The 144,179-nt window shown below is 49.7% G+C and overlaps 3 protein-coding genes and 1 long non-coding RNA gene across 6 annotated transcripts in view; 2 read left to right on the forward strand and 2 right to left on the reverse strand.

Annotated features, from left to right (window-relative positions):
- Nucleotides 1-5,930: 5,930 nt before the first annotated feature.
- On the forward strand, nucleotides 5,931-21,384 carry LOC116958255 (high affinity copper uptake protein 1). Its single transcript, XM_032980782.2, has 4 exons — nucleotides 5,931-6,078; nucleotides 9,369-9,441; nucleotides 12,780-12,948; nucleotides 14,321-21,384. Exons 1-4 carry the CDS (start codon nucleotides 5,938-5,940, stop codon nucleotides 14,520-14,522), a joined length of 585 nt encoding a protein of 194 aa, XP_032836673.1. The 5' UTR covers nucleotides 5,931-5,937; the 3' UTR covers nucleotides 14,523-21,384.
- A 2,925-nt stretch (nucleotides 21,385-24,309) lies between these two features.
- LOC142907090 (uncharacterized) lies at nucleotides 24,310-29,274 on the forward strand. Its single transcript, XR_012930792.1, has 5 exons — nucleotides 24,310-24,404; nucleotides 25,547-25,604; nucleotides 27,080-27,236; nucleotides 28,463-28,545; nucleotides 29,143-29,274. It is a non-coding gene; the product is annotated as an uncharacterized LOC142907090 (long non-coding RNA).
- Nucleotides 29,275-29,564: 290 nt separating this feature from the next.
- Nucleotides 29,565-101,402, reverse strand: LOC142907107 (transmembrane emp24 domain-containing protein 5-like). Its single transcript, XM_076056193.1, has 4 exons — nucleotides 98,654-101,402; nucleotides 95,816-95,913; nucleotides 30,499-30,673; nucleotides 29,565-29,825 (listed from the first exon to the last, which is right to left on the reverse strand). Exons 1-4 carry the CDS (start codon nucleotides 98,852-98,854, stop codon nucleotides 29,565-29,567), a joined length of 735 nt encoding a protein of 244 aa, XP_075912308.1. The 5' UTR covers nucleotides 98,855-101,402.
- Nucleotides 101,403-122,237: 20,835 nt separating this feature from the next.
- The window catches only part of LOC116958222 (uncharacterized), a 24,979-nt gene continuing 3,037 nt past the window's right edge, over nucleotides 122,238-144,179 (reverse strand). For all 3 annotated transcript variants that reach the window (XM_076056118.1, XM_076056119.1, XM_076056117.1), the window contains exons 4-13: nucleotides 143,196-143,406; nucleotides 140,012-140,177; nucleotides 138,036-138,064; nucleotides 137,093-137,132; nucleotides 135,497-135,536; nucleotides 129,455-129,602; nucleotides 127,310-127,391; nucleotides 126,057-126,187; nucleotides 124,670-124,765; nucleotides 122,238-123,181 (exon numbers count right to left, since the gene is read on the reverse strand). In XM_076056118.1, coding sequence (XP_075912233.1) covers nucleotides 122,267-123,181; nucleotides 124,670-124,765; nucleotides 126,057-126,187; nucleotides 127,310-127,391; nucleotides 129,455-129,602; nucleotides 135,497-135,536; nucleotides 137,093-137,132; nucleotides 138,036-138,064; nucleotides 140,012-140,177; nucleotides 143,196-143,406 — 1,858 coding nt within the window. In that variant the 3' untranslated portion in view covers nucleotides 122,238-122,266. The remainder of the gene's footprint in view (nucleotides 123,182-124,669; nucleotides 124,766-126,056; nucleotides 126,188-127,309; nucleotides 127,392-129,454; nucleotides 129,603-135,496; nucleotides 135,537-137,092; nucleotides 137,133-138,035; nucleotides 138,065-140,011; nucleotides 140,178-143,195; nucleotides 143,407-144,179) is intronic.

Raw genomic sequence — 144,179 nt, forward strand, 5'->3', positions numbered from 1 at the left:
CGACGATGATGACGACGATGATGATGGCGACGATGATGACGACGACGATGATGACGACGATGATGACGACGATGATGACGACGATGATGATGGCGACGATGATGACGACGACGATGATGACGACGATGATGACGACGATGATGACGACGATGATGATGACGACGATGATGACGACAATGATGACGACGATGATGACGACGACGATGATGACGACGATAGTCATTGCGTGGCTCCACGTCGCGTGCCCATTTCGCGTGAAGAACCAACGGGTGGGGGTCTCTGTGTGCTCACAGCCGCACAGTAGTGGGGGTCTCTGTGTGCTCACAGTAGTGGGGGTCTCTGTGTGCTCACAGTGGTGGGGGTCTCTGTGTGCTCACAGCGGTGGGGTCTCTGTGTGCTCACAGTAGTGGGGGTCTCTGTGTGCTCACAGTAGTGGGGGTCTCTGTGTGCTCACAGTAGTGGGGGTCTCTGTGTGCTCACAGCGGTGGGGGTCTCTGTGTGCTCACAGTGGTGGGGGTCTCTGTGTGCTCACAGTGGTGGGGGTCTCTGTGTGCTCACAGTAGTGGGGGTCTCTGTGTGCTCACAGTGGTGGGGGTCTCTGTGTGCTCACAGTAGTGGGGGTCTCTGTGTGCTCACAGTGGTGGGGGTCTCTGTGTGCTCACAGTGGTGGGGGTCTCTGTGTGCTCACAGTGGTGGGGGTCTCTGTGTGCTCACAGTAGTGGGGGTCTCTGTGTGCTCACAGTAGTGGGGGTCTCTGTGTGCTCACAGTAGCGGGGGTCTCTGTGTGCTCACAGTGGTGGGGGTCTCTGTGTGCTCACAGTAGTGGGGGTCTCTGTGTGCTCACAGTAGCGGGGGTCTCTGTGTGCTCACAGTAGTGGGGGTCTCTGTGTGCTCACAGTGGTGGGGGTCTCTGTGTGCTCACAGTGGTGGGGGTCTCTGTGTGCTCACAGTAGTGGGGGTCTCTGTGTGCTCACAGTAGTGGGGGTCTCTGTGTGCTCACAGTAGTGGGGGTCTCTGTGTGCTCACAGTAGTGGGGGTCTCTGTGTGCTCACAGTAGTGGGGGTCTCTGTGTGCTCACAGTAGTGGGGGTCTCTGTGTGCTCACAGTAGTGGGGGTCTCTGTGTGCTCACAGTAGTGGGGGTCTCTGTGTGCTCACAGTAGTGGGGGTCTCTGTGTGCTCACAGTAGTGGGGGTCTCTGTGTGCTCACAGTAGTGGGGGTCTCTGTGTGCTCACAGTAGTGGGGGTCTCTGTGTGCTCACAGTAGTGGGGGTCTCTGTGTGCTCACAGTAGTGGGGGTCTCTGTGTGCTCACAGTAGTGGGGGTCTCTGTGTGCTCACAGTAGTGGGGGTCTCTGTGTGCTCACAGTAGTGGGGGTCTCTGTGTGCTCACAGTAGTGGGGGTCTCTGTGTGCTCACAGTAGTGGGGGTCTCTGTGTGCTCACAGCGGGTGGGGGTCTCTGTGTGCTCACAGTAGTGGGGGTCTCTGTGTGCTCACAGTAGTGGGGGTCTCTGTGTGCTCACAGTAGTGGGGTCTCTGTGTGCTCACAGTAGTGGGGGTCTCTGTGTGCTCACAGTGGTGGGGGTCTCTGTGTGCTCACAGCGGTGGGGTCTCTGTGTGCTCACAGTAGTGGGGGTCTCTGTGTGCTCACAGTAGTGGGGGTCTCTGTGTGCTCACAGTGGTGGGGGTCTCTGTGTGCTCACAGTAGTGGGGGTCTCTGTGTGCTCACAGTGGTGGGGGTCTCTGTGTGCTCACAGTGGTGGGGGTCTCTGTGTGCTCACAGCCGCACAGTAGTGGGGGTCTCTGTGTGCTCACAGCCGCACAGTAGTGGGGGTCTCTGTGTGCTCACAGCCGCACAGCGGGTGGGGGTCTCTGTGTGCTCACAGCCGCACAGGAATGGAAAGTACGCGGGGAGGAGACGGAGAGTTATGTGCCCAGACGGGTTCCCTGACGAGTTCATAGCCGCATGGCCAACTCCATGCCTGCTGTGATCATGACGATGCCTGCTGTGATCATGACGATGCCTGCTGTGATCATGACGATGCCTGCTGTGATCATGACGATGCCTGCTGTGATCATGACGATGCCTGCTGTGATCATGACGATGCCTGCTGTGTTGACGATGCCTGCTGTGATCATGACGATGCCTGCTGTGTTGTTGATTATGACGATGTCTGCTATGATCATGACGATGCCTACTGTGTTGTTGATTATGACGATGCCTGCTGTGTTGACGATGCCTGCTGTGATCATGACGATGCCTGGTATGATCATGACGATGCCTGCTATGATCATGACGATGCCTGCTATGATCATGACGATGCCTGCTGTGTTGATGATGATGCCTGCTATATTGATGCTAGGTGGACAGAGTGGGTGGTGAGAGTGATGGGGGGGGGGGGGGTGAGATGGCTCTCTGTGTGAGTCTATGAGTCTCTGTATGAGTCTATGGCTCTCTGTGTGAGTCTATGACTCTCTGTGCAAGTCTATGGCTCTCTGTGTGAGTAGTCTATGAGTCTCTGTGCAAGTCTATGACTCTCTGTGCAAGTCTATGGCTCTCTGTGTGAGTAGTCTATGAGTCTCTGTGCAAGTCTATGACTCTCTGTGTGAGTCTATGGCTCCCTGTGTGAGTCTATGGCTCTCTGTGTGAGTAGTCTATGGTTCTTTGTGTGAGTAGTCTATAACTCTCTGTGTGAGTCTATGACTCTCTGTGTGAGTCTGTGACTCTCTGTGTGAGTCTATGAGTCTCTGTATGAGTCTATGGCTCTCTGAGTGAGTCTATGGCTCTCTGTGTGAGTCTATGACTCTCTGTGCAAGTCTATGGCTCTCTGTGTGAGTCTATGAGTCTCTGTGCAAGTCTATGACTCTCTGTGTGAGTCTATGGTTCTCTGTGTGAGTCTATGGCTCTCTGAGTGAGTAGTCTATGGCTCTCTGTGTGAGTCTATGGCTCTCTGTGTGAGTCTATGACTCTCTGTGCAAGTCTATGGCTCTCTGTGTGAGTCTATGAGTCTCTGTGCAAGTCTATGACTCTCTGTGTGAGTCTATGGTTCTCTGTGTGAGTCTATGGCTCTCTGAGTGAGTAGTCTATGGCTCTCTGTGTGAGTCTATGGCTCTCTGTGTGAGTCTATGACTCTCTGTGTGAGTAGTCTATGACTCTCTGTGTGAGTCTATGGCTCTTTGTGTGAGTCTATGGCTCTGAGTGAGTCTATGGCTCTCTGAGTGAGTCTATGGCTCTCTGTGTGAGTCTATAACTCTCTGTGTGAGTCTGACTCTCTGTGTGAGTCTTTGGCTCTCTGAGTGAGTCTATGACTCTGTGCGAGTCTATGGCTCTCTGAGTGAGTCTATGGCTCTCTGTGTGAGTCTATGACTCTCTGTGCAAGTCTATGGCTCTCTGTGTGAGTCTATGACTCTCTGTGCAAGACTATGACTCTCTGTGTGAGTCTATGGTTCTCTGTGTGAGTCTATGGCTCTCTGAGTGAGTAGTCTATGGCTCTCTGTGTGAGTCTATGGCTCTCTGTGTGAGTCTATGACTCTCTGTGTGAGTAGTCTATGGCTCTCTGAGTGAGTCTATGGCTCTCTGTGTGAGTCTATGACTCTCTGTGCAAGTCTATGGCTCTCTGTGTGAGTCTATGAGTCTCTGTGCAAGTCTATGACTCTCTGTGTGAGTCTATGGCTCTCTGAGTGAGTAGTCTATGGCTCTCTGTGTGAGTCTATGGCTCTCTGTGTGAGTCTATGACTCTCTGTGTGAGTAGTCTATGGCTCTTTGAGTGAGTCTATGGCTCTCTGTGTGAGTCTATGACTCTCTGTTCAAGTCTATGGCTCTCTGTGTGAGTCTATGAGTCTCTGTGCAAGTCTATGACTCTCTGTGTGAGTCTATGGTTCTCTGTGTGAGTCTATGGCTCTCTGAGTGAGTAGTCTATGGCTCTCTGTGTGAGTCTATGGCTCTCTGTGTGAGTCTATGACTCTCTGTGTGAGTAGTCTATGACTCTCTGTGTGAGTCTATGGCTCTTTGTGTGAGTCTATGGCTCTGAGTGAGTCTATGGCTCTGAGTGAGTCTATGACTCTCTGTGTGAGTCTATAACTCTCTGTGTGAGTCTGACTCTCTGTGTGAGTCTTTGGCTCTCTGAGTGAGTCTATGACTCTGTGTGAGTCTATGGCTCTCTGTGTGAGTCTATGGCTCTCTGAGTGAGTCTATGACTCTCTGTGTGAGTCTATGGCTCTCTGAGTGAGTCTATGGTTTACTGAGTGAGTCTATGGCTCTCTGAGTGAGTCTATGACTCTCTGTGTGAGTCTATGGCTCCCTGTGTGAGTCTATGGCTCTCTGTGTGAGTAGTCTATGGTTCTTTGTGTGAGTAGTCTATAACTCTCTGTGTGAGTCTATGACTCTCTGTGTGAGTCTATGACTCTCTGTGTGAGTCTATGACTCTCTGTGTGAGTCTGTGGCTCTCTGAGTGAGTCTATGGCTCTCTGTGTGAGTCTATAACTCTCTGTGTGAGTCTATGACTCTCTGTGTGAGTCTATGACTCTGTGTAAGTAGTCTATGGCTCTCTGTGTAAGTCTATAACTCCCTGTGTGAGTAGTCTATGGCTCTGTGTGAGTCTATGACTCTCTGTGTGAGTCTATGACTCTCTGTGTGAGTCTATGACTCTCTGTGTGAGTCTATGACTCTGTGTGAGTCTGTGACTCTCTGTGTGAGTAGTCTATGGTTCTCTGTGTGAGTCTATGACTCTCTGTGTGAGTCTATGGCTCTCTGAGTGAGTCTATGGCTCTCTGTGTAAGTCTATAACTTTCTGTGTGAGTAGTCTATGGCTCTCTGAGTGAGTCTATGACTCTCTGTGTGAGTCTGTGACTCTCTGTGTGAGTAGTCTATGGCTCTCTGTGTGAGTCTATGGCTCTCTGTGTGAGTCTATGACTCTCTGTGTGAGTCTATGACTCTCTGAGTGAGTAGTCTATGACTCTCTGTGTGAGTCTATGACTCTCTGTGTGAGTCTATGACTCTCTGTGTGAGTAGTCTATGGCTCTCTGTGTGAGTAGTCTATGGCTCTCTGTGTGAGTCTATGGCTCTCTGTGTGAGTCTATGGCTCTCTGTGTGAGTCTATGACTCTCTGAGTGAGTCTATGACTCTCTGTGTGAGTCTATGGCTCTTTGTGTGAGTCTATGACTCTCTGAGTTAGTCTATGACTCTCTGTGTGAGTCTATGACTCTCTGAGTGAGTCTCTGACTCTCTGTGTGAGTCTATGACTCTCTCTGTGAGTCTATGACTCTCTGTGTGAGTAGTCTATGGCTCTCTGTGTGAGTCTATGGCTCTCTGTGTGAGTCTATGACTCTCTGTGTGAGTCTATGGCTCTCTGTGTGAGTAGTCTATGGCTCTCTGTGTGAGTCTATGGCTCTCTGTGTGAGTCTATGACTCTCTCTGTGAGTCTATGACTCTCTGTGTGAGTCTGTGACTCTCTGTGTGAGTAGTCTATGACTCTCTGTGTGAGTCTGTGACTCTCTGTGTGAGTCTATGGCTCTCTGTGTGAGTCTATGACTCTCTGTGTGAGTCTGTGGCTCTCTGTGTGAGTCTATGACTCTCTGTGTGAGTCTGTGGCTCTCTGTGTGAGTCTATGGCTCTCTGTGTGAGTAGTCTATGACTCTCTGTGTGAGTTTATGGCTCTCTCTGTGAGTCTATGACTCTCTGAGTGAGTAGTCTATGACTCTCTGTGTGAGTCTATGACTCTCTGTGTGAGTCTATGACTCTCTGTGTGAGTCTGTGGCTCTCTGTGTGTGAGTAGTCTTTGCCTCTCCGCGCCGTCTCTGCCCTCCGATCAACTTTGTAATTTCTTTCCCCAAACTTTCCGTCTCTCCAGCGAACGCTCTCTTGGTCCTGTGCCCCCCCCCTACCCCCCCCCCCTACCCCCCCCTTCCCCCGGCCCCCTCCCCGCCCCCAGGCCGACCCGATGGACCACTCGGGCCACTCGATGGACCACTCCCACGGCGACCACGGAGCGGCGGTTGCCGCGGCGACGGCCGCGGCGACCACGGATGTCGGCGGCCACGGCGTCCCCGCGGGAGCCGTGGACCACTCGGGCATGGGCATGGTGCGTGGCGCCGACGCCGGCGGTGCCGACGCCGGCGGCGACGGCGCGGACGCCGGGCGGTAGCGCGTTCCCCGGCGGTCGCGAAGGTTCGCGGTTCGAATCCGGCAGGCCGCCCCGGTTATCGCCGCGGTGCGTATTGACGCCCGCCCCCCACCCCCCTACGTGCCGTGGCCCACCGGCGGCGGCGCCGGTGGGCCACGGCACGCCGGGGCCCACCGTGGGCTCGGCGGTGTCGCGATGCCGAACTTCCACGCTCGGCGGAGAAAGTTTTACACCGCGGATTGGTCGAGCGGGATCGCGCAGACGCAACGTGTTTAAGCACCGTGCACACCACACACCATAACACACCACACACACCGTACACACCACACACACCACACACACCACACACACCACACACACGTACACACCGTACACACCACACACACCACACACACCACACACACACCACACACACACCACACACACCGTACACACCACACACCGTACACACCACACACACCACACACACCACACACACCACACACACCGTACACACCGTACACACCACACACACCACACCACACCACACACACACCACACACACACCACACACACCGTACACACCACACACCGTACACACCACACACACCACACACACCACACACACCGTACACACCATACACACCGTACACACCACACACACCACACACACCGTAACACACCGTAACACACCGTACACACCACACACACCGTACACACTGTACACACCACACACACCACACACACACACACCACACACACCACACACACCACACACACACACCACACACACCACACACACACACCACACACACCACACACACCACACACACCACACACCACACACACCACACACACACCACACACACACCACACTACACACACTACACACCACACACCACACACACACCACACACACTGTACACACCACACACACCACACACACCACACACACCACACACACCACACACACACACCACACGCCCACCACACACACACCACACACACCACACACACACACACACACACACACACACTGTGTACACACCACACACACCACACACACCACACACACCACACACACCACACCACACAAACACACCACACACACCACACACACACACCACACACCACACACACCACACACACCGTACACACACCGTACACACCGTACACACCACACACACCGTACACACCACACACACCACACACACTCTACACACCACACACACCACACACCGCACACACCACACACACTGTAACACACCACACACACCACACACCACACACACCACACACACCACACACACCGTACACACCATACACACCACACACACCCTACACACCGTACACACCATACACACCATACACACCATACACACCACACACATCACACACATCACACACACCACACACCGTACACACCACACACACCACACACACCACACACACCACACACACCGTAACACACCGTACACACCACAACAAACCACACACACCAAACACACCGCTCACACCACACACACCGCTCACACCACACACACCGTACACACCACACACACCACACACACCGCTCACACCACACACACCGTACACACACCGTACACACCACACACACCGCACACACCACACACACCGTACACACCGCACACACCACACACACCGTACACACCGTACACAGTACACACATCGTACACACCACACACACCGTACACACCGCTCACACCGTACACCACACACACCACACACACCACACACACCACACACACCACACACACTGTACACACCACACACACTGTACACACCACACACACCGTACACACCATACACACCGTACACCACACACCGTACACACCGTACACACTGCTCACCGTACACACCGCTCACACCACACACACCGTACACACACCACACACACCGCTCACACCACACACACACACCACACACACCACACACACCGCTCACACCACACACCACACACACACCACACACACCGCTCACACCACACACACCGTACACACCGTACACACCACACACCGTACACACCACACACACCACACACACCGTAACACACCGTACACACCACAACAACCACACACACCACACACACCGCTCACACCACACACACCGTACACACCACACACACCACACCACACCGTACACACCACACACACCACACACACCGCTCACACCACACACACCGTACACACACCACACACACCGCTCACACCACACACACCGTACACACCACACACACCACACACACCGCTCACACCACACACACCGTACACACCGTACACACCACACACACCGTACACACCACACACACTGTACACACCATACACACCACACACACTATACACACTGCACACACTACACACCACGTACACACCGTACACACCACGTACACACCGTACACACCATACACACCACACACACTATACACACCACACACACCGTACACACACCGTACACACCGCTCACACCACACACACCACACACACCGCTCACACCACACACCGTACACACCGCTCACACCACACACACCACACACACCGTACACACCACACACACTGTACACACCACACACACCGTACACACACCACACACACCGCTCACACCACACACACCGTACACACCGCACACACCACACACACCGCACACACCACACACACTGTACACACCACACACACCGTACACACACCACACACACCGCTCACACCACACACACCGTACACACCACACACACCGTACACACACCACACACACCACACACGATGATCCTACAGCTGCTGCGTGATCCCAGCGGTGTAGATTCCTTTTTTGAAACGCGGAGAATTTGGACGGCGACGGTGTGGCCTCACTCCGGGCCGACGACGTTCACCGTAACCGGGGTCCCGGTAGCAACCGGGGTCGCGGTAGTAACCGGGGTCGCGGTAGTAACCGGGGTCCCGGCAGTAACCCCGCCCCCCCCCCCCCCTGCCGGAAACGAACCGCGAACCTCGGCGGCAGGCGGCTAATGCACTACCACCTGGCGACTGCTACCGCCACCACAGCCACCATCACCACCACCACCGCCACCATCACCACCGCCACCACCACCACCGCAACTATCACCACCGCCACCATCACCACCGCCACCACCATTACCACCACAACCACTGCCACCATCAACATCACCACCGCCGCCACCACCACCATCATCACCACCACCGCCACCACCACCACCGCCACTGCTGACCCCTAGCGATCCGTTGTTGTGGCTGCAGGTGATGACTTTCTACTTTGGCTACACCAACGTGAACGTCCTGTTCAGCGGCTGGCTTATCAATTCCGTGGGAGGTGAGTGTCTGTGGTCTGTATGCTGTGTCTGCTGTGTGCTGTGTCTGTGTGCTGTGTCTGTGTGGTGTGTCTGTGGTCTGTGTGCTGTGTCTGTGTGCTGTGTCTGTGGTCTGTATGCTGTGTCTGCTGTGTGCTGTGTCTGCTGTGTGCTGTGTCTGTGTGCTGTGTCTGTGTGCTGTGTCTGTGGTCTGTGTGCTGTGTTTGTGTGCTGTGTCTGTGGTCTGTGTGCTGTGTCTGCTGTGTGCTGTGTCTGTGGTCTGTGTGCTGTGTGCTGTGTCTGTGTGCTGTGTCTGTGGTCTGTGTGCTGTGTGCTGTGTCTGTGGTCTGTGTGCTGTGTGCTGTGTCTGTGTGCTGTGTCTGTGTGCTGTGTGGCTGTGTGCTGTCTGTGTCTGCTGTGTGCTGTGTCTGTGGTCTGTGTGCTGTGTCTGTGTGCTGTGTCTGTGTGCTGTGTCTGTGGTCTGTGTGCTGTGTGCTGTGTCTGTGTGCTGTGTCTGTGGTCTGTGTGCTGTGTGCTATGTCTGTGTGCTGTGTCTGTGGTCTGTGTGCTGTGTGCTGTGTCTGTGGTCTGTGTACTGTGTCTGTGTGCTGTGTCTGTGTGCTGTGAGCTGTGTCTGTGTGCTGTGTCTGTGTGCTGTGCGCTGTGTCTGTGTGCTGTGTCTGTGTGCTGTGTGCTGTGTCTGCTGTGTGCTGTGTCTGTGTGCTGTGTCTGTGGTCTGTGTGCTGTGTCTGTGTGCTGTGTCTGTGGTCTGTGTGCTGTGTCTGTGTGCTGTGTCTGCGTGCTGTGTCTGTGTGCTGTGTCTGTGTGCTGTGTCTGTGCGCTGTGTCTGTGCGCTGTGTCTGCTGTGTCTGTGTGCTGTGCCTGCGTGCTGTGTCTGTGTGCTGTGTCTGTGTGCTGTCTGTGTACTGTGTCTGTGCTGTGTCTGTGTGCTGTGTCTGTGTGCTGTGTCTGCTGTGTGCTGTGTCTGTGGTCTGTGTGCTGTGTCTACGTGCTGTGTCTGTGTGCTGTGTCTGTGTGCTGTGTCTGTGTGCTGTCTGTGTACTGTGTCTGTGTGCTGTGTCTGTGTGCTGTGTCTGTGTGCTGTGTCTGTGTGCTGTGTCTGTGTGCTGTGTGGCTGTGTGCTGTCTGTGTCTGCTGTGTGCTGTGTCTGTGGTCTGTGTGCTGTGTGCTATGTCTGTGTGCTGTGTCTGTGGTCTGTGTGCTGTGTGCTGTGTCTGTGGTCTGTGTACTGTGTCTGTGTGCTGTGTCTGTGTGCTGTGAGCTGTGTCTGTGTGCTGTGTCTGTGTGCTGTGCGCTGTGTCTGTGTGCTGTGTCTGTGTGCTGTGTCTGTGGTCTGTGTGCTGTGTCTGTGTGCTGTGTCTGTGGTCTGTGTGCTGTGTCTGTGTGCTGTGTCTGCGTGCTGTGTCTGTGTGCTGTGTCTGTGCGCTGTGTCTGTGTGCTGTGTCTGCGTGCTGTGTCTGTGTGCTGTGTCTGTGTGCTGTGTCTGTGCGCTGTGTCTGTGCGCTGTGTCTGTGTGCTGTGTCTGTGATCTGTGTGCTGTGTCTGTGTGCTGTGTCTGTGGTCTGTGTGCTGTGTGCTGTGTCTGTGGTCTGTGTGCTGTGTCTGTGTGCTGTGTCTGTGTCTGTGTGCTGTGTCTGTGTGCTGTGTCTGTGGTCTGTGTGCTGTGTGCTGTGTCTGCGTGCTGTGTCTGTGCGATGTGTCTGTGTGCTGTGTCTGCTGTGCGCTGTGCCTGCGTGCTGTGTCTGTGTGCTGTGCGCTGTGTCTGCGTGCTGTGTCTGTGTGCTGTGTCTGTGTGCTGTCTGTGTACTGTGTCTGTGTGCTGTGTCTGTGTGCTGTGTCTGCTGTGTGCTGTGTCTGTGGTCTGTGTGCTGTGTCTACGTGCTGTGTCTGTGTGCTGTGTCTGTGTGCTGTGTCTGTGTGCTGTGTCTGTGGTCTGTGTGCTTTGTCTGTGTGCTGTGTCTGTGGTCTGTGTACTGTGTGCTGTGTCTGTGTGCTGTGTCTGTGTGCTGTGTCTGTGTCTGCGTGCTGTGTCTGTGTGCTGTGTCTGTGTGCTGTCTGTGTACTGTATCTGTGTGCTGTGTCTGTGTGCTGTGTCTGCTGTCTGCTGTGTGCTGTGTCTGTGGTCTGTGTGCTGTGTCTACGTGCTGTGTCTGTGTGCTGTGTCTGTGTGCTGTGTCTGTGTGCTGTCTCTGTGCGCTGTGTCTGTGTGCTGTGTCTGTGTGCTGTGTCTGTGTGCTGTGACTGTGTGCTGTGTGCTGTGTCTGCGTGCTGTGTCTGTGTGCTGTGTCTGTGTGCTGTGTCTGTGTGCTGTGTCTGTGTGCTGTCTGTGGTCTGTGTGCTGTGTCTGCTGTGGCTGTGTGCTGTGTCTGTGTGCTGTGTCTGATGTGTGCTGTGTGCTGTGTCTGTGTGCTGTGTCTGTGTGCTGTGTCTGCGTGCTGTGTCTGTGTGCTGTGTCTGTGTGCTGTGTCTGTGTGCTGTGTCTGCTGTGTGCTGTGTCTGCTGTGTGCTGTCTGTGTACTGTGTGCTGTGTCTGCTTGCTGTGTCTGTGTGCTGTGTATGTGCGCTGTGTCTGTGTGCTGTGTCTGTGTGCTGTGTCTGCGTGCTGTGTACTGTGTGCTGTCTCTGTGCGCTGTGTCTGTGTGCTGTGTGCTGTGTCTGCGTGTTGTGTATGCATGCTGTGTGCTGTGTCTGCGTGCTGTGTCTGCGTGCTGTGTCTCTGTGCTGTGTCTGTGTGCTGTGTCTGTGTGCTGTATCTGTGTGCTGTGTGCTGTGTCTGTGTGCTGTGAGCTGTGTCTGTGTGCTGTGTGCTGTGTCTGCTGTGTGCTGTGTCTGCGTGCTGTGTCTGCTGTGTCTGTGTGCTGTGTCTGCTGTATGCTGTGTCTGTGGTCTGTGTGCTGTGTCTGCGTTCTGTGTCTGCTGTGTGCTGTGTCTGTGTGCTGTCTGTGGTCTGTGTGCTGTGTCTGTGTGCTGTCTGTGTGCTGTGCCTGCTGCGCTGTGTCTGCTGTGTGCTGTGTCTGTGTGCTGTGCGCTGTGTCTGTGTGCTGTGTCTGCTGTGTGCTGTGTCTGCTGTGTGCTGTGTCTGCGTGCTGTGTCTGTGTGCTGTGTCTGTGTGCTGTGTCTGTGTGCTGTGTCTGCGTGCTGTGTCTGCGTGCTGTGTCTGTGTGAGAAGTTTTGGTGGTTGTTTTTTTCCGGCGACCGCAAGCGGGAATCAAACTCGGATGGCGTAACAGACCCCAGGTGCCGTGGGTTCACTGCTGTGCCAGGCTAGGTGCAGGTCGTGGGACAAACCCTCTCCCCCCCCTCCCCCCCTCCCCCCCCCTTCCCCCTCCCCCCCCCCCAGGCATGGTTGGCAGCTGCTTAGCCGTCTTCCTGCTGGCTGCGGCCTACGAGGGGCTGAAGATCTTCCGTGAGACGCTGCTCCGCAGATCCCAGGTGAACGTCCGCTACAACAGCATGCCGCTGCCGGGACAGCACGGGACCACTGTCATGGAGACGCACAAGACCGTGGGGTGAGCGGCCGTGCCTCACCACGCCTCACCGCGCCTCACCGCGCCTCACCGCGCCTCACCGCGCCTCACCGCGCCTCACCGCGCCTCACCACGCCTCACCGCGCCTCACCGCATCTCACCACGCCTCACCGCGCCTCACCGTGTCTCACCGCGCCTCACCGCATCTCACCGCGCCTCACCGCGCCTCACCGTGCCTCACCGTGCCTCACCGTGCCTCACCGCGCCTCACTGCGTCTCACCGCGCCTCACCGCGCCTCACCGCGTCTCACCGCGTCTCACCGCGCCTCACCGCGTCTCACCGCGCCTCACCACGCCTCACCGCGCCTCACCGCGTCTCACCGCGCCTCACCGCGCCTCACCACGCCTCACCGCGCCTCACCACGCCTCACCGCGTGCGTGTCCAACGTCACCCTCCCACTGTCCACCCTGTTGGGCCATCACCCCCCACCCTCCACCACCGCTCTCCCTTCCCTCCTCCTCACTCCACCTCCTCACTCCACCTCCTCACTCCACCTCCTCACTCCACCTCCTCACTCCACCTCCTCACTCCACCTCCTCACTCCTCCACCTCCTCACTCCACCTCCTCACTCCACCTCCTCACTCCACCTCCTCACTCCTCCACCTCCTCACTAGTCCACCTCCCTCTCTCCTCACTCCTCCAGCTCCTCACTCGTCCACCTCCTCACTCCACCTCCTCACTCCACCTCCTCACTCCACCTCCTCACTCCACCTCCTCACTCGTCCACCTCTCTCTCCTTACTCCTCCACCTCCTCACTCGTCCACCTCCTCACTCGTCCACCTCCCTCTCTCCTCTCTCCTCACTCCACCTCTTCACTCCTCCACCTCCTCACTCCACCTCCTCACTCGTCCACCTCTCTCTCTCCTCTCTCCTCACTCCACCTCTTCACTCCTCCACCTCCTCACTCCTCCACCTCCTCACTCATCCACCTCCCTCTCTCCTCACTCCTCCACCTCCTCGCTCCACCTCCTCACTCCTCCACCTCCTCACTCCACCTCCTCACTCCTCCACCTCCTCACTCCTCCACCTCCTCACTCGTCCACCTCCCTCTCTCCTCACTCCTCCATCTCCTCACTCGTCCACCTCCTCACTCCACCTCCTCACTCCACCTCCTGACTCCACCTCCTCACTCGTCCACCTCTCTCTCTCCTCACTCCTCCACCTCCTCACTCCTCCACCTCCTCACTCGTCCACCTCCTCACTCGTCCACCTCCCTCTCTCCTCACTCCTCCACCTTTTCACTCCTCCACCTCCTCACTCCTCCACCTCCTCACTCCTCCACCTCCTCACTCCTCCACCACCTCCCTCTCACCCCACCCCACCCCCCTCCCCTCCCCCGCGTGCCCTCCAGGCAGCGGATGTGCAGCCTGCCGCACGTGCTGCAGACGGCGCTGCACGTGCTGCAGGTGGTGCTCTCCTACTTCCTGATGCTCGTCTTCATGACCTACAACGGCTACCTGTGCGGCGCCGTGGCGCTGGGCGCTGGCGCCGGCTACTTCCTGTTCAGCTGGCGCAAGGCGGTGGTGGTGGACATCACCGAGCACTGCCACTAGCGGAGCCGCGGCCCCCGCCTAGACCCCCGGTGGGCGCGGGGGCTGGCCGAGGACACGGGACCATCGGCAGGAGGCCGCGCGGAGTCTCGGCCGGGGGCGGCGGCGGCGGCGGTGGGGTGGTGGTGGGGTGGTGGTGGGGAGTTTTGAGACCTGGACGGGATTGGCGGTGGTGGCGGAGCGAGTGAGAGAGTGAGTGAGTGAGAGAGTGAGAGTGTGAGAGAGTGAGTGAGAGAGTGGGAGAGTGAGTGAGAGAGTGAGTGAGAGAGTGAGCGAGTGAAAGAGCGAGTGAGAGAGTGAGTGAGTGAGCGAGTGAAAGAGCGAGTGAGCGAGTGAGAGAGTGAGTGAGCGAGAGAGAGTGAGTGATAGTGAATGAGAGAGAGAGAGTGAGTGAGAGAGTGAGAGAGCGAGAGAGCGAGTGAGTGAGTGATAGTGAATGAGAGAGAGAGAGTGAGTGAGAGAGAGAGAGAGAGTGAGTGAGAGAGTGGGAGAGTGTGAGAGAGTGAGTGAGAGAGTGAGATAGTGAATAAGAGAGTGAGTGAGAGAGTGAGTGAGAGAGTGAGCGAGTGAGAGAGTGAATGAGAGAGTGAGTGAGCGAGAGAGTGAGAGAGTGAGTGAGTGAGTAAGAGAGTGAGTGAGCGAGAGTGAGTGAGTGAGAGAGTGAATGAGAGAGTGAGTTAGTGAATGAGTGAGTGAATGAGAGAGAGAGTGAATGAGTGAGTGACTGAGAGAGTGAGCGAGAGAGAGTGAGTGAGTTAGTGAATGAGTTAGTGAATGAGTGAGTGAATGAGAGAGAGTGAATGAGAGAGTGAGAGAGTGAGTGAGTGAGTGAGAGAGTGAGTGAGTGAGTGAGAGAGTGAGAGAGTGAATGAGTGAGCGAGAGTGAGTGAGTGAGTTATAGTGAATGAGAGAGAGAGAGCGAGAGAGTGAATGAGAGAGTGAATGAGTGAATGAGTGACTGAGAGAGTGAGCGAGTGAGCGAGAGTTAGTGAGTGAGTTAGTGAATGAGTGAGTGAATGAGTGAGTGAATGAGAGAGTGAATGAGAGAGAGTGAGTGAGTGAATGAGAGAGTGAATGAGAGAGTGAGCGAGAGAGAGTGGTGGGGGGGGGGGTTGTGGGGATCGGAGAAGATGGCGGATGGCCTTGGGGGTACGGCGACACTTTAAGCGTCGATCCTCGGCCGTGCGTAGCAGCCGGTAAATGAAGGGGGGAGGGGCCCTTTGACAAATATCGGTTTATTGATGATGTTGTGGATGTAGTTGAGATGAAGGGATGGAGGGGGGGGGGGGGGCCCTTCCTCAGTTTCCGCCGGTGACCCTTGGAGAGATGGCGGCGGCGGGGGGGGGGGGGTTAGGGGGGGCGCTTCCGATCGTCAATTTTTAATCGACTCGACGTTTTATTTCCTCTTTTGTAGATTATTTTTACACCAGGTTATGATTATCGCCGCGTCCGTGGCGACGCCGACAGCCGCTGCCTCACTGCCCACTCCGGCCGCCCACCACCACCACCACCCTCACCACCACCATCACCATCACCACCACCATCACCACCACCACCGTTACCACCATCACCCTCACCACCACCACCACCCTCACCGTCACCACCACCGTCACCACCACCACCCTCGCCACCACCCTCACCACCACCACCGTTACCACCCTCACCACCACTACCACCACCGTCACCACCACCGTCACCACCACCACCCTCGCCACCACCACCATCACCACCACCACGACCGTTACCACCACCACCGTTACCACCATCACCACCCTCACCACCATCACCACCACTACCACCACCCTCACCACCACTACCGTCACCACCACCACCGTCACCACCACCACCGTTACCACCACTATCACCACCCTCACCACCATCACCACCCTCGCCGCCACCACCACTACCATCACCAACATCACCCTCACCACCACCACCGCTACCACCACCACCGTCACCACCACCACCGTCACCACCACCACCGTTACCACCACCACCGTTACCACCACCACCGTCACCACCACCACCGTTACCACCACCACCGTTACCACCACCACCGTCACCACCCTCACCACCCTCACCACCCTCACCACCACCGTCACCACCACCACCCTCACCACCATCACCCTCACCACCACCACCACCACCATCAACCTCACCACCACCGTCATCACCCTCACCACCACCACCGTCACCACCACCACCACCGTCACCACCACCGTTACCACCACCACCGTCACCCTCACCACCACCACCGTCACAACGGGTTGCAAGCACACACACCTACACACACACCCCTACACACACACACACACCTACACACACACCTACACACACACACCTACACATAAACCTATACACACACACACCTTCACACACACCTACACACCCAGTTGTGGGTGGGGGAGTGGGCGGAGCTACCCGGGCGAGAGGGGTGGAGCCAAACACTTTAGCCACGCCCTTACGACACGCCCCCTCGCAACCCGCTGATTCTGCTGCTGGGATGTGTGGACAAAGCAGTCACGGGCGGATTCCGTCCACAAGAAAAAAGTTTCAACGTTTCCACAGCGATAGCATGGGCGTGTGTGTGTGAGTGTATGTATGTGTGTGTTTGTGTGTGTGTATGCGTGTCTTCTCGGCCACGGTCATTCCCTCCCTTCTCTACGCTTGCGAAACGTGGACCCCCCTAATGGAACATCTTCGCCGGTTAGAAACATTTAGGCTGGCCTGCCTACGATCCATCCTGGGTTTAACCAGACTGGATTGTGTGAGGAGCTCACAAATCCTTGAAAGATCTGGGCAGGGTCCCATCGGTGAGCTCCTCCGGCAGGCAAGGCTGCGATGGCTGGGTCATGTAGCCCGCATGCCCAGCCACCGCATGCCGAAACAGCTTTTGTTTGGCCGGATTGAGGGGGCTAAGCGGGCGCGGCACGGGCTAGAGAAGAGATGGAGTGATGTGGTACAGGAGGACGTGGAGCTGAGTGGACTTGCCGATGACTGGTACCAGCGGTGTCAAGATCGGCCTCTGTGGAGGAGGCTCGTGAAGGATGCTACTGGGCAGTTGGAGGCAGTCGCCCTCCAACAACAACGGAGGGCGGAGGAGCGACGCTCACAACAGCGAGCGGAGCGCCGGGTGGCTAAAGCACAGCAGGTTGGCACAGTAGGGGGCACAGGTGGTGCATCAGCCAGTCATCTCAGTCAGTCGACCCGTGGCACCTGGGTCTGCCCCGTGACCTCCTGCCAGCGGGCGTTCGACACTTCACGTGGCCTCAGGGTGCACATAGCCTGGCACAAGCGTCGTGGTGACGTCACCGCCACTTAGTGGCGAATGGCGGTTGTTGTTGTTGTTGTTGTATGCGTGTATGTGTGAGTGTATGTATGTGTGTGAGTGTGTGTGAGTGTATGTATGTGTGTGTGTGAATGTGTGTGTGTGAGTGTGTGTGAATGTGTGTTTGTGTGTGTGAGTGTGTGAATATGTGTGTGTTTGTGTGTGTGAGTGTGTGAATGTGTGTGTTTGTGTGTGTGTGAATGTGTGTGTGCGTGAATGTGTGTGTGTGCGTGAATGTGTGTGTGTGTGGGTCATGTAGCCCGCATGCCCAGCCACCGCATGCCGAAACAGCTTTTGTTCGGCCGGATCGAGGGGGCTAAACGGGGCGGCACGGGCTAGAGAAGAGATGGAGTGATGTGGTAAAGGAGGACGTGGAGCTGAGTGGACTTGCCGATGACTGGTACCAGCGGTGTCAAGATCGGCCTCTGTGGAGGAGGCTCGTGAAGGATGCTACTGGGCAGTTGGAGGCAGTCGCCCTCCAACAACAACGGAGGGCGGAGGAGCGACGCTCACAACAACGAGCGGAGCGCCGGGTGGCTAAAGCACAGCAGGTTGGCACAGTAGGGGGCACAGGTGGTGCATCAGCCAGTAGTCTCAGTCGACCCGTGGCACCTGGGTCTGCCCCGTGACCTGCCAGCGGGCGTTCGACACTTCACGTGGCCTCAAGGTGCACATGGCCTGGCACAAGCGTCGTGGTGACGTCACCGCCACTTAGTGGCGAATGGCGGTTGTGTGTGTGCGTGAATGTGTGTGTGTCAATGTGTGTGTGTCAATGTGTGTGTCACTGTGTGTGTGTCACTGTGTGTGCGGGGAGTGGTGGCGTAGCGATGAGCACTACGCTGCGCTACGAACCCGGCCAACCCGGGTTCGATTCCCGCTCACGGCCAACACCACCAGTGACGATTATCTGAACCGGTCCCGGGCCTCCCCTAGGTCGACTCAGCCTCAAATGAGTAACCCGGTGCTGTGTGCAGTAAGAGACAAAGGCGGCCGGGCGTGGTGCTGGCCACCCACCCTCCTCACGTGCCGTGCCGGTCTTCATAGCTGCTGCTACTCGCTAAAGGCACTTGCCCCCTACAGTCTGAAGGCTATTCGGGGGAGCTTTGTCTCGTCACTTCTTCTCTACGAGGGAAATCGGTGATCGAACTGACAAAATCAATCACGTGGGGTTGCTCGGTGTGGTGGGGGGGGGGCGGGTGGTCGGAACAACCAATATGAAAAGGTGATTGATTTTATTGTCCGAGTGACCTTGTGATTCTAATCAAAGACGTTGCCTCGCTGTGGTTCGTGGTAGTTGATGGTAGCGCCGTCTGCAAGCACGAAAACAAAATTCTGTTCAAAATGTCCCGGTTCGAACCACGCCCCAGGGGTCAATCGTTGTCGTTCGATTCCCGTTGCAGTAATTACTAAACACAATGATGTCTCGTTGGTTCTTACACGCAGTCGTCGCAGTAGTAGTCGTAGTAGTTGACGTTTGTTGGGTTAGGGGCCGTCCATAATGACGTCACTCACCTAGGGGGCGGGGTCAGATATTTGTGACGATGTGTGACGTGGGGGGGGGTGAGAAATGTGACGTCACATCAAAATGTGCAACTTTGAAATAAATAAATACTGGCAACACGTTCTACTTAATTAAATAGACTTTACATAAATACAGACAACACGTTCTACTTAATTAAATATACTTTACATAAATACAGACAACACGTTCTACTTAATTAAATAGACTTTAAATGAATACAGACAACACGTTCTACTTAATTAAATAGACTTTTTAATATTTTGTTTTTTGGTCCTACAACATCAGAGTGCAGCGCCACATTAAATACGCACTACAATGACAATAGTTTAAAGCTTTCGGTAAAGTCACGTAGAAACAAGAAAATATTTTGTATTATTTTATTGTTTCTCTTCTACGTGGTGGTAACTTTACCGAATGAACCAAGAATAATAATTGTATTGTTTTACAATAATTTTATTGTTTTATATTTTTATTATTTTATTGTTTCCCTTCTACGTGGTGGTGACTTTACCGAAAGAACCAAGAATATGAATCCCTGCAGTCACGAAAGCTTTAAATTAATATTTGAAGCATGTTTTATTTTTTTGGGTGGGGAGGAGGGGGGGGGCAGATCTTTATGACGTCATATTTGAGGGGGGGGGTCAAAAATCGTCCAAAATCGCGTGACGTCATTTATGGACGGATCTTAACCCAATCCCAAACAAAAACCTCCCCTATTACGGATCATTAATCCTAACGCGGATTCATTTTTTTTTGTTCCATTCCATGACATCTTTGTCCAAGCCCGCAAGGTTTAGGCCTTAATTCTTGTTACAGGGAAAATTGAGTTTGTAGATCCATGCGGTGTACAGCCGTTTCAATAGGTATAACACAAATATACAGTGTCTATTTGTGTTTTCTACCTTGTGATGGGACTTTGTAGGATGACACTTTGAGATTTGTAAGGGGGCCACGGGTTGACCAATAAGATCTGAATTGGTCTGGAGTAATGGTTGACAGACAGTGTGGATTTCTGCAGTCACGACAGCTTCAAATCTAGATTAGGTGTGATGAGGTGGGACACTGATCAGGAGCTGACAGCTGTGATGAGGTGGGACACTGATCAGGAGTTGACAGCTGTGATGAGGTGGGACACTGATCAGGAGTTGACAGCTGTGATGAGGTGGGACACTGATCAGGAGCTGACAGCTGTGATGAGGTGGGACACTGATCAGGAGTTGACAGCTGTGATGAGGTGGGACACTGATCAGGAGCTGACAGCTGTGATGAAGTGGGACACTGATCAGGAGCTGACAGCTGTGATGAAGTGGGACACTGATCAGGAGTTGACAGCTGTGATGAGGTGGGACACTGATCAGGAGTTGACAGCTGTGATGAGGTGGGACACTGATCAGGAGCTGACAGCTGTGATGAGGTGGGACACTGATCAGGAGTTGACAGCTGTGATGAGGTGGGACACTGATCAGGAGCTGACAGCTGTGATGAAGTGGGACACTGATCAGGAGTTGACAGCTGTGATGAGGTGGGACACTGATCAGGGGTTGACAGCTGTGATGAGGTGGGACACTGATCAGGAGCTGACAGCTGTGATGAAGTGGGACACTGATCAGGAGTTGACAGCTGTGATGAGGTGGGACACTGATCAGGGGTTGACAGCTGTGATGAGGTGGGACACTGATCAGGAGCTGACAGCTGTGATGAGGTGGGACACTGATCAGGAGTTGACAGGTATATACAGACACATTTATATATTCTTTAGTTTTGCCGAAACGTTAACCGAACCCGTGTCATCGCGTGAGCCTCATCCACCAACGTTTAAGCTGTTTGTCGATGTTGTTGTTGTTTTCTGTGGATGTTGATGACGACGTGGTTGTTGGGCTGTTGTTGCTGTTTTGGTTGTTTAAAATGATCTTTCACGTTGCCTCAATCGAACGGTAAATCAAATCTGGCGTTGGGCCCCTGTGTGGCTCCTCGGATTTCCACCACGATGAATAAAGATGCTGATTCTGGGTGGTGATGATCGTCCTTACAGGAGTTGTTGTTGTGTGTGAGTCCTAGCCTAGGGGCACCCCCAGTGGCAGCTGTCCCTGTGTGTTAGTAGGGGAGGCGATGTTGCTACTGCTGCTGTGTGGTCTAGCCTAGGGGCACCCCCAGTGGCAGCTGTCCCTGTGTGTTAGTTTGTCAGTAGGGGAGGTGATGCTGCTGCTGTGTGAGTCTAGCCTAGGGGCACCCCCAGTGGCAGCTGTCCCTGTGTGTTAGCCTGTCAGTAAGGGAGGTGATGCTGCTGCTACTGCTGTGTGGTCTAGCCTAGGGACACCCCCAGTGGCAGCTGTCCCTGTGTGTTAGTCTGTCATTAGGGGAGGCGATGCTGCTGCTGTGTGAGTCTAGCCTAGGGGCACCCCCAGTGGCAGCTGTCCCTGTGTGTTAGTCTGTCAGTAGGGGAGGCGATGCTGCTACTGCTGATGTGTGAGTCTAGCCTAGGGACACCCCCAGTGGCAGCTGTCCCTGTGTGTTAGCCTGTGAGTAGGGGAGGTGATGCTGCTGCTGGTCTAGCCTATGGACACCCCCAGTGGCAGCTGTCCCTGTGTGTGAGTCTGTCAGTAGGGGAGGCGATGCTGCTGTGTGGTTAGCGCGCTGCGCTACGAACCCGGCGACCCGAGTTCGATTCACGCTCACGGCCAACACCGGCGGCGATGATCCGAACCGGTCCTGGGCCCGTCCCCTAGGTCGGCTCGGCATCGAATGAGTGCCTGGCGCGGTGTAAACCTCGCCACTGGGGGGGAGACAAAGGCGGTCGCGAGTGGTGCTGGTCACCTCCCCCCCCCCCTCGTGTGTCACAGGCGCTGCTGCTGCTGCTCGTTGCTAACAGCACTTGCCCCGACAGTTCGTTAAGGCTACCTGGGGGGGCGGAACCTTTGCCTTTGTGATTCGTCAAATAGTGGACCGTGGACGTTGGCACGCAGTGGGGGCCTCCTCCTCCCTCCTCCTCCCCCCCCTCCCTCCTCCTCCCCCCCTCCTCCCTCCCTCCACCTCCTCCCTCCCTCCACCTCCTCCTCCCCCCCTCCTCCCCCCTCCCTCCTCCTCCCCCCTCCTGCTCCCTCCTCCTGCTCGAGTCACGTGGGGGGATCTCCACACGACCTTCGCCAGCGCCACGCCCCCCCCAAGCGGCGGCGGCGGCGCCGCCATCGGCAAAATCCGCGACCCGCAGACCGGGAGGGAGGCAACTTTGGACAACTCGGGGCTGGGTGGTCCGCTTCGCGACGCGTCACACCCCCACCCCACCCACTCCCACCCACCACCCACACCCACCCACCATCCACATCCACCCACCACCCACGCCTACCCACCCACCATCCACCCACACCTACCCACCCACACCTACCCACCCACCACCCATCCACCACCCACACCTACCCACCCACCATCCACCCACACCTACCCACCCACCACCCACCTACACCTACCCACCCACACCTACCCACACCTACCCACCCACCACCCACTCCCACCCACCACCCACACCAACCCACCACCCACATCCACCCACACCTACCCACCCACCACCCACACCCCACCCACTCTCACCCACCACCCACACCTACCCACCATCCACATCCACCCAACACCCACACCTACCCACCCACCATCCACATCCACCCACACCTACCCACCCACCACCCACACCCACCCACCATCCACATCCACCCACCACCCACACCTACCCACCCACCATCCACATCCACCCACACCTACCCACCCACCACCCACACCCACCCACCATCCACATCCACCCACCACCCACGCCTACCCACCCACCATCCACCCACACCTACCCACCCACCCACACCTACCCACCCACCACCCATCCACCACCCACACCTACCCACCACCCACACCCACCCACCACCCACACCAACCCACCCACCACCCACATCCACCCACACCTACCCACCCACCACCCACACCCCCACCCCACCCACTCTCACCCACCACCCACACCTACCCACCCACCATCCACCCACACCTACCCACCCACCCACACCTACCCACCCACCACCCATCCACCACCCACACCTACCCACCCACCACCCACTCCCACCCACCACCCACACCTACGCACCCACCATCCACATCCACCCACACCTACCCACCCACCACCCATACCAACCCACCCACCCACACCTACCCACCCACCACCCACACCAACCCACCCACCATCCACAGCCACCCACACCTACCCACCCACCACCCACGCCCAGTGATTAGAGGCGGAGGGTGGGTATTGTAATTATATAATCGATTGGTAATCAGTTAATGGTTATGATTAGTAACGAGTTGTAGATTAGTAATTAGCAAGCGAATGCGTTTGGGTTAAAGGGCCGTCCATAAATGACGTCACGCACCTGGGGGGGGGAGGGGAGGGTCAGACATTTGTGACGATGTGTGACGGGGTGGGGGGGTGTGTTTGAGAAATATGACGTCACATCAAACCGCGCAACTTTAAATAAATACAGACAACATTTTATACTTAATTAAATAGAATTTTTAATAAATGCTTTCTCCCACAACATCAAAGTGCAGCGTCACATTAAATACGCAACTACAATGACAATAGTTTAAAGCGATTTGAAGAAAGGTTTATATATTTTGGGTGGGGGGGGGGCAGAGCTTTGTGACGTCATATTTGAGGGGGGGGGTCTGACTTTTTGTGACGCCGTGTGACGAGGAGGGGGAGGGGTCAAAAATCGCGTGACGTCATTTACGGACGGCCCCTAAAACCTCCCCCCCCCCTCCATGCGTTCGAACGCAATGGATGGCCCCGAAGAGGTGGGCGAATCGATAGCAGCATTAACAAGCGATTCCGTTGCAATGCACTTACGCAGGAATCGATCCGGACACTCGCCCCGCCCCCACCGTCACCAGCCGCCTATATAAAGGGCGCGGCCGCTGCCGCCTCCTTCTCTTGGTGGCAATGGCGGCGGTGGTGGTGGTGATTGCGGCGGCGTTGGTGATTGCGGCGGCGTTGGTGATGGCGGTGAGTGCGAGGCGGATCTTGGTCGCGGCAATCCGCAGCAATCCGCGGCGAATTCCGTCGCTTTGGACGCGGGCGAGTCCAGCGGTGGAATCGCGGGCCCTTTGGGCGCTCGTGAAAGTTTAAAATGCCGCGTGGAAGTTGTTTGTCGCGGCGGCCGCGCGGTTGTGCGGCCCCCGTTTAGGCGTCTTTGGTTAGGCCTCCAATTACGGGACGTCGACTTTTATAACGTACGGGACTTTTGTCTAATTGTGTATCTGCTCACACACCCCCCCTATCTATATAAAGTGTGATCTGATGTGTGTGGCACTGTCCTTGTAATAATGTTAGCCTTTAGGCGTTGTGCTCTGGGTCTACTGGCACTGCTAGTGAGACTAGGCCAGAGAAGGCTGCTGTCTCTGGTGTAGGCCCCAATCGGTTTCCAAGACTGTATAGAACAATTACATTATAACAATAGTGGCATTGTTACAGACTGCATAGAACATTCTAATTACATTATAACAATAGTGGAAATTGTTAGACTATATAGAACATTATTGTTAGACTAGAACATTCTAATTACATTATAACAATAATGGCATTGTTAGACTACATAGAACATAATTACATTATTGTGAAAGACGATGCGTATAACATGATTATCAGAGGATGGTGATGTTTGCATGTTCACCATAAGAACCGCGTGGGGTTAATCTGCATTAACCACACGCGGTGTGTGTGGTTAATGCAGACTTTTGATTTCCTTGCTAAAGGTAAAATCTATTTGGTGTTTGAAACCGAAAGGTTAAAACCAATAATTTTTCATACTTTTGATACTGACAAAACAGCTATCCCATTTTTGTTTTACAATACGGCATTTGATCGCTATCCTGTGTGTGTGTACAATACTAATTGTTGGCTTAATCCTGAGCCTTGATCCATATCCACTGCTGGATGAAGATCAATGTGGTGGTGCCCAGCCTGCGTGTATTCTCTAACGCACGTGGTTCCTGTAACCACCGTGGTTTATCCACTGCTGGATGAAGATCGATGTCTCCACACCTGCGAGTCTAGTCTCTCATCCAAGTGGCTCCTCTCCACGCTTTGTGACATTCTCACTATATCGTGAATGTTCAGTGAACGTCGTTTTATTTTTCTTTACGCAGCATCGCCATGGATTTCCAAGTCGAGACCCGGCGGTTCTCCGTGTGCAGCCACCACGTGGTGAGTCTTGCAGTACACCGTGGCTATGAGATGTTAACTACCTCGCCCGGTGTGCAGCAGGTCGTGGGTTCGATACCGACCCTGACGATGCCTGCTGCTGCTGTATATTTGGAGTTTGCGTGTCTCTCATCATCAGTGGCTATGAGATGTTAACTACCTCGCCTGGTACTCAGGATGTCGTGGGTTCGATACCGACCCTGACGATGCCTGCTGCTGCTGTGTATTTGGGAGTCTTTCTCCCACGTTTTAGAATCGACATCGCCACGTGTTTAGAATATTTGGCTCCTGCTGTAAATATCCACGTGGTGGTGATGATGATGGTGATGGTAAGCGACTTCTTTGAGCTATCATTTGTAATGGGGGCAGGTCGCTTCTGAAGAGCTAAATAGCTCGGTGGGGTTTGCCTGGTAGAATACAAAAATATTTTTTTTTGGTTTGTTAATTATTTGCGTACCGTGTGCTTTGCACGCCTATCGTGTGTCGTTCTGACCCCGTGGCTACTAACCGGGACATCTGCGAGGGGTTTTTTTGGGGGTAGGGGAAGAGCTTTATAGCTCATCGTATTTGTCCGCTATAAACGTTAATAGCAACACGCGCGCACTCAAAACTAAACCATGCTCAACCAGGTTATGGGGCCCCGTGCCTTGCTGGGGTCCGTGACTTTGGTTTTCACAAGCGACCTGGCCATCACAAACGATAGCTCGACATAAAATGAAGCGGCTTGTCAATCAACATCATAATAATCATCGCCGCGAGGACATGTCGAGCGGCAAAAGCATCGCTGAAACGATGTGGGCGCGTGGCTTCGGGGGATGAGGGTCTGGGAATTGTTTTTGTGGGCAGTTTGATGACTGAGGTGGGTCTGGGAGCCTGGGAGGTGGCGTGCAGAGGTGATGACATTTACAGATAGGGACATCTGAATCTTCGTGTCGATTTATCTCGAACATTGTTCTGATCTGCGCCGCCTCCCAGCACCAGCCCGTAAGGACGGGTGGTGGGCGACGCCCTCCCCCACAGCAACAAGCGTCTGGGTTCGACTCCACGCTCGGGCGGCCTGTGTGTGCAGTCTGTGCGTTCTGTCCATGTCCTGCAGAGGGAGTGGAGTTTGGGTGATATCCCACCCCCACCCCCCCTCTCGTGTAGCGCCTCGCGCGCTGTGCTTAAGAACCCGGCGACCCGAGTTCGATTCCCGCTCACGGCCACCCCAACACCAGTGACGATTATCTGAACCGGCCCTGGGCCTCCGACTCTGCCTCAAACGAGTTACCTGGTGCGGTGTGTGTAGTAAACATTGCCACTGGGGGAGACAAAGGCGGCCGGGCGTGGTGGTGCTGGCCACCCAACCGCTGTACCACCGTGCCGGCCTTCATAGGTGCTGCACTCAATGCCCAGGCGATACGGGGTGGGAGGGGTCTTTTGTGGTGTGTGCACGCATGCGTAATCAAGCATGTGCCTGGTTTTTGTTTTTGTTGCAGGGACTGCGAGGGGTGGGTGATGTGGTGGGGGAGGTGATGGCGACCTGAATTGTGGGGGGGGGGGGTAGGTCCCCCCCCCCTCCTGGAGAGGCTCGCTGGCTCGGCAGGGAGCCCGTGACGGCACTGCACGTTAGGACAGCGCCTCCGTGCCTTGTGGGTAAGTTTGCCCGACGGGCTATGCGAGTTTTTTTTTATAAGTTTGTCTCTGGTTCAGAAGCTCGCGTCAGCCGCCAGTGCCCTTGCGACATAATTGTTTTAAGTTGGCGGCGAAGTTAAAATGGTTCCGTCCATTCCAATGGCGTACGCCGTCGGGGGGGGAAACTAAAATAACTTTTTATCGGTACCGAGGGCTCCCCACGAAGCCACAGAGAGTGGGCGCGGTGGTGGTGCTGCCGCTACGGTCCTACTGCGGTGAGTTTCAACGTGGTTGTGAAACCGACGGCTTCGCCGCCACCGCTACGTAACGCTGCGAAAGCTCTCTCTCGCGCGCGGGCGTTCCTCGGACACGGCGGCGGTGGAACAGCGCCGTTGAAAACCGCCCGAGTGCTCCTGGCCAATCCGCTCCTGGCCAATCCGCTCCTGGCCAATCCGCTCCTGGCCAATCCGCTCCTGGCCAATCCGCTCCTGGCCAATCCGCTCCTGGCCAATCCGCTCCTGGCCAATCCGCTCCTGGCCAATCCGCTCCTGGCCAATCCGCTCCTGGCCAATCCGCTCCTGGCCAATCCGCTCCTGGCCAATCCGCTCCTGGCCAATCCGCTCCTGGCCAATCCGCTCCTGGCCAATCCGCTCCTGGCCAATCCGCTCCTGGCCAATCCGCTCCTGGCCAATCCGCTCCTGGCCAATCCGCTCCTGGCCAATCCGCTCCTGGCCAATCCGCTCCTGGCCAATCCGCTCCTGGCCAATCCGCTCCTGGCCAATCCGCTCCTGGCCAATCCGCTCCTGGCCAATCCGCTCCTGGCCAATCCGCTCCTGGCCAATCCGCTCCTGGCCAATCCGCTCCTGGCCAATCCGCTCCTGGCCAATCCGCTCCTGGCCAATCCGCTCCTGGCCGTGAGCGTGGGGGGGGTGGGGGGGGAGCCCGTGATGCCCGACAAAACGAGTAGTGGACAGAATTTCATTTCTGAAACCTATTATGGTCTGAGGCTCCCCGAAAGGCGAAACATCTCCTGCCCTAGGGGGGTTGGTGGTGCGTGTAGGGGTGTGGGGGTGGTGCAGTTGCTAGCGGTCGCGAATCGTCAGCCGATTGCTGGGTTCGTGGTGGAATGCGCCAACCGCCGTGCCACCGCTCATCCGTCCGTACGCGGGGGGGGGTGGTGGGTGGAGTTGGAGCAGTGGGTGACGACCGTTGCCACGTGTTTTAACGCTCCGGGGTTTCTCTGCCAGCAGGAGGATCGCTCGGGGCCAGTCCCCACCCCCCGTCTCGTCGGCATGGCGACAGGGGAGAGCGTGGCGCTCACCCCCCCCAGGTGGGTCTGGTGGGGCTGCCCTGGGCACGTGGGTGGGAAGGGGGGGGGGGCTCATCTTCTTTGGTTCTTTCGGTAAAAGTCCACGTAGAATGAGAGTAAAATTAATAAATTGATAAAATTTAAAATAACACCGATAAAATTCTCACGACCTTTTGTGTTTTATTTTATTTAATCAATTTATTATTTTATTCTCATTCTGCGTGGTGACTTTACCGAAAGAACCGAAGAAGGTTAATCCTTGCAGTCACGAAAGCTTTGAATCGAAATAAATGTAAGGGGGGTTGTGTTGGTGGAGAGAGAGTGGGGGGGGGGGGGTGTTGGTGGAGCGTGTGCCACGAAGCAGCCAAGCGTGATGATAAACGTTGACCACACGTTGACTGCGCGTGCGCGCGTGGTGTGATGTCGTGAATATATTAGCTCTATCTGATTCTTGGCTGCGGGCACGCTCCTAGTTCAATTATAATATTGATTAGTTCGTCTGTATTTAGTTACTCTTGATGTGGTGGTGGGTTTACTTTTCGGTAAGCGCGCGCGCACAGGCGCGCCTGAACTCGCGACTAAATTGTGGCACGTTGTGGGTGTTTGTGCTGCTTGCAGGTGGGAGCTTGGGGAGGGGGGGGGGGGCTGGATCTACCCATCTGTGCGGAGTTTGGAGGCTGTGGTCCGTGGGTTGGTGTTTTATGTTCGGAAAGTGTCGCTATTTAATAAACAATAAAGACACTGCCAGTGGTTTGTCGGAGCTTGTGTTTATTGTTCTCTGGCGTCACGTGTTGAGGCCCCCCCCCCCAGCAGGGTGCCCCCCACTTCCTACCCCCCCAGGGTGCCCCCCACTTCCTACCCCCCCGTGGCCCCCCACTTCCTACCCCCCCAGGGTGCCCCCCACTTCCTACCCCCCCAGGGTGTCCCCCACTTCCTACCCCCCCGGGGTGCCCCCATTTCCTACCCCCCCAGTGGCCCCCCACTTACTACCCCCCCCAGGGTGCCCCCCACTTCCTACCCCCCCCCGGTGGCCCCCCACTTCACGGCGTGGTGTTGACGCACCGCTGCTGCCCCGCGTAGTGACCGCCGCTGCCCCCGCCCCCGCCGGCGAAGAGGGCCCGCAGGGTGAGGGCCGAGGCCGCGGCCACGGCCACGAGGGCCGCGCACTGCGCCGCCGACCAGGCCGCCACGCGGGCCGCCTTCGCCTCCAGCAGGCGGCGGTCGCGGGCCTCGGAGGCGCGCAGAGCGTGCTGCAGGGAGCCGCTGCGGGCCAGGTTGGCGCGCACGCGCAGCAGGGAGTCCTGGGGGGGGGGGAGAGAGTGGAAAGGTTGTCTCCACTCGCTCGCCCATCTTCACTCACCTGGAGGTCATCCACTCGCCCTCCCACTCACCTGGAGGTCATCCACTCAGCCTCCCACTCGCCCTCCCATCTCCACTCGCCCATCTTCACTCGCCCTCCCACTCACCTGGAGTTCCTTCACTCAGCCTCCCACCCTCCCTCGCCCTCCCACTCACCTGGAGGTCATCCACTCGCCCTCCCATCTTCACTCACCTGGAGGTCATCCACTCGCCCTCCCACTCACCCTCCCATCTCCACTCGCCCATCTTCACTCACCCGCAGGTCATCCACTCGCCCTCCCACTCACCCTGGAGGTCATCCACTCGCCCTCCCATCTTCACTCGCCCTCCCACTCACCTTGAGGTCCTTCACTCGCCCTCCCACTCGCCCTCCCATCTCCACTCACCTGGAGGTCATCCACTCGCCCTCCCATCTCCACTCACCTGGAGGTCATCCACTCGCCCTCCCACTCGCCCTCCCATCTCCACTCACCTGGAGGTCATCCACTCACCCTCCCATCGTCACTCGCCCTCCCACTCACCTGGAGGTCATCCACTCCCCCATTGTCACTCGCCCTCCCACTCACCTGGAGGTCCTTCACTCGGCCTCCCACTCGCCCTCCCATCGCCACTCACCTGGAGGTCGTCCACCTGCACGTCCACCATCTGTTGCGAGCTCAGGAAGCTTCTCCAGTCGCCCTGGACATCGAGGTCATCCACCATCACCTCCATCCACACGGTCTTGCTGGACACGCGGCTGAATGTGTTGTCGAAGCAGACGGTGTAGTCTCCATCCTCCACCGCCTTGATGCTGCGCAGGATGAGACCCATAGACTCTGAAATTTCTGGACTCGCACAGACCCACACAGCGATTCCTATATTCACAGAGCCCTATAGACTGGGCCGTAGACTGAGCCATAGACTCGCACAGAGTGCCATAGACTCACAGGGAAGCATGGACTCAGAGATCCACATACTCGCACGTAAATCTACAGACTCGCACAGACCCATACAGAGACCTAGAGACAGACCCACAGACTCGCACTGAGCCATATACTCGGAGCCAGAGACGAATACAGAGATTTATAGACTCAAGAGACCCATAGGCTCACAAAGATTTCTAAACTCACCCAGAGATTTGTAGACTCGCACAGAGACCCACAAACTCGCACAAATTTCTTGACTCGCACATAGACCCGCAGACTCGCACGGTGACCAAATACTAAGACTAACGCATAGACCCAGAGACTAACACAGAGACCCAAAGACTAACACACAGATCCATAAACTCACCCAGAGACTAACACAGACCCAGAGACTAACACACAGACCCAGAGACTAACACACATACCCCGAGACAAACACATACCCAGAGACTAACACACAGACCCATAGACTAACACACAGACCCATAGACTAACACACAGACCCAGAGACTAACACAGATCCATAGACTCACCCATAGGCTAAAACAGACCCATAGACTAACACAAACCCATAGACTAACACAGACCCAGAGACTAACACACATACCCCGAGACACACACAGACCCGGAGACTAACACAGACCCAGAGACTAACACAGACCCATAAACTAACACATAGACCCATAGACTAACACATACCCATAGACTAACACACAGACCCATAGACTAACACATTGACCCAGAGACTAACACACATACCCAGAGACACACACAGACCCAGAGACTAACACATAGACCCAGAGACTAACATACCCAGAGACCAACACAGATCCATAGACTAACACATAGACCCATAGACTAACACACAGACCCATAGACTAACACACAGACCCATAGACTAACACACAGACCCATAGACTAACACACAGACCCATAGACTAACACATAGACCCAGAGACTAACACATAGACCCAGAGACTAACATAGATCCATAGAATCACACAGAGACCCAGAGACTAACACACATACCCAGAGACTAACACATACCCATAGACTAACACACAGACCCAGAGACTAACACAGATACTAACACATAGACCCATAGCCTAACACACAGACCCATAGCCTAACACACAGACCCATAGACTAACACATTGACCCAGAGACTAACACACATACCCAGAGACACACACAGACCCAGAGACTAACACAGACCCAGAGACTAACACATACCCAGAGACCAACACAGACCCATAGACTAACACATAGACTAACACACAGACCCATAGACTAACACATAGACCCAGAGACTAACATAGATCCATAGAATCACACAGAGACCCAGAGACTAACACATACCCAGAGACTAACACAGACCCATAGACTAACACATAGACCCAGAGACTAACACATAGACCCAGAGACTAACACAGATCCATAGACTCACCCAGAGACTAACACAGACCCATAGACACACAGACCCATAGATTAACACACAGACCCATAGACTAACACACAGACCCAGAGACTAACACATAGACCCATACTAACACATAGACCCAGAGACTAACACAGATCCATAGACTCACACATAGACCCAGAGACTAACACAGACCCATAGACTAACACGTAGACCCAGAGACTAACACACAGACCCAGAGACTAACACACATACCCAGAGACTAACATATAGACCCAGAGACTAACACAGATCCATAGACTCACCCAGAGACTAACACAGACCCATAGACTTACACATAGACCCATAGACTAAGACATAGACCCAGAGACTAACACAGACCCATAGACTAACACAGAGACCCATAGACTCGCACAGAGACCCATAGACTCACACAGAGACCCATAGACTCACACAGAGACCCATAGACTAACACATAGACCCAGAGAATAACACATAGACCCAGAGACTAACACAGATCCATAGACTAACACATAGACCCGCAGAGTCACACAGACCCATAGACTAACACATAGACCCAGAGACTAACACATAGACCCAGAGACTAACACATAGAACAAGAGACTAACACATAGACCCAGAGACTATCACAGACTCGCACTGAGCCATATACTCGGAGCCAGAGACGAATATAGAGATTTATAGACTCAAGAGACCCATAGGCTCACGTAAAGATTTCTAAACTCACCCAGAGATTTGTAGACTCGCACAGAGACCCACAAACTCGCACAGATTTCTTGACTGGCACATAGACCCACAGACTCAGATCCGCAGACTCGCATAGCGACCCAAAGACTAAGACTAACACATAGACCCAGAGACTAACACACATAGACCCAGAGACTAACACATAGACCCAGAGACTAACACATAGACCCAGAGACTAACACACATACCCAGAGACACACAGAGACCCATACACTAACACATAGACCCAGAGACTAACACAGATCCATAGACTCACCCATAGACTAACACAGACCCATAGACTAACACAGACCCATAGACTAACACACAGACCGATACTAACACATAGACCCATAGCCTAACACACAGACTCATAGACTAACACACAGACCCACAGACTAACACACATACCCAGAGACACACAGACCCAGAGAATAACACATAGACCCAGAGACTAACACACATACCCAGAGACACACAGAGGCCCATAGACTAACACATAGACCCAGAGACTAACACAGATCCATAGACTCACCCATAGACTAACACAGACCCATAGACTAAGACAGACCCATAGACTAACACAGACCAATAGACTAACACATAGACCCATAGACTAACACACATACCCATAGACTAACACACAGACCCAGAGACTAACACACAGACCCATAGACTAACACACAGACCGATACTAACACATAGACCCATAGCCTAACACACAGACCCATAGCCTAACACACAGACCCATAGACTAACACATAGACCCAGAGACTAACACACATACCCAGAGACACACACAGACCCAGAGACTAACACATAGACCCAGAGACTAACACACATACCCAGAGACTAACACAGACCCATAGACTAACACATAGACCCATAGACTAACACACAGACCCATAGACTAACACACAGACCCAGAGACTAACACACAGACCCATAGACTAACACACAGACCCATAGACTAACACATAGACCCAGAGACTAACACACATACCCAGAGACACACACAGACCCAGAGACTAACACATAAACCCATAGACTAACACATAGACCCAGAGACTAACACATAGACCCAGAGACTAACATAGATCCATAGAATCACACAGAGACCCAGAGACTAACACACATACCCAGAGACTAACACAGACCCATAGACTCGCACAGAGACCCATAGACTCACACAGAGACCCATAGACTCACACAGAGACCCATAGACTAACACATAGACCCAGAGAATAACACATAGACCCAGAGACTAACACAGATCCATAGACTAACACATAGACCCGCAGAGTCACACAGACCCATAGACTAACACATAGACCCAGAGACTAACACATAGACCCAGAGACTAACACATAGAACAAGAGACTAACACATAGACCCAGAGACTATCACAGACCCACAGACTCGCACTGAGCCATATACTCGGAGCCAGAGACGAATATAGAGATTTATAGACTCAAGAGACCCATAGGCTCACGTAAAGATTTCTAAACTCACCCAGAGATTTGTAGACTCGCACAGAGACCCACAAACTCGCACAGATTTCTTGACTGGCACATAGACCCACAGACTCAGATCCGCAGACTCGCATAGCGACCCAAAGACTAAGACTAACACATAGACCCAGAGACTAACACACATACCCAGAGACACACAGAGACCCATAGACTAACACACAGACCCAGAGACTAACACATAGACCCAGAGACTAACACACATACCCAGAGACACACAGAGACCCATACACTAACACATAGACCCAGAGACTAACACAGATCCATAGACTCACCCATAGACTAACACAGACCCATAGACTAACACAGACCCATAGACTAACACAGACCCATAGACTAACACACAGACCGATACTAACACATAGACCCAAAGCCTAACACACAGACTCATAGACTAACACACAGACCCACAGACTAACACACATACCCAGAGACACACAGACCCAGAGAATAACACATAGACCCAGAGACTAACACACATACCCAGAGACACACAGAGGCCCATAGACTAACACATAGACCCAGAGACTAACACAGATCCATAGACTCACCCATAGACTAACACAGACCCATAGACTAACACAGACCAATAGACTAACACATAGACCCATAGACTAACACACATACCCATAGACTAACACACAGACCCAGAGACTAACACACAGACCCATAGACTAACACACAGACCGATACTAACACATAGACCCATAGCCTAACACACAGACCCATAGCCTAACACACAGACCCATAGACTAACACATAGACCCAGAGACTAACACACATACCCAGAGACACACACAGACCCAGAGACTAACACATAGACCCAGAGACTAACACACATACCCAGAGACTAACACAGACCCATAGACTAACACATAAACCCATAGACTAACACACAGACCCAGAGACTAACACACAGACCCATAGACTAACACACAGACCCATAGACTAACACATAGACCCAGAGACTAACACACATACCCAGAGACACACACAGACCCAGAGACTAACACATAAACCCATAGACTAACACATAGACCCAGAGACTAACACATAGACCCAGAGACTAACACAGATCCATAGACTCACACATAGACCCAGAGACTAACACAGACCCATAGACTAACACGTAGACCCAGAGACTAACACACAGACCCATAGACTAACACATCGACCCATAGAATAACACATAGACCCAGAGACTAACACATAGACCCATAGACTAACACATAGACCCAGAGACTAACACATAGACCCAGAGACTAACACATAGACCCAGAGACTAACACATAGAACAAGAGACTAACACATAGACCCAGAGACTAACACAGATCCATAGACTCACACATAGACCCAGAGACTAACACAGACCCATAGACTAACACGTAGACCCAGAGACTAACACACAGACCCATAGACTAACACATCGACCCATAGAATAACACACAGACCCATAGACTAACACATCGACCCATAGAATAACACATAGACCCAGAGACTAACACATAGACCCATAGAATAACACATAGACCCAGAGACTAACACATAGACCCAGAGACACACAGAGACCCATAGACTAACACATAGACCCAGAGACTAACACATAGACCCAGAGACTAACACACATACCCAGAGACACACAGAGACCCATACACTAACACATAGACCCAGAGACTAACACAGATCCATAGACTCACCCATAGACTAACACAGACCCATAGACTAACACAGACCCATAGACTAACACAGACCCATAGACTAACACACAGACCGATACTAACACATAGACCCATAGCCTAACACACAGACTCATAGACTAACACACAGACCCACAGACTAACACACATACCCAGAGACACACAGACCCAGAGAATAACACATAGACCCAGAGACTAACACACATACCCAGAGACACACAGAGGCCCATAGACTAACACATAGACCCAGAGACTAACACAGATCCATAGACTCACCCATAGACTAACACAGACCCATAGACTAAGACAGACCCATAGACTAACACAGACCAATAGACTAACACATAGACCCATAGACTAACACACATACCCATAGACTAACACACAGACCCAGAGACTAACACACAGACCCATAGACTAACACACAGACCGATACTAACACATAGACCCATAGTCTAACACACAGACCCATAGCCTAACACACAGACCCATAGACTAACACATAGACCCAGAGACTAACACACATACCCAGAGACACACACAGACCCAGAGACTAACACATAGACCCAGAGACTAACACACATACCCAGAGACTAACACAGACCCATAGACTAACACATAGACCCATAGACTAACACACTGACCCAGAGACTAACACACAGACCCATAGACTAACACACAGACCCATAGACTAACACATAGACCCAGAGACTAACACACATACCCAGAGACACACACAGACCCAGAGACTAACACATAAACCCATAGACTAACACATAGACCCAGAGACTAACACATAGACCCAGAGACTAACATAGATCCATAGAATCACACAGAGACCCAGAGACTAACACACATACCCAGAGACTAACACAGACCCATAGACTAATACATAGACCCAGAGACTAACACAGAGACCCAAAGACTAACACACAGATCCATAAACTCACCCAGAGACTAACACAGACCCAGAGACTAACACACAGACCCAGAGACTAACACACAGACCCAGAGACTAACACACATACCCCGAGACACACACAGACCCAAAGACTAACACATACCCAGAGACTAACACACAGACCCATAGACTAACACACAGACCCATAGACTAACACACAGACCCAGAGACTAACACAGATCCATAGACTCACCCATAGGCTAAAACAGACCCATAGACTAACACAAACCCATAGACTAACACAGACCCAGAGACTAACACAGACCCAGAGACTAACACACAGACCCAGAGACTAACACACAGACCCAGAGACTAACACACATACCCCGAGACACACACAGACCCGGAGACTAACACATAGACCCAGAGACTAACACAGACCCAGAGACTAACACACAGACCCATAGACTAACACAGACCCATAAACTAACACATAGACCCATAGACTAACACACAGACCCATAGACTAACACATTGACCCAGAGACTAACACACATACCCAGAGACACACACAGACCCAGAGACTAACACATAGACCCAGAGACTAACATACCCAGAGACCAACACAGACCCATAGACTAACACATAGACCCATAGACTAACACACAGACCCATAGACTAACACACAGACCCATAGACTAACACACAGACCCATAGACTAACACACAGACCCATAGACTAACACATAGACCCAGAGACTAACACATAGACCCAGAGACTAACATAGATCCATAGAATCACACAGAGACCCAGAGACTAACACACATACCCAGAGACACACAGACCCAGAGAATAACACATAGACCCAGAGACTAACACACATACCCAGAGACACACAGAGGCCCATAGACTAACACATAGACCCAGAGACTAACACAGATCCATAGACTCACCCATAGACTAACACAGACCCATAGACTAAGACAGACCCATAGACTAACACAGACCAATAGACTAACACATAGACCCATAGACTAACACACATACCCATAGACTAACACACAGACCCAGAGACTAACACACAGACCCATAGACTAACACACAGACCGATACTAACACATAGACCCATAGTCTAACACACAGACCCATAGCCTAACACACAGACCCATAGACTAACACATAGACCCAGAGACTAACACACATACCCAGAGACACACACAGACCCAGAGACTAACACATAGACCCAGAGACTAACACACATACCCAGAGACTAACACAGACCCATAGACTAACACATAGACCCATAGACTAACACACTGACCCAGAGACTAACACACAGACCCATAGACTAACACACAGACCCATAGACTAACACATAGACCCAGAGACTAACACACATACCCAGAGACACACACAGACCCAGAGACTAACACATAAACCCATAGACTAACACATAGACCCAGAGACTAACACATAGACCCAGAGACTAACATAGATCCATAGAATCACACAGAGACCCAGAGACTAACACACATACCCAGAGACTAACACAGACCCATAGACTAATACATAGACCCAGAGACTAACACAGAGACCCAAAGACTAACACACAGATCCATAAACTCACCCAGAGACTAACACAGACCCAGAGACTAACACACAGACCCAGAGACTAACACACAGACCCAGAGACTAACACACATACCCCGAGACACACACAGACCCAAAGACTAACACATACCCAGAGACTAACACACAGACCCATAGACTAACACACAGACCCATAGACTAACACACAGACCCAGAGACTAACACAGATCCATAGACTCACCCATAGGCTAAAACAGACCCATAGACTAACACAAACCCATAGACTAACACAGACCCAGAGACTAACACAGACCCAGAGACTAACACACAGACCCAGAGACTAACACACAGACCCAGAGACTAACACACATACCCCGAGACACACACAGACCCGGAGACTAACACATAGACCCAGAGACTAACACAGACCCAGAGACTAACACACAGACCCATAGACTAACACAGACCCATAAACTAACACATAGACCCATAGACTAACACACAGACCCATAGGCTAACACATTGACCCAGAGACTAACACACATACCCAGAGACACACACAGACCCAGAGACTAACACATAGACCCAGAGACTAACATACCCAGAGACCAACACAGACCCATAGACTAACACATAGACCCATAGACTAACACACAGACCCATAGACTAACACACAGACCCATAGACTAACACACAGACCCATAGACTAACACACAGACCCATAGACTAACACATAGACCCAGAGACTAACACATAGACCCAGAGACTAACATAGATCCATAGAATCACACAGAGACCCAGAGACTAACACACATACCCAGAGACTAACACATACCCATAGACTAACACACAGACCCAGAGACTAACACACAGATACTAACACATAGACCCATAGCCTAACACACAGACCCATAGCCTAACACACAGACCCATAGACTAACACATTGACCCAGAGACTAACACACATACCCAGAGACACACACAGACCCAGAGACTAACACAGACCCAGAGACTAACACATACCCAGAGACCAACACAGACCCATAGACTAACACATAGACTAACACACAGACCCATAGACTAACACATAGACCCAGAGACTAACATAGATCCATAGAATCACACAGAGACCCAGAGACTAACACACATACCCAGAGACTAACACAGACCCATAGACTAACACATAGACCCAGAGACTAACACATAGACCCAGAGACTAACACAGATCCATAGACTCACCCAGAGACTAACACAGACCCATAGACACACAGACCCATAGATTAACACACAGACCCATAGACTAACACACAGACCCAGAGACTAACACATAGACCCATACTAACACATAGACCCAGAGACTAACACAGATCCATAGACTCACACATAGACCCAGAGACTAACACAGACCCATAGACTAACACGTAGACCCAGAGACTAACACACAGACCCAGAGACTAACACACATACCCAGAGACTAACATATAGACCCAGAGACTAACACAGATCCATAGACTCACCCAGAGACTAACACAGACCCATAGACTTACACATAGACCCATAGACTAAGACATAGACCCAGAGACTAACACAGACCCATAGACTAACACAGAGACCCATAGACTCGCACAGAGACCCATAGACTCACACAGAGACCCATAGACTCACACAGAGACCCATAGACTAACACATAGACCCAGAGAATAACACATAGACCCAGAGACTAACACAGATCCATAGACTAACACATAGACCCGCAGAGTCACACAGACCCATAGACTAACACATAGACCCAGAGACTAACACATAGACCCAGAGACTAACACATAGAACAAGAGACTAACACATAGACCCAGAGACTATCACAGACCCACAGACTCGCACTGAGCCATATACTCGGAGCCAGAGACGAATATAGAGATTTATAGACTCAAGAGACCCATAGGCTCACGTAAAGATTTCTAAACTCACCCAGAGATTTGTAGACTCGCACAGAGACCCACAAACTCGCACAGATTTCTTGACTGGCACATAGACCCACAGACTCAGATCCGCAGACTCGCATAGCGACCCAAAGACTAAGACTAACACATAGACCCAGAGACTAACACACATACCCAGAGACACACAGAGACCCATAGACTAACACATAGACCCAGAGACTAACACATAGACCCAGAGACTAACACACATACCCAGAGACACACAGAGACCCATACACTAACACATAGACCCAGAGACTAACACAGATCCATAGACTCACCCATAGACTAACACAGACCCATAGACTAACACAGACCCATAGACTAACACAGACCCATAGACTAACACACAGACCGATACTAACACATAGACCCATAGCCTAACACACAGACTCATAGACTAACACACAGACCCACAGACTAACACACATACCCAGAGACACACAGACCCAGAGAATAACACATAGACCCAGAGACTAACACACATACCCAGAGACACACAGAGGCCCATAGACTAACACATAGACCCAGAGACTAACACAGATCCATAGACTCACCCATAGACTAACACAGACCCATAGACTAAGACAGACCCATAGACTAACACAGACCAATAGACTAACACATAGACCCATAGACTAACACACATACCCATAGACTAACACACAGACCCAGAGACTAACACACAGACCCATAGACTAACACACAGACCGATACTAACACATAGACCCATAGCCTAACACACAGACCCATAGCCTAACACACAGACCCATAGACTAACACACAGACCCAGAGACTAACACACATACCCAGAGACACACACAGACCCAGAGACTAACACATAGACCCAGAGACTAACACACATACCCAGAGACTAACACAGACCCATAGACTAACACATAGACCCATAGACTAACACACAGACCCAGAGACTAACACACAGACCCATAGACTAACACACAGACCCATAGACTAACACATAGACCCAGAGATTAACACACATACCCAGAGACACACACAGACCCAGAGACTAACACATAAACCCATAGACTAACACATAGACCCAGAGACTAACACATAGACCCAGAGACTAACATAGATCCATAGAATCACACAGAGACCCAGAGACTAACACACATACCCAGAGACTAACACAGACCCATAGACTAATACATAGACCCAGAGACTAACACAGAGACCCAAAGACTAACACACAGATCCATAAACTCACCCAGAGACTAACACAGACCCAGAGACTAACACACAGACCCAGAGACTAACACACAGACCCAGAGACTAACACACATACCCCGAGACACACACAGACCCAGAGACTAACACATACCCAGAGACTAACACACAGACCCATAGACTAACACACAGACCCATAGACTAACACACAGACCCAGAGACTAACACAGATCCATAGACTCACCCATAGGCTAAAACAGACCCATAGACTAACACAAACCCATAGACTAACACAGACCCAGAGACTAACACAGACCCAGAGACTAACACACAGACCCAGAGACTAACACACAGACCCAGAGACTAACACACATACCCCGAGACACACACAGACCCGGAGACTAACACATAGACCCAGAGACTAACACAGACCCAGAGACTAACACACAGACCCATAGACTAACACAGACCCATAAACTAACACATAGACCCATAGACTAACACATACCCATAGACTAACACACAGACCCATAGACTAACACATTGACCCAGAGACTAACACACATACCCAGAGACACACACAGACCCAGAGACTAACACATAGACCCAGAGACTAACATACCCAGAGACCAACACAGACCCATAGACTAACACATAGACCCATAGACTAACACACAGACCCATAGACTAACACACAGACCCATAGACTAACACACAGACCCATAGACTAACACACAGACCCATAGACTAACACATAGACCCAGAGACTAACACATAGACCCAGAGACTAACATAGATCCATAGAATCACACAGAGACCCAGAGACTAACACACATACCCAGAGACTAACACATACCCATAGACTAACACACAGACCCAGAGACTAACACACAGATACTAACACATAGACCCATAGCCTAACACACAGACCCATAGCCTAACACACAGACCCATAGACTAACACATTGACCCAGAGACTAACACACATACCCAGAGACACACACAGACCCAGAGACTAACACAGACCCAGAGACTAACACATACCCAGAGACCAACACAGACCCATAGACTAACACATAGACTAACACACAGACCCATAGACTAACACATAGACCCAGAGACTAACATAGATCCATAGAATCACACAGAGACCCAGAGACTAACACACATACCCAGAGACTAACACAGACCCATAGACTAACACATAGACCCAGAGACTAACACATAGACCCAGAGACTAACACAGATCCATAGACTCACCCAGAGACTAACACAGACCCATAGACACACAGACCCATAGATTAACACACAGACCCATAGACTAACACACAGACCCAGAGACTAACACATAGACCCATACTAACACATAGACCCAGAGACTAACACAGATCCATAGACTCACACATAGACCCAGAGACTAACACAGACCCATAGACTAACACGTAGACCCAGAGACTAACACACAGACCCAGAGACTAACACACATACCCAGAGACTAACATATAGACCCAGAGACTAACACAGATCCATAAACTCACCCAGAGACTAACACAGACCCATAGACTTACACATAGACCCATAGACTAAGACATAGACCCAGAGACTAACACAGACCCATAGACTAACACAGAGACCCATAGACTCGCACAGAGACCCATAGACTCACACAGAGACCCATAGACTCACACAGAGACCCATAGACTAACACATAGACCCAGAGAATAACACATAGACCCAGAGACTAACACAGATCCATAGACTAACACATAGACCCGCAGAGTCACACAGACCCATAGACTAACACATAGACCCAGAGACTAACACATAGACCCAGAGACTAACACATAGAACAAGAGACTAACACATAGACCCAGAGACTATCACAGACCCACAGATCCGCACTGAGCCATATACTCGGAGCCAGAGACGAATATAGAGATTTATAGACTCAAGAGACCCATAGGCTCACGTAAAGATTTCTAAACTCACCCAGAGATTTGTAGACTCGCACAGAGACCCACAAACTCGCACAGATTTCTTGACTGGCACATAGACCCACAGACTCAGATCCGCAGACTCGCATAGCGACCCAAAGACTAAGACTAACACATAGACCCAGAGACTAACACACATACCCAGAGACACACAGAGACCCATAGACTAACACATAGACCCAGAGACTACCACATAGACCCAGAGACTAACACACATACCCAGAGACACACAGAGACCCATACACTAACACATAGACCCAGAGACTAACACAGATCCATAGACTCACCCATAGACTAACACAGACCCATAGACTAACACAGACCCATAGACTAACACAGACCCATAGACTAACACACAGACCGATACTAACACATAGACCCATAGCCTAACACACAGACTCATAGACTAACACACAGACCCACAGACTAACACACATACCCAGAGACACACAGACCCAGAGAATAACACATAGACCCAGAGACTAACACACATACCCAGAGACACACAGAGGCCCATAGACTAACACATAGACCCAGAGACTAACACAGATCCATAGACTCACCCATAGACTAACACAGACCCATAGACTAAGACAGACCCATAGACTAACACAGACCAATAGACTAACACATAGACCCATAGACTAACACACATACCCATAGACTAACACACAGACCCAGAGACTAACACACAGACCCATAGACTAACACACAGACCGATACTAACACATAGACCCATAGCCTAACACACAGACCCATAGCCTAACACACAGACCCATAGACTAACACATAGACCCAGAGACTAACACACATACCCAGAGACACACACAGACCCAGAGACTAACACATAGACCCAGAGACTAACACACATACCCAGAGACTAACACAGACCCATAGACTAACACATAGACCCATAGACTAACACACAGACCCAGAGACTAACACACAGACCCATAGACTAACACACAGACCCATAGACTAACACATAGACCCAGAGACTAACACACATACCCAGAGACACACACAGACCCAGAGACTAACACATAAACCCATAGACTAACACATAGACCCAGAGACTAACACATAGACCCAGAGACTAACATAGATCCATAGAATCACACAGAGACCCAGAGACTAACACACATACCCAGAGACTAACACAGACCCATAGACTAATACATAGACCCAGAGACTAACACAGAGACCCAAAGACTAACACACAGATCCATAAACTCACCCAGAGACTAACACAGACCCAGAGACTAACACACAGACCCAGAGACTAACACACAGACCCAGAGACTAACACACATACCCCGAGACACACACAGACCCAGAGACTAACACATACCCAGAGACTAACACACAGACCCATAGACTAACACACAGACCCATAGACTAACACACAGACCCAGAGACTAACACAGATCCATAGACTCACCCATAGGCTAAAACAGACCCATAGACTAACACAAACCCATAGACTAACACAGACCCAGAGACTAACACAGACCCAGAGACTAACACACAGACCCAGAGACTAACACACAGACCCAGAGACTAACACACATACCCCGAGACACACACAGACCCGGAGACTAACACATAGACCCAGAGACTAACACAGACCCAGAGACTAACACACAGACCCATAGACTAACACAGACCCATAAACTAACACATAGACCCATAGACTAACACATACCCATAGACTAACACACAGACCCATAGACTAACACATTGACCCAGAGACTAACACACATACCCAGAGACACACACAGACCCAGAGACTAACACATAGACCCAGAGACTAACATACCCAGAGACCAACACAGACCCATAGACTAACACATAGACCCATAGACTAACACACAGACCCATAGACTAACACACAGACCCATAGACTAACACACAGACCCATAGACTAACACACAGACCCATAGACTAACACATAGACCCAGAGACTAACACATAGACCCAGAGACTAACATAGATCCATAGAATCACACAGAGACCCAGAGACTAACACACATACCCAGAGACTAACACATACCCATAGACTAACACACAGACCCAGAGACTAACACACAGATACTAACACATAGACCCATAGCCTAACACACAGACCCATAGCCTAACACACAGACCCATAGACTAACACATTGACCCAGAGACTAACACACATACCCAGAGACACACACAGACCCAGAGACTAACACAGACCCAGAGACTAACACATACCCAGAGACCAACACAGACCCATAGACTAACACATAGACTAACACACAGACCCATAGACTAACACATAGACCCAGAGACTAACATAGATCCATAGAATCACACAGAGACCCAGAGACTAACACACATACCCAGAGACTAACACAGACCCATAGACTAACACATAGACCCAGAGACTAACACATAGACCCAGAGACTAACACAGATCCATAGACTCACCCAGAGACTAACACAGACCCATAGACACACAGACCCATAGATTAACACACAGACCCATAGACTAACACACAGACCCAGAGACTAACACATAGACCCATACTAACACATAGACCCAGAGACTAACACAGATCCATAGACTCACACATAGACCCAGAGACTAACACAGACCCATAGACTAACACGTAGACCCAGAGACTAACACACAGACCCAGAGACTAACACACATACCCAGAGACTAACATATAGACCCAGAGACTAACACAGATCCATAGACTCACCCAGAGACTAACACATAGACCCATAGACTAAGACATAGACCCAGAGACTAACACAGACCCATAGACTAACACAGAGACCCATAGACTCGCACAGAGACCCATAGACTCACACAGAGACCCATAGACTCACACAGAGACCCATAGACTAACACATAGACCCAGAGAATAACACATAGACCCAGAGACTAACACAGATCCATAGACTAACACATAGACCCGCAGAGTCACACAGACCCATAGACTAACACATAGACCCAGAGACTAACACATAGACCCAGAGACTAACACATAGAACAAGAGACTAACACATAGACCCAGAGACTATCACAGACCCACAGACTCGCACTGAGCCATATACTCGGAGACAGAGACGAATATAGAGATTTATAGACTCAAGAGACCCATAGGCTCACGTAAAGATTTCTAAACTCACCCAGAGATTTGTAGACTCGCACAGAGACCCACAAACTCGCACAGATTTCTTGACTGGCACATAGACCCACAGACTCAGATCCGCAGACTCGCATAGCGACCCAAAGACTAAGACTAACACATAGACCCAGAGACTAACACACATACCCAGAGACACACAGAGACCCATAGACTAACACATAGACCCAGAGACTAACACATAGACCCAGAGACTAACACACATACCCAGAGACACACAGAGACCCATACACTAACACATAGACCCAGAGACTAACACAGATCCATAGACTCACCCATAGACTAACACAGACCCATAGACTAACACAGACCCATAGACTAACACAGACCCATAGACTAACACACAGACCGATACTAACACATAGACCCATAGCCTAACACACAGACTCATAGACTAACACACAGACCCACAGACTAACACACATTCCCAGAGACACACAGACCCAGAGAATAACACATAGACCCAGAGACTAACACACATACCCAGAGACACACAGAGGCCCATAGACTAACACATAGACCCAGAGACTAACACAGATCCATAGACTCACCCATAGACTAACACAGACCCATAGACTAAGACAGACCCATAGACTAACACAGACCAATAGACTAACACATAGACCCATAGACTAACACACATACCCATAGACTAACACACAGACCCAGAGACTAACACACAGACCCATAGACTAACACACAGACCGATACTAACACATAGACCCATAGCCTAACACACAGACCCATAGCCTAACACACAGACCCATAGACTAACACATAGACCCAGAGACTAACACACATACCCAGAGACACACACAGACCCAGAGACTAACACATAGACCCAGAGACTAACACACATACCCAGAGACTAACACAGACCCATAGACTAACACATAGACCCATAGACTAACACACAGACCCAGAGACTAACACACAGACCCATAGACTAACACACAGACCCATAGACTAACACATAGACCCAGAGACTAACACACATACCCAGAGACACACACAGACCCAGAGACTAACACATAAACCCATAGACTAACACATAGACCCAGAGACTAACACATAGACCCAGAGACTAACATAGATCCATAGAATCACACAGAGACCCAGAGACTAACACACATACCCAGAGACTAACACAGACCCATAGACTAATACATAGACCCAGAGACTAACACAGAGACCCAAAGACTAACACACAGATCCATAAACTCACCCAGAGACTAACACAGACCCAGAGACTAACACACAGACCCAGAGACTAACACACAGACCCAGAGACTAACACACATACCCCGAGACACACACAGACCCAGAGACTAACACATACCCAGAGACTAACACACAGACCCATAGACTAACACACAGACCCATAGACTAACACACAGACCCAGAGACTAACACAGATCCATAGACTCACCGATAGGCTAAAACAGACCCATAGACTAACACAAACCCATAGACTAACACAGACCCAGAGACTAACACAGACCCAGAGACTAACACACAGACCCAGAGACTAACACACAGACCCAGAGACTAACACACATACCCCGAGACACACACAGACCCGGAGACTAACACATAGACCCAGAGACTAACACAGACCCAGAGACTAACACACAGACCCATAGACTAACACAGACCCATAAACTAACACATAGACCCATAGACTAACACATACCCATAGACTAACACACAGACCCATAGACTAACACATTGACCCAGAGACTAACACACATACCCAGAGACACACACAGACCCAGAGACTAACACATAGACCCAGAGACTAACATACCCAGAGACCAACACAGACCCATAGACTAACACATAGACCCATAGACTAACACACAGACCCATAGACTAACACACAGACCCATAGACTAACACACAGACCCATAGACTAACACACAGACCCATAGACTAACACATAGACCCAGAGACTAACACATAGACCCAGAGACTAACATAGATCCATAGAATCACACAGAGACCCAGAGACTAACACACATACCCAGAGACTAACACATACCCATAGACTAACACACAGACCCAGAGACTAACACACAGATACTAACACATAGACCCATAGCCTAACACACAGACCCATAGCCTAACACACAGACCCATAGACTAACACATTGACCCAGAGACTAACACACATACCCAGAGACACACACAGACCCAGAGACTAACACAGACCCAGAGACTAACACATACCCAGAGACCAACACAGACCCATAGACTAACACATAGACTAACACACAGACCCATAGACTAACACATAGACCCAGAGACTAACATAGATCCATAGAATCACACAGAGACCCAGAGACTAACACACATACCCAGAGACTAACACAGACCCATAGACTAACACATAGACCCAGAGACTAACACATAGACCCAGAGACTAACACAGATCCATAGACTCACCCAGAGACTAACACAGACCCATAGACACACAGACCCATAGATTAACACACAGACCCATAGACTAACACACAGACCCAGAGACTAACACATAGACCCATACTAACACATAGACCCAGAGACTAACACAGATCCATAGACTCACACATAGACCCAGAGACTAACACAGACCCATAGACTAACACGTAGACCCAGAGACTAACACACAGACCCAGAGACTAACACACATACCCAGAGACTAACATATAGACCCAGAGACTAACACAGATCCATAGACTCACCCAGAGACTAACACATAGACCCATAGACTAAGACATAGACCCAGAGACTAACACAGACCCATAGACTAACACAGAGACCCATAGACTCGCACAGAGACCCATAGACTCACACAGAGACCCATAGACTCACACAGAGACCCATAGACTAACACATAGACCCAGAGAATAACACATAGACCCAGAGACTAACACAGATCCATAGACTAACACATAGACCCGCAGAGTCACACAGACCCATAGACTAACACATAGACCCAGAGACTAACACATAGACCCAGAGACTAACACATAGAACAAGAGACTAACACATAGACCCAGAGACTATCACAGACCCACAGACTCGCACTGAGCCATATACTCGGAGACAGAGACGAATATAGAGATTTATAGACTCAAGAGACCCATAGGCTCACGTAAAGATTTCTAAACTCACCCAGAGATTTGTAGACTCGCACAGAGACCCACAAACTCGCACAGATTTCTTGACTGGCACATGGACCCACAGACTCAGATCCGCAGACTCGCATAGCGACCCAAAGACTAAGACTAACACATAGACCCAGAGACTAACACACATACCCAGAGACACACAGAGACCCATAGACTAACACATAGACCCAGAGACTAACACATAGACCCAGAGACTAACACACATACCCAGAGACACACAGAGACCCATACACTAACACATAGACCCAGAGACTAACACAGATCCATAGACTCACCCATAGACTAACACAGACCCATAGACTAACACAGACCCATAGACTAACACAGACCCATAGACTAACACACAGACCGATACTAACACATAGACCCATAGCCTAACACACAGACTCATAGACTAACACACAGACCCACAGACTAACACACATTCCCAGAGACACACAGACCCAGAGAATAACACATAGACCCAGAGACTAACACACATACCCAGAGACACACAGAGGCCCATAGACTAACACATAGACCCAGAGACTAACACAGATCCATAGACTCACCCATAGACTAACACAGACCCATAGACTAAGACAGACCCATAGACTAACACAGACCAATAGACTAACACATAGACCCATAGACTAACACACATACCCATAGACTAACACACAGACCCAGAGACTAACACACAGACCCATAGACTAACACACAGACCGATACTAACACATAGACCCATAGCCTAACACACAGACCCATAGCCTAACACACAGACCCATAGACTAACACATAGACCCAGAGACTAACACACATACCCAGAGACACACACAGACCCAGAGACTAACACATAGACCCAGAGACTAACACACATACCCAGAGACTAACACAGACCCATAGACTAACACATAGACCCATAGACTAACACACAGACCCAGAGACTAACACACAGACCCATAGACTAACACACAGACCCATAGACTAACACATAGACCCAGAGACTAACACACATACCCAGAGACACACACAGACCCAGAGACTAACACATAAACCCATAGACTAACACATAGACCCAGAGACTAACACATAGACCCAGAGACTAACATAGATCCATAGAATCACACAGAGACCCAGAGACTAACACACATACCCAGAGACTAACACAGACCCATAGACTAATACATAGACCCAGAGACTAACACACATACCCAGAGACTAACACATAGACCCAGAGACTAACACATAGAACAAGAGACTAACACAGATCAATAGACTCACCCAGAGACTAACACAGACCCATAGACTAACACACAGACCCAGAGACTAACACATAGACCCATACTAACACATAGACCCAGAGACTAACACATAGACCCAGAGACTAACACATAGACCCAGAGACTAACACAGATCCATAGACTCACACATAGACCCAGAGACTAACACACAGACCCAGAGACTAACACACAGACCCAGAGACTAACACACAGACCCATAGACTAACACATAGACCCATAGAATAACACATAGACCCAGAGACTAACACATAGACCCAGAGACTAACACATAGACCCAGAGACTAACACATAGACCTAGAGACTAACACAGATCCATAGACTCACACAGAGACCCAGAGACTAACACACATGCCCAGAGACTAACACAGACCCATAGGCTAACACATAGACCCGGAGACTAACACATAGACCCATAGACTAACACAGACCCATAGACTAACACAGAGACCCATAGACTCACAAATAAACCCAGAGACTAACACAAAGACCCATAGACTCACACAGAGACCAATAGACTCACACAGAGAGCCATAGACTAACACAGACCCATAGACTCACACAGAGACCCATAGACTAACACATAGACCCAGAGACTAACACATAGACCCAGAGACTAACACATAGAACAAGAGACTAACACATAGACCCAGAGACTAACACAGATCCATAGACTCACACATAGACCCAGAGACTAACACAGACCCATAGACTAACACGTAGACCCAGAGACTAACACACAGACCCATAGACTAACACATCGACCCATAGAATAACACATAGACCCAGAGACTAACACATAGACCCATAGAATAACACATAGACCCAGAGACTAACACATAGACCCAGAGACTAACACATAGACCTAGAGACTAACACAGATCCATAGACGCACACAGAGACCCAGAGACTAACAAACATGCCCAGAGACTAACACAGACCCATAGACTAACACATAGACCCGGAGACTAACACATAGACCCATAGACTAACACAGACCCATAGACTAACACAGAGACCCATAGACTCACAAATAAACCCAGAGACTAACACAAAGACCCATAGACTCACACAGAGACCAATAGACTCACACCGAGAGCCATAGACTAACACAGACCCATAGACTCACACAGAGACCCATAGACTAACACATAGACCCAGAGACTAACACATAGACCCAGAGACTAACACATAGAACAAGAGACTAACACACAGACCCAGAGACTAACACAGACCCATAGACTAACATACAGACCCAGAGACTAACACACAGACCCATAGACTAACACATGGACCCATAGAATAACACATAGACCCAGAGACTAACACATAGACCCAGAGACTAACACATAGACCTAGAGACTAACACAGATCCATAGACTCACACAGAGACCCAGAGACTAACACACATGCCCAGAGACTAACACAGACCCATAGACTAACACATAGACCCGGAGACTCACAAATAAACCCAGAGACTAACACAAAGACCCATAGACTCACACAGAGACAAATAGACTCACACAGAGAGCCATAGACTAACACAGACCCATAGACTCACACAGAGACCCATAGACTAACACATAGACCCATAGACTAACACATAGACCCAGAGACTAACACAGACCCAGAGACTAACACAGATCTATAGACTCACCGAGAGACTAACACAGACCAATAGATTAACACATAGACCCAGAGACTAACACACATACCCAGAGACTAACATATAGACCCAGAGACTAACACATAGACCCAGAGACTAACACAGATCCATAGACTCACCCAGAGTCTAACACAGACCCATAGACTTACACATATACCCATAGACTAAGACATAGACCCAGAGACTAACACACAGGCCCAGAGACTAACACATAGACCCAGAGACTAACACAGATCCATAGACTCACACATAGACCCAGAGACTAACACACAGACCCAGAGACTAACACACAGACCCAGAGACTAACACACAGACCCATAGACTAACACATAGACCCATAGAATAACACATAGACCCAGAGACTAACACATAGACCCAGAGACTAACACATAGACCTAGAGACTAACACAGATCCATAGACTCACACAGAGACCCAGAGACTAACACAAATGCCCAGAGACTAACACAGACCCATAGGCTAACACATAGACCCGGAGACTAACACATAGACCCATAGACTAACACAGACCCATAGACTAACACAGAGACCCATAGACTCACAAATAAACCCAGAGACTAACACAAAGACCCATAGACTCACACAGAGACCAATAGACTCACACAGAGAGCCATAGACTAACACAGACCCATAGACTCACACAGAGACCCATAGACTAACACATAGACCCAGAGACTAACACATAGACCCAGAGACTAACACATAGAACAAGAGACTAACACATAGACCCAGAGACTAACACAGATCCATAGACTCACACATAGACCCAGAGACTAACACAGACCCATAGACTAACACGTAGACCCAGAGACTAACACACAGACCCATAGACTAACACATCGACCCATAGAATAACACATAGACCCAGAGACTAACACATAGACCCATAGAATAACACATAGACCCAGAGACTAACACATAGACCCAGAGACTAACACATAGACCTAGAGACTAACACAGATCCATAGACTCACACAGAGACCCAGAGACTAACACACATGCCCAGAGACTAACACAGACCCATAGACTAACACATAGACCCGGAGACTAACACATAGACCCATAGACTAACACAGACCCATAGACTAACACAGAGACCCATAGACTCACAAATAAACCCAGAGACTAACACAAAGACCCATAGACTCACACAGAGACCAATAGACTCACACAGAGAGCCATAGACTAACACAGACCCATAGACTCACACAGAGACCCATAGACTAACACATAGACCCAGAGACTAACACATAGACCCAGAGACTAACACATAGAACAAGAGACTAACACATAGACCCAGAGACTAACACAGCCCCATAGACTAACACACAGACCCAGAGACTAACACACAGACCCATAGACTAACACATGGACCCATAGAATAACACATAGACCCAGAGACTAACACATAGACCTAGAGACTAACACAGATCCATAGACTCACACAGAGACCCAGAGACTAACACACATGCCCAGAGACTAACACAGACCCATAGACTAACACATAGACCCAGAGACTCACAAATAAACCCAGAGACTAACACAAAGACCCATAGACTCACACAGAGACCAATAGACTCACACAGAGAGCCATAGACTAACACAGACCCATAGACTCACACAGAGACCCATAGACTAACACATAGACCCATAGACTAACACATAGACCCAGAGACTAACACAGACCCAGAGACTAACACAGATCTATAGACTCACCGAGAGACTAACACAGACCCATAGATTAACACATAGACCCAGAGACTAACACACATACCCAGAGACTAACATATAGACCCAGAGACTAACACGTAGACCCAGAGACTAACACAGATCCATAGACTCACCCAGAGTCTAACACAGACCCATAGACTTACACATAGACCCATAGACTAAGACATAGACCCAGAGACTAACACACAGACCCAGAGACTAACACAGAGCCATAGACTAACACAGAGACCCATAGACTCGCACAGAGACCCATAGACTCACACAGAGACCCATAGACTCACACAGAGACCCATAGACTAACACATAGACCCAGAGACTAACACAGATCCATAGACTCACACAGAGACCCAGCGACTAACACAGACCCAGAAACTAACACATAGAACAAGAGACTAACACATAGACCCAGAGACTAACACAGACCCACAGACTCGCACTGAGCCATATACTCGGAGCCAGAGACGAATACAGAGATTTATAGACTCAAGAGACCCATAGGCTCACGTAAAGATTTCTAAACTCACCCAGAGATTTGTAGACTCGCACAGAGACCCACAAACTCGCACAGATTTCTTGACTGGCACATAGACCCACAGACTCAGATCCGCAGACTCGCATAGCGACCCAAAGACTAAGACTAACACATAGACCCAGAGACTAACACACATACCCAGAGACACACAGAGACCCATAGACTAACACATAGACCCAGAGACTAACACATAGACCCAGAGACTAACACACATACCCAGAGACACACAGAGACCCATACACTAACACATAGACCCAGAGACTAACACAGATCCATAGACTCACCCATAGACTAACACAGACCCATAGACTAACAAAGACCCATAGACTAACACAGACCCATAGACTAACACACAGACCGATACTAACACATAGACCCATAGCCTAACACACAGACTCATAGACTAACACAAAGACCCACAGACTAACACACATACCCAGAGACACACAGACCCAGAGAATAACACACAGACCCATAGACTAACACACAGACCGATACTAACACATAGACCCATAGCCTAACACACAGACCCATAGACTAACACATAGACCCAGAGACTAACACACATACCCAGAGACACACACAGACCCAGAGACTAACACATAGACCCAGAGACTAACACACATACCAAGAGACACACAGAGACCCATAGACTAACACATAGACCCAGAGACTAACACAGATCCATAGACTCACCCATAGACTAACACAGACCCATAGACTAACACAGAGACTAACACAGACCCACACATAGACCCAGAGACTAACACACAGACCCATAGACTAACACACAGACCCAGAGATTAACACACAGACCCAGAGACTAACACATAGACCCAGAGACTAACACATAGACCCACAGACTAACAAATAGACCCAGAGACTAACACAGATCCAGAGACTAACACATAGACCCAAAGACTAACACACATACCCAGAGACTAACACAGACCCAGAGACTAATAAAGACCCATAGACTAACACATAGACCCATAGACTAACACATAGACCCAGAGACTAACACATAGACCCAGAGACTAACACACAGACCCAGAGACTAACACATACCCTGAGACTAACACATAGACCCAGAGAATATCACATAGACCCAGAGACAAACACAGATCGATAGACTCACACACAGACCCAGAGACTAACACATAGACCCATTGACTAACACAAACCCAGAGACGAAAACACAGACCCAGAGACTAACACACAGACCCAGAGACTAACACATAGACCCAGAGACTAACACAGACCCAGAGACTAACACAGACCCAGAGACTAACACATAGACCCAGAGAGTAACACATAGACCCAGAGACTAACACACAGACCCAGAGACTAACACATAGACCCAGAGACTAACGCAGACCCAGAGACTAACACAGACCCAGAGACTAACACATAGACCCAGAGACGAACACATTGACCCAGAGACTAACACACATACCCAGAGACTAACACACAGACCCAAAGACTAACACATAGACCCAGAGACTAACATATAGACCCATAGACTAACACAGACCCATAGACTAACACAGAGCCCCATAGACTCACACAGAGACCCATAGACTCACACAGAGACCCAGAGACTAACACACATACCCAGAGACTAACACAGACCCATAGACTAACACATAGACCCAAAGACTAACACATAGACCCAGAGACTCACACATAGACCCATAGACTAACACAGACCCATAGACTAACACAGAGACCCATAGACTCACACAGAGACCCATAGACTCACACAGAGACCCATAGACTCACACAGAGACCCATAGACTCACACAGAGACCCATAGACTCACACAGACCCATAGACTCACACAGAGACCCATAGACTCACACGTAGACCCAGAGAATAACACATTGGACCCAGAGACTAACACAGATCCATAGACTAACACATAGACCCAGAGAGTAACACATAGACCCAGAGACTAACACAGATCCATAGACTCACACAGAGACCCAGAGACTAACACAGACCCAGAAACTAACACATAGACCCATAGACTAACACATAGACCCGCAGAGTCACACAGACCCATAGACTAACACATAGACCCAGAGACTAACACATAGACCCAGAGACTAACACATAGACCAAGAGACTAACACATAGACCCAGAGGCTAACACAGATCCATAGACTCACCCAGAGACTAACACAGACCCAGAGACTAACACATAGACCCAGAGACTAACACAGACCCATAGACTAACACGTAGACCCAGAGACTAACAGACAGACCCAGAGACTAACACACAGACCCAGAGACTAACACACAGACCCATAGACTAACACATAGACCCTTAGAATAACACATAGACCCAGAGACTAACACATAGACCCAGAGACTAACACATAGACCTAGAGACTAACACAGATCCATAGACTCACACAGAGACCCAGAGACTAACACACATGCCCAGAGACTAACACAGACCCATAGACTAACACATAGACCCGGAGACTAACACATAGACCAATAGACTAACACAGACCCATAGACTAACACACAGACCGATACTAACACATAGACCCATAGCCTAACACACAGACCCATAGCCTAACACACAGACCCATAGACTAACACATAGACCCAGAGACTAACACACATACCCAGAGACACACACAGACCCAGAGACTAACACATAGACCCAGAGACTAACACACATACCCAGAGACTAACACAGACCCATAGACTAACACATAGACCCATAGACTAACACACAGACCCAGAGACTAACACACAGACCCATAGACTAACACACAGACCCATAGACTCACACATAGACCCAGAGACTAACACAGACCCATAGACTAACACGTAGACCCAGAGACTAACACACATACCCAGAGACTAACATATAGACCCAGAGACTAACACAGATCCATAGACTCACCCAGAGACTAACACAGACCCATAGACTTACACATAGACCCATAGACTAAGACATAGACCCAGAGACTAACACAGACCCATAGACTAACACAGAGACCCATAGACTCGCACAGAGACCCATAGACTCACAAAGAGACCCATAGACTCACACAGAGACCCATAGACTAACACATAGACCCAGAGAATAACACATAGACCCAGAGACTAACACAGATCCATAGACTAACACATAGACCCGCAGAGTCACACAGACCCATAGACTAACACATAGACCCAGAGACTAACACATAGACCCAGAGACTAACACATAGAACAAGAGACTAACACATAGACCCAGAGACTATCACAGACCCACAGACTCGCACTGAGCCATATACTCGGAGCCAGAGACGAATATAGAGATTTATAGACTCAAGAGACCCATAGGCTCACGTAAAGATTTCTAAACTCACCCAGAGATTTGTAGACTCGTACAGAGACCCACAAACTCGCACAGATTTCTTGACTGGCACATAGACCCACAGACTCAGATCCGCAGACTCGCATAGCGACCCAAAGACTAAGACTAACACATAGACCCAGAGACTAACACATAGACCCAGAGACTAACACACATACCCAGAGACACACAGAGACCCATACACTAACACATAGACCCAGAGACTAACACAGATCCATAGACTCACCCATAGACTAACACAGACCCATAGACTAACACAGACCCATAGACTAACACAGACCCATAGACTAACACACAGACCGATACTAACACATAGACCCATAGCCTAACACACAGACTCATAGACTAACACACAGACCCACAGACTAACACACATACCCAGAGACACACAGACCCAGAGAATAACACATAGACCCAGAGACTAACACACATACCCAGAGACACACAGAGGCCCATAGACTAACACATAGACCCAGAGACTAACACAGATCCATAGACTCACCCATAGACTAACACAGACCCATAGACTAAGACAGACCCATAGACTAACACAGACCAATAGACTAACACATAGACCCATAGACTAACACACATACCCATAGACTAACACACAGACCCAGAGACTAACACACAGACCCATAGACTAACACACAGACCGATACTAACACATAGACCCATAGCCTAACACACAGACCCATAGCCTAACACACAGACCCATAGACTAACACATAGACCCAGAGACTAACACACATACCCAGAGACACACACAGACCCAGAGACTAACACATAGACCCAGAGACTAACACACATACCCAGAGACTAACACAGACCCATAGACTAACACATAGACCCATAGACTAACACACAGACCCAGAGACTAACACACAGACCCATAGACTAACACACAGACCCATAGACTAACACATAGACCCAGAGACTAACACACATACCCAGAGACACACACAGACCCAGAGACTAACACATAAACCCATAGACTAACACATAGACCCAGAGACTAACACATAGACCCAGAGACTAACATAGATCCATAGAATCACACAGAGACCCAGAGACTAACACACATACCCAGAGACTAACACAGACCCATAGACTAATACATAGACCCAGAGACTAACACACATACCCAGAGACTAACAAATAGACCCAGAGACTAACACATAGAACAAGAGACTAACACAGATCCATAGACTCACCCAGAGACTAACACAGACCCATAGACTAACACACAGACCCAGAGACTAACACATAGACCCATACTAACACATAGACCCAGAGACTAACACATAGACCCAGAGACTAACACATAGACCCAGAGACTAACACAGATCCATAGACTCACACATAGACCCAGAGACTAACACACAGACCCAGAGACTAACACACAGACCCAGAGACTAACACACAGACCCATAGACTAACACATAGACCCATAGAATAACACATAGACACAGAGACTAACACATAGACCCAGAGACTAACACATAGACCCAGAGACTAACACATAGACCTAGAGACTAACACAGATCCATAGACTCACACAGAGACCCAGAGACTAACACACATGCCCAGAGACTAACACAGACCCATAGGCTAACACATAGACCCGGAGACTAACACATAGACCCATAGACTAACACAGACCCATAGACTAACACAGAGACCCATAGACTCACAAATAAACCCAGAGACTAACACAAAGACCCATATACTCACACAGAGACCAATAGACTCACACAGAGAGCCATAGACTAACACAGACCCATAGACTCACACAGAGACCCATAGACTAACACATAGACCCAGAGACTAACACATAGACCCAGAGACTAACACATAGAACAAGAGAATAACACATAGACCCAGAGACTAACACAGATCCATAGACTCACACATAGACCCAGAGACTAACACAGACCCATAGACTAACACGTAGACCCAGAGACTAACACACAGACCCATAGACTAACACATCGACCCATAGAATAACACATAGACCCAGAGACTAACACATAGACCCATAGAATAACACATAGACCCAGAGACTAACACATAGACCCAGAGACTAACACATAGACCTAGAGACTAACACAGATCCATAGACGCACACAGAGACCCAGAGACTAACACACATGCCCAGAGACTAACACAGACCCATAGACTAACACATAGACCCGGAGACTAACACATAGACCCATAGACTAACACAGACCCATAGACTAACACAGAGACCCATAGACTCACAAATAAACCCAGAGACTAACACAAAGACCCATAGACTCACACAGAGACCAATAGACTCACACAGAGAGCCATAGACTAACACAGACCCATAGACTCACACAGAGACCCATAGACTAACACATAGACCCAGAGACTAACACATAGACCCAGAGACTAACACATAGAACAAGAGACTAACACATAGACCCAGAGACTAACACAGACCCATAGACTAACACACAGACCCAGAGACTAACACACAGACCCATAGACTAACACATGGACCCATAGAATAACACATAGACCCAGAGACTAACACATAGACCCAGAGACTAACACATAGACCTAGAGACTAACACAGATCCATAGACTCACACAGAGACCCAGAGACTAACACACATGCCCAGAGACTAACACAGACCCATAGACTAACACATAGACCCGGAGACTCACAAATAAACCCAGAGACTAACACAAAGACCCATAGACTCACACAGAGACCAATAGACTCACACAGAGAGCCATAGACTAACACAGACCCATAGACTCACACAGAGACCCATAGACTAACACATAGACCCATAGACTAACACATAGACCCAGAGACTAACACAGACCCAGAGACTAACACAGATCTATAGACTCACCGAGAGACTAACACAGACCCATAGATTAACACATAGACCCAGAGACTAACACACATACCCAGAGACTAACATATAGACCCAGAGACTAACACATAGACCCAGAGACTAACACAGATCCATAGACTCACCCAGAGTCTAACACAGACCCATAGACTTACACATAGACCCATAGACTAAGACATAGACCCAGAGACTAACACACAGGCCCAGAGACTAACACATAGACCCATACTAACACATAGACCCAGAGACTAACACATAGACCCAGAGACTAACACATAGACCCAGAGACTAACACAGATCCATAGACTCACACATAGACCCAGAGACTAACACACAGACCCAGAGACTAACACACAGACCCAGAGACTAACACACAGACCCATAGACTAACACATAGACCCATAGAATAACACATAGACCCAGAGACTAACACATAGACCCAGAGACTAACACATAGACCTAGAGACTAACACAGATCCATAGACTCACACAGAGACCCAGAGACTAACACACATGCCCAGAGACTAACACAGACCCATAGGCTAACACATAGACCCGGAGACTAACACATAGACCCATAGACTAACACAGACCCATAGACTAACACAGAGACCCATAGACTCACAAATAAACCCAGAGACTAACACAAAGACCCATAGACTCACACAGAGACCAATAGACTCACACAGAGAGCCATAGACTAACACAGACCCATAGACTCACACAGAGACCCATAGACTAACACATAGACCCAGAGACTAACACATAGACCCAGAGACTAACACATAGAACAAGAGACTAACACATAGACCCAGAGACTAACACAGATCCATAGACTCACACATAGACCCAGAGACTAACACAGACCCATAGACTAACACGTAGACCCAGAGACTAACACACAGACCCATAGACTAACACATCGACCCATAGAATAACACATAGACCCAGAGACTAACACATAGACCCATAGAATAACACATAGACCCAGAGACTAACACATAGACCCAGAGACTAACACATAGACCTAGAGACTAACACAGATCCATAGACTCACACAGAGACCCAGAGACTAACACACATGCCCAGAGACTAACACAGACCCATAGACTAACACATAGACCCGGAGACTAACACATAGACCCATAGACTAACACAGACCCATAGACTAACACATGGACCCATAGAATAACACATAGACCCAGAGACTAACACATAGACCTAGAGACTAACACAGATCCATAGACTCACACAGAGACCCAGAGACTAACACACATGCCCAGAGACTAACACAGACCCATAGACTAACACATAGACCCGGAGACTAACACACAGACCCATAGACTAACACATGGACCCATAGAATAACACATAGACCCAGAGACTAACACATAGACCTAGAGACTAACACAGATCCATAGACTCACACAGAGACCCAGAGACTAACACACATGCCCAGAGACTAACACAGACCCATAGACTAACACATAGACCCGGAGACTCACAAATAAACCCAGAGACTAACACAAAGACCCATAGACTCACACAGAGACCAATAGACTCACACAGAGAGCCATAGACTAACACAGACCCATAGACTCACACAGAGACCCATAGACTAACACATAGACCCATAGACTAACACATAGACCCAGAGACTAACACAGACCCAGAGACTAACACAGATCTATAGACTCACCGAGAGACTAACACAGACCCATAGATTAACACATAGACCCAGAGACTAACACACATACCCAGAGACTAACATATAGACCCAGACACTAACACGTAGACCCAGAGACTAACACAGATCCATAGACTCACCCAGAGTCTAACACAGACCCATAGACTTACACATAGACCCATAGACTAAGACATAGACCCAGAGACTAACACACAGACCCAGAGACTAACACAGAGCCATAGACTAACACAGAGACCCATAGACTCGCACAGAGACCCATAGACTCACACAGAGACCCATAGACTAACACATAGACCCAGAGACTAACACAGATCCATAGACTCACACAGAGACCCAGCGACTAACACAGACCCAGAAACTAACACATAGAGCAAGAGACTAACACATAGACCCAGAGACTAACACAGACCCACAGACTCGCACTGAGCCATATACTCGGAGCCAGAGACGAATACAGAGATTTATAGACTCAAGAGACCCATAGGCTCACGTAAAGATTTCTAAACTCACCCAGAGATTTGTAGACTCGCACAGAGACCCACAAACTCGCACAGATTTCTTGACTGGCACATAGACCCACAGACTCAGATCCGCAGGCTCGCATAGCGACCCAAAGACTAAGACTAACACATAGACCCAGAGACTAACACACATACCCAGAGACACACAGAGACCCATACACTAACACATAGACCCAGAGACTAACACAGATCCATAGACTCACCCATAGACTAACACAGACCCATAGACTAACAAAGACCCATAGACTAACACAGACCCATAGACTAACACACAGACCGATACTAACACATAGACCCATAGCCTAACACACAGACTCATAGACTAACACAAAGACCCACAGACTAACACACATACCCAGAGACACACAGACCCAGAGAATAACACATAGACCCAGAGACTAACACACATACACAGAGACTAACACAGACCCATAGACCAACACATAGACCCATAGACTAACCCATAGACCCAGAGACTAACACATACCCAGAAACACACACAGACCCAGAGACTAACACATAGACCCATAGACTAACACATAGACCCAGAGACTAACACACAGACCCATAGACTAACACACAGACCGATACTAACACATAGACCCATAGCCTAACACACAGACCCATAGACTAACACATAGACCCAGAGACTAACACACATACCCAGAGACACACACAGACCCAGAGACTAACACATAGACCCAGAGACTAACACACATACCAAGAGACACACAGAGACCCATAGACTAACACATAGACCCAGAGACTAACACAGATCCATAGACTCACCCATAGACTAACACAGACCCATAGACTAACACAGAGACTAACACAGACCCACACATAGACCCAGAGACTAACACACAGACCCATAGACTAACACACAGACCCAGAGATTAACACACAGACCCAGAGACTAACACATAGACCCAGAGACTAACACATAGACCCACAGACTAACAAATAGACCCAGAGACTAACACAGATCCAGAGACTAACACATAGACCCAAAGACTAACACACATACCCAGAGACTAACACAGACCCAGAGACTAATAAAGACCCATAGACTAACACATAGACCCATAGACTAACACATAGACCCAGAGACTAACACATAGACCCAGAGACTAACACACAGACCCAGAGACTAACACATACCCTGAGACTAACACATAGACCCAGAGACTAACACATAGAACCAGAGACTAGCACAGACCCATAGAGTAACACATAGACCAAGAGATTAACACATAGACCCAGAGAATATCACATAGACCCAGAGACAAACACAGATCGATAGACTCACACACAGACCCAGAGACTAACACATAGACCCATTGACTAACACAAACCCAGAGACGAAAACACAGACCCAGAGACTAACACACAGACCCAGAGACTAACACATAGACCCAGAGACTAACACAGACCCAGAGACTAACACAGACCCAGAGACTAACACATAGACCCAGAGAGTAACACATAGACCCAGAGACTAACACACAGACCCAGAGACTAACACATAGACCCAGAGACTAACGCAGACCCAGAGACTAACACAGACCCAGAGACTAACACATAGACCCAGAGACGAACACATTGACCCAGAGACTAACACACATACCCAGAGACTAACACACAGACCCAAAGACTAACACATAGACCCAGAGACTAACATATAGACCCATAGACTAACACAGACCCATAGACTAACACAGAGCCCCATAGACTCACACAGAGACCCATAGACTCACACAGAGACCCAGAGACTAACACACATACCCAGAGACTAACACAGACCCATAGACTAACACATAGACCCAAAGACTAACACATAGACCCAGAGACTCACACATAGACCCATAGACTAACACAGACCCATAGACTAACACAGAGACCCATAGACTCACACAGAGACCCATAGACTCACACAGAGACCCATAGACTCACACAGAGACCCATAGACTCACACAGAGACCCATAGACTCACACAGACCCATAGACTCACACAGAGACCCATAGACTCACACGTAGACCCAGAGAATAACACATTAGACCCAGAGACTAACACAGATCCATAGACTAACACATAGACCCAGAGAGTAACACATAGACCCAGAGACTAACACAGATCCATAGACTCACACAGAGACCCAAAGACTAACACAGACCCAGAAACTAACACATAGACCCATAGACTAACACATAGACCCGCAGAGTCACACAGACCCATAGACTAACACATAGACCCAGAGACTAACACATAGACCCAGAGACTAACACATAGACCAAGAGACTAACACATAGACCCAGAGGCTAACACAGATCCATAGACTCACCCAGAGACTAACACAGACCCAGAGACTAACACATAGACCCAGAGACTAACACAGACCCATAGACTAACACGTAGACCCAGAGACTAACAGACAGACCCAGAGACTAACACACAGACCCAGAGACTAACACACAGACCCATAGACTAACACATAGACCCTTAGAATAACACATAGACCCAGAGACTAACACAGATCCATAGACTAACACATAGACCCAGAGAGTAACACATAGACCCAGAGACTAACACAGATCCATAGACTCACACAGAGACCCAAAGACTAACACAGACCCAGAAACTAACACATAGACCCATAGACTAACACATAGACCCGCAGAGTCACACAGACCCATAGACTAACACATAGACCCAGAGACTAACACATAGACCCAGAGACTAACACATAGACCAAGAGACTAACACATAGACCCAGAGGCTAACACAGATCCATAGACTCACCCAGAGACTAACACAGACCCAGAGACTAACACATAGACCCAGAGACTAACACAGACCCATAGACTAACACGTAGACCCAGAGACTAACAGACAGACCCAGAGACTAACACACAGACCCAGAGACTAACACACAGACCCATAGACTAACACATAGACCCTTAGAATAACACATAGACCCAGAGACTAACACATAGACCCAGAGACTAACACATAGACCTAGAGACTAACACAGATCCATAGACTCACACAGAGACCCAGAGACTAACACACATGCCCAGAGACTAACACAGACCCATAGACTAACACATAGACCCGGAGACTAACACATAGACCAATAGACTAACACAGACCCATAGACTAACACACAGACCGATACTAACACATAGACCCATAGCCTAACACACAGACCCATAGCCTAACACACAGACCCATAGACTAACACATAGACCCAGAGACTAACACACATACCCAGAGACACACACAGACCCAGAGACTAACACATAGACCCAGAGACTAACACACATACCCAGAGACTAACACAGACCCATAGACTAACACATAGACCCATAGACTAACACACAGACCCAGAGACTAACACACAGACCCATAGACTAACACACAGACCCATAGACTAACACATAGACCCAGAGACTAACACACATACCCAGAGACACACACAGACCCAGAGACTAACACATAAACCCATAGACTAACACATAGACCCAGAGACTAACACATAGACCCAGAGACTAACATAGATCCATAGAATCACACAGAGACCCAGAGACTAACACACATACCCAGAGACTAACACAGACCCATAGACTAATACATAGACCCAGAGACTAACACACATACCCAGAGACTAACACATAGACCCAGAGACTAACACATAGAACAAGAGACTAACACAGATCCATAGACTCACCCAGAGACTAACACAGACCCATAGACTAACACACAGACCCAGAGACTAACACACAGACCCATACTAACACATAGACCCAGAGACTAACACATAGACCCAGAGACTAACACATAGACCCAGAGACTAACACAGATCCATAGACTCACACATAGACCCAGAGACTAACAGACAGACCCAGAGACTAACACACAGACCCAGAGACTAACACACAGACCCATAGACTAACACATAGACCCATAGAATAACACATAGACCCAGAGACTAACACATAGACCCAGAGACTAACACATAGACCTAGAGACTAACACAGATCCATAGACTCACACAGAGACCCAGAGACTAACACACATGCCCAGAGACTAACACAGACCCATAGGCTAACACATAGACCCGGAGACTAACACATAGACCCATAGACTAACACAGACCCATAGACTAACACAGAGACCCATAGACTCACAAATAAACCCAGAGACTAACACAAAGACCCATAGACTCACACAGAGACCAATAGACTCACACAGAGAGCCATAGACTAACACAGACCCATAGACTCACACAGAGACCCATAGACTAACACATAGACCCAGAGACTAACACATAGACCCAGAGACTAACACATAGAACAAGAGACTAACACATAGACCCAGAGACTAACACAGATCCATAGACTCACACATAGACCCAGAGACTAACACAGACCCATAGACTAACACGTAGACCCAGAGACTAACACACAGACCCATAGACTAACACATCGACCCATAGAATAACACATAGACCCAGAGACTAACACATAGACCCAAGGAATAACACATAGACCCAGAGACTAACACATAGACCTAGAGACTAACACAGATCCATAGACGCACACAGAGACCCAGAGACTAACACACATGCCCAGAGACTAACACAGACCCATAGACTAACACATAGACCCGGAGACTAACACATAGACCCATAGACTAACACAGACCCATAGACTAACACAGAGACCCATAGACTCACAAATAAACCCAGAGACTAACACAAAGACCCATAGACTCACACAGAGACCAATAGACTCACACAGAGAGCCATAGACTAACACAGACCCATAGACTCACACAGAGACCCATAGACTAACACATAGACCCAGAGACTAACACATAGACACAGAGACTAACACATAGAACAAGAGACTAACACATAGACCCAGAGACTAACACAGACCCATAGACTAACACACAGACCCAGAGACTAACACACAGACCCATAGACTAACACATGGACCCATAGAATAACACATAGACCCAGAGACTAACACATAGACCCAGAGACTAACACATAGACCTAGAGACTAACACAGATCCATAGACTCACACAGAGACCCAGAGACTAACACACATGCCCAGAGACTAACACAGACCCATAGACTAACACATAGACCCGGAGACTCACAAATAAACCCAGAGACTAACACAAAGACCCATAGACTCACACAGAGACCAATAGACTCACACAGAGAGCCATAGACTAACACAGACCCATAGACTCACACAGAGACCCATAGACTAACACATAGACCCATAGACTAACACATAGACCCAGAGACTAACACAGACCCAGAGACTAACACAGATCTATAGACTCACCGAGAGACTAACACAGACCCATAGATTAACACATAGACCCAGAGACTAACACACATACCCAGAGACTAACATATAGACCCAGAGACTAACACATAGACCCAGAGACTAACACAGATCCATAGACTCACCCAGAGTCTAACACAGACCCATAGACTTACACATAGACCCATAGACTAAGACATAGACCCAGAGACTAACACACAGGCCCAGAGACTAACACATAGACCCATACTAACACATAGACCCAGAGACTAACACATAGACCCAGAGACTAACACATAGACCCAGAGACTAACACAGATCCATAGACTCACACATAGACCCAGAGACTAACACACAGACCCAGAGACTAACACACAGACCCAGAGACTAACACACAGACCCATAGACTAACACATAGACCCATAGAATAACACATAGACCCAGAGACTAACACATAGACCCAGAGACTAACACATAGACCCAGAGACTAACACAGATCCATAGACTCACACATAGACCCAGAGACTAACAGACAGACCCAGAGACTAACACACAGACCCAGAGACTAACACACAGACCCATAGACTAACACATAGACCCATAGAATAACACATAGACCCAGAGACTAACACATAGACCCAGAGACTAACACATAGACCTAGAGACTAACACAGATCCATAGACTCACACAGAGACCCAGAGACTAACACACATGCCCAGAGACTAACACAGACCCATAGGCTAACACATAGACCTGGAGACTAACACATAGACCCATAGACTAACACAGACCCATAGACTAACACAGAGTCCCATAGACTCACAAATAAACCCAGAGACTAACACAAAGACCCATAGACTCACACAGAGACCAATAGACTCACACAGAGAGCCATAGACTAACACAGACCCATAGACTCACACAGAGACCCATAGACTAACACATAGACCCAGAGACTAACACATAGACCCAGAGACTAACACATAGAACAAGAGACTAACACATAGACCCAGAGACTAACACAGATCCATAGACTCACACATAGACCCAGAGACTAACACAGACCCATAGACTAACACGTAGACCCAGAGACTAACACACAGACCCATAGACTAACACATCGACCCATAGAATAACACATAGACCCAGAGACTAACACATAGACCCATAGAATAACACATAGATCCAGAGACTAACACATAGACCCAGAGACTAACACATAGACCTAGAGACTAACACAGATCCATAGACGCACACAGAGACCCAGAGACTAACACACATGCCCAGAGACTAACACAGACCCATAGACTAACACATAGACCCGGAGACTAACACATAGACCCATAGACTAACACAGACCCATAGACTAACACAGAGACCCATAGACTCACAAATAAACCCAGAGACTAACACAAAGACCCATAGACTCACACAGAGACCAATAGACTCACACAGAGAGCCATAGACTAACACAGACCCATAGACTCACACAGAGACCCATAGACTAACACATAGACCCAGAGACTAACACATAGACCCAGAGACTAACACATAGAACAAGAGACTAACACATAGACCCAGAGACTAACACAGACCCATAGACTAACACACAGACCCAGAGACTAACACACAGACCCATAGACTAACACATGGACCCATAGAATAACACATAGACCCAGAGACTAACACATAGACCCAGAGACTAACACATAGACCTAGAGACTAACACAGATCCATAGACTCACACAGAGACCCAGAGACTAACACACATGCCCAGAGACTAACACAGACCCATAGACTAACACATAGACCCGGAGACTCACAAATAAACCCAGAGACTAACACAAAGACCCATAGACTCACACAGAGACCAATAGACTCACACAGAGAGCCATAGACTAACACAGACCCATAGACTCACACAGAGACCCATAGACTAACACATAGACCCATAGACTAACACATAGACCCAGAGACTAACACAGACCCAGAGACTAACACAGATCTATAGACTCACCGAGAGACTAACACAGACCCATAGATTAACACATAGACCCAGAGACTAACACACATACCCAGAGACTAACATATAGACCCAGAGACTAACACATAGACCCAGAGACTAACACAGATCCATAGACTCACCCAGAGTCTAACACAGACCCATAGACTTACACATAGACCCATAGACTAAGACATAGACCCAGAGACTAACACACAGGCCCAGAGACTAACACATAGACCCATACTAACACATAGACCCAGAGACTAACACATAGACCCAGAGACTAACACATAGACCCAGAGACTAACACAGATCCATAGACTCACACATAGACCCAGAGACTAACACACAGACCCAGAGACTAACACACAGACCCAGAGACTAACACACAGACCCATAGACTAACACATAGACCCATAGAATAACACATAGACCCAGAGACTAACACATAGACCCAGAGACTAACACATAGACCTAGAGACTAACACAGATCCATAGACTCACACAGAGACCCAGAGACTAACACACATGCCCAGAGACTAACACAGACCCATAGGCTAACACATAGACCCGGAGACTAACACATAGACCCATAGACTAACACAGACCCATAGACTAACACAGAGACCCATAGACTCACAAATAAACCCAGAGACTAACACAAAGACCCATAGACTCACACAGAGACCAATAGACTCACACAGAGAGCCATAGACTAACACAGACCCATAGACTCACACAGAGACCCATAGACTAACACATAGACCCAGAGACTAACACATAGACCCAGAGACTAACACATAGAACAAGAGACTAACACATAGACCCAGAGACTAACACAGATCCATAGACTCACACATAGACCCAGAGACTAACACAGACCCATAGACTAACACGTAGACCCAGAGACTAACACACAGACCCATAGACTAACACATCGACCCATAGAATAACACATAGACCCAGAGACTAACACATAGACCCATAGAATAACACATAGACCCAGAGACTAACACATAGACCCAGAGACTAACACATAGACCTAGAGACTAACACAGATCCATAGACTCACACAGAGACCCAGAGACTAACACACATGCCCAGAGACTAACACAGACCCATAGACTAACACATAGACCCGGAGACTAACACATAGACCCATAGACTAACACAGACCCATAGACTAACACAGAGACCCATAGACTCACAAATAAACCCAGAGACTAACACAAAGACCCATAGACTCACACAGAGACCAATAGACTCACACAGAGAGCCATAGACTAACACAGACCCATAGACTCACACAGAGACCCATAGACTAACACATAGACCCAGAGACTAACACATAGACCCAGAGACTAACACATAGAACAAGAGACTAACACATAGACCCAGAGACTAACACAGCCCCATAGACTAACACACAGACCCAGAGACTAACACACAGACCCATAGACTAACACATGGACCCATAGAATAACACATAGACCCAGAGACTAACACATAGACCTAGAGACTAACACAGATCCATAGACTCACACAGAGACCCAGAGACTAACACACATGCCCAGAGACTAACACAGACCCATAGACTAACACATAGACCCGGAGACTCACAAATAAACCCAGAGACTAACACAAAGACCCATAGACTCACACAGAGACCAATAGACTCACACAGAGAGCCATAGACTAACACAGACCCATAGACTCACACAGAGACCCATAGACTAACACATAGACCCATAGACTAACACATAGACCCAGAGACTAACACAGACCCAGAGACTAACACAGATCTATAGACTCACCGAGAGACTAACACAGACCCATAGATTAACACATAGACCCAGAGACTAACACACATACCCAGAGACTAACATATAGACCCAGAGACTAACACGTAGACCCAGAGACTAACACAGATCCATAGACTCACCCAGAGTCTAACACAGACCCATAGACTTACACATAGACCCATAGACTAAGACATAGACCCAGAGACTAACACACAGACCCAGAGACTAACACAGAGCCATAGACTAACACAGAGACCCATAGACTCGCACAGAGACCCATAGACTCACACAGAGACCCATAGACTCACACAGAGACCCATAGACTAACACATAGACCCAGAGACTAACACAGATCCATAGACTCACACAGAGACCCAGCGACTAACACAGACCCAGAAACTAACACATAGAACAAGAGACTAACACATAGACCCAGAGACTAACACAGACCCACAGACTCGCACTGAGCCATATACTCGGAGCCAGAGACGAATACAGAGATTTATAGACTCAAGAGACCCATAGGCTCACGTAAAGATTTCTAAACTCACCCAGAGATTTGTAGACTCGCACAGAGACCCACAAACTCGCACAGATTTCTTGACTGGCACATAGACCCACAGACTCAGATCCGCAGGCTCGCATAGCGACCCAAAGACTAAGACTAACACATAGACCCAGAGACTAACACACATACCCAGAGACACACAGAGACCCATACACTAACACATAGACCCAGAGACTAACACAGATCCATAGACTCACCCATAGACTAACACAGACCCATAGACTAACAAAGACCCATAGACTAACACAGACCCATAGACTAACACACAGACCGATACTAACACATAGACCCATAGCCTAACACACAGACTCATAGACTAACACAAAGACCCACAGACTAACACACATACCCAGAGACACACAGACCCAGAGAATAACACATAGACCCAGAGACTAACACACATACACAGAGACTAACACAGACCCATAGACCAACACATAGACCCATAGACTAACCCATAGACCCAGAGACTAACACATACCCAGAAACACACACAGACCCAGAGACTAACACATAGACCCATAGACTAACACATAGACCCAGAGACTAACACACAGACCCATAGACTAACACACAGACCGATACTAACACATAGACCCATAGCCTAACACACAGACCCATAGACTAACACATAGACCCAGAGACTAACACACATACCCAGAGACACACACAGACCCAGAGACTAACACATAGACCCAGAGACTAACACACATACCAAGAGACACACAGAGACCCATAGACTAACACATAGACCCAGAGACTAACACAGATCCATAGACTCACCCATAGACTAACACAGACCCATAGACTAACACAGAGACTAACACAGACCCACACATAGACCCAGAGACTAACACACAGACCCATAGACTAACACACAGACCCAGAGATTAACACACAGACCCAGAGACTAACACATAGACCCAGAGACTAACACATAGACCCACAGACTAACAAATAGACCCAGAGACTAACACAGTTCCAGAGACTAACACATAGACCCAAAGACTAACACACATACCCAGAGACTAACACAGACCCAGAGACTAATAAAGACCCATAGACTAACACATAGACCCATAGACTAACACATAGACCCAGAGACTAACACATAGACCCAGAGACTAACACACAGACCCAGAGACTAACACATACCCTGAGACTAACACATAGACCCAGAGACTAACACATAGAACCAGAGACTAGCACAGACCCATAGAGTAACACATAGACCCAGAGATTAACACATAGACCCAGAGAATATCACATAGACCCAGAGACAAACACAGATCGATAGACTCACACACAGACCCAGAGACTAACACATAGACCCATTGACTAACACAAACCCATAGACGAAAACACAGACCCAGAGACTAACACACAGACCCAGAGACTAACACATAGACCCAGAGACTAACACAGACCCAGAGACTAACACAGACCCAGAGACTAACACATAGACCCAGAGAGTAACACATAGACCCAGAGACTAACACACAGACCCAGAGACTAACACATAGACCCAGAGACTAACGCAGACCCAGAGACTAACACAGACCCAGAGACTAACACATAGACCCAGAGACGAACACATTGACCCAGAGACTAACACACATACCCAGAGACTAACACACAGACCCAAAGACTAACACATAGACCCAGAGACTAACATATAGACCCATAGACTAACACAGACCCATAGACTAACACAGAGCCCCATAGACTCACACAGAGACCCATAGACTCACACAGAGACCCAGAGACTAACACACATACCCAGAGACTAACACAGACCCATAGACTAACACATAGACCCAAAGACTAACACATAGACCCAGAGACTCACACATAGACCCATAGACTAACACAGACCCATAGACTAACACAGAGACCCATAGACTCACACAGAGACCCATAGACTCACACAGAGACCCATAGACTCACACAGAGACCCATAGACTCACACAGAGACCCATAGACTCACACAGACCCATAGACTCACACAGAGACCCATAGACTCACACGTAGACCCAGAGAATAACACATTAGACCCAGAGACTAACACAGATCCATAGACTAACACATAGACCCAGAGAGTAACACATAGACCCAGAGACTAACACAGATCCATAGACTCACACAGAGACCCAAAGACTAACACAGACCCAGAAACTAACACATAGACCCATAGACTAACACATAGACCCGCAGAGTCACACAGACCCATAGACTAACACATAGACCCAGAGACTAACACATAGACCCAGAGACTAACACATAGAACAAGAGACTAACACATAGACCCAGAGACTAACACAGACCCATAGACTAACACACAGACCCAGAGACTAACACACAGACCCATAGACTAACACATGGACCCATAGAATAACACATAGACCCAGAGACTAACACATAGACCCAGAGACTAACACATAGACCTAGAGACTAACACAGATCCATAGACTCACACAGAGACCCAGAGACTAACACACATGCCCAGAGACTAACACAGACCCATAGACTAACACATAGACCCGGAGACTCACAAATAAACCCAGAGACTAACACAAAGACCCATAGACTCACACAGAGACCAATAGACTCACACAGAGAGCCATAGACTAACACAGACCCATAGACTCACACAGAGACCCATAGACTAACACATAGACCCATAGACTAACACATAGACCCAGAGACTAACACAGACCCAGAGACTAACACAGATCTATAGACTCACCGAGAGACTAACACAGACCCATAGATTAACACATAGACCCAGAGACTAACACACATACCCAGAGACTAACATATAGACCCAGAGACTAACACATAGACCCAGAGACTAACACAGATCCATAGACTCACCCAGAGTCTAACACAGACCCATAGACTTACACATAGACCCATAGACTAAGACATAGACCCAGAGACTAACACACAGGCCCAGAGACTAACACATAGACCCATACTAACACATAGACCCAGAGACTAACACATAGACCCAGAGACTAACACATAGACCCAGAGACTAACACAGATCCATAGACTCACACATAGACCCAGAGACTAACACACAGACCCAGAGACTAACACACAGACCCAGAGACTAACACACAGACCCATAGACTAACACATAGACCCATAGAATAACACATAGACCCAGAGACTAACACATAGACCCAGAGACTAACACATAGACCTAGAGACTAACACAGATCCATAGACTCACACAGAGACCCAGAGACTAACACACATGCCCAGAGACTAACACAGACCCATAGGCTAACACATAGACCCGGAGACTAACACATAGACCCATAGACTAACACAGACCCATAGACTAACACAGAGACCCATAGACTCACAAATAAACCCAGAGACTAACACAAAGACCCATAGACTCACACAGAGACCAATAGACTCACACAGAGAGCCATAGACTAACACAGACCCATAGACTCACACAGAGACCCATAGACTAACACATAGACCCAGAGACTAACACATAGACCCAGAGACTAACACATAGAACAAGAGACTAACACATAGACCCAGAGACTAACACAGATCCATAGACTCACACATAGACCCAGAGACTAACACAGACCCATAGACTAACACGTAGACCCAGAGACTAACACACAGACCCATAGACTAACACATCGACCCATAGAATAACACATAGACCCAGAGACTAACACATAGACCCATAGAATAACACATAGACCCAGAGACTAACACATAGACCCAGAGACTAACACATAGACCTAGAGACTAACACAGATCCATAGACTCACACAGAGACCCAGAGACTAACACACATGCCCAGAGACTAACACAGACCCATAGACTAACACATAGACCCGGAGACTAACACATAGACCCATAGACTAACACAGACCCATAGACTAACACAGAGACCCATAGACTCACAAATAAACCCAGAGACTAACACAAAGACCCATAGACTCACACAGAGACCAATAGACTCACACAGAGAGCCATAGACTAACACAGACCCATAGACTCACACAGAGACCCATAGACTAACACATAGACCCAGAGACTAACACATAGACCCAGAGACTAACACATAGAACAAGAGACTAACACATAGACCCAGAGACTAACACAGCCCCATAGACTAACACACAGACCCAGAGACTAACACACAGACCCATAGACTAACACATGGACCCATAGAATAACACATAGACCCAGAGACTAACACATAGACCTAGAGACTAACACAGATCCATAGACTCACACAGAGACCCAGAGACTAACACACATGCCCAGAGACTAACACAGACCCATAGACTAACACATAGACCCGGAGACTCACAAATAAACCCAGAGACTAACACAAAGACCCATAGACTCACACAGAGACCAATAGACTCACACAGAGAGCCATAGACTAACACAGACCCATAGACTCACACAGAGACCCATAGACTAACACATAGACCCATAGACTAACACATAGACCCAGAGACTAACACAGACCCAGAGACTAACACAGATCTATAGACTCACCGAGAGACTAACACAGACCCATAGATTAACACATAGACCCAGAGACTAACACACATACCCAGAGACTAACATATAGACCCAGAGACTAACACGTAGACCCAGAGACTAACACAGATCCATAGACTCACCCAGAGTCTAACACAGACCCATAGACTTACACATAGACCCATAGACTAAGACATAGACCCAGAGACTAACACACAGACCCAGAGACTAACACAGAGCCATAGACTAACACAGAGACCCATAGACTCGCACAGAGACCCATAGACTCACACAGAGACCCATAGACTCACACAGAGACCCATAGACTAACACATAGACCCAGAGACTAACACAGATCCATAGACTCACACAGAGACCCAGCGACTAACACAGACCCAGAAACTAACACATAGAACAAGAGACTAACACATAGACCCAGAGACTAACACAGACCCACAGACTCGCACTGAGCCATATACTCGGAGCCAGAGACGAATACAGAGATTTATAGACTCAAGAGACCCATAGGCTCACGTAAAGATTTCTAAACTCACCCAGAGATTTGTAGACTCGCACAGAGACCCACAAACTCGCACAGATTTCTTGACTGGCACATAGACCCACAGACTCAGATCCGCAGGCTCGCATAGCGACCCAAAGACTAAGACTAACACATAGACCCAGAGACTAACACACATACCCAGAGACACACAGAGACCCATACACTAACACATAGACCCAGAGACTAACACAGATCCATAGACTCACCCATAGACTAACACAGACCCATAGACTAACAAAGACCCATAGACTAACACAGACCCATAGACTAACACACAGACCGATACTAACACATAGACCCATAGCCTAACACACAGACTCATAGACTAACACAAAGACCCACAGACTAACACACATACCCAGAGACACACAGACCCAGAGAATAACACATAGACCCAGAGACTAACACACATACACAGAGACTAACACAGATCCATAGACTCACCCATAGACTAACACAGACCCATAGACTAACACAGAGACTAACACAGACCCACACATAGACCCAGAGACTAACACACAGACCCATAGACTAACACACAGACCCAGAGATTAACACACAGACCCAGAGACTAACACATAGACCCAGAGACTAACACATAGACCCACAGACTAACAAATAGACCCAGAGACTAACACAGTTCCAGAGACTAACACATAGACCCAAAGACTAACACACATACCCAGAGACTAACACAGACCCAGAGACTAATAAAGACCCATAGACTAACACATAGACCCATAGACTAACACATAGACCCAGAGACTAACACATAGACCCAGAGACTAACACACAGACCCAGAGACTAACACATACCCTGAGACTAACACATAGACCCAGAGACTAACACATAGAACCAGAGACTAGCACAGACCCATAGAGTAACACATAGACCCAGAGATTAACACATAGACCCAGAGAATATCACATAGACCCAGAGACAAACACAGATCGATAGACTCACACACAGACCCAGAGACTAACACATAGACCCATTGACTAACACAAACCCAGAGACGAAAACACAGACCCAGAGACTAACACACAGACCCAGAGACTAACACATAGACCCAGAGACTAACACAGACCCAGAGACTAACACAGACCCAGAGACTAACACATAGACCCAGAGAGTAACACATAGACCCAGAGACTAACACACAGACCCAGAGACTAACACATAGACCCAGAGACTAACGCAGACCCAGAGACTAACACAGACCCAGAGACTAACACATAGACCCAGAGACGAACACATTGACCCAGAGACTAACACACATACCCAGAGACTAACACACAGACCCAAAGACTAACACATAGACCCAGAGACTAACATATAGACCCATAGACTAACACAGACCCATAGACTAACACAGAGCCCCATAGACTCACACAGAGACCCATAGACTCACACAGAGACCCAGAGACTAACACACATACCCAGAGACTAACACAGACCCATAGACTAACACATAGACCCAAAGACTAACACATAGACCCAGAGACTCACACATAGACCCATAGACTAACACAGACCCATAGACTAACACAGAGACCCATAGACTCACACAGAGACCCATAGACTCACACAGAGACCCATAGACTCACACAGACCCATAGACTCACACAGAGACCCATAGACTCACACGTAGACCCAGAGAATAACACATTAGACCCAGAGACTAACACAGATCCATAGACTAACACATAGACCCAGAGAGTAACACATAGACCCAGAGACTAACACAGATCCATAGACTCACACAGAGACCCAAAGACTAACACAGACCCAGAAACTAACACATAGACCCATAGACTAACACATAGACCCGCAGAGTCACACAGACCCATAGACTAACACATAGACCCAGAGACTAACACATAGACCCAGAGACTAACACATAGAACAAGAGACTAACACATAGACCCAGAGACTAACACAGACCCATAGACTAACACACAGACCCAGAGACTAACACACAGACCCATAGACTAACACATGGACCCATAGAATAACACATAGACCCAGAGACTAACACATAGACCCAGAGACTAACACATAGACCTAGAGACTAACACAGATCCATAGACTCACACAGAGACCCAGAGACTAACACACATGCCCAGAGACTAACACAGACCCATAGACTAACACATAGACCCGGAGACTCACAAATAAACCCAGAGACTAACACAAAGACCCATAGACTCACACAGAGACCAATAGACTCACACAGAGAGCCATAGACTAACACAGACCCATAGACTCACACAGAGACCCATAGACTAACACATAGACCCATAGACTAACACATAGACCCAGAGACTAACACAGACCCAGAGACTAACACAGATCTATAGACTCACCGAGAGACTAACACAGACCCATAGATTAACACATAGACCCAGAGACTAACACACATACCCAGAGACTAACATATAGACCCAGAGACTAACACATAGACCCAGAGACTAACACAGATCCATAGACTCACCCAGAGTCTAACACAGACCCATAGACTTACACATAGACCCATAGACTAAGACATAGACCCAGAGACTAACACACAGGCCCAGAGACTAACACATAGACCCATACTAACACATAGACCCAGAGACTAACACATAGACCCAGAGACTAACACATAGACCCAGAGACTAACACAGATCCATAGACTCACACATAGACCCAGAGACTAACACACAGACCCAGAGACTAACACACAGACCCAGAGACTAACACACAGACCCATAGACTAACACATAGACCCATAGAATAACACATAGACCCAGAGACTAACACATAGACCCAGAGACTAACACATAGACCTAGAGACTAACACAGATCCATAGACTCACACAGAGACCCAGAGACTAACACACATGCCCAGAGACTAACACAGACCCATAGGCTAACACATAGACCCGGAGACTAACACATAGACCCATAGACTAACACAGACCCATAGACTAACACAGAGACCCATAGACTCACAAATAAACCCAGAGACTAACACAAAGACCCATAGACTCACACAGAGACCAATAGACTCACACAGAGAGCCATAGACTAACACAGACCCATAGACTCACACAGAGACCCATAGACTAACACATAGACCCAGAGACTAACACATAGACCCAGAGACTAACACATAGAACAAGAGACTAACACATAGACCCAGAGACTAACACAGATCCATAGACTCACACATAGACCCAGAGACTAACACAGACCCATAGACTAACACGTAGACCCAGAGACTAACACACAGACCCATAGACTAACACATCGACCCATAGAATAACACATAGACCCAGAGACTAACACATAGACCCATAGAATAACACATAGACCCAGAGACTAACACATAGACCCAGAGACTAACACATAGACCTAGAGACTAACACAGATCCATAGACTCACACAGAGACCCAGAGACTAACACACATGCCCAGAGACTAACACAGACCCATAGACTAACACATAGACCCGGAGACTAACACATAGACCCATAGACTAACACAGACCCATAGACTAACACAGAGACCCATAGACTCACAAATAAACCCAGAGACTAACACAAAGACCCATAGACTCACACAGAGACCAATAGACTCACACAGAGAGCCATAGACTAACACAGACCCATAGACTCACACAGAGACCCATAGACTAACACATAGACCCAGAGACTAACACATAGACCCAGAGACTAACACATAGAACAAGAGACTAACACATAGACCCAGAGACTAACACAGCCCCATAGACTAACACACAGACCCAGAGACTAACACACAGACCCATAGACTAACACATGGACCCATAGAATAACACATAGACCCAGAGACTAACACATAGACCTAGAGACTAACACAGATCCATAGACTCACACAGAGACCCAGAGACTAACACACATGCCCAGAGACTAACACAGACCCATAGACTAACACATAGACCCGGAGACTCACAAATAAACCCAGAGACTAACACAAAGACCCATAGACTCACACAGAGACCAATAGACTCACACAGAGAGCCATAGACTAACACAGACCCATAGACTCACACAGAGACCCATAGACTAACACATAGACCCATAGACTAACACATAGACCCAGAGACTAACACAGACCCAGAGACTAACACAGATCTATAGACTCACCGAGAGACTAACACAGACCCATAGATTAACACATAGACCCAGAGACTAACACACATACCCAGAGACTAACATATAGACCCAGAGACTAACACGTAGACCCAGAGACTAACACAGATCCATAGACTCACCCAGAGTCTAACACAGACCCATAGACTTACACATAGACCCATAGACTAAGACATAGACCCAGAGACTAACACACAGACCCAGAGACTAACACAGAGCCATAGACTAACACAGAGACCCATAGACTCGCACAGAGACCCATAGACTCACACAGAGACCCATAGACTCACACAGAGACCCATAGACTAACACATAGACCCAGAGACTAACACAGATCCATAGACTCACACAGAGACCCAGCGACTAACACAGACCCAGAAACTAACACATAGAACAAGAGACTAACACATAGACCCAGAGACTAACACAGACCCACAGACTCGCACTGAGCCATATACTCGGAGCCAGAGACGAATACAGAGATTTATAGACTCAAGAGACCCATAGGCTCACGTAAAGATTTCTAAACTCACCCAGAGATTTGTAGACTCGCACAGAGACCCACAAACTCGCACAGATTTCTTGACTGGCACATAGACCCACAGACTCAGATCCGCAGGCTCGCATAGCGACCCAAAGACTAAGACTAACACATAGACCCAGAGACTAACACACATACCCAGAGACACACAGAGACCCATACACTAACACATAGACCCAGAGACTAACACAGATCCATAGACTCACCCATAGACTAACACAGACCCATAGACTAACAAAGACCCATAGACTAACACAGACCCATAGACTAACACACAGACCGATACTAACACATAGACCCATAGCCTAACACACAGACTCATAGACTAACACAAAGACCCACAGACTAACACACATACCCAGAGACACACAGACCCAGAGAATAACACATAGACCCAGAGACTAACACACATACACAGAGACTAACACAGACCCATAGACCAACACATAGACCCATAGACTAACCCATAGACCCAGAGACTAACACATACCCAGAAACACACACAGACCCAGAGACTAACACATAGACCCATAGACTAACACATAGACCCAGAGACTAACACACAGACCCATAGACTAACACACAGACCGATACTAACACATAGACCCATAGCCTAACACACAGACCCATAGACTAACACATAGACCCAGAGACTAACACACATACCCAGAGACACACACAGACCCAGAGACTAACACATAGACCCAGAGACTAACACACATACCAAGAGACACACAGAGACCCATAGACTAACACATAGACCCAGAGACTAACACAGATCCATAGACTCACCCATAGACTAACACAGACCCATAGACTAACACAGAGACTAACACAGACCCACACATAGACCCAGAGACTAACACACAGACCCATAGACTAACACACAGACCCAGAGATTAACACACAGACCCAGAGACTAACACATAGACCCAGAGACTAACACATAGACCCACAGACTAACAAATAGACACAGAGACTAACACAGTTCCAGAGACTAACACATAGACCCAAAGACTAACACACATACCCAGAGACTAACACAGACCCAGAGACTAATAAAGACCCATAGACTAACACATAGACCCATAGACTAACACATAGACCCAGAGACTAACACATAGACCCAGAGACTAACACACAGACCCAGAGACTAACACATACCCTGAGACTAACACATAGACCCAGAGACTAACACATAGAACCAGAGACTAGCACAGACCCATAGAGTAACACATAGACCCAGAGATTAACACATAGACCCAGAGAATATCACATAGACCCAGAGACAAACACAGATCGATAGACTCACACACAGACCCAGAGACTAACACATAGACCCATTGACTAACACAAACCCAGAGACGAAAACACAGACCCAGAGACTAACACACAGACCCAGAGACTAACACATAGACCCAGAGACTAACACAGACCCAGAGACTAACACAGACCCAGAGACTAACACATAGACCCAGAGAGTAACACATAGACCCAGAGACTAACACACAGACCCAGAGACTAACACATAGACCCAGAGACTAACGCAGACCCAGAGACTAACACAGACCCAGAGACTAACACATAGACCCAGAGACGAACACATTGACCCAGAGACTAACACACATACCCAGAGACTAACACACAGACCCAAAGACTAACACATAGACCCAGAGACTAACATATAGACCCATAGACTAACACAGACCCATAGACTAACACAGAGCCCCATAGACTCACACAGAGACCCATAGACTCACACAGAGACCCAGAGACTAACACACATACCCAGAGACTAACACAGACCCATAGACTAACACATAGACCCAAAGACTAACACATAGACCCAGAGACTCACACATAGACCCATAGACTAACACAGACCCATAGACTAACACAGAGACCCATAGACTCACACAGAGACCCATAGACTCACACAGAGACCCATAGACTCACACAGAGACCCATAGACTCACACAGAGACCCATAGACTCACACAGACCCATAGACTCACACAGAGACCCATAGACTCACACGTAGACCCAGAGAATAACACATTAGACCCAGAGACTAACACAGATCCATAGACTAACACATAGACCCAGAGAGTAACACATAGACCCAGAGACTAACACAGATCCATAGACTCACACAGAGACCCAAAGACTAACACAGACCCAGAAACTAACACATAGACCCATAGACTAACACATAGACCCGCAGAGTCACACAGACCCATAGACTAACACATAGACCCAGAGACTAACACATAGACCCAGAGACTAACACATAGACCAAGAGACTAACACATAGACCCAGAGGCTAACACAGATCCATAGACTCACCCAGAGACTAACACAGACCCAGAGACTAACACATAGACCCAGAGACTAACACAGACCCATAGACTAACACGTAGACCCAGAGACTAACAGACAGACCCAGAGACTAACACACAGACCCAGAGACTAACACACAGACCCATAGACTAACACATAGACCCTTAGAATAACACATAGACCCAGAGACTAACACATAGACCCAGAGACTAACACATAGACCTAGAGACTAACACAGATCCATAGACTCACACAGAGACCCAGAGACTAACACACATGCCCAGAGACTAACACAGACCCATAGACTAACACATAGACCCGGAGACTAACACATAGACCAATAGACTAACACAGACCCATAGACTAACACACAGACCGATACTAACACATAGACCCATAGCCTAACACACAGACCCATAGCCTAACACACAGACCCATAGACTAACACATAGACCCAGAGACTAACACACATACCCAGAGACACACACAGACCCAGAGACTAACACATAGACCCAGAGACTAACACACATACCCAGAGACTAACACAGACCCATAGACTAACACATAGACCCATAGACTAACACACAGACCCAGAGACTAACACACAGACCCATAGACTAACACACAGACCCATAGACTAACACATAGACCCAGAGACTAACACACATACCCAGAGACACACACAGACCCAGAGACTAACACATAAACCCATAGACTAACACATAGACCCAGAGACTAACACATAGACCCAGAGACTAACATAGATCCATAGAATCACACAGAGACCCAGAGACTAACACACATACCCAGAGACTAACACAGACCCATAGACTAATACATAGACCCAGAGACTAACACACATACCCAGAGACTAACACATAGACCCAGAGACTAACACATAGAACAAGAGACTAACACAGATCCATAGACTCACCCAGAGACTAACACAGACCCATAGACTAACACACAGACCCAGAGACTAACACACAGACCCATACTAACACATAGACCCAGAGACTAACACATAGACCCAGAGACTAACACATAGACCCAGAGACTAACACAGATCCATAGACTCACACATAGACCCAGAGACTAACAGACAGACCCAGAGACTAACACACAGACCCAGAGACTAACACACAGACCCATAGACTAACACATAGACCCATAGAATAACACATAGACCCAGAGACTAACACATAGACCCAGAGACTAACACATAGACCTAGAGACTAACACAGATCCATAGACTCACACAGAGACCCAGAGACTAACACACATGCCCAGAGACTAACACAGACCCATAGGCTAACACATAGACCCGGAGACTAACACATAGACCCATAGACTAACACAGACCCATAGACTAACACAGAGACCCATAGACTCACAAATAAACCCAGAGACTAACACAAAGACCCATAGACTCACACAGAGACCAATAGACTCACACAGAGAGCCATAGACTAACACAGACCCATAGACTCACACAGAGACCCATAGACTAACACATAGACCCAGAGACTAACACATAGACCCAGAGACTAACACATAGAACAAGAGACTAACACATAGACCCAGAGACTAACACAGATCCATAGACTCACACATAGACCCAGAGACTAACACAGACCCATAGACTAACACGTAGACCCAGAGACTAACACACAGACCCATAGACTAACACATCGACCCATAGAATAACACATAGACCCAGAGACTAACACATAGACCCATAGAATAACACATAGATCCAGAGACTAACACATAGACCCAGAGACTAACACATAGACCTAGAGACTAACACAGATCCATAGACGCACACAGAGACCCAGAGACTAACACACATGCCCAGAGACTAACACAGACCCATAGACTAACACATAGACCCGGAGACTAACACATAGACCCATAGACTAACACAGACCCATAGACTAACACAGAGACCCATAGACTCACAAATAAACCCAGAGACTAACACAAAGACCCATAGACTCACACAGAGACCAATAGACTCACACAGAGAGCCATAGACTAACACAGACCCATAGACTCACACAGAGACCCATAGACTAACACATAGACCCAGAGACTAACACATAGACACAGAGACTAACACATAGAACAAGAGACTAACACATAGACCCAGAGACTAACACAGACCCATAGACTAACACACAGACCCAGAGACTAACACACAGACCCATAGACTAACACATGGACCCATAGAATAACACATAGACCCAGAGACTAACACATAGACCCAGAGACTAACACATAGACCTAGAGACTAACACAGATCCATAGACTCACACAGAGACCCAGAGACTAACACACATGCCCAGAGACTAACACAGACCCATAGACTAACACATAGACCCGGAGACTCACAAATAAACCCAGAGACTAACACAAAGACCCATAGACTCACACAGAGACCAATAGACTCACACAGAGAGCCATAGACTAACACAGACCCATAGACTCACACAGAGACCCATAGACTAACACATAGACCCATAGACTAACACATAGACCCAGAGACTAACACAGACCCAGAGACTAACACAGATCTATAGACTCACCGAGAGACTAACACAGACCCATAGATTAACACATAGACCCAGAGACTAACACACATACCCAGAGACTAACATATAGACCCAGAGACTAACACATAGACCCAGAGACTAACACAGATCCATAGACTCACCCAGAGTCTAACACAGACCCATAGACTTACACATAGACCCATAGACTAAGACATAGACCCAGAGACTAACACACAGACCCAGAGACTAACACATAGACCCATACTAACACATAGACCCAGAGACTAACACATAGACCCAGAGAATAACACATAGACCCAGAGACTAACACAGATCCATAGACTCACACATAGACCCAGAGACTAACACACAGACCCAGAGACTAACACACAGACCCAGAGACTAACACACAGACCCATAGACTAACACATAGACCCATAGAATAACACATAGACCCAGAGACTAACACATAGACCCAGAGACTAACACATAGACCTAGAGACTAACACAGATCCATAGACTCACACAGAGACCCAGAGACTAACACACATGCCCAGAGACTAACACAGACCCATAGGCTAACACATAGACCCGGAGACTAACACATAGACCCATAGACTAACACAGACCCATAGACTAACACAGAGACCCATAGACTCACAAATAAACCCAGAGACTAACACAAAGACCCATAGACTCACACAGAGACCAATAGACTCACACAGAGAGCCATAGACTAACACAGACCCATAGACTCACACAGAGACCCATAGACTAACACATAGACCCAGAGACTAACACATAGACCCGGAGACTAACACATAGAACAAGAGACTAACACATAGACCCAGAGACTAACACAGATCCATAGACTCACACATAGAGCCAGAGACTAACACAGACCCATAGACTAACACATCGACCCATAGAATAACACATAGACCCAGAGACTAACACATAGACCCATAGAATAACACATAGACCCAGAGACTAACACATAGACCGAGAGACTAACACATAGACCTAGAGACTAACACAGATCCATAGACTCACACAGAGACCCAGAGACTAACACACATGCCCAGAGACTAACACAGACCCATAGACTAACACAGAGACCCATAGACTCACAAATAAACCCAGAGACTAACACAAAGACCCATAGACTCACACAGAGACCAATAGACTCACACAGAGCGCCATAGACTAACACAGACCCATAGACTCACACAGAGACCCATAGACTAACACATAGACCCAGAGACTAACACATAGACCCAGAGACTAACACATAGAACAAGAGACTAACACATAGACCCAGAGACTAACACAGCCCCATAGACTAACACACAGACCCAGAGACTAACACACAGACCCATAGACTAACACATGGACCCATAGAATAACACATAGACCCAGAGACTAGCACATAGACCTAGAGACTAACACAGATCCATAGACTCACACAGAGACCCAGAGACTAACACACATGCCCAGAGACTAACACAGACCCATAGACTAACACATAGACCCGGAGACTCACAAATAAACCCAGAGACTAACACAAAGACCCATAGACTCACACAGAGACCAATAGACTCACACAGAGAGCCATAGACTAACACAGACCCATAGACTCACACAGAGACCCATAGACTAACACATAGACCCATAGACTAACACATAGACCCAGAGACTAACACAGACCCAGAGACTAACAAAGATCTATAGACTCACCGAGAGACTAACACAGACCCATAGATTAACACATAGACCCAGAGACTAACACACATACCCAGAGACTAACATATAGACCCAGAGACTAACACGTAGACCCAGAGACTAACACAGATCCATAGACTCACCCAGAGTCTAACACAGACCCATAGACTTACACATAGACCCATAGACTAAGACATAGACCCAGAGACTAACACACAGACCCAGAGACTAACACAGAGCCATAGACTAACACAGAGACCCATAGACTCGCACAGAGACCCATAGACTCACACAGAGACCCATAGACTCACACAGAGACCCATAGACTAACACATAGACCCAGAGACTAACACAGATCCATAGACTCACACAGAGACCCAGCGACTAACACAGACCCAGAAACTAACACATAGAACAAGAGACTAACACATAGACCCAGAGACTAACACAGACCCACAGACTCGCACTGAGCCATATACTCGGAGCCAGAGACGAATACAGAGATTTATAGACTCAAGAGACCCATAGGCTCACGTAAAGATTTCTAAACTCACCCAGAGATTTGTAGACTCGCACAGAGACCCACAAACTCGCACAGATTTCTTGACTGGCACATAGACCCACAGACTCAGATCCGCAGGCTCGCATAGCGACCCAAAGTCTAAGACTAACACATAGACCCAGAGACTAACACACATACCCAGAGACACACAGAGACCCATACACTAACACATAGACCCAGAGACTAACACAGATCCATAGACTCACCCATAGACTAACACAGACCCATAGACTAACAAAGACCCATAGACTAACACAGACCCATAGACTAACACACAGACCGATACTAACACATAGACCCATAGCCTAACACACAGACTCATAGACTAACACAAAGACCCACAGACTAACACACATACCCAGAGACACACAGACCCAGGGAATAACACATAGACCCAGAGACTAACACACATACACAGAGACTAACACAGACCCATAGACCAACACATAGACCCATAGACTAACCCATAGACCCAGAGACTAACACATACCCAGAAACACACACAGACCCAGAGACTAACACATAGACCCATAGACTAACACATAGACCCAGAGACTAACACACAGACCCATAGACTAACACACAGACCGATACTAACACATAGACCCATAGCCTAACACACAGACCCATAGACTAACACATAGACCCAGAGACTAACACACATACCCAGAGACACACACAGACCCAGAGACTAACACATAGACCCAGAGACTAACACACATACCAAGAGACACACAGAGACCCATAGACTAACACATAGACCCAGAGACTAACACAGATCCATAGACTCACCCATAGACTAACACAGACCCATAGACTAACACAGAGACTAACACAGACCCACACATAGACCCAGAGACTAACACACAGACCCATAGACTAACACACAGACCCAGAGATTAACACACAGACCCAGAGACTAACACATAGACCCAGAGACTAACACATAGACCCACAGACTAACAAATAGACCCAGAGACTAACACAGATCCAGAGACTAACACATAGACCCAAAGACTAACACACATACCCAGAGACTAACACAGACCCAGAGACTAATAAAGACCCATAGACTAACACATAGACCCATAGACTAACACATAGACCCAGAGACTAACACATAGACCCAGAGACTAACACACAGACCCAGAGACTAACACATACCCTGAGACTAACACATAGACCCAGAGACTAACACATAGAACCAGAGACTAGCACAGACCCATAGAGTAACACATAGACCCAGAGATTAACACATAGACCCAGAGAATATCACATAGACCCAGAGACAAACACAGATCGATAGACTCACACACAGACCCAGAGACTAACACATAGACCCATTGATTAACACAAACCCAGAGACGAAAACACAGACCCAGAGACTAACACACAGACCCAGAGACTAACACATAGACCCAGAGACTAACACAGACCCAGAGACTAACACAGACCCAGAGACTAACACATAGACCCAGAGAGCAACACATAGACCCAGAGACTAACACACAGACCCAGAGACTAACACATAGACCCAGAGACTAACGCAGACCCAGAGGCTAACACAGACCCAGAGACTAACACATAGACCCAGAGACGAACACATTGACCCAGAGACTAACACACATACCCAGAGACTAACACACAGACCCAAAGACTAACACATAGACCCAGAGACTAACATATAGACCCATAGACTAACACAGACCCATAGACTAACACAGAGCCCCATAGACTCACACAGAGACCCATAGACTCACACAGAGACCCAGAGACTAACACACATACCCAGAGACTAACACAGACCCATAGACTAACACATAGACCCAAAGACTAACACATAGACCCAGAGACTCACACATAGACCCATAGACTAACACAGACCCATAGACTAACACAGAGACCCATAGACTCACACAGAGACCCATAGACTCACACAGAGACCCATAGACTCACACAGAGACCCATAGACTCACACAGAGACCCATAGACTCACACAGACCCATAGACTCACACAGAGACCCATAGACTCACACGTAGACCCAGAGAATAACACATTAGACCCAGAGACTAACACAGATCCATAGACTAACACATAGACCCAGAGAGTAACACATAGACCCAGAGACTAACACAGATCCATAGACTCACACAGAGACCCAGAGACTAACACAGACCCAGAAACTAACACATAGACCCATAGACTAACACATAGACCCGCAGAGTCACACAGACCCATAGACTAACACATAGACCCAGAGACTAACACATAGACCCAGAGACTAACACATAGACCAAGAGACTAACACATAGACCCAGAGGCTAACACAGATCCATAGACTCACCCAGAGACTAACACAGACCCAGAGACTAACACATAGACCCAGAGACTAACACAGACCCATAGACTAACACGTAGACCCAGAGACTAACAGACAGACCCAGAGACTAACACACAGACCCAGAGACTAACACACAGACCCATAGACTAACACATAGACCCTTAGAATAACACATAGACCCAGAGACTAACACATAGACCCAGAGACTAACACATAGACCTAGAGACTAACACAGATCCATAGACTCACACAGAGACCCAGAGACTAACACACATGCCCAGAGACTAACACAGACCCATAGACTAACACATAGACCCGGAGACTAACACATAGACCAATAGACTAACACAGACCCATAGACTAACACAGAGACCCATAGACTCACAAATAAACCCAGAGACTAACACAAAGACCCATAGACTCACACAGAGACCAATAGACTCACACAGAGAGCCATAGACTAACACAGACCCATAGACTAACACATAGACCCGGAGACTAACACATAGACCAATAGACTAACACAGACCCATAGACTAACACAGAGACCCATAGACTCACAAATAAACCCAGAGACTAACACAAAGACCCATAGACTCACACAGAGACCAATAGACTCACACAGAGACCAATAGACTAACACATAGACCCATAGACTAACACATAGACCCAGAGACTAACACATAGACCCAGAGACTAACACAGATCTATAGACTCACCGAGAGACTAACACAGACGCATAGATTAACACATAGACCCAGAGACTAACACACAGACCCAGAGACTAACACAGATCCATAGACTCGCACTGAGCCATATACTCGGAGCCAGAGACGAATACCGAGATTTATAGACTCAAGATACCCATAGGCTCACATAAAGATTTCTTAACTCACCCAGAGATTTGTAGACTCGCACAGGGACCCACAAACTCGCACAGATTTCTTGACTCGCACATAGACCCACAGACTCAGATCCGCAGACTCGCATAGCGACCCAAAGACTAAGACTAACACATAGACCCAGAGACTAACACACATGCCCAGAGACACACAGAGACCCATAGACTAACACATAGACCCAGAGACTAACACAGATCCATAGACTCACCCATAGACTAACACAGACTCATAGACTAACACACAGACCCATAGACTAACACACAGACCGATACTAACACATAGACCCATAGCCTAACACACAGACCCATAGACTAACACATAGACCCAGAGACTAACACACATACCCAGAGACACACACAGACCCAGAGACTAACACATAGACCCAGAGACTAACACACATACCCAGAGACACACAGAGACCCATAGACTAACACATAGACCCATAGACTAACACAGACCCATAGACTAACACACAGACCCAGAGACTAACACACAGACCCATAAACTAACACACAGACCCATAGACTTACACACAGACCCATAGACTAACACACAGACCCATAGACTAACACAGAGACCCATAGACTAACACACAGACCCAGAGACTAACACACAGACCCATAGACTAACACAGAGACCCATAGACTAACACATAGACCCAGAGACTAACACAGACCCAGAGACTAACACACAGACCCAGAGACTAACACATAGACCCATAGACTAACACACAGACCCATAGACTAACACACAGACCCATAGACTAACACACAGACCCATAGACTAACACACAGACCCATAGACTAACACAGAGACCCATAGACTAAAACATAGACCCAGAGACTAACACAGACCCAGAGACTAACACACAGACCCAGAGACTAACACATAGACCCATAGACTAACACACAGACCCATAGACTAACACACAGACCCAGAGACTAACACAGACCCAGAGACTAACACACAGACCCAGAGACTAACACACAGACCCAGAGACTAACACATAGACCCATAGACTAACACATAGACCCAGAGACTAACACAGACCCAGAGACTAACACACAGACCCAGAGACTAACACATAGACCCATAGACTAACACATAGACCCATAGACTAACACATAGACCCATAGACTAACACATAGACCCATAGACTAACACATAGACCCAGAGACTAACACATAGACCCAGAGACTAACACATAGACCCATAGACTAACACACAGACCCAGAGACTAACACACAGACCCATAGACTAACACACAGACCCATAGACTAACACACAGACCCATAGACTAACACACAGACCCATAGACTAACACACAGACCCATAGACTAACACAGAGACCCATAGACTAAAACATAGACCCAGAGACTAACACAGACCCAGAGACTAACACACAGACCCAGAGACTAACACATAGACCCATAGACTAACACACAGACCCATAGACTAACACACAGACCCAGAGACTAACACAGACCCAGAGACTAACACACAGACCCAGAGACTAACACACAGACCCAGAGACTAACACATAGACCCATAGACTAACACATAGACCCAGAGACTAACACAGACCCAGAGACTAACACACAGACCCAGAGACTAACACATAGACCCATAGACTAACACATAGACCCATAGACTAACACATAGACCCATAGACTAACACATAGACCCATAGACTAACACATAGACCCAGAGACTAACACATAGACCCAGAGACTAACACATAGACCCATAGACTAACACACAGACCCAGAGACTAACACACAGACCCATAGACTAACACACAGACCCATAGACTAACACACAGACCCGCAGGCTCACACAGAAGCCCACAGACCCGCGCATGACTTGCACTAACATGGGACACACAAACGGGCGACGTTTCGGGCAATGCCCCCTTTTCCTCGTGCAGGCCACACTCGCCTATGCGTGTTGTCCTGCTTCCTCTCGTCGCGGGCGACCGTGAGTCCGCCGGGTGACACGGCGACGAAGTTGATGTCCAGCTCGCCCCCATCGATGACCTGGCAGGCCGGGGCGACGTCACCCAGACGCACGCACAACGAAAAACGACTCCGTTATCTCCATATGTGGAAAAGGCAAAGTTGTGATTGTGTGCTGTCTGTTCAAAATTTTTTAACGTACTTCCCGACATGCAACAAACTGGAAATTTGTGCCATGTGGGTACTTTGCAGACTGTACACCATGCAAACGTTATAAAAATAACAGTTTTGTGATTTTTTTTGGGGGGGGGGGGGTGGAGCTCAATAATACGTATTTGTTTTGCACGGCGAGTGAGCTGTGACGTCAAATGTGTCACGTGACCCGCGCACGTGGAAGCGTGACGCATTGTAGCGTAGCGGTTAGCGCGCTGTCTGTGTGTCTGTGTGTGTGTCTGTGTGTGTGTCTGTGTGTGTGTCTGTGTGTGTGTGTCTGTGTGTGTCTGTGTGTGTGTGTGTGTCTGTGTGTGTGTCTGTGTGTGTGTATCTGGGTGTGTGTATCTGGGTGTGTGTGTATCTGTGTGTGTTTGTGTGTGGGGAGCGGTAGTGTAGTGGTTAGCGCCACGCCGCGCTACGAACCCGGCGACCCGAGTTCGATTCCCGCTCACGGCCACCAACCGGAGACGATTATTTGAACCGGTCCTGGGCCTCCCTTAGATCGACTCAGCCTCAAACGAGTAACTTCTGTGGTTGTCTGAACATCGCCACTGGTGGAGACAAAGGCGGCCGGCCGGGCGTGGTGCTGGCCACCCACCCCCTCGTGTGCCGTGCCGGCCTTCTAAGGTGCTGCTCGCTAACAGCGCTTGCCCCCTACATGCTACATGGGGGATTTTGTCTTTATCCTGTGTGTGTGTGTGGGGGGGACGGGACTGCGTAGTGGTTAGCGCAACGCCGTGCTACGAACCCGGCGACCCGAGTTCGAGTCCCGCTCACGGCCGACACCGCCAGTGACAGCGATTATCTGAACCGGTACCTGGGCCTCCCCTAGGTCGGACTCAGCCTCAAATGAGTAACCCGGTGCGGTGTGTGTGTTAGTAAACATCGCCACTGGGGGAGACAAAGGCGGCCGGGCGTGGTGAATCGAAGCCCGGGTAGTACAGCTAGCAGTCAATAAAACAAATAAACCACTCCAAGTCTTGATTCAAAGCTTTCGTGACTGCAGTAATTCATATTCTTAGCTCTTTCGGTAAAGTCACGTTGAAGGGAAACAATAAAAAAATATATATATATATAAAACAATAAAAATTCTCACGACGTTTCGACCGTAACACAAACGGTCATCATCAGGTGTGAAAACCAACGACATGAAACATTTGAAAGCGCCGGTCCGCATTTATTTATTTATTTTTACGCGCTGTTTGTATTTATTTAGCATATAAAAATAAATAAATACAGATACCGTTTAAAAATAAATAAATGCAAACCGCCACTTCTTTCAAATGTTTCTTGCCGTTGGTTTTCACACCTGATGACGACCGTTTGTGTTATGGTCGAAACGTCGTGAGAATTTTTATTGTTTTATATATATTTTATTATTTGTATTGTTTCCCTTCAACCGTGACTTTACCGAAAGAGCTAAGAATATACACTCCAAGTCTTTTCATTGCAACGGACCAAAGACAAAGATCCCCCTCCGTGTGGCCTGTAACAACAGACTGTAGGGGCAAGTGCACACACACACAATTAAATGTGCACTCAAAAGTAAAAACTGGATCATTTCACCCCGTAATGAATCGACTTTGACGCGCTCGAGAAAAGTGGGTGGATGCTCCTTGTGTTCTTTCGGTAAAGTCACGTAGAAGGGAAATAATAAAATAATAAAAATTAAATTATCACGACGTTTCGATTACCAACACAAGCAACGATCATCAGGTGTGAAAACCACAGAGAGATGGAGAGGGAGAGAGATGGAGAGAGAGATGGAGAGAGAGAGATGGAGAGAGAGAGATGGGGAGAGAGATGGAGAGAGAGAGATGGGGAGAGAGAGATGGGGAGAGAGATGGAGAGAGATGGAGAGAGATGGAGAGAGATGGAGAGAGATGGGGAGAGATGGGGAGAGAGATGGAGAGAGAGAGAGAGATGGAGCGAGATGGGGAGAGATGGGGGGAGAGATGGAGAGAGAGATGGAGAGAGAGATGGAGAGAGAGATGGAGAGAGAGATGGAGAGAGAGATGGAGAGAGAGATGGAGAGAGAGATGGAGAGAGAGATGGAGAGAGAGATGGAGAGAGAGATGGAGAGAGAGATGGAGAGAGAGATGGAGAGAGAGATGGAGAGAGAGAGAGATGGGGAGAGAGAGATGGGGAGAGAGAGATGGGGAGAGAGAGATGGGGAGAGAGATGGAGAGAGATGGAGAGAGATGGGGAGAGAGATGGAGAGAGAGATGGAGAGAGAGAGATGGAGAGAGATGGAGAGAGATGGAGAGAGATGGAGAGAGATGGAGAGAGATGGAGAGAGATGGAGAGAGATGGGGAGAGAGATGGAGAGAAAGAGAGAGATGGAGCGAGATGGGGAGAGATGGGGGGAGAGATGGAGAGAGAGATGGAGAGAGAGATGGAGAGAGAGATGGAGAGAGAGATGGAGAGAGAGATGGAGAGAGAGATGGAGAGAGAGATGGAGAGAGAGATGGAGAGAGAGAGAGAGAGATGGAGAGAGATGGAGAGAGATCGGGAGAGATGGAGAGAGAGAGATGGAGAGAGAGATGGAGAGAGAGAGAGATGGAGAGAGAGAGAGATGGAGGCACACACCAGGTCGAGCTCCTCTCACCTGGAACTCCACCTCCAGGATGGCGTCTCGCTTCATGGGCTGCGAGAAGCACTCCTGCTGTCCAGCAGCCACCGAGAAGGTGAACGTCTTGTCTAGGGAGGCGGCCCGCACGGGGCCCAGCAGGGCCAGCCACACGGGGCCCAGCAGGGCCAGCCACACGGAGCCCAGCAGGGCCACCCGCCGGGGAGCACGCGGCTCCATCTGCCCGGGGGAGGGAGGGGGAGGAGGTGAGGGGGTCACCCAGTGAGTGAGTGGTGAGAGAGCGGGATAGGTGAGTGAGCGAACAGGGTAGGTGAGTGAGTGGTGAGCGATCAGGGTAGGTGAGTGAGTGGTGAGCAGGGCAGGGTAGGTGAGTGAGCGATCAGGGTAGGTGAGTGAGCGATCAGGGTAGGTGAGTGAGTGGTGAGTGATCAGGGTAGGTTAGTGAGTGGTGAGTGATCAGGGTAGGTGAGTGAGTGATCAGGGTAGGTGAGTGAGCGATCAGGGTAGGTGAGTGAGTGGTGAGCGATCAGGGTAGGTGAGTGAGTGGTGAGGGTAGGTGAGTGAGTGGTGAGTGATCAGGGTAGGTGAGTGAGCGATCAGGGTAGGTGAGTGAGTGGTGAGCGATCAGGGTAGGTGAGTGAGCGATCAGGGTAGGTGAGTGAGCGATCAGGGTAGGTGAGTGAGTGGTGAGGGTAGGTGAGTGAGTGGTGAGCGATCAGGGTAGGTGAGTGAGTGGTGAGCGGGGAAGCAAGAAGCAACACGGATGCGTCCCGAGTAGGGCTGTACCACCACGTGACGCGCGATGGGTGGGGAGCGTTCCTCTCACCACCAACAACACAAAGACAAAGATCCCCCGTGTAGCCTCAGACTGTTGGGGCAAGTGGTGTTAGACACACACAGACCCATAGACTCACACAGAGACCCATAGACTCACACAGAGACCCATAGACTCACTCAAGAGACCCACACAGAGGACCCACAGACGCACACGGCGACCCAGAGACTCACACAGAGATCCACAGACTCACACAGAGAACCCACAGACTCAAACAGAGACCCACAGACTCACACAGAGACCCACAGACTCAAACAGAGACCCACAGACTCAGACAAACACCCACAGACTCACAGAGACACCCACAGACTCACACATAGACCCACAGACTCACAGAGAGACCCACAGACTCAACACAGAGACCCACAGACTCACACAGAGATCCACAGACTCACACAGAGACCCACAGACTCATACACAGAGACCCACAGACTCACACAGAGACCCACAGACTCACACAGAGATCCACAGACTCACACAGAGATCCACAGACTCACACAGAGACCCACAGACTCACACAGAGACCCACAGACTCACACAGAGACCCACAGATTCACACAGAGATCCACAGACTCACACAGAGACCCACAGACTCATAGATAGAGACCCACAGACTCACACAGACATCCACAGACTCACACAGAGATCCACAGACTCATACACAGAGACCCACAGACTCACGCAGAGACCCACAGACTCACACAGAGATCCACAGACTCACACAGAGACTCACAGACTCACACAGAGATCCACAGACTCACACAGAGACCCACAGACTCACAGAGAGTCCCACAGACTCACACATAGACCCACAGACTCACACAGAGACCCACAGACTCACAGAGAGACCCACAGACTCACAGAGAGCCCCACAGACTCGCACAGAGACTCACAGACTCACACAGAGACCCACAGACTCACACAGAGACACACAGACTCACACACAGAGACCAACAGACTCACACAGAGACCCACAGACTCACACAGAGACCCACAGACTCATACACAGAGACCCACAGACTCACACAGAGACCCACAGACTCACACAGAGATCCACAGACTCACACAGAGACCCACAGACTCACGCAGAGACCACAGACTCACACAGAGACCCACAGACTCGCACAGAGAGACCCACAGACTCACACAGAGATTCACAGAGAGTGCCACACTCACACAGAGACACACAGACTCACACAGAGACTCACAGACTCACACAGAGACCCACAGACTCACACAGAGACTCACAGACTCACAGAGAGTCTCACAGACTCACACAGCCCCAACAGACACACACAGAGAAACCCACAGACTCACACAGAGAGCCACAGACTCGCACAGAGACCCACAGACTCACACAGAGACCCACAGACTCACACAGAGACCCACAGACTCACACAGAGACCCACGGACTCACACAGAGACCCGTAGACTCACACAGAGACCCACAGACTCACACAGAGACCCACAGACTCGCACAGAGAGACCCACAGACTCACACAGACACTCACAGAGAGTGTCACACTCACACAGAGACCCACAGACTCATACACAGAGACCCACAGACTCACACAGAGACCCACAGACTCGCACAGAGAGACCCACAGACTCACACAGAGACTCACAGAGAGTGTCACACTCACACAGAGACACACAGACTCACACAGAGACCCACAGACTCACACAGAGACCCGCAGAGTCACACAGAGACCCACAGACTCACACAGAGACCCACAGACTCGCACAGAGACCCACAGACTCGCACAGAGACCCACAGACTCACACAGAGACTCACAGACTCACACAGAGACCCACGGACTCACACAGAGTCCCACGGACTCACACAGAGACCCGTAGACTCACACAGAGACCCACAGACTCACACAAAGACCCACAGACTCACACGAGATGAATCAAGGTACTCAAGTGCAGTCAGCTGTTGGTCTCGATGGCATCAGTGGAACATTCCAAACACATCCGGTTAGAACACAAAGATCCCCCATATAGCCTTAACAGACTGTAGGGGCAAGTGCTGTTAGCGAGTAGCACCTATGAAGGCCGGAACGGCACACGAGGGGGTGGGAGGCCAGCACCACGCCCGGCCGCCTTTGTCTCCCCCAGTGGCGATGTTTACACACAGCACCGGGTACTCATTTGAGGCCGAGTTGACCTACACGCACACGTACACACACACGTACGCACGTACACACACACAAGTAAACACACGTACACACACGTAAACACACACACACGTACACACAAGTACACACACACGTAAACACACACACACAAGTACACACAGACACGCATACACACGTACACAAGCACACACACAATTACACACACACGTACACACACAAAGTACACACACACGCACGCACACACAATTACACACACACGTACACACACGCACACGTACACAGACACACGCACACACACACGTACACACACAAGTACACACACACACGTACACACACACTCAGACACAAGTACATACACACACACGTACACACACACGTACACACACACACGTACACACACACTCAGACACAAGTACACACACACAAGTACACACACACACACGTACACACACACTCACACACAAGTACACACACACAAGTACACACACACGTACACACACACACACACACAAGTACACACACACACGTACACACGTACACACACACAGACACACGTACACACACACGTACACACACACAAGTACACACACACGTACACACACACTCACACACACGTACACACACACACACGTACACACACACTCAGACACAAGTACACACACACACAAGTACACACACAAGTACACACACACGTACACACACACTCAGACACAAGTACACACACACACGTACACACACACTCAGACACAAGTACACACACACACGTACACACGTACAGAGCTCTCCAACCACAGCAGCTGCCTGGGTCTTGACAACTTCCATCGATTTCATCTCCGAGGGCATCAGCGTGAAGACCCAGGGCCTAGCAGCGAGAGGCGGCTGGGTTCGATCCCAGTCTCGAGCTCCTTTCTACAGAGCCAGAGTGCAGTTTGTGTGGTGGTGGTGGTGATGGTGGTAGTGGTGGTTGAACACACTGTGGTGGTGGTTCAACAAAGTGTGGTGGTTGTTGAACACAGTGTGTGGTGGTGGTGGTGGTTGTTGAACACAGTGTGTGGTGGTGGTGGTTGTTGAACACAGTGTGTGGTGGTGGTGGTTGTTGAACACTGTGGTGGTGGTGGTGGTTGTTGAACACTGTGTGGTGGTGGTAGTGGTTGTTGAACACTGTGTGGTGGTAGTGGTTGTTGAACACTGTGTGGTGGTGGTGGTTGTTGAACACTGTGTGGTGGTAGTGGTTGTTGAACACTGTGTGGTGGTGGTGGTTGTTGAACACAGTGGTGGTGGTGGTGGTTGTTGAACACTGTGTGGTGGTGGTAGTGGTTGTTGAACACTGTGTGGTGGTAGTGGTTGTTGAACACTGTGTGGTGGTGGTGGTTGTTGAACACTGTGTGGTGGTAGTGGTTGTTGAACACTGTGTGGTGGTGGTGGTGGTAGTTGAACACTGTGTGGTGGTAGTGGTTGTTGAACACTGTGTGGTGGTAGTGGTGGTTGTTGAACACTGTGTGGTGGTAGTGGTTGTTGAACACTGTGTGGTGGTGGTGGTAGTTGAACACTGTGTGGTGGTAGTGGTGGTTGTTGAACACTGTGTGGTGGTAGTGGTTGTTGAACACTGTGTGGTGGTAGTGGTGGTTGTTGAACACTGTGTGGTGGTAGTGGTTGTTGAACACTGTGTGGTGGTGGTGGTTGTTGAACACTGTGTGGTGGTAGTGGTTGTTGAACACTGTGTGGTGGTAGTGGTGGTTGTTGAACACTGTGTGGTGGTAGTGGTTGTTGAACACTGTGTGGTGGTAGTGGTTGTTGAACACTGTGTGGTGGTGGTGGTAGTTGAACACTGTGTGGTGGTAGTGGTTGTTGAACACTGTGTGGTGGTGGTGGTGGTTGTTGAACACAGTGTGTGGTGGTGGTGGTTGTTGAACACTGTGTGTGGTGGTGGTGCTTGTTGAACACTGTGTGTGGTGGTGGTGCTTGTTGAACACTGTGTGGTGGTGGTGGTTGTTGAACACTGTGTGGTGGTGGTAGTGGTTGTTGAACACTGTGTGGTGGTAGTGGTTGTTGAACACTGTGTGGTGGTGGTGGTTGTTGAACACTGTGTGGTGGTAGTGGTTGTTGAACACTGTGTGGTGGTGGTGGTTGTTGAACACAGTGGTGGTGGTGGTGGTTGTTGAACACTGTGTGGTGGTGGTAGTGGTTGTTGAACACTGTGTGGTGGTAGTGGTTGTTGAACACTGTGTGGTGGTGGTGGTTGTTGAACACTGTGTGGTGGTAGTGGTTGTTGAACACTGTGTGGTGGTGGTGGTGGTAGTTGAACACTGTGTGGTGGTAGTGGTTGTTGAACACTGTGTGGTGGTAGTGGTGGTTGTTGAACACTGTGTGGTGGTAGTGGTTGTTGAACACTGTGTGGTGGTGGTGGTAGTTGAACACTGTGTGGTGGTAGTGGTGGTTGTTGAACACTGTGTGGTGGTAGTGGTTGTTGAACACTGTGTGGTGGTAGTGGTGGTTGTTGAACACTGTGTGGTGGTAGTGGTTGTTGAACACTGTGTGGTGGTGGTGGTTGTTGAACACTGTGTGGTGGTAGTGGTTGTTGAACACTGTGTGGTGGTAGTGGTGGTTGTTGAACACTGTGTGGTGGTAGTGGTTGTTGAACACTGTGTGGTGGTAGTGGTTGTTGAACACTGTGTGGTGGTGGTGGTAGTTGAACACTGTGTGGTGGTAGTGGTTGTTGAACACTGTGTGGTGGTGGTGGTGGTTGTTGAACACAGTGTGTGGTGGTGGTGGTTGTTGAACACTGTGTGGTGGTAGTGGTTGTTGAACACTGTGTGGTGGTGGTGGTAGTTGAACACTGTGTGGTGGTGGTGGTGGTTGTTGAACACTGTGTGGTGGTGGTGGTGGTTGTTGAACACAGTGTGTGGTGGTGGTGGTGGTTGTTGAACACTGTGTGGTGGTGGTGGTTGTTGAACACTGCGGTGGTGGTTCAACACTGTGTGGTGGTTGTTGAACACTGTGGTGGTGGTGGTGGTTGTTGAACACTGTGGTGGTGGTAGTGGTTGTTGAACACAGTGGTGGTGGTTGTTGAACACTGTGGTGGTGGTGGTAGTTGAACAGTGTGTGGTGGTGGTAGTTGAACACAGTGTGTGGTGGTGGTTGTTGAACACTGTGTGTGGTGGTGGTTGAACAGGGTGGTGGTGGTAGTTGAACAGGGTGGTGGTGGTAGTTGAACAGGGTGGTGGTGGTGGTAGTTGAACAGGGTGGTGGTGGTGGTAGTTGAACAGGGTGGTGGTGGTAGTTGAACAGGGTGGTGGTGGTAGTTGAACAGGGTGGTGGTGGTAGTTGAACAGTGTGGTGGTGGTAGTTGAACAGGGTGGTGGTGGTAGTTGAACAGGGTGGTGGTGGTGGTAGTTGAACAGGGTGGTGGTGGTAGTTGAACAGGGTGGTGGTGGTAGTTGAACAGGGTGGTGGTGGTAGTTGAACAGGGTGGTGGTGGTGGTAGTTGAACAGGGTGGTGGTGGTGGTAGTTGAACAGGGTGGTGGGTGGTGGTGTTTATCTCAAGCGTGGTGTGTCGATGCTCTCAGCCCGGCCACCATCGCCTGCACGAACTCCCCGTACCCCGCCACGTGCATCTCGTCCCTCGACTTTCAGTTATCATCCAGGGTGGGTCCTGCTGGGCGCGACCCCGAAATCACAACGATCTCTTCTTTGGTTCTTTCGGTAAAGTCACGTAGAATGAGAATAAAATAATAAATTGATAAAATAAAATAACACAATAATATTCTCACGACGTTTCGGCCACAACACAAGCGACCGAAAGAACCAAAGAAGATTAATCATTGCAGTGACGAAAGCTTTAAATCGAAATCACAACGATCTCGTTATAGCGCTCTGGGTGTGGGTGGGGGGTGGAGCAGCCCTGGATAAACATTACAAACAACAACATACAAAATATTCTTGGTTCTTTCGGTAAAGTCACGTAGAAGGGAAATAATAAAAAAAACATAAAACAATGAAATGATTGCTTGTGTTGCAATCGAAACGTTGCGAGGATGTTTAATGTTTATTATTTATTTATTTTATTTCCCTATCTACGTGGTGGTGACTTTACCGAAAGAACCAAGGATATGAATCCCTGCAGTCACGAAAGCTTTAAAGCGAAACAAACAAAATATACGTAATAAACAAAACAAAAATCTAAAATATTAAAAAGCTCTTTACAAAATGCCCCGCCCCGCCCATCGTTCGCTCAGCCAATGAGAGCGGCGGACGTTCTCAGCCAATCAGGACTCACCGACTCCTTCCACCCCCACGTGTCGTAATGATAATTAAAAAATATATAATTTAAATCGATACCCTGGGGACTCTGGGGTTTTGCCGGTCTCAAATAAATGAAAAATGTATAAATGAGAAATAAAGAAATAAACATTTAATTTTCAAGCTTTCGTGACTGCAGGGATTCATATTCTTGGTTGTTTCGGCAAAGTCACCACCACGTAGAAGGGAAATAATAAAATAATAACAATATAAAACAATACAATTCTCACGACGTTTCGACTGCAACACAAGAAGCAATCATCATCAGGTGTGGAAAATAAAACCACAGAGAGACCCACAGACTCACACCTGATGATGATTGCTTGTGCTGCAATCATTATCACATTACACTACTATACACTACACAATAAACTACACTAACTATACACTACACTATACACTACTATACAATACACTAGAAACTGCACTCCTAACACTACACATTATGCTACTATACACTACAAACTATAAACTACACTACTATACACTGCACTACTACACATTACACTACTATACACTATAAACTACACTAACACTACATTATACACTACTATACACTACACTATAAACTACACTACTATACACTACACTACAAACTATACACTACACTATAAACTACACTATACATTACACTACACTATAAACTACACTACTATACATTACACTACTATACACTATAAACTACACTATACATTACACTACACTATAAACTACACTACTATATATTACACTACTATACACTACACTACAAACTATACACTACACTATAAACTACACTATACATTACACTACACTATAAACTACACTACTATACATTACACTACTACACACTACACTACTATACACCACTACTATACACTACACTATACACTCCACTAATATACACTATACACGACACTACTATACACTACACTATACACTACACTATACTATACACTCCACTAATATACACTACACTATACATTACACTACTATACACTACACTATACACTCCACTAATATACACTTCACTATACATTACACTACTATACACTACACTATACACTACTATACACTACACTATACACTGCACTATACACTACTATACACTCCACTAATATACACTACTATACACTACACTACTATACACTACACTATACACTACACTATACACTACACTATACACTACTATACACTACACTATACACTACTATACACTACACTATACACTACTATACACTACACTATACACTAATATACACTACACTATACACTACACTATACACTACACTATACATTACACTAATATACACTACACTAAACACTACTATACACTACACTATACACGACACTAATATACACTATACACGACACTACTATACACTACACTATACACTACTATACACTACACTATACACTCCACTAATATACACTACACTATACATTACACTACTATACACTACACTATACACTCCACTAATATACACTACACTATACATTACACTACTATACACTACACTATACACTACTATACACTACACTATACACTACTATACACTCCACTAATATACACTACTGTACACTACACTACTATACACTACACTATACACTACTATACACTACACTACTATACACTACACTATACACTACTATACACTACACTATACACTACTATACACTACTATACACTGCACTATACACTACACTAATATACACTACACTATACACTACACTATACATTACACTAATATACACTACACTATACACTACTATACACTACACTATACACTACTATACACTACACTATACACTACACTATACACTACTATACACTACACTATACACTACACTACACACTACACTACACTATACACTACACTATACACTACTATACACTACACTATACACTACTATACACTAATATACACTACACTATACATTACACTACTATACACTACACTATACACTACTATACACTACACTATACACTACTATACACTCCACTAATATACACTACTATACACTACACTACTATATACTACACTATACACTACTATACACTACTATACACTACACTATACACTACTATACACTACACTATACACTACTATACAATACACTATACACTACACTATACACTACACTATACATTATACTAATATACACTACACTACTATACACTACACTATACACTACTATACACTACTATACACTACACTATACACTACTATACACTACACTATACACTACTATACACTACACTACACACTACACTACACTATACACTACTATACACTACACTATACACTACTATACACTACACTATACACTACACTATACACTACACTAGAATTGAGGCGTGGCTCTGGGGGTTCCGACACCAGAAGTTTACCTTGGAGGCGCGTGCCTTTTCTCTACCTCCCCCACTACCCAGCGGCACTTCCACTTTGAGGCCCCACGTGTTGCGCACGAGACTTGTCATTCCTCTGCTACTGACCAGGGCATGTGTCTCACACGTCTGGCTCATTCGAGGAACGGTCCCTAACCTTGTTGGCACCAGGAACCGGTTTCGTGGAAGACAATTTTTTCACGGACCGGGTGGGGGGGGGGGGTCATCATTGTGGCTACTCAGGGTTAGAGCTTGTGGGTTTACTCATTGTGGTTACTAGGGTTTAGAGCTTGTGGGCTTACTGATGTAGGCTACTAGGGGGCTAGAGCTTGTGGGCTTACTCATTGTGGCTACTAGGGGTTAGAGCTTGTGGGCTTACTCATTGTGGCTACTAGGGGTTAGAGCTTGTGGGTTTACTCATTGTGGCTACTAGGGGTTAGAGCTTGTGGGCTTACTCATGTAGGCTACGAGGGGTTAGAGCTTGTGGGCTTACTCATGTAGGCTACTAGGAGTTAGAGCTTGTGGGCTTACTCATTGTGGCTACTAGGGGTTAGAGCTTGTGGGCTTAGTCATGTAGGCTACTAGGGGTTAGAGCTTGCGGGCTTACTCATGTAGGCTACTAGGGTTTAGAGCTTGTGGGCTTACTCATGTAGGCTACTAGGGGTTAGAGCTTGTGGGTTTACTCATTGTGGTTACTCGGGTTTAGAGCTTGTGGGCTTACTCATGTAGGCTACTAGGGGTTAGAGCTTGTGGGCTTACTCATTGTGGCTACTAGGGGTTAGAGCTTGTGGGCTTACTCATGTAGGCTACGAGGGGTTAGAGCTTGTGGGCTTACTCATTGTGGCTACTAGGGGTTAGAGCTTGTGGGCTTACTCATTGTGGCTACTAGGGGTTAGAGCTTGTGGGCTTACTCATGTAGGCTACTAGGGGTTAGAGCTTGTGGGCTTACTCATTGTGGCTACTAGGGGTTAGAGCTTGTGGGCTTACTCATGTAGGCTACTAGGGGGTTAGAGCTTGTGGGCTTACTCATTGTGGCTACTAGGGGTTAGAGCTTGTGGGCTTAGTCATGTAGGCTACGAGGGGTTAGAGCTTGTGGGCTTACTCATGTAGGCTACTAGGAGTTAGAGCTTGTGGGCTTACTCATTGTGGCTACTAGGGGTTAGAGCTTGTGGGCTTACTCATTGTGGCTACTAGGGGTTAGAGCTGGTGGACTTACTCATTGTGGCTACTAGGAGTTAGAGCTTGTGGGCTTACTCATGTAGGCTACTAGGGGTTAGAGCTTGTGGGCTTACTCATGTAGGCTACTGGGGGTTAGAGCTTGTGGGCTTACTCATGTAGGCTACTAGGGGTTAGAGCTTGTGGGCTTACTCATTGTGGCTACTAGGGGGTTAGAGCTTGTGGGCTTACTCATGTAGCCTACTAGGGGTTAGAGCTTGTGGGCTTACTCATGTAAGCTACTAGGGGTTAGAGCTTGTGGGTTTACTCATGTAGGCTACAAGGGGTTAGAGCTTGTGGGCTTACTCATTGTAGCTACTAGGGGTTAGAGCTTGTGGGCTTACTCATTGTGGCTACTAGGGGTTAGAGCTTGTGGGCTTACTCATGTAGGCTACTAGGGGTTAGAGCTTGTGGGCTTACTCATGTAGGCTACTAGGGGTTAGAGCTTGTGGGCTTACTCATGTAAGCTACTAGGGGTTAGAGCTTGTGGGCTTACTCATGTAGGCTACTAGGGGTTAGAGCTTGTGGGCTTACTCATTGTGGCTACTAGGGGTTAGAGCTTGTGGGCTTAGTCATGTAGGCTACGAGGGGTTAGAGCTTGTGGGCTTACTCATGTAGGCTACTAGGAGTTAGAGCTTGTGGGCTTACTCATTGTGGCTACTAGGGGTTAGAGCTTGTGGGCTTACTCATTGTGGCTACTAGGGGTTAGAGCTGGTGGACTTACTCATTGTGGCTACTAGGAGTTAGAGCTTGTGGGCTTACTCATGTAGGCTACTAGGGGTTAGAGCTTGTGGGCTTACTCATGTAGGCTACTGGGGGTTAGAGCTTGTGGGCTTACTCATGTAGGCTACTAGGGGTTAGAGCTTGTGGGCTTACTCATTGTGGCTACTAGGGGGTTAGAGCTTGTGGGCTTACTCATGTAGCCTACTAGGGGTTAGAGCTTGTGGGCTTACTCATGTAAGCTACTAGGGGTTAGAGCTTGTGGGCTTACTCATGTAGGCTACAAGGGGTTAGAGCTTGTGGGCTTACTCATTGTAGCTACTAGGGGTTAGAGCTTGTGGGCTTACTCATTGTGGCTACTAGGGGTTAGAGCTTGTGGGCTTACTCATGTAGGCTACTAGGGGTTAGAGCTTGTGGGCTTACTCATGTAGGCTACTAGGGGTTAGAGCTTGTGGGCTTACTCATGTAAGCTACTAGGGGTTAGAGCTTGTGGGCTTACTCATGTAGGCTACTAGGGGTTAGAGCTTGTGGGCTTACTCATTGTGGCTACTAGGGGTTAGAGCTTGTGGGCTTACTCATGTAGGCTACTAGGGGTTAGAGCTTGTGGGCTTACTCATGTAGGCTACTAGGGGTTAGAGCTTGTGGGCTTACTCATGTAGGCTACTAGGGGTTAGAGCTCATGGGCTTACTCATTGTGGCTACTAGGGGTTAGAGCTTGTGGGCTTACTCATGTAGGCTACTAGGGGTTAGAGCTGTGGGTTTATATTCTTAGCTCTTTCGGTCAAGTCACGTTGTTTTATATATTTTATTATTTCATTGTTTCCCTTCAACGTGACTTTACCGAAAGAGCTAAGAATATGAATTACTGCAGTCACGAAAGCTTTAAATCAAACTTGTGGGTTTACTCATTGTGGCTACTAGGTGTCAGAGCTTGTGGGCTTACTCATGTAGGCCACTAGGGATTAGAGCTTGTGGGCTTACTCATGTAGGCTACTAGGGGTTAGAGCTTGTGGGCTTACTCATTGTGGCTACAAGGGGTTAGAGCTTGTGGGCTTACCAACACCACGTGACTGAGACGAGTTGCGCGGTGCGGGAAAGAGGCGCGGACGGAAGGGGGGTCCACGTTTCGCAAGCGTAGAGAAGGGAGGGAGTGACTGTGGTCAAGAAGACCTGAAGCTTAGTGCGGAGCGACAGACCAGGTAGCTTCCACACAGCGTTACGCAACCGATGAAAAGATAATGCCGCTCGACTGATTCGGAGTGAGACCTCTGCTGTTAAACCGGAGCTGGTCATGAGCACACTGCCCAGGTATTGGGAAACTCTCCACTCTCTCCACAACTGCCCCATCATCAATTAGGAGTTGTGGAGGTGAAGTGTTTGATGGCACATAATACCCAGGCAGGTGCTTAGTTTTGGTGGGGCTGATGGTAAGGCCCCACCTCTTGGTGGCAAGCTCCAGTCTCAGCAGCAGCATCTCCAACTCCTCCTCTGAGTGAGCAGCTATTACCAAATCATCAGCATACATAACGTGGTTGAGCAAGAGGGAGCCATCCCTTGACCGCACCCAGGCATCGATCAGCCTCCCATTGTATCTGTACCAGATTGAAATTCCTCCGGTACAGCTACTGAAGGCTTCACGAACTACGTGGTCGAAATAGATGTTAAACAATTTTGGAGCCAAAGGACATCCCTGTAGCACCCCAAGGTGTACAGGCAATGGCTCTGACTCCCGGCCACGTAGTTTTACCCGGGCCCGCTCAACATCATGAAGGTCCTTAATGATCGTGAGCAGAGGGTCAGGGACTCCGAAAGCATGAAGAGCAACCCAGAGCCAAGGCCTACTGATGGTATCATAGGCCTTGACCAGGTCAATAAAGCAGAGATGTAGGGCTTGTTGGAATTCTCTACACCTCTGCTGTAGCAAGCAGACAAAATATGGCATCTGTGCAGGACCGCCCTTTCCTGAAACCACATTGGGGCTCCGCAAGGCTCTTCTCAGCGTGCCTGGCAAGGCGGTGTTGAATAATCTTTGCCAAGACCTTTCTCAAAATATCTGAGGAGTGAGATGCTCCTGTAGTTGTTACAGTCTGTGCGGTCTCCCTTCTTAAAGATGGGGATCACCAGGGCATCCTTCCAGTCCTGCGGAACCCGTCCAGTGGTACAGACTGTTGATATGTCATGTAGGGCAGTCTGTGCACAAATGCCACCGTCCCTCAGCATTTCGCTTGGGAGATCATCTCTGCCTGGTGCCTTTCCTGGTCTCAGACTCTGGATCGCCTTCAGTACTTCCTCAACAGATGGCACCTCAGACAGCCACTCAAAGGGGGTGACTTCCTCTTCCAAAATGAGGCACCGCAACCTCAGCAGGGTCTTCCCCACTTTGTCCCACGATGCCTTCCATGTGGAGGGATTTCCCCTCCACCAGGACTTCACATAAATGCTCAGCAAATCTGCAAATCTGTTCCTGGGGGTCGGAGATTGGATCACCGTTTTTTCCCCTAATAATGGTAATAGGTGTGGTGCTGCAGGTTACTTTTTGATGGAATTAATTATGGATTTGTGATCGCAGGCCATTGAGGCAGATTCCATCTCCTCAGCAACCCGCGACAACCACCCATCCTTGCAGCGCCTCACGGCTCTCCGAACCTCCGAGCGAAGGATGCGGTAAGCTTCCTCATTCTCCGACGTGGGATGCTGTAGCCGATGACAGTGGGCCTGTCGCTTTTTCTCAAATATCCTGAACACCTCCTCTGTCAGCCAGGGTCTCTGGGGAGGTCTGGACCACGTACCCAAAGCAACCATTGCAGCTGCCCGGTTGATGGGAAGGCGAGCCCAAAGTAACCTGGGGCTTACAGCTTCCCACACCTCACTGCCACGCTCCCACACCCACTTCATTCTTTTGTTCAGAAGAGCCACTCCCTGTTGTTTGGCAGTCTCCTGCCCCGAGTAGAGGACTGTCCACCCCTCATGGTGGCAGGAGCCAGAGCCAGTCCACCGGACCTCCTGAATACCAGAGATCCAGGCGGTACCGGTCCAGCTCCCGACAGAGGAGTGGCAGCCTCTCATCCGCAGTGAGCGTTCGAACATTCCACGTGGCCATCCGTAGTGGCTTTATGTTGTTTCTGGAGCCCAGAGGGTAAAGATTCAATCTCCTGACTCCGCCAAATGGGGTTTGGCCAGGAGACATCATAGACGCCTGTTCCCCCGGGGCCTCCGGTACAAGCTTGTTAATAAAAAATTTCAGTCGTGGTTTAGTGGTAATTAATTGAAGATGGAGGGGTTACCAGCCCCTCGCACTCATCCAGAGCCCCCGTTTAGCCGCTGTGGTGATCACAGGCGCCATGAGGGGATAGGCCAATCGGAATTGGCCCTCCCCCCCACAGCACTGTCCAAGACAGCGTTGCCCGTCCGGCACCACGAGGTAGGGGGTTGGTTTACACACCTACACACACACACCTACACACGACCCCCCTCACGCCTCCGCCATTTCATCACGCGATCTTTTATTTTGTTGGCGAGTCATTCTCCCCGCAGCTAGTGTCACGCGAGGAAGGCACGCTCGCCTGGGGACATCGCGAGGGCCTCGAACGTCCGAACATCAGTCGGTCTGACGGACTGATGGTCGGTCTGACGGACTGATGGTCGGTTTGATGGACTGATGGCGAGTCTCACGGACTGATGGTCACTCTGACGGACTGATGGTCGGTTTGACAGACTGATGGTCAGTCTGACGGACTGATGGTCAGTCTGACGGACTGATGGCGAGTCTGACGGACGGATGGTCAGTCTGACGGACTGATGGCGAGTCTCATGGACTGATGGCGAGTCTCACGGACTGATGGTCAGTCTGACGGACTGATGGTCGGTTTGACGGACTGATGGTCAGTCTCACGGACTGATGGCGAGTCTCACGGACTGATGGTCAGTCTGACGGACTGATGGCGAGTCTGACGGACTGATGGCGAGTCTCACGGACTGATGGTCAGTCTGATGGACTGATGGCGAGTCTGATGGGCTGATGGTCAGTCTCACGAACTGATGGTCAGTCTGATGGACTGATGGCGAGTCTGATGGGCTGATGGTCAGTCTCACGGACTGATGGTCAGTCTGACGGACTGATGGTCGGTTTGACAGACTGATGGTCAGTCTGACGGACTGATGGTCAGTCTGACGGACTGATGGCGAGTCTGACGGACGGATGGTCAGTCTGACGGACTGATGGCGAGTCTCACGGACTGATGGTCAGTCTGACGGACTGATGGTCGGTTTGACGGACTGATGGTCAGTCTCACGGACTGATGGCGAGTCTCACGGACTGATGGTCAGTCTGACGGACTGATGGCGAGTCTCACGGACTGATGGTCAGTCTGACGGACTGATGGCGAGTCTCACGGACTGATGGTCAGTCTGATGGACTGATGGCGAGTCTGATGGGTTGATGGTCAGTCTCACGGACTGATGGTCAGTCTCACGGACTGGTGGTCAGTCTGATGGACTGATGGTCAGTCTGACGGACTGATGGTCAGTCTGACGGACGGATGGTCAGTCTCACGGACTGGTGGTCAGTCCGTCAGTCCTTCCGTCCGTGCCGAGTACCCCCACTGCCGCTCGTCGGCACGGCCGCTTTCTTCAATTAAGTTGGAACTCCCTGGAGCTCTATTTTCAGCCCCCCCCCACCTACACGCAAACAACGGCCTCGGTTTCGAAATCGTCTCCACGCCAAATCTGCCGACGGAACGTTCGATCCCGAGTAAAAAAAAAAATGCTCCAGTTCCACACAGCCACACGCACTCCCTAGAGAGCTAGCTTATGCCGACCACAACAACGGACAAAAAAAAAGAAGTTTTGTTTCCCCACCGTATTCTCCGGATTATTGAACGTATTCAGCCGGGGGAAGGGAAGAATAACGTGACTAGGGCACGCGGCTTGACGAAACGAACAGCAGGGCCAATCAGAATCTTACTCCAGAGACCGGCCTCCCCCCGTGTGGTGGCAGAGGGAGGTTCTCGTCCCGGAAGACGCCGCCGCCGCTGCCGCTTGCAAGCTGCTCCGTTACGATTCGGAATCATTCCCCCCCCCCCTCCCCCCGTCGTGATGCAGGCCTGGTCACCATCGTCCCTGTTTCTCAAGCGACCACGCTTATACGAAAAATTATAACACTTACATGGGACTATCGTTTAAACTGGAAAAAGAACGGACAATAATACACTGTAACATGATAAAAAAATATTCTTATTGAGGAGCGAGTAGGAAAGAGAGATTTGAAGAGCGAGCAGGAGAGAGAGAGATTTGAGGAGCGAGTAGAGGAGAGAGAGATTTGAGGAGCGAGTAGGGAGAGATTTGAAGAGCGAGTAGGGGAGAGAGATTTGAGGAGTGAGTAGGAGAGAGATTTGAGGAGCGAGTAGGAGAGATTTGAGGAGCGAGCAGGAGAGGGAGATTTGAGGAGTAGAGAGAGAGATTTGAGGAGCGAGTAGGGGAGAGAGATTTGAGGAGCGAGCAGGAGAGGGAGCTTTGAGGAGCGAGTAGGAGAGAGAGATTTTTTAAGCTACCCGTCGGAGGCCGTTTGACTGTGGGAAGGGCTGAGTGCAGATGCAGCACTTGTTGTAGTTATAAAGAAAAAAGAGAGCGAGAGAGCCAAATGGAGTAGGAAGAGAGGGGGTAGAGAGAGAGGAGAGGCAGAGAGGGGGTATAGAGAGAGGGGGGGCAGAGAGGGGGGTAGAGAGAGAGAGGGGGGGCAGAGAGGGGGGTAGAGAGAGAGAGGGAAGGGGAAAGAAAAAAAAATTGGGTCTTTCACTTAAAAGGGGGGGGGGGGAGGGTTACATAAAGCAAAGCATTAAAAAAAACTGAAATGATGAACGGAGCAAAGTGCCGACTACACCGAGCATCTTCTTGTTTCTTCTGATCGTAAAAAAGAGAGATTTGAGGAGCGAGTAAGGAGAGAGAGATTTGAAGAGCGAGTAGGGGAGAGAGATTTGAGGAGCGAGTAGGAGAGAGATTTGAGGGAGTAGGAGAGATTTGAGGATCGAGTAGGAGAGAGAGATTTGAGGAGCGAGTAGGGGAGAGAGATTTGAGGAGCGAGTAGGAGAGATTTGAGGAGCGAGTAGGGGAGAGAGCTTTGAGGAGCGAGTAGGAGAGAGATTTGAGGAGCGAGTAGGAGAGAGAGATTTGAGGAGCGAGTAGGAGAGAGAGATTTGAGGAGCGAGTAGGGAGATTTGAGGAGCGAGTAGGAGAGAATTTGAGGAACGAGTAGGAGAGAGAGATTTGAGGAGCGAGTAGGGAGAGAGAGATTTGAGGAGCGAGTAGGAGATAAAGATTTGAGGAACGAGTAGGAGAGAGAGATTTGAGGAGCGAGTAGGGAGAGAGAGAGTTGAGGAGCGAGTAGGGAGAGAGAGATTTGAGGAGCGAGTAGGAGAGGAGAGATTTGAGGAGCGAGTAGGAGAGGAGAGATTTGAGGAGCGAGTAGGAGAGAGAGATTTGAGGAGAGAGAGTTGAGGAGCGAGTAGGGGAGAGAGATTTGAGGAGCGAGTAGGAGAGAGAGATTTGAGGAGCGAGTAGGAGAGATTTGAGGAGCGAGTAAGAGAGAGAGATTTGAGGAGCGAGTAGCGGAGAGAGATTTGAGGAGCGAGTAGGAGAGGAGAAATTTGAGCGAGTAGGAGAGAGGAGAGATTTGAGGAGCGAGTAGGCAAAGAGAGATTTGAGGAGTAGGAGATTTGAGCGAGTAGGAGAGAGTTGAGGAGCGAGTAGGAGAGAGAGGAGAGATTTGAGCAGCGAGTAGGGGAGAGAAATTTGCTTGTCAATGCAAGCTCGGTGAGGGCCCAGAGGACGTCGTGGCAAGCCGCCATTTACTAACAAACCTCAAGGTTGGCTGCGTTAGTGAATGTAACTCAGAGTCGAATGTAACTGCTAACAAAGGTAGGTGGGATAGGAACATCACAGCCAGTTATGACCTAAACTGATTAATAACGTCCTTCCAGCGATTGCTCAGTTTGTACCCATCTTCTCGTTTGAAATTGTGTTTACATATCTGGATGGCTTCATGAACGAATCATTGCTGATAGCCAGTGGGTTTGCAGAGTACCTTCGTCTTGGCAAAATCAATTTCGTGTGCCCACCGCGTTAAAATAATGATCAGCCACGGCTGAGGTATTGGTCCTACTGTGTTTCAGATCTGCCTTGTGTTCACGAATCCAGTCCGAGACATGTCGTTTAGTTTCCCCAATGTAACTGCTGCTGCAGACACAGCTTAGTTTGTAGACACCGGGGTATTGCATGTCAGGGATCACATCCTTCACAGATGGGGTCAAATCACGAATTTTATGTACTGTGTTGAACCGTACCTGGATTTTGTACTTGCTCATGATTTTGGAAATCTTTTTGGTGACCCCTGCAATGTATGGCAGGGTGATGGTTTTGATTGGGTCCTAAGATGGTTCTTTCCCAACGGTTGGGGTGATAGCTTTACGGATTGTGTAGTCTGAATATCCATTCATCTTGAGGGCTAGGTGGTGATGGTCAGAAATACATTGAGCTCTATGGTGTAGAGTTTTGATTAGGACATTCTTCTGGGATGGATGGTGGTGGGAGTCAGGTTTTAGTTAGGCATCCGTGTGGGTGGCTTTCCTGTAGACAGTGTCCCATTGAGCCATCAGTCTCTTTTCGATTTAAACGTCCAATGGTAACTTGCCATCCTTTTCCACCTCCATGGTGAATTTGATGGCTTGGTGTATGGAATTGATGTGGTTGAAGAATTGATCCAGAGCTGGTAGGCTATGTGGCCAGATGACGAACGTATAATCTACAGTGAGAGAAAAAAGTATTTGATCCCATGCTGATATTGCCCGTTTGTCCACTGACAAAGAAATGATCAGTCTATAATTTTAATGGTAGGTTTATTTGAACAGTGAGAGACAGAATAACAACAAAATCCAGAAAATCGCATGTCAAAAATTTTATAAATTGATTTGCATTTTAATGAGGGAACTAAGTATTTGACCCCCTCTCAATCAGAAAGATTTCTGGCTCCCAGGTATCTTTTATACAGGTAACGAGCTGAGATTAGGAGCACTCTTAAAGTGCTCCTAATCTCAGCTTGTTACCTGTATAAAAGACACCTGTCCACAGAAGCAAACAATTAATCAGATTTCAAACTCTCCACCATGGCCAAGACCAAAGAGCTCTCCAAGGATACCAGGCACAAGATTGTAGACCTACACAAGGCTGGAATGGGCTACAAGACCATTGCCAAGCAGCTTGGTGAGGTGACAACAGTTGGTGCGATTATTCGCAAATGGAAGAAACACAAAAGAACTGTCAATCTCCCTCGGCCTGGGGCTCCATGCAAGATCTCACCTCGTGGAGTTGCAATGATCATGAGAACGGTGATGAATCAGCCCAGAACTACACGGGAGGATCTTGTCAACGATCTCAAGGTAGCTGGGACCATAGTCACCAAGAAAACAATTGGTAACACACTACGCCGTGAAGGACTGAAATCCTGCAGCGCCCGCAAGGTCACCCTACTCAAGAAAGCACATATACATGCCCGTCTGAAGTTTGCCAATGAACATCTGAATGATTCCGAGGACAACTGGGTGAAAGTGTTGTGGTCAGATGAGACCAAAATGGAGCTCTTTGGCATCAACTCAACTCACCGTGTTTGGAGGAGGAATGCTGCCTATGACCCCAAGAACACCATCCCCACCGTCAAACATGGAGGTGGAAACATTATGCTTTGGGGGTTTTTCTGCTAAGGGGACAGGACAACTTCACCGGATCAAAGGGACGATGGACGGGGCCATGTACTGTCAAATCTTGGGTGAGAACCTCCTTCCCTCAGCCAGGGCATTGAAAATGGGTCGTGGATGGGAATTCCAGCATGACAATGACCCAAAACACACGGCCAAGGCAACAAAGGAGTGGCTCAAGAAGAAGCACATTAAGGTCCTGGAGTGGTCTAGCCAGTCTCCAGACCTTAATCCCATAGAAAATATGGAGGGAACTGAAGGTTCGAGTTGCCAAACGTCAGCCTCGAAACTTTAATGACTTGGAGAAGATCTGCAAAGAGTGGGACAAAATCCCTCCTGAGATGTGTGCAAACCTGGTGGCCAACTACAAGAAACGTCTGACCTCTGTGATTGCCAACAAGGGTTTTGCCACCAAGTACTAAGTCATGTTTTGCAGAGGGGTCAAATACTTATTTCCCTCATTAAAATGCAAATCAATTAATAACATTTTTGACATGCATTTTTCTAGATTTTGTTGTTGTTATTCCGTCTCTCACTGTTCAAATAAACCTACCATTAAAATTATAGACTGATCATTTATTTGTCAGTGGGCAAACGTACAAAATCAGCAGGGGATCAAATACTTTATTTCCCTCACTGTACGTACCTCTTCCACAAGGATGTAGGGTAGATGCCTGGATAGCATCTGTCTCATATTTCTCCATGAAAACATTGGCTAAAACTGGAGATAAGGGAGAGCCTATTGGGGTACCTTCAACTTGTTTGTAGAATGTTCCATTTCAGGTGAAGCAAGTGTTGGTGAGGCAGTGTCTAACCAGGGCCGATACATCAGCATTCAGTCCTTGTTGGACCAAATCTTCAACGATTGTTAATGGTGTCAGGCACAGGAACGTTGGTAAACAAAGATACCACATCGAAACTGACAAGTAAATCACCTGGAGATAGTGAGATGTCCTTAATTGAAGAAACAAAGTGAGCTGAGTTAAGCACAGCTGAGGTGGTCTTACCAGTGAATGGTTGCAAGGTCAAAGACATAAATCAGGCCAGTTTGTGGGTGGGTGAGCCAATGGTGGAGACGATAGGACGGAGTGGTGTACCTTCTTTATGGAATTTTGGTAAGCCATAAAATCTGGGTGGTCTAGCAGTGGAGGGTTTTAAGGAAAACCGCTTGGTTGGTTCGATTAAAGACGTCGAATCAGTGATGCTGTTGGTTTTCGTAACCAGGCGGTTGGTAGGATCTCTATTAATTGTGGTATAGCTACCATCATTAAGTAGGTCCTGAATTTTGTTATTGTATGTGGTTTTGTCCATGCTGACAGCGGCGTTGCCCTTGTCGGCTGAGAGGATGACTATATCATCTCTCTTTTTTAGTTGAGAGAGTTCAAGGCGCTCCTCCTTGCTGATGTTGCTAATCGGTGTCTCAGCGTTTTTGAGGATTGCAGCGATTTACGATCTTGCGACGTCTGTAGGAATGTGTCCCAAACCCTTTAGGTCTACGTCGACCTGGACAATGATATCATCAAGTGGGATGTGTTTAGGGGTGACTGCAAAATTCAACCCTTTAGCCAGAACCGATTTTAGGCTGTCGGAAATTGGGCTGTTGCTCTGATCGATAACAATCTTGTTACCATCTAACTTTTTAATGTCTGGATCTGGCTTCTTCTCGGAGAGGAGGTTGAGGGTCTTGTCTAAATTGTCAGTTTACTTTCGAGCGAGCTTCTTACAGGGATGATGACGGTAGCTACAAATAACGACGACAGAGGATGTCTGGTATTGGCGCTGTCATCAAGAAACGAATTTCTCTACAACTGCTTCTCTTGCTGCTGTTGTTGTTGTTGTTGCGTGTTTGCCTGCTGTCAGTTTGACACGTAGGCTTTCGCGACCAATGCGATTCATAATCAAGTGTAATTGGGCTAAGATCGCGCAAGTATAGATGTGTCGCTAACCTGCCACCACCCCGACAGCCAATTATTAAGGTTTGTTACGTAGACAACGAGCGGCCAATTGGTTACTAGTACAGCCCACCGGCGTGTTGGAGAGTAAATCCACGTTTACAATTTCAGAACTGTGACAGTCCTCCGGTAATTACATCCGGCATCATCGAGCGATTGCTGTCAGAATTGTGATGCAACCTTGCTAACTGGCCGTGCCGGGTGATGGGGGCGGGTTAACAACAACTTCTCCGAACAAAAACCTTTATTACGAACGATTTGTCGTCCTTCCCCCCCCCCCCCCCCCTACACCGCCCCCGGCACCTCCGATGAGGACCGCTGTCTACGTACGGTGGCAACACCGCGGCGGCCCTCGGGGCTCTTGCGAACGACGGCTTACGAGGGACCCGAAACGCCCCGTGGGAATTAACCACCGGCGCCGCGGGTCCGCCGGTCGTCGGATCGCGGAACCGCCACCGCGACCCTCCGCAGGGATCGGTGGCTCCAACGTGTTGCGGTTCACAACGATCCGGAGGAGAATGCGGCGAAAAAAAAGAGACGACGGCAAATCGGCGTCCAATCGAGACGCCGCCCCCCCCCCCCATCCACCACCACCCTGCATAACCCCTGACCCCAACCAACGCCGGGCGATGGCGCGCACAGACCCCCAGCCCCCCCCCCCGCCCCCCACCCCCCCACCCCCCCCCCCCCACCGGCTCGTACAAAAAACGACAATGACGACAACGTTCACGACGATGGCAAACATACAAAACGTCAAACTAAATCGAGGGCAAAACGTCGACTAATGTTTTACTAAATCACTAAATAAAATTCTACGAGGTTATTTATGAGCACTGTCTGTGAACACAAAAGGGTCTAATTGCGAGGGCGGCCTTCACAAAGCCTTCCCCCCGGGGGGGGCCCTTCCACATGGCCGTCTTGGGACCTTCCAAGGCTTTCCCACAGGTTCTGTTGAGGCTACGTGGTTGGGGGGGGGCGGCATTCCAGATACTTGCCGAGCCAAGAAACTCCAAATCCCCACGTTTGTTATCTTCCCGAACTCCCTTGGGTCTTCTCTCTCGAGCCCTCCCAGGCCTCCTCGATCCTTTGAATTCCTTCCTCCAAGCGTTCCCCAAGCCTTCCTGGGTTCTTCTCGGGCATCCTTGCATCCCCCCCCCCCGGTCCTGCCTGCGTCTTTCCCGGGAAAATTCCGAGCTTCCCAACGGGACCTTTTTCCCTGGGACAATTCGCGAATCTTCCCAAGGAATCCTCAATCGACTTCCCCGAGTCTCCTCCCCCACCCCCCCCCCCCCCGAGCCTTTCCCGACCCCACATCGCCCGCCCCTCATCGTCCGCCCCTCATCGCCCGCCCCTCTTTTACTTGGCCTTGGACCTGCGCCCGCGCCGGCTCTTTCCCTCGCTCCCTCCGCTCGTGCCAACCCTGGGCTTGCCCCGGCGCCCCGGCGTCACCGCTCTGCCCGCCGCCGCCACCGCCTCCGCCTCCTCCTCCTCGGCACCACCTCCCTCCTTCTCATCCTCCTTCTTCTCTCCCGGCCCCTCCTCCAACGCTTTCGCCGCCGGCTCCGGCTCCGGCTCCGGGGCGGCCGGCGTCCCGGGCGGCGGGGATCCCGACGGCGTTCGAGGCAGATCTCTCTGGCCCCCGTCGCCGCTCGTTCCGCCGTCTGCCGACTCCGCCGCCCCGGGTTCGAGGCCGGGCGGTTGCGCCGCCGGCTCCGGCTCCGGCTCCGGCTCCGGCTTGAGCAGGGCGTCCTCGTCAACGTCACCGTCGGCTTCTTTCGCCGGCGCCGCGCCGGCGGTCGCGTCGTCGTCCGAGCCCAATATCGCGTCCGTGTCTCGCCCCCCGCCTGCGCCGCCGCTGCTGCTGCTGCCGCCGCTGCTGCTGCTGCCGCCGCTGCTGCTGCCGCCGCTGCCGCTGCTGCTCCCGCTGCCGCTGCTGCCGCTGCTGCCGCTGCTGCCGCTGCTGCTGCTGCGCTTGCGCTCGCCGCTGCCGCGCTTGCGCTCGCCGCTGCCGCGCTTCGGCGTTGGCGCTGCTTCTTTGGGCTCGGCGGCGGCGGCGGCGGCGGCTGTAGTGGTGGTGCTAGCGGCGGCGGCTGTAGTGGTGGTGCTAGCGACGGTGGCCGTGTCGGTGTTGGTATAATCGATAGCTTCCTCCTCCTCCTCCTCCTCGTCGTCATCTTCCTCCTCCTCGTCCTCTCCCACCTCCCCCTCTTCAACCTCGTCCTCACCAGTGTTGTTCTTGTCATCGTCCTCCTTTGAGAATGGATCTTCTCCCTGTGGTTGAGAGGTCGTGAGAGGTTGTGTGTGCGTGTGGGATTCATTTACAAGGCTGGGAGAGTTCAGGCAAACAGTGAGTGCGGAACGACATTTTTAAGTCGGAGATTATTTTTTGGTGGCCGGGCTCAGACCCTCAACTTGCAGCAACTCGGTTTGTGTGAGTCTATGACTATCTGTGTGAGTCTATGAGTCTCTGTGTGAGTCTATGAGTCTCTGTGTGAGTCTATGGATGTCTGAGTGAGTCTATGGCTCTCTGTGCGAGTCTATGGATGTCTGTGTGCGAGTCTATGAGTCTCTGTGTGAGTCTATGGCTCTCTGTGTGAGTCTATGGATGTCTGAGTGAGTCTATGGTTCTCTGTGTGAGTCTATGGCTCTCTGTGTGCGAGTCTATGAGTCTCTGTGTGAGTCTATGGCTCTCTGTGTGAGTCGATGGCTCTCTGAGTGAGTCTATGGTTATCTGTGTGAGTCTATGGCTCTCTGTGCGAGTCTATGGATGTCTGTGCAAGTCTATGGCTCTTTGAGTGAGTCTATGGCTCTCTGAGTGAGTCTATAGCTCTGTGTGAGTCTATGGCTCTCTGTGTGAGTCTATGGATGTCTGTGCAAGTCTATGGCTCTTTGAGTGAGTCTATGGCTCTCTGAGTGAGTCTATGGTTCTCTGTGTGAGTCTATAGCTCTCTGTGCGAGTCTATGGATGTCTGTGCAAGTCTATGGCTCTTTGAGTGAGTCTATGGCTCTCTGAGTGAGTCTATAGCTCTCTGTGTGAGTCTATGGCTCTCTTTGCGAGTCTACGGATGTCTGTGCAAATCTATGGCTCTTTGAGTGAGTCTATGGCTCTCTGAGTGAGTCTATGGTTATCTGTGTGAGTCTATGGCTCTCTTTGCGAGTCTATGGATGTCTGTGCAAGTCTATGGCTCTTTGAGTGAGTCTATGGCTCTCTGTGTGAGTCTATGGCTCTCTGAGTGAGTCTATGGTTCTCTGTGTGAGTCTATGGCTTTCTGTGCGAGTCTATGGATGTCTGTGCAAATCTATGGCTCTTTGAGTGAGTCTATGGCTCTCTGAGTGAGTCTATGGTTATCTGTGTGAGTCTATGGCTCTCTTTGCGAGTCTATGGATGTCTGTGCAAGTCTATGGCTCTTTGAGTGAGTCTATGGCTCTCTGTGTGAGTCTATGGCTCTCTGAGTGAGTCTATGGTTCTCTGAGTGAGTCTATAGCTCTCTGTGCGAGTCAATGGGTCTCTGTGCGTGTCAATGGCTCCCTTTGTGAGTCTTTGGATGTCTGAGCAAGTCTATGGCTCTGCGTAAGTCTACGCCTCTTCATGCGAGTCTATGGCTCTCCGAGCGAGTCGATGGGTCTCTGTGTAAGTGTGCGTCTCTGTGTAAGCGCGGGTCTCTTGAGCGAGCCTACGGGCGTCCGTGCGAGTCTCCGGCTCACTGAGCGGGCGCGCGGCTGAAACCCGGAGTAGAACCCGGGCGTCCTGAAGCTCACCTTCTTGTACATCTCAAACTTGGCGCGGGTGCCTTTATTGGAGATGAGGTGTCGAGCTACTTGCTGCACCGTCTGGCTCCTGGCCGCCTCGTACACCTGCGCCGAGACACGCCGAGGGCGGCAACTCGCAAGCGCAACAGCGGCAAACGCGCGCGTGGAGCAAGCGCGCACGAAGACCCCCGCGCCCGCCCGCCGGTACACAGCCCACCAACAGACTGTTGGGGGCAAGTGCCGTCAGCGAGCAACGGCACCGTTCAAGGCCGCCGCTGCGGTGCACATCAAGGGGGGTGGGCGGTCAGCACCACGCCCCGAAGGTGCCTCGCGTCCCCAGCGGCGTTGGCGTTTAACCACACACGCCGCTGCACCGGGTAACTCGTTTGAGGCCGAGTCGACCCTAGTGGGAGGCCCCGGGACCGGTTCACATGATCGTCGCTGGTGGTGTTGGCCGCGAGAGCGTGGAACGGAACTCGGGTCGCCGGGTTCGTAGCGCAAAGACAAAGATCCCCCGTGTAGCCTTAACAGACTGTAGGGGCAAGTGCTGTTAGCGAGCACCTACGAAGGCAGGAACGGTACACGAGGGGGTGGGTGGCCAGCACCACGCCCGAACGCCTTTGTCTCCCCAGTGGCAATGTATACACACCGCACCAGGTACTCATTTGAGGCTGAGTCGACCTAGGGGAGGCCCGGTTCAGATAATCGTCACTTGGTGTTGGCCGTGAGCGGGAATCGAACCCGGGTCGCCGGGTTCATAGCGCAGCGTAGCGCTAACCGCTACACCGCCGCTCACACACACACACGTACTCACACACACACACACCACGCACACACACACACCACGCACGCGCACAGCACAAACGTACAACAACGACCTCCGTTGACCACTAAGCGGCGGTGACGTCACCATGGCGCTGGTGCTATGAGCTTGCACGCACGCACAGCATACACGCCACAACATCGCGATGACGTACAGCGTGCATCGGGACGGGAAGGGGGGGTGGTTAAAGTCTGACCACAGATCGGAGAACAGACGGACCGCTCCCCCCCACCCCCACCCCCCCCCCCAGTTCCGATGACCCCCCGCTCCAGCGCTGTCCTACCAGACAGTCTCGTCCCTTCACCTGATGAAGGCCACTTGTGTTGTGGCCGAAACGTCGTGAGAATTTTATCGTGTTATTTTATTTCATTAATTTATTATTTTATTCTCATTCTACGTGGTGGTGGTGACTTTACCGAGAGAACCAAAGAAGATGAATCCTTGCAGTCACGAAAGCTTTCAATCGAAATTTATGACCCCCCATTCAAATTCCGACAACAACGCACGTGCGCGTGTGAATGACAATAACAACAGACGACAGAGAGAGAGAGAGCGAGCGTAGGGCCAGGTCACCTCCTTGCGGGCGATGTGACACTCCGACTTGACGTGCTCCTGCACGGAGCTGGGGTCGAGCGGCATGAAGACATCACAGGCCAGGCAGTGGGACAGCGACACCTGGCGCAGGCACAGGTCCGGCTGGACGTCTACGGCGCGGGAGACACGGAGACACACGGAGGGAGAGACACGGGGAGACACGGGGAGACACGGGGGGGGGAGACACGGAAGGGGAGACACGGAGGGGGGAGACACGGAGGGGGAGACACGGGGAGACACGGGGGGGGAGACACGGAGCGGGAGACACGGAGGGGGAGACACGGAGGGGGAGACACGGAGGGGGAGACACGGGGGGGGAGACACGCAGGGGGAGACACGGGGGGGGAGACACGGCGGGGGAGACACGCAGGGGGAGACACGGGCGGGGAGACACGGAGGGGGAGACACGGGGGGGGGAGACACGGAGGGGGAGACACGGGGGGGGAGACACGCAGGGGGAGACACGGGGGGGGAGACACGGCGGGGGAGACACGCAGGGGGAGACACGCAGGGGGAGACACGGAGGGGGAGACACGGGGGGGGAGACACGGCGGGGGAGACACGGGGGGGGGAGACACGGGGAGACACGGGGAGACACGGGGGGGGAGACACGCAGGGGGAGACACGGAGGGAGAGACACGGACAGGGAGACACAGAGGGGGAGACACGGACAGGGAGACACGGAGGGAGAGACACGGAGGGGGAGACACGGAGGGGGAGACACGGGGGGTAAGAGACGGAGGCGGAGACACGGACAGGGAGACACGGAGGGGGAGACACGGGCGGGGAGACACGCAGGGGGAGACACGGAGGGGGAGACACGGACACGGAGACACGCAGGGGGAGACACGGAGGGGGAGACACGGGGGGTAAGAGATGGACACGGAGACAAGGACACCACGGGAGGAGATGGACATGGAGACAGAGACACAAGGAGACAGAAAGACATGGTAAGCCAGCATTCGTGTAAAGATTTGAATGTCGAAGCACTACTACAATGTCTTGGCAACTTACACGGAGACCCATAGACTCACACAGAAATACACACGTACACAGACCCATAGACTTACACAGACCCATAGACTCACACAGAGACCCATAGACTCACACAGAGACCCAAAGACTCACACAGAGACCCATAGACTCACACAGAGACCCGTAGACTCACACAGACTCAGAGACCCATAGACTCACACAGAGACTCACACAGGCGTCAACACACGCTCGCTCACCCTTCATGGGAACGCGTCCATCAGGGATGTTCATTTGTTGGCGCCGTTTGGACATCCGCCGATTCTTGTGAACGGTGCACTCCTGCCAGCAACATCACCACCACCGTCAGCAACATCACCACCACCACCATCATCAGCAACATCGCCACCAACATCACCACCACCACCACCATCAGCAACATCACCACCACCATCAGCAACATCACCACCACCATCAGCAGCAACATCGCCACCACCATCAGCAACATCAGCACCACCACCATCATCAGCAACATCGCCACCACCATCAGCAACATCAGCACCACCATCATCAGCAACATCGCCACCACCATCAGCAGCATCACCACCACCATCAGCAGCATCACCACCACCATCAGCAACATCATCACCACCATCATCACCACCATCAACAACATCATCGCCACCACCATCAGCAGCATCACCACCATCAGCAACATCGCCACCACCATCGGCAACATCATCACCACCGTCAGCAACATCATCACCACCATCAGCAGCATCATCTTCACCACCATCAGCAACATCACCACCACCATCACCACCATCAGCAACATCACCACCACCACCATCAGCAGCATCATCATCACCATCATCATCACCACCACCATCAGCAACATCATCATCACCACCACCATCAGCAGCAACATCACCACCATCAGGAACATCACCACCATCAGCAAACACATCACCATCATCATCATAAGCAACATCATCAGCATCGTCATCAGCGGCATCACCATCAGAAACATCATCACCACCATCAGCAACATCATCACCACCATCAGCAACATCATCACCACCATCAGCAACATCATCACCACCATCAACAACATCATCGCCACCACCATCAGCAGCATCATCGCCACCACCATCAGCAGCATCACCACCATCAGCAACATCGCCACCATCAGCAAACACATCACCATCATCATCATAAGCAACATCATCAGCATCGTCATCAGCGGCATCACCATCAGAAACATCATCACCACCATCAGCAACATCATCACCACCATCAGCAACATCATCACCACCATCAGCAACATCATCACCACCATCAACAACATCATCGCCACCACCATCAGCAGCATCATCGCCACCACCATCAGCAGCATCACCACCATCAGCAACATCGCCACCACCATCAGCAACATCGCCACCACCATCAGCAACATCATCACCACCATCAGCAGCATCATCTTCACCACCATCAGCAACATCACCACCACCATCAGCAGCGTCACCACCATCAACATCATCGCCACCACCAGCAGCAGAATCACCACCATTCAGCAACACCGCCACCACCATCACCACCATCAGCAACATCACCACCATCAGCAGCATCATCATCACCATCATCATCATCACCACCACCATCAGCAACATCATCATCACCATCAGCAGCAACATCACCACCATCAGGAACATCACCACCATCAGCAAACACATCACCATCATCATAAGCAACATCATCAGCATCCTCATCAGCGGCATCACCATCAGAAACATCATCACCACCATCAGCAACATCATCACCACCATCAGCAACATCATCACCACCATCAGCAACATCATCACCACCATCAACAACATCATCGCCACCACCATCAGCAGCATCATCGCCACCACCATCAGCAGCATCACCACCATCAACATCGCCACCACCAGCAGCAGAATCACCACCATTCAGCAACATCGCCACCACCATCACCACCATCAGCAACATCACCACCACCATCAGCAGCATCATCATCACCATCATCATCACCACCACCATCAGCAACATCACCACCACCATCAGCAGCAACATCATCATCACCGCCATCAGCAGCAACATCACCACCATCAGGAACATCACCATCAGCAAACACATCATCATCATAAGCAACATCATCAGCATCGTCATCAGCGGCATCACCATCAGAAACATCATCACCATCAGCGTCATTATTACAAGCACCCTCACCGGCACTGTCACCATGCCATCACCACCGCTGTCATCACGGTATAAGTAAATACATCATCACAGCATCGTCACCAACACCACACTGTGGTGCAATGTGCTGTATCGTTCCTCGCGTGGTGGTGGGTGGTGGTGGTGGGTTGGAGGGGGGCCCTCACGTGCAGGAAGTCGACGACGCGCGAGTCGCTGGCGTGCGCCTGGCGCAGCAGGCCCAGGCTGCTGCCGTGCAGCTCCCCGCCGTAGTGCTCCTCCATCTCGGCGGCGTGCAGCGTGCGGAACGAGCACAGAGCGCAGTGCAGCGTCAGCCTGCACCGCCGCCGCCGCCACCGCACACAGGGAGACGCCCAGACCGTCGCGGTGCATTACCGTCACCACGCGCACGTGACACGCACGCACCTCACACACACAACATGCATACACACCACACACACCACACGCACCTCGCACACGCAACACGCCCGCACAACATGCATACACACCACACACACGCACCACGCCCACACAACATGCATACACACCACACGCACCTCGCACGCACCACGCCCACACAACATGCATACACACCACACACACCTCGCACGCCCACACAACATGCATACACACCACACGCACCTCGCACACGCACGCACCACGCCCACACAACATGCATACACACCACACGCACCTCGCACGCACCACGCCCACACAACATGCATACACACCACACGCACCATACACACGCACCACTCGCACACCACAAGCACACCGCGCACACACATCCTTTGCATCTCTATCAATCGCACACAAAGATCCCCTCCATAGAGTGCAAAGCAGTCAGACTTGAAGGAAGAAAGGGATCTCAGTGGTAGCTCTGTGACATCCGCTTGTGTGTGGATCAGTGTCAGCTGAAGGGATCTCAGTGGTAGCTCTGTGACATCCGCTTGTGTGTGGATCAGTGTCAGCTGAAGGGATCTCAGTGGTAGCTCTGTGACATCCGCTTGTGTGTGGATCAGTGTCAGCTGAAGGGATCTCAGTGGTAGCTCTGTGACATCCGCTTGCGCGTGGATCAGTGTCAGCTGAAGGGATCTCAGTGGTAGCTCTGTGACATCCGCTTGCGTGTGGATCAGTGTCAGCTGAAGGGATCTCAGTGGTAGCTCTGTCACATCCACTTGTGTGTGGATCAGTGTCAGCTGAAGGGATCTCAGTGGTAGCTCTGTGACATCCGCTTGCGTGTGGATCAGTGTCAGCTGAAGGGATCTCAGAGGCAGCTCTGTGACATCTGCTTGCGTGTGGATCAGTGTCAGCTGAAGGGATCTCAGAGGCAGCTCTGTGACATCCGCTTGCGTGTGGATCAGTGTCAGCTGAAGGGATCTCAGTGGTAGCTCTGTGACATCCGCTTGCGTGTGGATCAGTGTCAGCTGAAGGGATTTCAGTGGTAGCTCTGTGACATCCGCTTGTGTGTGGATCAGTGTCAGCTGAAGGGATCTCAGTGGTAGCTCTGTGATATCCGCTTGTGTGTGGATCAGCGTCAGCTGAAGGGATCTCAGCGTTAGCTCTGTGATATCCGCTTGTGTGTGGATCAGTGTCAGCTGAAGGGATCTCAATGGCAGCTCTGTGACATCCGCTTGTGTGTGGATCAGTGTCAACTGAAGGGATCTCAGTGGTAGCTCTGTGACATCCGCTTGTGTGTGGATCAGTGTCAGCTGAAGGGATCTCAGTGTTAGCTCTGTGACATCCGCTTGTGTGTGGATCAGTGTCAGCTGAAGGGTTCCCAGCTCTGTGACATCCGCTTGTGTATGGATCAGTGTCAGCTGAAGGGATCTCAATGGTAGCTCTGTGACATCCGCTTGTGTGTGGATCAGTGTCAGCTGAAGGGATCTCAGCGGTAGCTCTGTGACATCCGCTTGCGTGTGGATCAGTGTCAGCTGAAGAGATCTCAGAGGCAGCTCTGTGACATCCGCTTGCGTGTGGATCAGTGTCAACTGAAGGGATCTCAGTGGTAGCTCTGTGACATTCGCTTGTGTGTGGATCAGTGTCAGCTGAAGGGATCTCAATGGTAGCTCTGTGACATCCGCTTGCGTGTGGATCAGTGTCAGCTGAAGGGATCTCAGTGTTAGCTCTGTGACATCCGCTTGCGTGTGGATCAGTGTCAGCTGAAGAGATCTCAATGGTAGCTCTGTGACATCCGCTTGTGTGTGGATCAGTGTCAGCTGAAGGGATCTCAGAGGCAGCTCTGTGACATCCGCTTGTGCGTGGATCAGTGTCAGCTGAAGAGATCTCAGTTGTAGCTCTGTGACATCCGCTTGTGTGTGGATCAGTGTCAGCTGAAGGGATCTCAGTGGTAGTTCTGTGACATCCGCTTGTGCGTGGATCAGTGTCAGCTGAAGGGATCTCAGAGGCAGCTCTGTGACATCCGCTTGTGTGTGGATCAGTGTCAGCTGAAGGGATCTCAGCGGTAGCTCTGTCACATCCGCTTGCGTGTGGATCAATGTCAGCTGAAGGGATCTCAATGGTAGCTCTGTGACATCCGCTTGTGTGTGGATCAGTGTCAGTTGAAGGGATCTCAATGGTAGCTCTGTCACATCCGCTTGCGTGTGGATCAGTGTCAGCTGAAGGGATCTCAGTGGTAGCTCTGTGACATCCGCTTGTGTGTGGATCAGTGTCAGCTGAAGGGATCTCAGTGGTAGCTCTGTGACATCCGCTTGCGCGTGGATCAGTGTCAGCTGAAGGGATCTCAGTGGTAGCTCTGTGACATCCGCTTGCATGTGGATCAGTGTCAGCTGAAGGGATCTCAGTGGTAGCTCTGTGACATCCGCTTGCGCGTGGATCAGTGTCAGCTGAAGGGATCTCAGTGGTAGCTCTGTGACATCCGCTTGCGTGTGGATCAGTGTCAGCTGAAGGGATCTCAGAGGCAGCTCTGTGACATCCGCTTGCGTGTGGATCAGTGTCAGCTGAAGGGATCTCAGAGGCAGCTCTGTGACATCCGCTTGCGTGTGGATCAGTGTCAGCTGAAGGGATCTCAGTGGTAGCTCTGTGACATCCGCTTGCGTGTGGATCAGTGTCAGCTGAAGGGATCTCAGTGGTAGCTCTGTGACATCCGCTTGTGTGTGGATCAGTGTCAGCTGAAGGGATCTCAGTGGTAGCTCTGTGATATCCGCTTGTGTGTGGATCAGCGTCAGCTGAAGGGATCTCAGTGTTAGCTCTGTGATATCCGCTTGTGTGTGGATCAGTGTCAGCTGAAGGGATCTCAGCGGTAGCTCTGTGACATCCGCTTGCGTGTGGATCAGTGTCAGCTGAAGAGATCTCAATGGTAGCTCTGTGACATCCGCTTGTGTGTGGATCAGTGTCAGCTGAAGGGATCTGAGGCAGCTCTGTGACATCCGCTTGTGCGTGGATCAGTGTCAGCTGAAGAGATCTCAGTTGTAGCTCTGTGACATCCGCTTGTGTGTGGATCAGTGTCAGCTGAAGGGATCTCAGTGGTAGTTCTGTGACATCCGCTTGTGTGTGGATCAGTGTCAGCTGAAGAGATCTCAGAGGCAGCTCTGTGACATCCGCTTGTGCGTGGATCAGTGTCAGCTGAAGGGATCTCAGAGGCAGCTCTGTGACATCCGCTTGTGCGTGGATCAGTGTCAGCTGAAGGGATCTCAGCGGTAGCTCTGTCACATCCGCTTGCGTGTGGATCAGTGTCAGCTGAAGGGATCTCAATGGTAGCTCTGTGACATCCGCTTGTGTGTGGATCAGTGTCAGTTGAAGGGATCTCAATGGTAGCTCTGTCACATCCGCTTGCGTGTGGATCAGTGTCAGCTGAAGGGATCTCAAAAGCAGCTCTGTGACATCCGATTGTGTGTGGATCAGTGTCAGCTGAAGGGATCTCAGTGGTAGCTCTGTGACATCCGCTTGCGCGTGGATCAGTGTCAGCTGAAGGGATCTCAATGGTAGCTCTGTGACATCCGCTTGTGCGTGGATCAGTGTCAGCTGAAGGGATCTCAGTGGTAGCTCTGTTACATCCGCTTGTGTGTGGATCAGTGTCAGCTGAAGGGATCTCAGTGGTAGCTCTGTGACATCCGCTTGCGTGTGGATCAGTGTCAGCTGAAGGGATCTCAATGGTAGCTCTGTGACATCCGCTTGTGCGTGGATCAGTGTCAGCTGAAGGGATCTCAGTGGTAGCTCTGACATCCGCTTGTGTGTGGATCAGTGTCAGCTGAAGGGATCTCAGTGGTAGCTCTGTGACATCCGCTTGCGTGTGGATCAGTGTCAACTGAAGGGATCTCAGTGGTAGCTCTGTGACATCCGCTTGTGTGTGGATCAGTGTCAGCTGAAGGGATCTCAGCGGTAGCTCTGTGACATCCGCTTGTGTGTGGATCAGTGTCAACTGAAGGGATCTCAGTGGTAGCTCTGTGACATCCGCTTGTGTGTGGATCAGCGTCAGCTGAAGGGATCTCAGCGGTAGCTCTGTGACATCCGCTTGCGTGTGGATCAGTGTCAGCTGAAGGGATCTCAGCGGTAGCTCTGTGACATCCGCTTGTGTGTGGATCAGTGTCAGCTGAACGGATCTCAATGGTAGCTCTGTCGCATCCGCTTGTGTGTGGATCAGTGTCAGCTGAAGGGATCTCAGTGGTAGTTCTGTGACATTCGCTTGTGTGTGGATCAGTGTCAGCTGAAGGGATCTCAGTGGTAGCTCTGTCACATCCGCTTGTGTGTGGATCAGTGTCAGCTGAAGGGATCTCAGTGGTAGCTCTGTGACATCCGCTTGCGTGTGGATCAGTGTCAGCTGAAGGGATCTCAGTGGTAGCTCTGTGACATCCGCTTGCGCGTGGATCAGTGTCAGCTGAAGGGATCTCAGTGGTAGCTCTGTGACATCCGCTTGTGTGTGGATCGGTGTCAGCTGAAGGGATCTCAGCGGTAGCTCTGTGATATCTGCTTGTGTGTGGATCGGTGTCAGCTGAAGGGATCTCAGCGGTAGCTCTGTGACATCCGCTTGTGTGTGGATCAGTGTCAGCTGAAGGGATCTCAGTGGTAGCTCTGTCACATCCGCTTGCGTGTGGATCAGTGTCAGCTGAAGGGATCTCAGAGGCAGCTCTGTGACATCCGCTTGCGTGTGGATCAGTGTCAGCTGAAGAGATCTCAGAGGCAGCTCTGTGACATCCGCTTGTGTGTGGATCAGCGTCAGCTGAAGGGATCTCAATGGTAGTTCTGTGACATCCGCTTGCGTGTGGATCAGTGTCAGCTGAAGGGATCTCAGTGGCAGCTCTGTGACATCCGCTTGCGTGTGGATCAGTGTCAGCTGAAGGGATCTCAGCGGTAGCTCTGTGACATCCGCTTGTGTGTGGATCAGTGTCAACTGAAGGGATCTCAGTGGTAGCTCTGTGACATCCGCTTGTGTGTGGATCAGTGTCAACGGAAGGGATCTCAATGGTAGCTCTGTGACATCCGCTTGTGCGTGGATCAGCGTCAGCTGAAGGGATCTCAGCGGTAGCTCTGTGACATCCGCTTGTGTGTGGATCAGTGTCAGCTGAAGGGATCTCAGTGGTAGCTCTGTGACATCCGCTTGCGCGTGGATCAGCGTCAGCTGAAGGGATCTCAGCGGTAGCTCTGTGATATCCGCTTGTGTGTGGATCAGTGTCAGCTGAAGGGATCTCAGTGGTAGCTCTGTGACACCTGCTTGCGCGTGGATCAGCGTCAGCTGAAGGGATCTCAGCGGTAGCTCTGTGATATCCGCTTGTGTGTGGATCAGTGTCAGCTGAAGGGATCTCAGTGGCAGCTCTGTGACATCCGCTTGCGTGTGGATCAGCGTCAGCTGAAGGGATCTCAGCTCTGTGACATCCGCTTGCGCGTAGATCAGTGTCAGCTGAAGGGATCTCAGAGGCAGCTCTGTTACATCCGCTTGTGTGTGGATCAGTGTCAGCTGAAGGGATCTCAGTGGTAGCTCTGTGACATCCGCTTGCGTGTGGATCAGCGTCAGCTGAAGGGATCTCAGAGGCAGCTCTGTTACATCCGCTTGTGTGTGGATCAGTGTCAGCTGAAGGGATCTCAGAGGCAGCTCTGTTACATCCGCTTGCGCGTGGATCAGTGTCAGCTGAAGGGATCTCAGTGGTAGCTCTGTGACATCCGCTTGCGCGTGGATCAGTGTCAGCTGAAGGGATCTCAGTGGTAGCTCTGTGATATCTGCTTGCGCGGGCCGCTATGCCAATGGGAGTGCTCCACGGCAAGACCCCACTCACCAGTTCTTCTCAGGCATCTCACAACCACGCCGGCCCTCATCTGCAACAAGACACGGCGCTCCATTCAAACCCCCGCACCGCTCTAGCCAGGGGGAGAGGGAGGGGAGGGAGAGGAGGGAGGGAGAGAGAGGGAAGGAGGGGATGGAGGGGATGGAGGAAGAGGAGGGAGGGAGAGGGGAGGGAGAAAGGGAAGCGAGGGAGGGAGGGAGGAAGGAGGGGATGGAGAGAGGAAGAGAGGGGAGGGAGAGGAGGGGAGGGCGAGGAGGTGGGGGGGGGGAGCTGCGGGTGTTAATGTAAAATCGAGTGACAGAAACAACATGGATTTAGGGCGATTATTGCTCAAAATCAAACACACACAAAGACAAAGATATTCATATTCTTAGCTCTTTCGGTAAAGTCACGTTGAAGGGAAACAATAAAATATATATAAAACAATAAAAAATTCTCACGACGTTTCGACCATAACACAAACGGTCGTCATCAGGTGTGAAAAAACCCTACGGCAAAAAAAGACAAAGATCCCCCGTGCAGCCCTAACAGACTGTTGGGGCAAGCGCTGGTAGAGAACAGCACCCTATGAACGCCGGCACGGCACACGAGGGGGTGGGTGGCCGGCACCACCACGCCTGGCCGCCTTTGTCTTCCCAATGCCGGTGTTTACCACAGACCGCACCGGATTACTCATTTGAGGCCTAGTCGACCAAGGGGGAGGCCCCATGACCATGTTCAGATAATCGTTACTGGTACACACGCACGGACACAAAACTATTGGCCAAATATCCCACCGTTGAAATATCTCACCGTCAATTTGACTCAATTGGGATCACAGCAACAACAGCAGATCCGGCTGCCGCCTCATGAAGCCAGTTGTAATTGCTGGCGAAACGTCGTACACAGATTGTAAATGTTGTGGCTTGGCTCTCCAACAAACCGGTGTGCTGTACTATTATACTACACTATACACTACACTATATACTACTATACACTACACTATACACTACTATACACTACACTATATACTACTATTACACTACTATACACTACACTATATACTACTATACACTACACTATACACTACTATACACTATACTACTATACACTACACTATATACTACTATACACTACACTACTATACACTATACTATACACTACTATACTATACACTACACTATATACTACTATACACTACGATACACTACACTACTATACACTACATTATATACTACTATACACGACACTATACACTACGATACACTACACTACTATACACTACATTATATACTACTATACACGACACTATATACTACTATACACTACTATACACTACACTATACACTACTATACACTACACTTACACACTGCACTATACACTAGTGCTGTACTAGTGACGAATTGGCACGTTCTGTTCGCCTGTGTTGGGTGGTGGCGGGTTTTACCGACACATTCATATATTCACGCGATCCAACCCAAAAAAAATTAACTCCATTACAGCAGCAGCAACTTTTCAACGTGAACCCCATCCCCCACACGGCAAAAAAACACTTGGCAGGACGCTCCTGAAAGCCGGGTGAACGAGCGGCGCGCGAACAAACTCACCGCAACTCGGGACTGGCGCACCGCCGGAGGACGGCGGCACCTGCAACAGTCGCAGCGTTTCAACAACGCACCGCGCACCGCACACAGGCACCGCACGGAGGCACCGCGCAGAGGCACCGGCACGCACCGCGTGCACACACGCATGCACACGCACCGCGTGCACCAGACACACACACACACACAAACTGTGTTATTCACAGACACGTACAGTCCACTGCTGGATGAGGGCCTCCCCATGCCATGCATAAAGCGGGGCGAGGGGAGAGGGTCAGTACTTGACCTGGATGTGGAAGCACAGAAGCACAGTCCAACAATTGTGTTTGCTGCACTGCCCTCTGCAGCCCACTACCTACAACACCCTGCCGTGCCTGGCAGGGGCTGGCATGGAGACCAACGAGTGGCCTGTGAGTTATTGTGTGGGCGTGTGAACGGGGTGGGCGAGTCAGTGGTTGTGCGAATGACTGTGTGTGTGTGTGAGAATGTGAGCGAGTGGTGCGTGAATGATTGTGTGGTGTGTAAACGGATGGGTGAGTCAGTGGTTGTGTGCGAATGAGCGGGTTTGAGTGTGGTACATGGATCAGTGAGTGGCGTGTGAATTAGCGAGGGTGAATGGGGGGGGGGGGGTGAATGAGGGGTGCCTGAATGAGCTGGTGAACGGTCGAGCGGATGAGGGAGCGAGTGGTGTGTCAATGAGTGAATGAGACAGTGGCGAGTGAACAAGTGGTTGAGCAAGGGTGAATGGGTGAGTGGACGAGTCCGTGCTGGGAGTGAGCGAGTGGTAGTGAGAGAGAGAGAATGAGCGGCGAGTGGCTGAGCGAGCGAGAGTGAAAGGGTGTGAGTGTGTGTTAAGTGTCATTTAACAAGAGGCAGTGGCTGACACTGGGTCATGGGCAGAGGGTTAACGGAGGTCATGAGGTCATCACAGGGGTCAGGGGGTCCTCACCAAAAGTGTCATCTTGCCTCCTGCAAACACTGCGGAGTGACACGCGCACGCACGCACACACGTGTACACACACATGTACACAGACGTGTACACACACGCACACACGTGTACACACGCACACACATGCACACGCGCACACAGGTCAAAGCGCAGCAATTGGGTCAATCCCAGTGTGAAGTGGTGTGCGGGTGAGTGGAGTGTGTGGGTGAGTGAGTGAGAGGGGTGTGGGTGGGTGAGTGAGTGCGGTGTGGGTGGGTGAGTGAGAGGGGTGTGGGTGGGTGAGTGAGTGGAGTGTGTGGGTGAGTGAGTGAGAGGCGTGTGGGTGGGTGAGTGAGTGAGAGGGGTGTGGGTGGGTGAGTGAGTGAGAGGGGTGTGGGTGGGTGAGTGAGTGAGAGGGGTGTGTGTGGGTGAGTGAGTGGAGGTGTGTGGATGAGTGAGTGGGGTGTGGGTGGGTGAGTGAGTGGGGGTGTGTGGGTGAGTGAGTGCGGTGTGTGGGTGAGTGAGTGGAGGTGTGTGGATGAGTGAGTGGGGTGTGGGCGAGTGAGCGGGGTGTGTGGGTGAGTGAGGTGTGTGAGTGAGTGACAGGGGTGTGTGGGCGAGTGCGGTGTGTGGATGATTGAGTGGGGTTGTGTGGGCGAGTGCGGTGTGTGGGTGATTGAGTGGGGGTGTGTGGGCGAGTGCGGTGTGGGTGATTGAGTGGGGGTGTGTGGGCGAGTGCGGTGTGTGGGTGATTGAGTGCGGTGTGTGGCCTGGCACAGGTGCCGTGGTGACGTCACCGTCACTTGGTGAATGGCGGTTGTTGTATTGTGGTGTGTGAGCGAGAGAGTGGTGTGTGGACGAGTGTGAATGAGTGATGTGGTCTCATTCATGGGTGTGTGAGTGAATGAATGAGTTGGTGCATTGCTGAGTGAGTGAGCGGGTGAATGAGCAAGTGAAAAAAAACAAGTGGTGATCCAGGATAACATGAGTCACCGTGGTGTAAGTGTAATTGAGCGAGCGAGCCGGTGAGCAAAGAAATGTTTGAATAAGTGAGCAGACTAGTGTATGGGTATGTGAGAGAGGATGTGAAGAGTGTGGTGAGTGGTTGTTTAAGTGGTTGTGTCCGTGTGTTGTGTATGTATGGATGAGTGTGCGAGCGAGATTATGAGCAGACGGGCGTACGAGTGTGTGATGAGTGAGCAAATTAACGTTTGGATGAGTATGTGGAGAGTGTGTGGGCGGGTGAGTGCGCGAGTGAGTGAGCGAGTACGTGAGTAAGTGAGTACGGGAGGGAGCGAGTGAGCATGTGAGTGAGCACGTGAGCGAGCACGTGAGTACGTGAGCGAGCACGTGAGTGAGCAAGCGAGCATGTGAGTGAGCGAGTGAGTGAGCAAGGGAATATGTGAGTGAGCGAGCGAGCACGTGAGTGAGCGAGCACGTGAGAGTACGTGAGCGAGCGAGTGCGCGAGCATGTGAGTGAGCACGTGAATAAATGAGCGAGCACGTGAGCGAGCGAGCATGTGAGTGAGCGAGTGAGCATGTGAGTGAGCGAGTGAGTGAGCAAGGGAGTATGTGAGTGAGTGAGCGAGCACGTGAGTGAGCGAGTGAATGAGCAAGGGAGTATGTGAGTGAGCGAGCGAGCATGTGAGTGAGTGGGTGAGTGAGTGAGCGAGCGAGCATGTGAGTGAGCATGTGAGTGAGCACGTGAATAAGTGAGCGAGCGAGCACGTGAGTGAGTGAGCGAGCGAGCACGTGAGTGAGCGAGTGAGTGAGCAAGGGAGTATGTGAGTGAGCGAGCGAGCACGTGAGTGAGCGGGTGAGTGAGTGAGCGAGCGAGCATGTGAGTGAGCATGTGAGTGAGCACGTGAATAAGTGAGCGAGCGAGCACGTGAGTGAGTGAGCGAGCGAGCACGTGAGTGAGCGAGCGAGCACGTGAGTGACCACGTGAGTGAGCGAGCACGTGAGCAAGGGAGTACTTGAGCGAGCGTGTCACTGACCGTGGCCTCTGCGGGCCACCGTCTTGAGCAGCGGAGCGGGGCTGGGTGTGTGGCGAGGGCGCGCCCGCTTGGCCTGCGCGCCCATCTCCAGCGCCGACGGCGGCGTCATCATCTTCCTCTTCACGGGCGGCGGCATCGCGCCCGGGCGCCCAAAGCCCAGGCGAGGCTGCGGGGGGACAGTACGGCGGCCCGTCAACGCTCACGGCCCGGCAGGGTGGCGCTGCGGTCGCGCCCGTTGCCTCGCGGCGCAAGCAAAGGACCCGGGGGGGGGGGGGGGGGAGGGAGGGGGGGGGGGCTCGATTGGCAACTCGGGCAGCTTTCTGCGTGCGGAGTTTGTATCGGCTAAACCGTTCGCTATTTTACACGCTTGCTTTTTTTTTCATTAACTCACTCTGTCTGTTGTTGTATCCTCAAATCTTGTAACTCGATTTTAACCCACTTCCCAGTGTGGTTTCGACTGCAAACTCGGTATACTGATGTCATACTAATAACAATACTACATTCTATCGTTAAATTTTTTTTACATTTTTATTTTTAAATATCTTTTTTTACATGTTGTGTTTCGGCTTGGCTCTGATTGTCCACGCTCAACTGACGTTGGCTGTAAATAACCACGGGCCCCTTACGTTATGGCAAGCTTTGGGGCCAATTCCTGGAGTCGTGGAGTTCTGTCATTACTAGTACGGTACATTTCATGAAAGCGTGTTTTAAAAAAAAAGTTTTCTTTAATTATTACTTATTTTTTTAGGTTTGACATTTTACTTGGTCTACTGACACTGCTAGTGAGGCTAAGCCATAGAGAAGGCTGCTGCTGTTTCTGGTGTAGGCCGCAATCAGTTTCAAAGACAATTCGTGTAACATTACAATTACATTATTATTAAAGACAATGCATGTAACATTACAATTATATTATTATCAAAGACAATGCATCAAACAGTATCAGAGTAAGTTTGTTTGCACGTTCACCACAAGTACTGCGTGTGGTTAATGCAGTAACTTATTGGTCTACCCCCCGTGCCCCTTGTAAATCTCAACGTTTATCCCGCAAAGTCCCATCACAAGTGAGAAACACAAACAGACACCAATTTTCATAATAAAGGTTTTTGGGTTGGATGGCGTTATTTATAAATGTGCCGTAACCCTCCACCATCCGACACGGCAAATCAGCAAAAAAAGTGTCACGTTGACAAAAGACAAATATATTAATAATAGGGGTTTTCCCCTTTTTTCTGGCAACAAAACTGAAACCTTTTTTACAAGGATTCATGTTGCTGCATTAACCACAATACCTGCAGTCAAAATGCAAACAAAAAACACACTATGATAATATATGTGGCATTGTCCTTGAAACTGATTGGTCCACACCAAGGGACGGCTTTCTTTTGAGCCTCGACCCAATTGGTGCTCGACCAGATGACGCCAAAAGGCGTCACACAGCTCAAAGACAATGCACTATCAAAGTAATGAGGGCTCGGGGTGAGCATCTACATCATTAGCCCTCCTTTGCCAGTACCAAAATGTAATAAAAAAGGGGAAAAACCCTATTATTACATTTTGGTACTGGCAAAGGAGGTCTAATGAGACAAATATAATCTTGGTTCTTTCGGTAAAGTCACCACGTAGAAGGGAAACAAGAAAATAATAAAAATATAAAACACAATAAAATTCTCACGACGTTTCGACTGCAACACAAGCAATCGTCATCAGGTGTGAAAACCACAGCAAGAACATTTTGAAAAAGTGGCGGTTTTCACACCTGATGATGATTGCTTGTGTTGCAGTCGAAACGTCGTGAGAATTTTGTTTTATATTTTTATTATTTTATTGTTTCCCTTCTACGTGGTGACTTTACCGAAAGAACCAAGAATATGAATTCCTGCAGTCACGAAAGCTTTAAATCAAAATTTAAGGCTGCTGCTGTTTCTGGTGTAGGCCAATGAGTTTCAAAGACAATTCGTGTAACATTACAATTACATTATTATTAAAGACAATGCATGTAACATTACAATTATATTATTATCAAAGACAATGCATCAAACAGTATCAGAGTAAGTTTGTTTGCACGTTCACCACAAGTACTGTGTGTGGTTAATGCAGTAACTTGATTCCTTGCAAAAGGATTATATTTGGTGTTTGAACATCTTAACACCTCCCTGTTTTATTGCCAGAAAGGGTAAAACCGATTCGTATTTTATCAAATATACAGCAGGCGTCAAGGTTGGGATCAAACCCACGACCTTCTGTATACCAGGCGAGGTAGTTAACATCTCCTTGCCACAGTGGTGATGACGATGAGAGACACCGCAAACCCCAAATATACAGCAGGTGTCATGGGTCGGGATCGAACCCACGACCTCCTCCATACCGGGCGAGGTATTTAACATCTCATAGCCACCGTGATGATGATAAGAGAGAGACACCGCAAACTCCAAATAATACAGCAGGCGTCAGGGGTCGGGATCAAACCCACGACCTCCTGTATACCGGGCGAGAGAGTTAACATCTCCCTAGCCACCGTGACCGTATGTCCCCTCCTCCCCGATCGGCATGGGTTGGCTTCGGCTTCCCCCGGGCTTCCTCCCATGAGCTCGGAGAACACAGCATGATCGGGCATCGGCCAAAACATCCCGAAATGTCGCAACGTTCGCTGCAAACAACTCGACTGGGGGCCACACACCCGCGGGCTTGTTCGGGGAGCACCCCATCAAGTCCAACACGACGCGCGAACGGGTTGTGTGGCCAGCACCACGGCCGACCCGCCTTCACCTCCCCAGTGGCGGCGTTCGACACACCGACGGGCACACACACACACACAGACCCGCACGAGGTTCACTCATTTAACATTTAAAGCCGAGGTGTCGCAGCCCCTGTTCGTAGCGCGGCGGCATCTACCCGCTGCACTCGCACATTAACACAACCACAAGACAAAAACAAAGATCCCCCCCCCCCCGTGTAGCCTTAAAAAGAGCGTTGGGGCAAGTGCCGTGATCGAGCGCCCTACGAAGGCCGACACGGCAACAAGAGGCGGGGAGGAGGGAGCGGTGGGTGGCCCGGCACCACGCTCGGCCGCGTTTGCCATCGCCCGCCGGGGGCGACGTTGACTACGCATTGCCTCGCCAGGCGCTTGCTGGGAGGCCGAGTCGGCCTAGGCGAGGGACGCCGGGACGTAGAGTGAAGGCCTCACCAGCAGCGGGTGGATCGAGATCGGGGCGCCGGGCACCATGCGTCCCGGCAGCAGGGACGGGAGGCGCTGGGGAGGCTGTGGGACGACTCCCATGAGCGGCGGAGCCCGGATGAGCGGCGGGCGGATTCCCACGGCGCGGTAGTGGACCGGGACGGCGCCGCCGCCGCCGCCGCCGCCGCCGCGATCAAACGAGTCGTGGGGAGAGACGAACCTGCGCCGTCGCCACACAACGCACACGGTGAGCCCGCCCCCGTGCGTCACGTGGGGTCACGGTACCTGCCGTAGTAGGTAGGGTCTCGGCTAAGAGGTCTGCAGTGTGCTGTGAATACACTGAGCAGTCCCCCCTACCACAGACTCAACACTGCACCATAGACTCAGCACTGCACCATAGACTCAACACTGCACCATAGACTCAGCACTGCACCATAGACTCAACACTGCACCATAGACTCAACACGTCCCATAGACTCAACACTGTACCATAGGCTCAGCAATGTCCAGACTCAGCACTGCCCATAGACTCAGCACTGCCCATTGACTCAGCAGTGCCCATAGACTCAGCACTGCCCATAGACTCAACACTGCCCATAGACTCAGCACTGCCCATAGACTCAGCACTGCCCATAGACTCAGCACTGCCCATAGACTCAACACTGCCCATAGACTCAACACTGCCCATAGACTCAGCACTGCCCATAGACTTAGCACTGCCCATAGACTCAGCACTGCCCATAGACTCAGCACTGCCCATAGACTCAACACTGCGCATAGACTCAGCATTGCCCATAGACTCAGCACTGCCCATAGAATCAGCACTGCCCATAGACTCAGCACTGCCCATAGACTCAGCACTGCCCATAGACTCAGCACTGCCCATAGACTCAATACTGCCCATAGACTCAACACTGCCCAAAGACTCAACACTGCCCATAGACTGATCACTGCCCATAGACTCAACACTGCCCATAGACTCAACACTGCCCA

This window comes from Petromyzon marinus, chromosome 74 (assembly GCF_048934315.1).
Source record: "Petromyzon marinus isolate PM22_M1 ecotype Great Lakes invasive population chromosome 74, UKy_Petmar_22M1.pri1.0, whole genome shotgun sequence".
Taxonomy (NCBI): domain Eukaryota; kingdom Metazoa; phylum Chordata; class Hyperoartia; order Petromyzontiformes; family Petromyzontidae; genus Petromyzon; species Petromyzon marinus.

Excerpts from the sequence above, each read along its gene's own strand:
- LOC116958255 (XM_032980782.2), top strand. The coding sequence starts at position 5,938 with ATGGACCACTCGGGCCACTCGATGGACCACTCCCACGGCGACCACGGA. Across the intron at positions 9,442-12,779 it reads GCTTATCAATTCCGTGGGAG|GCATGGTTGGCAGCTGCTTA; the intron begins GTGAGTGTCTGT and ends CCCCCCCCCCAG. Across the intron at positions 12,949-14,320 it reads GAGACGCACAAGACCGTGGG|GCAGCGGATGTGCAGCCTGC; the intron begins GTGAGCGGCCGT and ends CGTGCCCTCCAG.
- LOC142907107 (XM_076056193.1), bottom strand. The coding sequence starts at position 98,854 with ATGGAGCCGCGTGCTCCCCGGCGGGTGGCCCTGCTGGGCTCCGTGTGG. Across the intron at positions 95,914-98,653 it reads TCCTGGAGGTGGAGTTCCAG|GTCATCGATGGGGGCGAGCT; the intron begins GTGAGAGGAGCT and ends CCGGCCTGCCAG. Across the intron at positions 30,674-95,815 it reads AAGCAGGACAACACGCATAG|CATCAAGGCGGTGGAGGATG; the intron begins GCGAGTGTGGCC and ends CATCCTGCGCAG.